The following is a 104,492-nucleotide window of genomic DNA, read 5'->3' on the forward strand; positions in this document are numbered from 1 at the left end:
GAGAGGACCAATCACGTGCTACTACGAGCTGTCTCCCCAGTGATGCACAAAACACATTATTATTTGGGTTCCATGGAGGGGAGTACCGCGACAAGGTTGATAGCTTTTTCACAAAGCGAGCAACCGGGCTTCAAACACAAGCAAATAGCGCCCGATGACTCGTTGCATTTCCGAATTGAAGCAAGTATACAAGTTTCCCCTGGTCTGCGATCATTATATGTCTTTATTAAATTAGTTGTAAGTTGCTTGTTTCTGCTTCGATTTTAACAATCGAACCATTGCTGGAAAGCAGAAGCTATTGTCTATCCAAATGAAGGTGAGCCAGACTCTAAAATTTAAAAATATTTCCTAGGTAAAGAGTTGAACTTGACCGAGTTTAACCATTTATACGAAAAATACCTTCAAAAATACCAGCATTTAATAAACGCTAATTTAAAGAACATATCTCTGCCTATTAACAAGCAAAAGTTGAGGTTGATAGCTTTTTTACAAAGCGAGCAACCGGGCTTTAAACACAAGCAAATAGCGCCCGATGACTCGTTGCAATTCTGAATCGAAGCAAGTATACAAGTCTCCCCGGGTCTGCGATCATTTTATGCCTTTATGAAATTAGTTGTAAGTTGCTTGTTTCTGCTTCGATTTTAACAATCGAACCATTGCTGGAAAGCACAAGCTATCGTCTATCCAAATAAAGGTGATCCAGACTCTAAAATTTAAAAGTATTTCTTAGGTAAAGAGTTGAACTTGACCGACTTCAACCATCTATCCCACAAATATTTTTTTAAATACTAGCATTTAATCAAACGTTAATCTAAAGAACATATCTCTGTCTATTTACAAGCAAAAGTTGAGGTTGATAGCTTTTTCACAAAGCGAGCAACCGGGCTTCAAACACAAACAAATAGCGCCCGATGACTCGTTGCATTTCCGAATTGAAGCAAGTATACAAGTTTCCCCCGGTCTGCGATCATTATATGTCTTTATTAAATTAGTTGTAAGTTGCTTGTTTCTGCTTCGATTTTAACAATCGAACCATTGCTGGAAAGCAGAAGCTATTGTCTATCCAAATGAAGGTGAGCCAGACTCTAAAATTTAAAAATATTTCCTAGGTAAAGAGTTGAACTTGACCGAGTTTAACCATTTATACGAAAAATACCTTCAAAAATACCAGCATTTAATCAACGCTAATTTAAAGAACATATCTCTGTCTATTAACAAGCAAAAGTTGAGGTTGATAGCTTTTTCACAAAGCGAGCAACCGGGCTTTAAACACAAGCAAATAGCGCCCGATGACTCGTTGCATTTCTGAATTGAAGCAAGTATACAAGTCTCCCCGGGTCTGCGATCATTAGCCTATATGTCTTTATTAAATTAGTTGTAAGTTGCTTGTTTCTGCTTCGATTTTAACAATTGAACCATTGCTGGAAAGCACAAGCTATCGTCTACCCAAATAAAGGTGATCCAGACTCTAAAATTTAAAAATATTTCTTAGGTAAAGAGTTGAACTTGACCGACTTCAACCATCTATCCCACAAATATTTTTTAAGATACCAGCATTTAATAAACGTTACTCTAAAGAACATATCTCTGTCTATTTACAAGCAAAAGTTGAGGTTGATAACTTTTTCACAAAGCGAGCAACCGGGCTTCAAACACAAACAAATAGCGCCCGATGACTCGTTGCATTTCCGAATTGAAGCAAGTATACAAGTTTCCCCCGGTCTTCGATCATTATATGTCTTTATTAAATTAGTTGTAAGTTGCTTGTTTCTGCTTCGATTTTAACAATCGAACCATTGCTGGAAAGCAGAAGCTATTGTCTATCCAAATGAAGGTGAGCCAGACTCTAAAAGTTAAAAATATTTCCTAGGTAAAGAGTTGAACTTGACCGAGTTTAACCATTTATCCCACAAATATTTTTAAAGATACCAGCATTTAATAAACGATAATGTAAAGAACATATCTCTGTCTATTTACAAGCAAAAGTTGAGGTTGATAGCTTTTTCACAAAGCGAGCAACCGGGCTTCAAACACAAGCAAATAGCGCCCGATGACTCGTTGCATTTACGAATCGAAGCAAGTATACAAGTCTCCCCTGGTCTGCGATCATTATATGTCATTATTAAATTAGTTGTAAGTTGCTTGTCTCTGCTTCGATTTTAACAATCAAACCATTGCTGGAAAGCAAAAGCTATCGTCTACTCTATCTAAATAAAACTATGCCAGACTCTAAATGTTAAAAATATTTCTTAGGTGAAGAGTTGAACTTGACCGACTTTAACCATTTATACGAAAAATAACTTTAAAGATACAAGCATTTAATCAACGCTAATTTAAAGAACATATCTCTGTCTATTTACAAGCAAAAGTTGAGGTTGATAGCTTTTTCACAAAGCGAGCAACCGGGCTTCAAACACAAGCAAATAGCGCTCGATGACTCGTTGCATTTACGAATCGAAGCAAGTATACAAGTCTCCCCTGGTCTGCGATCATTATATGTCATTATTAAATTAGTTGTAAGTTGCTTGTCTCTGCTTCGATTTTAACAATTGAACCATTGCTGGAAAGCAGAAGCTATCGTCTATCCAAATAAAGGTAAGCCAGACTCTAAAATTTAAAAATATTTCTTAGGTAAAGAGTTGAACTTGACCGAGTTTAACCATTTATCCCACAAATATTTTTAAAGATACCAGCATTTAATAAACGCTCATCTAAAGAACATATCTCTGTCTATTTACAAGCAATAGTTGAGGTTGATAGCTTTTTCACAAAGCGAGCAATCGGGCTTCAAACACAAGCAAATAGCGCCCGATGACTCGTTGCATTTCCGAATTGAAGCAAGTATACAAGTTTCCCCGGGTCTGCGATTTCGGGTCTGCATTGGATAGACGATAGCTTCTGCTTTCTAGCAATGGTTCGATCGTTAAAATCGAAGCAGAAACAAGCAACTTACAACTAATTTAATAAAGGCATAAAATGATCGCAGACCAGGGGAGACTTGTAGGCCTATAGGCTACTTGCTTCGATTCAGAAATGCAACGAGTCATCGGGCGCTATTTGCTTGTGTTTAAAGCCCGGTTGCTCGCTTTGTGAAAAAGCTATCAACCTCAACTTTTGCTTGTAAATAGACAGAGATATGTTCTTTAAATTAGCGTTTATTAAATGCTGGTATCTTTAAAGTTATTTTTCGTATGAATGGTTAAACTCGGTCAAGTTCAACTCTTTACCTAGGAAATATTTTTAACTTTTAGAGTCTGGCTTAGCTTTATTTGGGTAGACGATAGCTTGTGATTTCCAGCAATGATTCAATTGTAAAAATCGAAGCAGAAACGACAGAGATATGTTCTTGATTAAATGCTGTTATCTTTATTAATTGCTGTGTATTCTTCGGATAAATAGTTAAACTTGGTCAAGTTTAACTCTTTTCTAAGGAGATATGTGGTGTTTTTCGGGCCTGTGTTACATTGCTTTGCATAGGTGAGATCTTCTGCTTGGCAGGGCTGGTTCAATTGTAAAAATTGAAGCAGAAACAAGCAAATCACAACTAATTTACTAAAGGCGGACACTTGCATGCTTTTTATCGTCATGATTGACTGATTTCACCCCACTTTCTACTATTTTTTTTGTGGATACCTCCTCCGTGACGTCATCGCCTTTTTAACCAAAGGGGAAGCTTGTAAACCAGCTCCGGTTATTCAACAGGTCTGGACAGTTGGACACACCACCGTCATTCTGGCAGAATAATTCTGCGCGATCCGCCTAAAAAAATGATCCGTAAAAATTTGCGCGATAAACAATGCGATGAAAGTAGCAACACTCGGAAGCTGATAAAATCACTTCTCGTTACCACATCAAAGCAAATCTTAAATTTTTTCCATAGCCAAATGAACAGTGAACACAGAAATTTAAATAAAAAACTCGACTTGTCAAAGATAAAGCAACTGCAATTGCGAAAAGTTAGACAAAAAATCGTATCTATTAAGACTGCTATATGTGATATGGCAAGAAAAGTAAGCATCACAAAAACGACTATAAAAATACTTTCCCGAAATATTTTTCGGAATTTTATTTTTGAATCGTGTTCAGAATTAAATTTCCTTTCCAGGGGTGGCAAGCTGGTGGTGGGGCAGACGAAGGAAACGCGAGCAGAATGGTTTAAAAATGAGGGAAATGTCTTACGTATTTAAAAACAAATAGAGATTTCAACGTTAAAAGACGCCTTCAATTAGGCGTCTATAAAAATACTTTCCCGAAATATTTTTCGGAATTTTATTTTTGAATCGTGTTCAGAATTAAATTTCCTTTCCAGGGATGGCAAGCTCGTGGTGGGGCAGACGAAGGAAACGCGAGCAGATGGTTTAAAAATGGAAGAAATGTCTTGCGCATTTAAAAATAAATAGAAGTTTTAACGTTTATAGACGCCTTCAATTGAGCGTCTATAAAAATATTTTCCCGAAATATTTTTCGGAATTTTATTTTTGAATCGTGTTCAGAATTAAATTTCCTTTCCAGGGGTGGCAAGCTCGTGGTGGGGCAGACGAAGGAAACGCGAGCAGAATAGTTTAAAAATGGAAGAAATGTCTTGCGTATTTAAAAATAAATAGAGATTTTAACGTTTATAGACGCCTTCAATTGACCGTCTATAAAAATATTTTCCCGAAATATTTTTCAGAATTTTATTTTTGAATCGTGTTCAGAATTAAATTTCCTTTCCAGAGGTGGCAAGCTCGTGGTGGGGCAGACGAAGGAAACGCGAGCAGAATAGTTTAAAAATGGAAGAAATGTCTTACGTATTTAAAAATACATAGAGATTTTAACGTTGATAAACGCCTTCAATTAGGCGTCTATAAAAATATTTTCCCGATATATTTTTCGGAATTTTATTTTTGAATCGTATTCTGAATTAAATTTCCTTTCCAGGGGTGGCAAGCTGGTGGTGGGGCAGACGAAGGAAACGCGAGCAGAATGGTTTAAAAATGGAAAAAATGTCTTGCGTATTTAAAAACAAATAGAGATTTCAACGTTAAAAGACGCCTTCAATTAGGCGTCTATAAAAATACTTTCCCGAAATATTTTTCGGAATTTTATTTTTGAATCGTGTTCAGAATTAAATTTCCTTTCCAGGGGTGGCAAGCTCGTGGTGGGGCAGACGAAGGAAACGCGAGCAGAATAGTTTAAAAATGGAAGAAATGTCTTGCGTATTTAAAAATAAATACAGATTTTAACGTTTATAGACGCCTTCAATTGACCGTTTATAAAAATATTTTCCCGAAATATTTTTCGGAATTTTATTTTTGAATCGTGTTCAGAATTAAATTTCCTTTCCAGGGGTGGCAAGCTCGTGGTGGGGCAGACGAAGGAAACGCGAGCAGAATAGTTTAAAAATGGAAGAAATGTCTTGCGTATTTAAAAATAAATAGAGATTTTAACGTTGATAAACGCCTTCAATTAGGCGTCTATAAAAATATTTTCCCGATATATTTTTCGGAATTTTATTTTTAAATCGTGTTCAGAATTAAATTTCCTTTCCAGGGATGGCAAGCTCGTGGTGGGGCAGACGAAGGAAACGCGAGCAGAATGGTTTAAAAATGGAAGAAATGTCTTACGTATTTAAAAATAAATAGAGATTTTAACGTTGATAGACGCCTTCAATTAGGCGTCTATAAAAATATTTTCCCGTTATATTTTTCGGAATTTTATTTTTAAATCGTGTTCAGAATTAAATTTCCTTTCCAGGGATGGCAAGCTCGTGGTGGGGCAGACGAAGGAAACGCGAGCAGAATGGTTTAAAAATGGAAGAAATGTCTTGCGTATTTAAAAATAAATAGAGATTTTAACGTTGATAAACGCCTTCAATTAGGCGTCTATAAAAATATTTTCCCGAAATATTTTTCGGAATTTTATTTTTAAATCGTGTTCAGAATTAAATTTCCTTTCCAGGGATGGCAAGCTCGTGGTGGGGCAGACGAAGGAAACGCGAGCAGAATGGTTTAAAAATGGGGGAAATGTCTTGCGTATTTAAAAATAAATAGAGATTTTAACGTTTATAGACGCCTTCAATTGAGCGTCTATAAAAATATTTTCCCGAAATATTTTTCGGAATTTTATTTTTGAATCCTGTTCAGAATTAAATTTCCTTTCCAGGGGTGGCAAGCTCGTGGTGGGGCAGACGAAGGAAACGCGAGCAGAATAGTTTAAAAATGGAAGAAATGTCTTGCGTATTTAAAAGTAAATGGAGATTTTAACGTTGATAAACGCCTTCAATTAGGCGTCTATAAAAATATTTTCCCGAAATATTTTTCGGAATTTTATTTTTGAATCGTGTTCAGAATTAAATTTCCTTTCCAGGGGTGGCAAGCTCGTGGTGGAGCAGACGAAGGAAACGCGAGCAGAATAGTTTAAAAATGGAAAAAATGTCTTACGTATTTAAAAATAAATAGAGATTTTAACGTTCATAAACGCCTTCAATTAGGCGTCTATAAAAATATTTTCCCGATATATTTTTCGGAATTTTATTTTTGAATCGTGTTCTGAATTAAATTTCCTTTCCAGGGGTGGCAAGCTGGTGGTGGGGCAGACGAAGGAAACGCGAGCAGAATGGTTTAAAAATGGGGGAAATGTCTTACGTATTTAAAAACAAATAGAGATTTCAACGTTAAAAGACGCCTTCAATTAGGCGTCTATAAAAATACTTTCCCGAAATATTTTTCAGAATTTTATTTTTGAATCGTGTTTAGAATTAAATTTCCTTTCCAGGGGTGGCAAGCTCGTGGTGGGGCAGACGAAGGAAACGCGAGCAGAATAGTTTAAAAATGGAAGAAATGTCTTGCGTATTTAAAAGTAAATAGAGATTTTAACGTTGATAAACGCCTTCAATTAGGCGTCTATAAAAATATTTTCCCGAAATATTTTTCGGAATTTTATTTTTGAATCGTGTTCAGAATTAAATTTCCTTTCCAGGGGTGGCAAGCTCGTGGTGGGGCAGACGAAGGAAACGCGAGCAGAATAGTTTAAAAATGGAAAAAATGTCTTACGTATTTAAAAATAAATAGAGATTTTAACGTTGATAAACGCCTTCAATTAGGCGTCTATAAAAATATTTTCCCGATATATTTTTCGGAATTTTATTTTTGAATCGTGTTCTGAATTAAATTTCCTTTCCAGGGGTGGCAAGCTGGTGGTGGGGCAGACAAAGGAAACGCGAGCAGAATGGTTTAAAAATGGGGGAAATGTCTTACGTATTGAAAAACAAATAGAGATTTCAACGTTAAAAGACGCCTTCAATTAGGCGTCTATAAAAATATTTTCCCGATATATTTTTCGGAATTTTATTTTTGAATCGTGTTCAGAATTAAACTTCCTTTCCAGGGGTGGCAAGCTCGTGGTGGGGCAGACGAAGGAAACGCGAGCAGAATAGTTTAAAAATGGAAGAAATGTCTTGCGTATTTAAAAATAAATAGAAATTTTAACGTTGATAAACGCCTTCAATTAGGCGTCTATAAAAATATTTTCCCGATATATTTTTCGGAATTTTATTTTTGAATCGTATTCTGAATTAAATTTCCTTTCCAGGGGTGGCAAGCTGGTGGTGGGGCAGACGAAGGAAACGCGAGCAGAATGGTTTAAAAATGGGGGAAATGTCTTACGTATTTAAAAACAAATAGAGATTTCAACGTTAAAAGACGCCTTCAATTAGGCGTCTATAAAAATACTTTCCCGAAATATTTTTCGGAATTTTATTTTTGAATCGTGTTCAGAATTAAATTTCCTTTCCAGGGGTGGCAAGCTCGTGGTGGGGCAGACGAAGGAAACGCGAGCAGAATAGTTTAAAAATGGAAGAAATGTCTTACGTATTTAAAAGTAAATAGAGATTTTAACGTTTATAGACGCCTTCAATTGACCATCTATAAAAATATTTTCCCGAAATATTTTTCGGAATTTTATTTTTGAATCGTGTTCAGAATTAAATTTCCTTTCCAGGGGTGGCAAGCTCGTGGTGGGGCAGACGAAGGAAACGCGAGCAGAATAGTTTAAAAATGGAAAAAATGTCTTACGTATTTAAAAATAAATAGAGATTTTAACGTTCATAAACGCCTTCAATTAGGCGTCTATAAAAATATTTTCCCGTTATATTTTTCGGAATTTTATTTTTGAATCGTGTTCTGAATTAAATTTCCTTTCCAGGGGTGGCAAGCTGGTGGTGGGGCAGACAAAGGAAACGCGAGCAGAATGGTTTAAAAATGGGGGAAATGTCTTACGTATTGAAAAACAAATAGAGATTTCAACGTTAAAAGACGCCTTCAATTAGGCGTCTATAAAAATATTTTCCCGATATATTTTTCGGAATTTTATTTTTGAATCGTGTTCAGAATTAAACTTCCTTTCCAGGGGTGGCAAGCTCGTGGTGGGGCAGACGAAGGAAACGCGAGCAGAATAGTTTAAAAATGGAAGAAATGTCTTGCGTATTTAAAAATAAATAGAAATTTTAACGTTGATAAACGCCTTCAATTAGGCGTCTATAAAAATATTTTCCCGATATATTTTTCGGAATTTTATTTTTGAATCGTATTCTGAATTAAATTTCCTTTCCAGGGGTGGCAAGCTGGTGGTGGGGCAGACGAAGGAAACGCGAGCAGAATGGTTTAAAAATGGGGGAAATGTCTTACGTATTTAAAAACAAATAGAGATTTCAACGTTAAAAGACGCCTTCAATTAGGCGTCTATAAAAATACTTTCCCGAAATATTTTTCGGAATTTTATTTTTGAATCGTGTTCAGAATTAAATTTCCTTTCCAGGGGTGGCAAGCTCGTGGTGGGGCAGACGAAGGAAACGCGAGCAGAATAGTTTAAAAATGGAAGAAATGTCTTGCGTATTTAAAAGTAAATAGAGATTTTAACGTTTATAGACGCCTTCAATTGACCATCTATAAAAATATTTTCCCGAAATATTTTTCGCAATTTTATTTTTGAATCGTGTTCAGAATTAAATTTCCTTTCCAGGGGTGGCAAGCTCGTGGTGGGGCAGACGAAGGAAACGCGAGCAGAATAGTTTAAAAATGGAAAAAATGTCTTACGTATTTAAAAATAAATAGAGATTTTAACGTTCATAAACGCCTTCAATTAGGCGTCTATAAAAATATTTTCCCGTTATATTTTTCGGAATTTTATTTTTGAATCGTGTTCTGAATTAAATTTCCTTTCCAGGGGTGGCAAGCTGGTGGTGGGGCAGACGAAGGAAACGCGAGCAGAATGGTTTAAAAATGGAAGAAATGTCTTACGTATTTAAAAACAAATAGAGATTTCAACGTTAAAAGACGCCTTCAATTAGGCGTCTATAAAAATATTTTCCCGAAATATTTTTCGGAATTTTATTTTTGAATCGTGTTCAGAATTAAATTTCCTTTCCAGGGGTGGCAAGCTCGTGGTGGGGCAGACGAAGGAAACGCGAGCAGAATAGTTTAAAAATGGAAGAAATGTCTTGCGTATTTAAAAATAAATAGAGATTTCAACGTTAATAGACGCCTTCAATTGACCGTCTATAAAAATATTTTCCCGAAATATTTTTCGGAATTTTATTTTTGAATCGTGTTCAGAATTAAATTTCCTTTCCAGGGGTGGCAAGCTCGTGGTGGGGCAGACGAAGGAAACGCGAGCAGAATAGTTTAAAAATGGAAGAAATGTCTTGCGTATTTAAAAATACATAGAGATTTTAACGTTGATAAACGCCTTCAATTAGGCGTCTATAAAAATATTTTCCCGATATATTTTTCGGAATTTTATTTTTGAATCGTGTTCTGAATTAAATTTCCTTTCCAGGGGTGGCAAGCTGGTGGTGGGGCAGACGAAGGAAACGCGAGCAGAATGGTTTAAAAATGGAAGAAATGTCTTACGTATTTAAAAACAAATAGAGATTTCAACGTTAAAAGACGCCTTCAATTAGGCGTCTATAAAAATACTTTCCCGAAATATTTTTCGGAATTTTATTTTTGAATCGTGTTCAGAATTAAATTTCCTTTCCAGAGGTGGCAAGCTCGTGGTGGGGCAGACGAAGGAAACGCGAGCAGAATAGTTTAAAAATGGAAGAAATGTCTTGCGTATTTAAAAATAAATAGAGATTTTAACGTTTATAGACGCCTTCAATTGACCGTTTATAAAAATATTTTCCCGATATATTTTTCGGAATTTTATTTTTGAATCGTGTTCTGAATTAAATTTCCTTTCCAGGGCTGGCAAGCAAGCAACAATCGAAAACTTCACTTTGTCAATCTCGGTGACCGGGCCTGCGTCAGTGATTCAAAGTCTCTACAAGTATGCGAAACTGCCAGGATTAAGCTCTGCAAAAAGCTTTCCCAGTCCGAGGATACAGATTCAATCAATCCTTTCGATGTATTAAATTACTTCATCTTTATGTCTTGACTCCTTCACTTTGTGTAATAACGTATTATACTACTATTTTTTGCTTGACATACAGTGGCGTAGTAAGGGGGGGAGGGGCGGACCACCCAGTATTGGCTAATGAAAAAAATTAAAATCCAATGTTTTTGACTATTTTAAAAATTCTGCATTTTTGTGTACAATTTTTATTATGAGGTTGTGAATTGTAAGTGATTTAAAAGATATTTTTGGAATATAACATCTATGCTAATAATAATAATTAAAAAAATTTTGAAAAAAATGCGTGGCCGCATGGCGAAATCGGCCATGCTATCGAAGCACTACAAATGTTTATATCACAAAAAGTATAACTCCTAGCTCATTTTAACCTTCATTTTTGGAAAGCCCACCCCTGAAAATGGGGGGATAGATACCAATTTTATGAAGATTGGTCAACTAGGTCCCAAGATATGAGCATTTTTATGCTGCTCACTAAAAAAATCGCCACCAGTCAAACATTAGAATAGCGATAAAACAAAAACCGCTCAACCAATTTTGACAAAATTTGTGCCAAATAACTCAGAATTTCAAGCATTTTAAACTGTGAAAAAATGGGACAATTCTATATTTTATGGTTCCATGGCCTGGATGAATTATAATGAAATGACCCAGTAGGCTACTGTATTTCTTTTGATAAACGAATTATAGGCCTATGTCAAGCCTATTATGTTTTACTACGGAAAAAAGATTTTTTGGAAAGCTCAATATAATTCTAAACAATTAGCACCACTGTTCCTTTCACATTGATGTGAAAGGGTTAGGAGCTAATTTGTGCTTTAAGGATCCAGTCAGAGATGTTGTAAGATCTGACAATGACATTCAGCTGAAGATTTTAACACAGTTGGCTAATTCAGTTGAATGTATGGGTAGAGTTCAAAGAAAACAAGTACAGCAGTTGTCCAGCTTAACAAGCTCAGCTTTTCATCATACCTGCTTAGGTCTAGTTGATCTTGCTCAAAGCCTTTTATCAGCAGATCATGAGTTTGTTATGTTCAGTGAGTTTTCGACAGATCCTCTTGAGAAATTAGTTGGCAAGGTTGTGGGGAAACATATTTTATAAATGTTCAGCAGGTCTCCGAAAAACTGTCAATAAGCAAGACCAAGACTTAACTACTTATGTTGGCCTCGTATTTGGTAACACAGCAACCCCCTAATATGTGTGGACCCAGTTGAATGCATATCATAAATCGTTGCTCAATCACACCCAACAAGGCCAACATGTATAAACATTAAACAATATTGTCACAACCTACTATATTTGAGTGATTCCCTTGAGAATTGTATGTCAAATGTACAAGTTTGGTCTAAAAAGGCAGAAGCTGCATATCAAGTATGTGTGAATAAGCATTAAGCAATGTTATATATGTTGAGTGTTTGAGGTACGAAGTTTGTTGCATTAATTAATAGGTGCTTGTGTACTGAAAAATTTGGTTGTTCCTGTTTTATGTGGAATGCAATAAGCTGAGTTACAGTAGTTTCAAGGTTTTATGTTATTCTCTGTTTTTCTTGTGCTGCCAACAAGCAAGACACATTCATTTTAAGGTATATATTATATAAATGCATCAATTAAACAAAATATGATATCATTATGATGTCATAAACAACGTGCATTACCCCCAAATAGTTGCTATTGACCCATGCTTAGCAGAAAATGTCTTGACTCCAAAAGTATGTAGTCTTATTGAGGAAATGTGTATTTATACCATCCGCCTCCAGTTTTTGACTGTTGGCGCGTGGTGTCCAGGCCTGTTATAGAGATCGCCTTGTTACTGACCATGATTACAGGCAGCCTGGACCCTGGGAAGTTCCCAGCCTGGGTTTTTAACTTTTTTCTTATAAAACGTTGATATCTGGGTTTTTTCTGCATTTTGCGAACTGAATTAACTATTTTAAGTGCGGTAATTATTTTGCAACAAAATTTAGCCTATCTAAAATAAATTTTGTCTAATTTGAAAGCTATAGGCTAGTTCCCCTCCTGGTCACAAAATTTTTTCTCTCGATCTTTTCAAGGGAAAAAATTGAGAGAAAAAATACAAAAGCTTCGAAGTCGCTGATTGAAGTTGCTGTTGCCCGAGCTGTCGAAACAGTTGACCACGCTAAGTATACCAGTATATCTTGAAATAATTGTTGATTAACTGAACCTCACTTTAGGATTAGGGTCATATGCATGGGTTGGGGTTAGGGTTATTTTGATAAACTGAACCTTACTTTCGGGTTAGGGTTACCGAATTAAGATTGTAGCCTCCAAAGGCCTCCATTACAAATAATCACGAGTTACCACACTGGAATAATCCATCCACTTCCAATTAACATTTCTAGACAAAATTGCAAAGAAAAAGTCACACTTATTTTGTAGAGGCTCATAAAAATTCAATGATTAATACAAGAGAAAAATTTTAAAATGTTTGCGGAAACTCCGATCAGCGACTTCGGCTTTGTTCTAACTCTTTGTTTTTTGTCTCGATCCTTTCAGAGGACGAAATAGGTTGCATTCGTTTTCAAGCCTTGTTAAAAACAGATGTGCCATAAATTTTTGTTATCCTATGTATGTCATTCTTTTGGTTTATGCGCTAGTCATTCTGTTAAAGTAGGCTACTACCTTCATACCTAAAAACATTTATCAAATAAGCTGTAGTGTAGCTATATTTACACTATATAGTGTAATAATAGTCTCAGATGCTTGTGTTTCTGCGTGGAAATTCAAAATAAAACTTGTTTGTTTCGAGTGGTTTATACCGCGTGAATGTTTGGCACCTAGCAAACAAAATGAGTTTACGCTTGTGTATGCGCTGACGCCGCCAACTTTTTTTACAAGTTACGTTGACGCATACGGCGTTTGGTTTTTCGAACGTTTGCATTTACGCTGACGGTGTCAATATTTTTGTATGCGCGTACATCTTTGCCTGATTGTAACCATGGCATTAAGTGTACAAAAATAGCCACTTCCTATCAGACATGCCTCATCTTACTTTTCCCACTGTAGTAAAAGAGTACAAGACTCTTCTCTTCTGCAAGACATTGTAAATATAGCTCACCACAAAATTCCCAAATTAGCGCAGACGTGTCACCAGTTTGGAGATTTTAGATCCAGCTTTTGTGCATGATGTTACTAAATCACCGCCATCAATTTCCAGCTTAGCAATGCATTTTCCAATGCTTGTTCTTCAACATAAAATTGACAATTCAGATCAGGAGTGGGGAACCTTTTTAGTTTTGCGGGCCGCATAAAATGAGAAATAACACAGGCGGCCACTAAAAATTTCGAAATTTTATTTATAATACAGATAAAAAATGCAGCAAAGTAGAGAATGACTTATTTCACTTTCACAGCTAGTGGGATGGCTGAAAGTTTTTATTTTTGGTGAGTCGTGTGATGTCTGCTGACATGGAAGATGTTGCAACTCTTGACTGCATCTCCACGTTTTTATCAGTCGGTCTAGAGCGAAGCTGACTTTTTGTTAGATTCAATTTGGAAAAAAACTGCTCGCAACGGTAGGTGCTTCCAAACGGGTGCGAACCTAGTTTGTACTCTGAACAGTTTGTACCCTCAGTTCGTACCCTGAAAAGATCGAGAGAAAAAATTAAAAAAAGCCGAACTCGCTGATTGGAGTTTCCGCAAACAAACTCGAAGGTTAGGATTAGCGGAAACTGCGGAAAAATATTTGCGGAAACTGCGATCAGCGAGGGTTAGGGCATAGATTATTCTATGGTTAGGGTAAAGGTTAGCGGAAACTGCGGAAAAATGTTTGCGGAAACTGCGATCAGTTAGGGTTAGAGCATAGATTACTCTATGGTTAGAGTTAAGGTTAGGGTAAAGGTTAGCGGAAAAATGTTTGCGGAAACTGCGGTCAGCGAAGGTTAGGGTTAGAGCATAGATTAGTCTATGGCTAGGGTTAGCGGAAACTGCGGAAAAATGTTTGCGGAAACTGCAATGAGCGAGGGTTAGCGTTAGGGTAAGGGTTAGCGGAAACTGCGATCAGCGACTTCGGCTTTGTGCTATCTTTCTCTTGATCTTTTCAGGGGGAAAATTTTAAAATGTTTGCGGAAACTGCGATCAGCGACTTCCGCTTTTTTATTTTTTATTTTGATCTTTTCAGGGTACGAACTGTTCAGGGTACAAACTAGGTTGTATCCCTTCCAAACAGAGACACATATTTCAAAGCATGTTTCCGCATGACTGGAAAATCATCAGCATTTATGTAGCGTTGATAAAAGTTGAGCAGTGGAATGTTTTGGTACATTGCTTTCAACGTACTGTCACTCTGGAGTTCTACTACTTCATGTTGGAAGTTACTAGGAACATCAGTTGCAACCACATTGAAAGGAGAGGCAAAAAGAGAGCAAGAGCAGAAAGCAAAAAAAGAGCCTACTCTTTTTTGAGCTGTTGTTTCAATATATTTTGGATAAAGATATTTTGACGCGGGCTACATGGAACAGTCACACGGGCCGCATTCGGGCCGCAAGTTCCCCACCCCTGATTTAGATGATGAATGGCATTCATTCCGGCTGTATAAAGATCTATCTGTATCGTATGAAACCATTCCAGAATTTTAGTATTTACTGCGTAATGTCAAAGATGGGATCAACAACCCAAAATTTGGGCTACTATCTGAGTTCATGACCCATATAACCATTTTACCCCACTCTTCTGCATGTGTGGAAGGGTTTTTTCACTTTCGTATCAACACGAAAACAACAAATTCACTGAAAACATGAACTGTGAAAGATTTGTTGATGGCAAAACAGGCCATGAAAGGAGCGGGGCAAAACTGTCATACGGGGAACCTAAAAGAAAATTGGTGAATGAAGTAATGGAGTGTGTTTACCATCAACGTTATGAAAAGCAACTCCTAGAACAAAAAGACTCGCATAAAATAACTATTGTAGAATGAAATGTATTTGAATAGTCAATGGGTGGTACTAAATTTAAAGATAGCAGAAAGTGCAGTAGACATCTCAAAGCTTTTCTGTTAGCTACCGTATTATAAACATCTGAGTTTTTTTTAGATAAAATCTAGTTTTTTTTTTCAAATTTGTGGATGGGAGCACTACTGGGAACTGGGAAAGCACTGAAGATTTTTGGGAGCGTGTCCAAACAATTGTTGTCCTACTAACTTCTAAGTGAGTAAACATTTGTCATTGTGAATCATCTTTCTTGAATAAGTAGTGAGATGTAGATTTTCGTTATTCGTATAAGGCTGGTGTAAAATCTATTTTTTTTTGGCTCAAAATTACATTGCCAACTTACAATGTATGTTATAGGTTATAATTTTTTTTTCTTTTACTTGTTTTGGAGTTGCTATGGAATCATAACTTCAAAAACTATGGTTAACTTCTTCAAATATATATATATATAGCAATAAGCACTATTGCACCTTTTTTTAAATTTATCATATCAGTAGTCTATGTCATTGATCTTGTACAAAAGTTGTCGTAGCAAGCATGATATTAGGTTTATCCCAGGTAGATGCACATATGATAGCGCTGGAAAGTGGAAAATTTAACTGCTACCTAACTGGTATCAGGCGATTCAAGTGTTATTTTAGGTATATGGGTGAGATACATCAATTTTGTACCCTGTAGTCTCCAGAACGCATTTTTGCAGTTTTGGTATTTCTTAAGGTTTCAGTCTACTTTTTTAGGCTTTAAGTTACAGTTTAGATATGTGCCCCCCTATGTAATGCTATTTTCAATGGAAATTGTTAACTTCTTAGCAAAAATTTTGGATTTATCACAAAATTGCCTACTTTTTTGGATTTTTTACGTTTTTAGTTCTGTAATTCCCTTGTGATTTTTCACAAGCAAATACTGCAGTGCTAAACTGACTTTTATTTAATATTGTGCAGCTTTAGCTACATTTTAATGTTGAAATGACACTGGCTTTACAATTTTGGCCTTGTATTTTTCTCAATTTTACGAATCTGCAATTTTGGCTCCACTATGTTGTAGTCTCCAGAACGACCCATGGTACTACTCTACCAATGCCTACTCTGTGCTCCTGTTTGGGCGTAAAATGATGCAAATTTATATATAAACAAACCTACAAAACAAAAAAACAGATTTACTAAAAAAGTGTGATACTGTAGTAGTTTACTCTTCTATGGAAGCTATTTAGCCTGGCTCCAAAATTGTGTAGTCTCCAGAACGAACTTTAACAAAAAATTTATGCTTCCCTGTTTAAAATGGCAAGCATTCTTCCAGTATGTGATGGACTAGTATGCTCACTTGGCAGGATTTCATAGAGAGGACTCGCAATAAATAAAAGATTAGGAATTTATTTGTTATTGAATTTGACTGTAGTCTCCAGAACACTGTAGTCTCCAGAACTTTTTTTTTTTTTTTTCGTAAAACCAGTGAGCACTCCTTTGTACAGTTATTTTTACATGTAATGTTACAATAAAAGTTGCTCATAAGAAATGATACCTGTTGAAGCATTCTGTAACCTATTTTTGATCTTAGAGAACATAGATACAGTTAAAGTTGTTAAATTTTAATTTAGCTGTGATTGTGAGGTGCTTTTTACGCATATTTGATAAAATAAATAAAATGATAAAATGAAAATTTGAATAAGACAGTGATTCACAAAGGAAGCGATTGGCTTATGCAGAAAAAATGAAGGCATCGCTTCATGATCTTGCGTATCAAAGAAACATGAAAAGAGAAAAAATGATAGCATACAGAGAGAAGAAGATGCAGCAGTTGAAAAATACGACTATGAACACCTCTGATGTGAGTGCAAGTACTAGCAGTGGTCCAGCTCCACAACTGCACTCAACACCAAAGACTGACGAGCACCGAAGGCAGATAAAGAATGTGGCACGAAAAGTACGGCGCCATAAAGACAAGGAAACATCCCTTTTAAAAGTAAGAGTAACCAATTTAAAGGAGAAAAACCAATCTTTAAAGAAAAGATTTCGAAAGGTAGTTGAAGCATTCATGACTGACAGTGATGATGAAATAGAAAATACCTCGACCTTACCTACCTGTGCTAATTCACCAAATGTCAGTGCAAATTTAAGCAAAGTTTTGTGGGATACAATGAGCCCGAATGGAAAACGCAAAGTTAAACGAAAGTTGATTTTCTCTTAGTAGATTTTCCTATGATTCATCAAAGTGAGTTCACACGGCTTCCTAAAGGTTTTAAGAGACTATCATACTGCATAGATATCTGGAAAGTTTAGCTGTCTTTTCCCAAAAATTGTTTGGTATTAAAACTTATCAGTACCGTAGCCAAAATTTAATTTGTACTCTCCAGAACAAAAAAATCTTCTTTTCTCATGGTACTTACCAAATACATTATAACTATTGCTAGCATATGATTTATTACTACCTTGAGATCAAACAATACATGACTTTGGCTGAAGTGTCAGAATATTTAGGTACATTATCGCACAACAGCAGTAAACCTGCTAGAAACTGATAAAATGGGTATACTCACATTGATATTTAATTTTCAGTATAAAAACATGATATTTTTTGGGGGCAGTCTTTTGATTTAGTTGGTAGAGAAGTATGTTAAGACTTTTAAATCAAAATTTTATAGCAACAAGCAATCTGAATTTTTTCTCCGTTCTGGTGACTACAGGTACAAAATTGATGCATCTGACCCATATATGGTAAATGGTATACTTTATTAGGTGTATGGTGGTTGTGTTATAGTTGTTTATTAAGCTTATTAATCACAATTTACATTTAAAAAGCATAAAAAAGAAATTTAAAAAATGTAGAATAAGATGATGATGATGACTTTAATTGATGCTCATTGTGACAATATAAAATAGGGTCCACGTCTTTTAGGCGCAGACAGTTAGGCGCCGGTCAAATAGGCGCGCACACTGTGGCGTCTGGATATTTAGGTGCGGAGCACTGTGGCGCCCGTTCATTTAGGTGCTATTCCTAGTAAAGTCTGCAGATTGTATCAGCTTGGCAGGTAGGGCAATGCTTTTCACACAAAATGTTATATTGAACAGAAAAATATGTTGTTTTGTTAATGCGAGTGTGGAGATGAGGTGCGAGACAACGCTCTACTAGTCATGATATTAGCACATCTCCACAGGACATTTGCTATGCATCCTGAACACAAGTTGCAGCCAAATGGAACCTTACTTAATCTGTTATCTTTGGCAATAACTTCTACTCGGGATGGATTGGTCGTGTGGCGAGTACGTACGAGACAACGCTCTACTACATGAATACATTTCTATAGGGCCTATGAACCCTGGCTACAAGCTGCAAGCATAATGGTGCGACTTTGCTCGTTATTAAACCCAGTCGGGGTCTTGACGGAAAACTAATTTACTCTTCACTCAAGCCTACTATCCGCTTGAATATAGGCAGAGGTGGGCAGTAGCGCGCTACTTTTGTAGCGCGCTACTAGCGTCGCTACTTTTTTGGTAAAAGTAGCGGTAGCGGCGCTACGTTTTAATTGGAGTAGCGGCTGCAGTAGCGGCGCTATTTTTTTTCCAAAGTAGCGGTAGCGGGAGAGGCGCTACTTTTTTTCGGTCGCACTCCCGCTACCGCTACTTTTTAATTTAAATTGAAAAAATACTCGTTTGTTTGGCAACACTGGCGTGGTCAAGCAGCTACATTATACGGACGATATAATCGGTTTGGTTGCAAAGTTTCGATCTTTTGGGAATCTCGTTTTCTGGTGCAGAGCTACGGTCCTGCGATCAAGGTATGAAATCGATAATTGGCGCCATCCCATGAAACGTCGGTGCAGAAGGAAACAGCAAGTGTGGACGCCTTTTTTTCGGACAGGATCGAGTCCTTGAGCTTTTGGAATACCGAGTTAAAACATCTGTACATAAAATAAGCTTACAACAACCCCATTCCTTCCAGTGCTGCGGTGGAGAGACTTCTCTCTGTTGGAAAAGATGTGCTTAACCCAAAGCGGGCAGGACTTAGTGACTCTCATTTTGAAATGCTCGTGTTTTTGAAAGATGAGTAACAATAAATTTCCCTGAGAATGTGTTTTCTATAATGACGTTAAAATGAGAGTGTAAACCAGGGGTGACGAACCTTTTTGCGGTCGCGGGCCACTTTGTCAATTACACATGAGTTATCGGGCCACCCAACTTTTTAATCGTAACCTATAGGCTACTATGAAATCTTTTAGAAGCGACTCAAGATATTATTCATGAAAAGTAACAAACGGGAGATGAAAGTAATGCAACCCACACAGTTGAAATTATCTTACGCAGAATTGAAACATACAACAGTAAAAAATAAAAACAAATCAACTTGAACAAAAAAGATAAAGCAACAGTAGGCACTGATAATAAAGACAGTTTAATTTTCGAAGCGTTTGCTTTCATATGAGTATGATTTCTTCTTTTCTTGGCTCTATCCTTTTTGCTTAAATTGACTAAATGTTTCGACCACTATGCTCCGAAACAACAAATCAGTTAATGAAATTTCTTTTTCAAACAACAAACACAAGCCCATGCGAATCATACAGCTGAAGCTATCTAATGCAGCATTGAAGCATAAAATATTAAAAAATAACATTGAAACATTGAATTTTTTTGCTTAGTGGGATTTTTGGAAAGTTTTTGCTTGACTAAGCGTTCAATATTAGGTCGAACAGACGATGTGGCAACTCAACTGCATAGCCTACTAAGATTTTCATCTGTCAGCCTCAACCTGTAACGACTTTTTTAGGCAAAGTGTTTAGGGCAAGAAAATAGCAAAGGAAAGGTGTAGCTACCAGTGAAGGCATAAAGCAGCTTTGAGATGTCTTTTATCTTTTATGCATGAGCGATTGTCAAATTGTTTGCGGGCCGCACAAAATTCTTTGACGGGCCGCAGGCTCGTCACCTCTGGTGTAAACGAATGATGACATTCGTTTTCAAGGTCATTTTTGCGTCACTAGATACTTGAAGAGTGTCTCCGAGTGTCATTTTAGAGAAAAGTAGCGGCAGAAGTAGCGGTAGCGCGCGCTACTTTGGTCTGAATAGCGGTAGCGGGTAGCGCGCTACTTTTGTAAATTGGTAGCGGGTAGCGGTAGCGCGCGCTATTTTGGTCCAAGTAGCGGTAGCGGGTAGCGCGCTACTTTAAAAGTAGCGGGTGCCCACCTCTGAATATAGGCTACGGTATATTTTTTACTGATGTTATTTGACTCACCAATAGTGAACTCAATCATGTTCAGAAACTTGAATAATTTATTGATAAAGCTTTCGCCGATGCAAACCTGGACTAACAACAAATAAATGCCGAATACGCGCATTAAAATACAATATATTTTTCTGTTCAATATAACATGTTGTATGAAAAGCACTTCCGGATAAAGCAGCTTCACTCACGGAAGCCAAGATATTTTTTCTGTTTAATATAACATTTTGTGTGTAAAGCATTGCCCTACCTGTCAAGCTGATACAATCTGCAGACTTTACTAGGAATAGCACCTAAATGAACGGGCGCCACAGTGCTCCGCACCTAAATATCCTGACGCCACAGTGTGCGCGCCTATTTGACCGGCGCCTAACTGTCTGCGCCTAGAAGACTTGCTCCCATAAAATACAATCAAAAATGTGGTCAAATGACAAAAGTGCTTTTGAGCTGTGTCAAATCATGATCCTATGGAAACTCGCTCGTGTAATGTGTATTGTGTATTGTATATTGCACTATTGCAGATCAGCAATCTAAGCTGACACGTGTTATGATGAGGTTATAAAAGAAGCTTTTGTTTGCTATTGAAGAGTCGACATAAAACTATATTTATATTAGCAGTGGGCTATACTGGGGTGATTTTTCAAAAACAACAGAACTAGAGTTTAAAAGGTGCCTATGGACATACCTAACAATGTTAAAAAAAAATTTTTTGATTTTGTGCAAATTCCGGATGGAGTCCGGACTTTATGTGAAAAATACAAAATAGCCGCCATACAAATTGACGAATCTGCAATAAATCTGCTTCCTGTCAAGCTTTTGGGCTGATTTTGGTGTCAAAAGAAGCAGAAAGTTGAGCCTGTTAGTGTAAAAGAACAATAAACACTTAGTGTGTATGGGAATTACAAAACAAGGGGAAAAAAATGCCTTTTGAAGCTTTTTTCAGCTTGTTTTCTGTCAAATTTTTCAAAAATTTTCACATTTTACTTCATTTCAGACTTTTAGATTTGAGTTATTAGAAATTGCATGTTATTAGCTTGAATAATAACATGAATAATAAATTGAACTCCCATCAGTTCCAGAGCAAGCCTCATCCCCAGTCAGCAAAAAGCCTAGAACTAAGGTGGACTACGAACGGTACAAATATGTACTCCCATCACCAAAAGTAGTATCGACACACAAGCATGCCATGGCAATGTCACAAGAAGTGGATGCTGCCACCAGTCTTCTGGCTAAAGATGATATAACAAAGGCGACTCTCCACTATGACTCAACAACGAGCTCGAGGGTGAGTGGCCCCGTCTAATCTTAAACTTCCTCTCCGATGATACCTCCCACAATAAGATGATTCCTCTTCAACCCGTTCATTTTGCCTACGAAGATCGTCAGCAGATCATCAGCTTGTTTGTTGAGACATTTCGGCGTCTAGCAGTAGCAACTGGTGAAAGGGCTACTGCAGGTGAGCTCTGGGCAAAGATCGATGCTGTAATGAAGACGCCGCGTCAAAGAATTTGATGGTAGAAGGTGAGGTTTCGAAGAGGCTTCAAGCAACACATGTTCCTAACACATACTGTGCAAGTCACATGTGTGTGAGAAATTGGATGAGTCATGCCTGCATGTCCTAAAATCAGCAGAAGACCAGATCGGTTTATGCCAGATGTTAGAGAAACGAGAGCCGAGACTGAAGTCATACCTTCGAGTAGGCAAGTCAATTGTCGCCTCAGTTGTAGTCCCGGTTCTAGTGAAGCTTGTGGCTAGGGGTGGTGATGGCAAGACTACTTCCATGGCAGAAGAATTTAGCCTGGTGTTGGAGGAGAGTGGTACTCACAAATCCTTCTCGCTCTATAAAGACCGCAGATTCACAAGATTGGGTCACACTGCTGGTGCGTTGGTTGATTGTGTTCTCCATTTCAAGAAGATGCTATCCAGAACTAGCAAGAATAACCTCCTTGTCAGAGTCTGTTCCCTTTACCTGGAGAATGAGTTCATTGTGGCATCACTAAAAGCATTGTCTTACTTCTGTCACAAGGTGACAATGCCTTACCTTAACATGGTAGAGCGTTGCCAACAATCCGACCTCGTCAGGATTCTTCCTAAACTACATAATGATCTTGAGAGGGCTAATCTTGAAACCCTGTCTGAGTTCCACGTTCCCTGGAAGCATGTGAATGCTGAATCACACAGCCCCACAACAGACCTCGACCACTACTTAATTACTGCTATGGCCAAGCAGAGTGCGCTTGGCCTCAAGATGCAATGCGGAAGAGAGTATTGGGAAGACGAGGCAGAGAATAGTGAGAGGAGTACACGAATCCATGCACTAACTGAAGAAATGAGGGTAAACCTCCCCACAGAGAACTTGCTTGCAGAAAGATACTTAGCCTGATTCGGAAACCTTGAAGGACTGTCAGCAGCACATTCAAATAGATACTTCAAAGCAAAACGAATAAGAGATGATCTTATGTTTGCTAAAGATGCACCAATTAACAGTGAGCTTGCATCCCGCAAAGTGATGAAAAAGTTAGATGAAATGGAGATTGCATGGACAGAGACACAGAAAGAATTGATGAAAACTAAACTGAAGGAACGCATGAAAAAGAGCAGGAGGGAGAGAGATTTCCTCAACCACCTGGTGGATCAATGTAAGGTACATGGAGGGCCAATTATAAAAGTAGAAGAGCTCCGAGATCTTCCAACAGCATCACCATCCACGCTGAAAAAAATCCTCCGGATGGAGATCCAGTACCAACGGATGATTCATCCACGCGACAGCCAGGCAAATCCCAGCCTCTACAAAGTAAACAGCTTGAATGTAGATACCATGCTGCTGAACCTAGCTGTCATTCTTGGAACTGAGGATGAGGATGTTGGGACCATCTTCCCAACAGAAGATGAGGTATATGCCATCTTAACCTCTACTGCTGCAACTTCCTCTGGTGACACAGATCAACCAGTGAAAATGTGTATTGCAGCAGCAATTCCTGAACTCCATAAAGAATACCCCATAGGAACAAATGTGGCTGTGGTGTGGGACGGAGAAAACAATCAACGTCAGTGGTTTTTGGCAAGGGTCTGCCATTTAAACGAGGATGGCACTGAACAATGTGACCACTACCAGTACCAGCAGGTTGACAGTAAGAACAATATCATGTAGAAGAGACCAAAAAGAGATGACATTCAGGATGTAAATCCTGTTCAAATCATTCCTGTCACAGTAGAGACGGAATGGGTGTTCCAAAGGTGTGACGACCATTGTGTCGTTACTAAAGTGTATAAATGTTTCTCAAATATCTAGTGTATTTCATGACATTTTTATGTGAATTTCATATACCGGTAACAAGTTATGTGTATATAGTGTTGAAATTGTCATTATTATTCTTGGATGCAACCAGTAATCTCAAGTTGCACCAACAAACGTGGAAAAATTATGAAAAATATTGACCAAAATATAATAGTTTCAAAGTTTTAGAGAACATTCAAGCATGCTGGGCGTTTTGTTGCTCTTTTAAAGTAACAGGCTCAATTTGCTGCTTCTTTTGACACCAAAATCAGCTCAAAAGCTTGACTGGAAGCAGATTTATTGCAGATTTGTCAATTTGTATGGCGGCCATTTTGTATTTTTCACATAAAGTCCGGACTCCATCCGGAATTTAAACGAAATCAAAAAAATTTTTTTGCACGTTCCTAGGTATGTCCATAGGCACCTTTTAAACTCTAGTTCTGTTGTGTTACTTGAAAAAAGTCAAAATCACCCCAGTATAGCCCACTGCTATTTATATATATTATATATAGTAGGGTGGTCCAAAAAAAACTTTTTTTGTAAATGTTAATGTCTCACCCTAAAATATTGTTACCATTGATGAGAAAATGATATATGTGAATTTTCATAAAGATTGGTTGATATTTAGGGGTTGCTACCGGGGTTCAAAGTTTTGTCGTTTGCCCCCATTTTAACGTTTCGAGAGGATATGATATGATACGGTACAGTAAAAAATACGGTACAGTGCCATTGTATATTGCAATAAAAATACAGTTTAATAATTACTCTATGGTCTGTTTATAAACTCATGTGTCTGTATTACGAATTATACTAACTGGTGTACATGTACGAAATGTGCGACTTTGTATAAGGTAAAGGTGAGTCCCATACTTGAATACAAGCATCGAGGGATGAGGTTCTCATTATACTAAGCCTTCGGCACTAACGAGAGTAGGGTGGCCAGTTCCTTTCTCTCGGCCGCCTTTACTTCAGCAACTACGCCCACCCAATATATTATACCCTGGGTAGAGGTGGGCGTGGGCGGTGTTTGTCAACAACCAGTATAAGCCGGGAGTCAAACCAGGATTGCATAATTGGAAAGCGAGCGCGTCACCGCTGCGACTTTGTATACTTGTGTTTAAAATTCAGAGACTAAATTGGACATTCATTAACAGCTTTAGAATACAACAAATAAACTACATACAGGAATTATTGCGCGAGGGTCTTTCTACTGCAGTCTGGATATCGCTGACGGTGATCGGCGACGACACGCAAAAGATACTGTTTTTGTTCTTCGTCACATGTGTGTAATGTGTTGTATTCCGTGATCAACGCCACTCCACGCTCGGCAATGTCCCAACCGGGGTGCCAATTGCAATGCTCAAGGGTGCCGCGAGATATTTTAACTTTAACCCGTTAAGTGTGGAATTTATTTATTTATTTTAACTCTAATCCACAATAAGCCTTTGTTTTCTCGCCCAGGAATAACAGCGTGAAAGAGATTTTGAATCGTTGCTGTTTTTTCCATAAAAACGTTTGAAACGCATCATTATTGCCAGGTTTCATGATTTTATTTTGCGTTTCACGGCGCACAAAGTCAAATTGCAGTGATGGATTATCGGATTGTGTGACCCAGCACGATTATAAAATTGCACGATTGTTTGCGAACCACTATAAAATAGAAACTTTTGCATGGGGGATACCATACCTGCGCATACAAACACGATAGCCCACATAGCTAATCGAGAAAAGGCTAAGTTATAATTGATTTATTCTTTATACCAGTGCTCCGCAACCTTTATTTACTCACGGCACACTTAAAAACTCTTTAAAATTTTGCGGCACAATTCGGCCGACGTTCGTTCCTGGCTGGAAGTTCTTTGCAAAATAATTAGGCTACTCGTTTGTTATGGACTCGCCATTGACAAAACGTTGGCTACTACACTTAATAGCTGTGCTTTCAATATTACGAAATTTTTCATTAAACACTGCTAACTGACAATTCAAAATGACCTAGCCTGACTTCTAAAAACGCACTACCACGTTAACCAGCCTTTTTTAAAACTAGGGCAGCCTTCCCATTGCGAAAACTTCAATGTGAGGCAAAAAAATCATAAATGCACTGTGGGAAGTCTAGCTAGAGTTTGAGTTGTCTTGCAGTGGTAAAGCGAGAATTTTTAAAACATAAAAACTCCTTTCTTTTCAAAAAGTATGTTCTGATGATAGTTATCCCGCGGCACACCGGTTGCGGAGCACTGCTTTATACTTATATGAATATATTTTGTGAATTGCTTTGCGATTACAATTGGGTCTCCAAATTAGTGGATTTTCCGTACAAACAAACATTAAAACTAAAAAAACGAGAACGACTGCTTATAGTCGAGGAAGAAATGTGGGTGGCTTTGTCGAATGTGCCTCGAGATATTAAGGGACTTGTGCAAGAAGTCAAGCCCAAATTTCACACTAAATTTTGAATAAATACATTTATTTATGCGCGCTATACTGTACAACTCATTCTGTGCTATTTCATACAGTTACTTGAAATACAGAAATCTCATAAAATTGACCCAGTTTTGCCAGGATGCCGCAAACTATTTATAGACAATCCCCCAACCGCGAATTTTTGATAAAATTACCCCAATCACGAATTTCAAAATAAACAGGCTAATATTTGTTCAAACTCAAAAACTGAAATGGCACAGGCAAGAAGATTGCTATCCCTATTTCTGCACTAAAAATTAGGCCAAAACCGCTTTTCAGATTTTAGCAATCAGCAAATGTTTGGCCTAGTCCCAAAACCCTTTCCCTAAAAAAATTAAAACTTTCTGACCGTCTGCACTAACTTTGCTGTTAAATCTCTTCTAGTGAACCTACAATGACCATTGAAAGATTAATGAAATCAGAAAAGAATACTCTACCACCTTGCGGCAAATAAAGTTCGAAACAGCAACCACTACATAGCGATAGCAAGAAGCGCGGTTAGAGCAATTTTACCACTGCGCAATAGCGACCATGCTTTTTTCCAGGGATGCCAGGTTGGCATTTGTAATGCCAAATTTCATAAATTTGAAATTTGTTTATGTTGTTTGGCATGAAAAAAATCCTGTTAGGCATTTTTTCAAAATTGTTTTTCTGAAGAATACGGTACTCTCAAGAATGAAGATAGCTAGGTTGTGCAATAACAGCAAGTGTAGGCTGAGCTTTTTTGCAGTTTTACCCATTTTTTACCAATTCCATTATTTATTAATGAAGAAACCTTTGATTTTGCTCCGATTTGCCTATTTGGCATTTTTTTTAGGTCATTTGGCATTTTTTGTTTAGTTGTTTGGCATTTTTTCCATAAGTGGACCTGGCAACCCTGCTTTTGTCATATCCGTTTTCTTCTTCGTCGTATGAGCTGTTCTTCCTGACTATATAAATATATCCGTTTTGATCAGGTCATAGAAAAAGTGAGGAAGTTGCATGCATGCACGAATAAATGCTTTGGGAAGAATTGTTTTACAAAGAATTAACTTTACGAAGAATTGTTTTACGACAAGTTGCTTACGAACAATTGCTTTACGAAGAACTGTTTACGAAGAAAACGTCGGACACCGTTTTTGATTGATTGCTTGATTTTGATTGATTGTTTTTGATTGATTGATTTTGATTGATTGTTTTTCTTATGCTGTGTTGTTCATTTTAATTTCTTTAATAAATTTCTTTTTTCCACTGTTGCGTTGTGTAGTGGCGTCCGCCCGATAGCTCTGTTGGTTAGCGCGTGACTTCTGGAACGAAGAAGCTTCAAGATCAAGCGGTGCTGGTTCGACTCTCGGGATGTGCGCTTGAGCAACGCACGTCGCACGTTCACGACTTCTCTCCATTCAGCGGCAACTACTGGATGGAATAATTCCCAGCAACATGACTTCAACAATCGGAAACTTCTCTCTGCCAATCTCGGTGACCGGGCCTGTGTCAGTGATTCAAAGCCTCTGCAAGTATGCGAAACTGCCAGGATTAAGCTCTGCAAGAAGCTTTCCCAGTCCGAGGATAAACATTCAATTAATCAATTGATGAGTAATGTTTACTCTGCTATTGTGTTCTCAAGTCTTTAAAATCTTTGGATTGATATTTTTTCACTAAATAAATAAAAATTAGGAAAATTGCGGATCCGAGGAAATTTATGCATATTTTCCTACCGACCAACATCGTTTTCGGGATCCATTACGCCAAGGTTTGTTCTTTTTTTCAAATGAAACTATGTGAAAATAATCAGTAGGTATGCAGGAGCTAACCATGTCAAATGGAAGCAAATTTATTACGAAATAAACGTGCAATTGAAAGATTTGTTGTATCCACGAATTTCCCCAACTGCGCATTTGCGCATTAGGGATTTTTTCCCTTCCTCGAAAATGCTTCCCCCATGTGACGCTTTTGTTCCGTCTATCCGAAGTTGATGGAGTTTTCGCCTGAAATAAATTGTTTTGTAAGGTAGACGCAACTAGCTAGAAGTGGATTACCACCAAAATAATATATCTTCAGAATTAAAGAGTGGGTGATGAAAAACATTTCGTGCTTCAAAAAAAAAATTTGCGGTTGGGGGATTCACCATATCTCTTCGATAGGGTGCCGCAAGGTCAAAAAGGTTGGGAACCACTGCTCTAAACCCTTGACAGCCTGTTTTAACCTAAAAGGAGGACTTTCTGATGATTACCCTTTTAGGGTGAAACAGGCTGTCAAGGGTTTAGACAGTGGTTCTCAACCTTTTCTGAGTCATGGCCCCCCAGACTGTGGCTCTAAAAGACCATGGCCCCTTTGAGCAAAATAAAAATGTATTTGTTTAAAGAACAATGAAACGAAATCAATAAAAACAGTTAACGAATGATTAAATGATTTAATGCTTTCTTTTTCGTAATAGACTACGCTAGTAAATCAAGCGTATCCTTAATTGTTACGTTACAATCACAAAAGATGATGCAACATGCAGTGAGATAGAACATATGATGAAAAAACATGCTTTTAGCTAGCTTTACGATACTAACACCTACATGAGTGTTTTTTGTGTCACAATTCTGTTATAATTCATCAATACATGTTATAATTTATTAATGAAGCTTTTTATCGTGGCTCCCCTGAGAACGCTCTGTGGTCCCCTTGGGGGGCCGAAGGCCACGGTTGAGAACCCCTGGTTTAGAGGGTAATAACTATGTATGTACTATGTATATTAGTTTACATCATGTACATTTGTACATGTAGTTTATTTACTGTCTTCTAAAGCTGTTATTGATTGTCAAATTTAGTCTCTGAACTTTAAACACAAGTATACAAAGTCGCACATTTTGTATATATATATGTAGACCAGTTAGTATAATTCGTAATACAGACGTACATGAGTTTATAAACAGACTATATAGAGTAATTATTAAACTGTATTTTTCTTGCAATATGCCATGGCACTGTACCATATTTTTTACTGTACCGTATCATATCATATCTGTATCACATCCTCTTAAAACGTTAAAATGGGGGCAAACGACAAAACTTTGAACCCCGGTAGCAACCCCTAAATATCAACCAATCTTTATGAAAATTCACATATATCATTTTCTCATCAATGGTAACAATATTTTAGGGTGAGACATTAACATTTACAAAAAAAGTTTTTTTTGGACCACCCTAATATATAGCCTATAGCAGAGGTCGGCAACCTTTAGCATTAAAAGAGCCAATGTTTCCAAGTTTCTTCAAATTAAGACATATTCGGAGCCATAACATGTAACTGTCGAGTTGGCCACTAAAACCAAAGGTAATTATAGCCTACACTTCATGTAGAATTTCTTTCGATTTTTGCTTTGTACATGCGAATATTCTAGAATTTCAACAAACAAAGCCTGACTATTAAACACAACACTTTTTAGTAGGCTACCTACGGGCACAGTATTGGGTAAAAACATACATTTTCAAATAATCATTTATTTCACCCAGCTAATGCGATATTTGCTCTTGAATTTCACTGCACAGCACATCTACATTAGCTTGATAAGATGACACTTTGAGTTTCATCTGGGACTGCAACCTCTCATCTGTGAGGCGTGAGCGTTGTTCATTTTTTAAGTAATTCATGACCAAAAAACTTTGTTCGCATAAATATGTTGATCCAAATATCGACAGAACTCCAAATGCATATTTTTTCATGTTCATGTAAGAGTCAGGTATGGCATTCCACGTATCGAACACGAGCTTGTCTGGTTTTTGAAGCTTTTCAAGGTCACTCCATTTGTGGTTGTGACGAAGCGTGGCCTTCTGGCGAGCAAGATCTTCAAGGTGAGCTCTCAAGCTTCGGAACTTAGATACCCACACATCCTTGTCAGCTATGTCGGCAAGTTCAAGACTAGATTGACTTACAGCTGTGAATGCAGTCATATTCAGCAGTAATGGATCGATTTCCAGAGGGGTAATAGGGAAGGATAACGTGTCTTTTTCCTTCCTAAAATCACAGAATTGTTGTTGAAACACAGTTTCCATATCGATGATAGCTTGCTGAAAGTAAAAAAAATTTAACTGGTTGTGTGCTTCTTTGAACTCTTTTAGAAAGAGAAAGTGAAGTAGTGTAGCCTACCTCTTTGTAAATCTCTGGCAAACACTGTCATCTTGCGCTCAAAAGCCAAAACCTCCTCCAGCATCTGCAGGATTGTGCTACCTTTTCCTTGCAAGCTTTTGTTCAACGTGTTGAGGTGCAATGTCATGTCCACCATGAAATGCAACTTTTCTACCCAATCTGGCTGATCCAATTCAGGAAAATAGAGCCCTTTGATTTTTAAAAACGTTTTTACGTGTTCCAAACTCACAGCAAATCTTTTCAGTACCTCCCCTCGGGACAGCCATCGGACATTGTTGTGTAGCCGCAGATCTGGATAGCCTATGTGCTATCAAGTTCATCTAATAATGAACGAAACTGTCGGTGGTTTAATCCTTGTGCAATTATTTTGTTTAATACTCGAATGACGAGATTCATCATTTCATTGCACTCTCGGGGAAATGTTTGAGCGCACAATGCCTCCTGATGTAACATACAGTGAAACGTCAACAGCTTTCTATCCAGTGACTTCTGAAGTAAACTCACAAACCTTTTCTGCGTTCCTATCATATTTGGTGCTCCATCAGTAGCGACCGAAACCAAGTGAGTTGTGTTTATTTCTTTTGTTTTGAGACAGTCTAAAACTGCCCCACAGATGTCTTCACCTCGCGTCTGGCCTTTTAGTGGAATTATTTCAATCAATTCTTCCTTTAATCCAGTAGAATTTACGTATCTGCAACACAGCGATATTTGCTCAACATCACTGACATCTTTTGAACCATCACAAGCAATAGAGTATCCTGGGGCTGAATTGATATCCGAAATTTGTTGAGAACTGATGTTGGCTGCCATTCCTATAGTTCTGTCTTTGACAGTTTTTGCTGAGGGGCATGTCTTTGATTTTCTGAATGATTTTATTCTTGTCTTTAAAGTCTGAGAATAGATTTTCTGATATCTTGATGAATGTCTCTTTCAAATATTCTCCATCTGTAAATGGCTTTCCATGACAGGCTATCTCTCGAGCCGCTATAAAACTAGCAGAAGTCCTTGATCTGGATGAGTTCATCCACTTACTGAAACAAGTTTTGCTTTGATCGGATCTCCACCGAAGTTCTAAAACTGCTTTTTTTCGCTGATTTCCAGCAGGATCTTTTTCTGCAATGACATTGTGCTTATTCAGAAAATGTCTTTCAACGTTTGATTTTTTGTTGTTTGCTAATTTCTCATCACATAACAAACATACCGGCAAGCAAGTTTCGCTAGCAATGAAAGCAAATGAATCTGTTCATGAGGGGTTGAACATTCTTTTTTCATTCGCAACTTTTCTCTTCTTACACTTTTCCATTGCTAATTATTAATCGATACAAGACTATACTGTTTTGTTGTAATATCGTTTCTAAACTATAGACAGACAATTGATAACAACTTAATAACATTGAATTGCATAATTCAAAATTAATACAGAAATGAAATAGATACATAATTTCAAACGTTTTCGGCAAAATTAAGATATTTTCCTGAAGAGGGCAGAAAGTTTTGCCGAAAACGTTTGAAATTATGTATCTATTTCATTTCTGTATTAATTTTGAATTATGCAATTCAATGTTATTAAGTTGTTATCAATTGTCTGTCTATGGTTTTTAAAAAGTACCTCTCTACCAAAGCTATACGTTTCTAAACTCTTTACTAAATAAAAGATTTTCAGTTAGATGCTGCTCTAGACTACGGAAACTAGGCTTACTAGTAAAGATAACGCTGGTATACTGGCAATAATTAGGCAAATTTGCCAAAGTTACTGATTAATAACTAATGGCGATTTACATATTTAACAAAGAGTATCTGACACTTTTAACTGCTTACAAAATACTACAGGCTACTACAAACTGCACTGTGACACTGCCAGGTATAAGATAATACTAACATTAATTGTGCGGTAAATCGCGTAACAATATGCTCTTTATCGTTTCACAGACGGGGCGGGCAAATCAGAATCTGTCCGCATACAATACATGCATTGCATTGTAAGCCGTGAGGAGCCGCCATTATTCCTAACAGTCCTAAATGGTTTTTTCCTTAGCAAGATAAAAGCATTAAATCTTGGTGAAAAAAAAACATACTGAACGGATTTGTAAGTCATAATTTTCAACAAAACTAGTTTAAACTATAGCCTAGAGCAGTTATTAATTTACAACAAAATTTTTTTGTATTGCCCAAGCTCGCAGTGTTTAAAGTCACGGGAGCCAGAGCAGAGGGCTGAAAGAGCCGCATGTGGCTCCGGAGCCGCAGGTTGCCGACCTCTGGCCTATAGTATACAGGGTCATCAATAATTAACTTTATAACTTGAAACAACTGTATTTAACAAATTATGGTAGACAATTTTTGAGCAATAAACATATAATATTATTGTCAAATAAATGAATATATATATATTTTGGAAAAACATGTTTTACTCAATGTGTCCTCCATTTGCGTCGGTAACAAGTCGGAGACGCTTGTATGTTTGTTATGTTTGATAGTAACCGCTTTAGTAATACAATACATTGCACTTGTGCAGGCCTCGAAATTTGTACCTTTTTCCGGCGGTCAAGCATGTCCTACCGGACTGTCCCTTTCAGCGGACATTTAATATCTCAACCGGACATATTTTTTGCATGTAGATTTTGCACAAAATCACACTACAATATTGTGTAGTCGTGTTTGTAGAAGATTTTCTACAACAGAATAACACTGCAATGGTTGATGGCTTGATTAACCGACCCTGAAGTATACTGGAGCAGATTGCTTGCAAATAAATCAGTGCGTTAATGACAGTCGTGTAATGACGCAATAAACACAATTGAAAACAACAATCCAAATTTCCTTATTACAAAAGCGACTACGATCATGGTTTTCGCGTTATAGAATCGTTGTGCCAAGCGATTACTGCCGGCGTGGGGTCGTAAATCTCCAGCTCAGCACCGTCCACCGGCACCGACAAATGTGTCTAACACCCTCCCTTCTGTGCAGAAATTCTACTTCTATCAGTATCAGCGTGAATATAGGGTGGATCAAAAAAAACGAATTTTTAGGTTCAGCTTAGTGCATCTGCCAAAAGATGCAGTTTGGGCTATCTTTTACATTGGTACTTGAAAAAACATTTTTTGACCCCGTTTGACCCCTATCCAAGAGCTCTTTAGTGACCGCCGAGGCAAAATTCCTTAAATTGACTATAAATTTTTTTCTAGTGGGTGCAGGCTAGTGGTTTTGGTGTCTATCCCCACTAAATCAAGTCTTGGGAAGTCATTTCTGCAGTTTAAAATCATCTATGGGCTAGCAAAATGACATCAGAGCCTTTATTCATTAAAAATGCTTGAAAAAGTTGGAAATTTATTGTTTTTTTAAAAAAAGGGCAAAGAAAAACAAATTCATAATGCTTCTAAAGGTATTGCTGTTAATACACTGAAGCAAACATATAAAAGCAAACAATTACCGTATGAAGTTAATTGCAAAAATGCTGCCTTTAATTTGTGCATCCAATTATCCATAGCATTACAGTAATGGACACAAAATGCATGACAACGGATTCAGGCGAAATCAGTATGTTAGTGTTTTGTTGAGGAGCTTATATCAAATTCTGCAGACATATCTTTCTTAAAAGGAATGATGACAGACAGGACAACCACAATAGCCGAATTTGACTCTATTTTATTCGCACGAGTCAGAAGGAAAGAAAGTAGGATTCTTAGTGCAGAAAAACGACAAAAACACTCTAAAAAAAGAAACGCAAAAACTGCTTCTACTGTTAGCTGTTAAGATAAGGAACTTCTCTGGTCAGGTTGTTTACATCACATCGGTGAAATCGTTGTGTCATGTATCTTTGAAGATTTGAAGCTAGAGGCTTCAAAATAACCAGAAATGAGCATCTTCATGAGACTCCGCAATAACTGGGATTCTATTCCACAGTGGCCAACTGCTAAATACACTGGATATCAACAGCTTTCCAGTAACAACGCACGATCTCATTCAGAACCTCAAAGATGACGTTGTTCAACTTGCACAAAGCAAATACAAGTTCATTTGAGGCGACTATAAATAACTTATGAACTTGTGCATTGCTTATATCAGTCCTGGTCTACAAAATGTGAAATTCTACCGTTCTGGGGCCACACACAAGGCCAGATGGATGACCAAATTGATTCATTCCTATTAATTGGTGCTACTGGAAAATCAAATAGCTAAGTTACCTAAGGGAACTATCACAACAGTTTCACGAGTGGCTAAATTGAAAGATCTCATGAATTTTATTTCACTCGTCTACTGTATATATTGGTTTCGGTGTAGTGTTTCTGTAGATGCTCCTTGGAACTGTTTGACTATGTACAAGAACATTCTCAGATATGGAGCAGTGAATAAGTTGATATTAGATGCTGCAGAACGTAGCTTCAAACGTCAATTTTGGTATCTCTCTGCTGAGATGGTACCACTGGACTGGCACTGTTCAGCTCTGAAGTTCAGGAAGAGGAAAACATCAGATGGCTGATGAACTGATACATGTAAAACCTACAGATCCTGTTTTTACACCAGCAGATCGGTTTGGCACTGCCTAGCTACGGACCACGTTTTCCATCAGAAATCAATCTGGAATCAAAACTGACAGATTTTATCACAAAGGACTCTCGGTTCTTTTTCTCTGTTTTAGAGATAAATGATGATTTTCTTCCTTTATCAGTAGAGAAATGGTCTGAATCAGAGTCGTACCAGAAAGCTGTTTACAATGTGGCTGAACAGTGAACATGGAGTTAAACTGAGCACCGATTACCTACATTGTGCCAGAAACGAGGAACACTATCAAAACACTTTACAAATAGTGGAAGCTAACAGAAAACACACACCTAATTTGAGAAAGAGAAAACACTAATATCCTCTTGCACAGATTAGACTAGTCGATCACATTGCCTTCTGTGACAAAATGTGTTAGTAAAAGTTTACAGTAACTGTATACATACAGATTCAATACCAGGCTTTCATGTAGCAAACTTACTAGCTTATTGGTAACTTTCTATGTGTATTTGATCTATTTCCAGTGCGAAATTAGAATTTTAGACCACTTTCGCTCACTGGAGTTGTATTTTTAGCTATTCCAACGCGTAAAAAATGTGAATTCACAGACAACTCATATAGATAAGCATATTCTTTTAATTCCCTGTACGATAGATAGTCGAACAGGCAAAGTTTTAAGCATATTATTTTGTTGAAACATACAAATTCTGTTGAGAAACGTGAAAATACCGGTAATTCAATATTTATTTAATGGCGAACCTAAAAATTTGAATGGGATGGTGGACCACATAAACGTGCCCCAATTCTACTGATTTTTGGACCAACAAAGATTCTTGGCTAGTGGAACAATCTCACAAATCTACAAGTCAATAGTAAAAAAAAAGTAAAAAACAAGGGGGTTGTGTGCTTACTACCCAGGATGTGTTCAATGGGATGCTTATTCAGAAGCCAAATGCAAGTTTTGCCTCTATTAAACATCATATAAACTCAATTAAGTTAAGTGTGATCAGATATTTACAAACATTGAAATAAACAATATCTAAAGCTGTAATAAATGCAATAGTTAAGTTTACACTATCAAATAAATATATATGCGGCATGCAGCTGCACTATCGTATGCTTCTATAGTCTATTGGACCTCATATCACCTCACCACCTCATTGGACTAGAGGCCAGTTTGCACACAAATGGTCACACCCTAGTGTGTTTTACCTAGGTTACACTTTTTTTAGTATTTCATCCATAAAACTGCCCAAAATATCTAAAAATGCCATTTCTTTCTCAAAAAATGCCTTTTTTAGAGCAAAAATATCATTATGCAATTTTGGCTGCCCATGCATCATTTTAGACTGCAGAAGTGACTTCCTAAGACTTGATTTAGTGTGGTTAGACACCAAAATCATTAGCCTACACCCACTAGAAAAAGTATTATGGCTAATTTAAGGAATTTTGGTTCGGCGGCCACTAGAGCGCTCTTGGATAAGGGTCAAACGGAGTCAAAAAATGTTTTTTCAAGTACCAATGTAAAAGATAGCCCAAACTGCATCTTTTGGCAGATGCACTAAGCTGAACTCAAAAATTCATTTTTTTTTATCCACCCTAGTGAATAAGGTCGCCACATTTGCCTAAGCACGTGCGGAACCTAGCTGAGAATTGCTTCTCTGTGACGTTTCTTTTTAACAAACGATCAATGTAAATTGTAACGCAATAATCCTCATTGTTAAAATTGGAATACATATTAGACTGCCGAAAAGTTTAGACAACTTTATTTTAAGGCAGCATTACAAGGAGTTGAAATGATGTAAAAATGGCTACTTTTGCCATCAGCTCGTTGACCACGCCACTCTAATGTGATCTTTAAAGCAATTGCCTGTACTATTATTGTTTCAGCTCCGTATTTGTTCGCGTTAAACAAACAATTGTAACAATTCAAATTTAAAATATATTTTTGCTGCATTAGCTCTATTTTTGTCAAGAATTTTGCGGCGGTCATTTATGACTGACCAATGAGTCGGCTTCGGCAGACATTCGAGGTCATTCCGGAAGTCATGACCGCCGGATATTTCGAGGCCTGCTTGTGGGTCTGCTACTATTCGGTGAGTTTCCTATTCAGTGAGAGCCTTTTTCGGAGAGTTCCCTGTTCAACGATTTTTTGAAATTTTTTAAAAAAATTATCGGGTCTTCTTCTTCTTTCGTTTGAGACTAGATCAAATTTCAGGGCAGGTGGTGGAGAGCCAGGTGAGTGTAGCTTCGTCCAGCGTTGCTATACCATGCGTTCCATTTGGTGCCTTGTAGATGGGACATTCGAGAACGACATGGTCAGCAGTTTGTTCCTCCGTGCCGCATTCGCAGGCCGATGAGGGAGCCAGACCCCACTTGTGCATGTTGGAATGGAAGCGACCGACTTCGGTTCGGATTCTGTTGAGCTTGACCCAAGTCGGCCGAGGAAGGTCCATACCAGGGGGGCGCGCCACCGGGTGGGGCATAAAACCATGTAGTTTGGTGTCGGTGGCGCACCATGCTGCATTCCAAGTGTCTTCCATGAAGTGTGCTGCGCTGATGGCACGATCGCTGAATGGTTGTAGTAATTCAACAGCAGCTGGCACAAAGGGGTGTCTTGACTTTAGTTGCCGGGGAGATTCCTGAGGTGGGATGTTGAGTTTTGCATGGAGCAAGTGGTCAGGATCCCCCGCCCGGCGAGCCAGGTGTATAATGGCTCCCTTTCGGCGAAGCTCAGCAGGTTGGATGCCTGCAAGGATTGGTAAATACTCTGTTGGAGTTGGGCGCAGGCATCCAGTCACAATTCGCAATGCGTCGTTGATTGGGCTGTCGATGAGGCGGGTGTGGGCACTGCGGCACCAGGCAGGGGTGCAGTATTCAGCAGTGGAGTGAACCAAAGCCAGGGTTGCAGTGCGCAAGGTGTCAGCACCTGCGCCCCAAGTTGTGCCTGCCAAACGTCTCAGCAGGGCGACGCGAGATGTCAGCTTTTTGCGTAGTGACTGTAAATGGTGACGGTATGTGAGTGACCTGTCAAGTGTAACCCCAAGGTATGTTGGTTCTGGGCAGGGCGGCAGAATTTTGCCGCTAACGGTCACTTTCAGATCACGTTTTGCCTCCCTGTTGTTGAGATGGAAGGCTGCCGTCACAGTTTTACTTTCGCTGAGCTTCAGTTTCCATTGATGGAGGTATCCAGATATGGTCGTCATGTCTTGGCTCAACGTCGTTTGTAATGATTGCCAGTCTTTCGCAGCGTGCAAGATGGCCAAGTCATCAGCATATGCATATTTGTGAGATGTTGTTGATGGTAGGTCATGCGTATAGACGTTGAAAAGGAGGGGAGCCAAGACTGATCCCTGTGGGACACCGTTTTTGAGTCGCCGCAGTCTACTTGGTTTTCCGCTTCCGGTGGTAAGGGTAAAACTCCTGTTGTGGATGAGTTCCATGATCATTTTGACCATGTGCCTGTCAGGGAGTAGGCGGAGTAGCTTGTAGACTAGGCCACGGTGCCAAACAGTGTCATAGGCTGCTGTTAGGTCGATAAAAACAGCCCCCGCTTTCTTTTTTGCCGAGAAACTCTCCTCAATATCCTGAGTTAGTAGTGTGACTTGGTCTACAGTTGACCTCCCGTGTCGGAATCCAGCTTGTTCGTTGGGAAGCAGTGGGTCAATTATTGGTTCGACACGGGCGTAGATCAGTCTCTCAAGGATCTTGAAAGGGATGCAGAGCAAGGAGATGGGGCGATAGCTCTTTGCATCGTCTAGTGGTTTGTTTGGCTTAGGGATCGCGACAACCAGAGATCTTCTCCATACTTTAGGAATCTTGAGGCGGCGCAGGCAGGACGACAGGAAATCGCATAACCAGGACTTTAGAATATAACCAGCGTGGATGATAAGCTCTGGAGATATCCTATCTGGACCAGGGGCCTTACCAGGTTTTAGGTGCTTGAGGGCAGCATTAATAAGGTAACGTAGCCTAATAAGGTTCTGATTTATAAATAATAAGACAGCCGTTTCTTGGATTATAGATTAGCCTAGCAGTAAACACTCAAGTGGCACACGCAGTCGTTTATAAACCGCATGTGGCCCTTTGGCCAAAAACGTTGGACACCCCTGTATTAAAGTGATATCAAAATTAGTAGACATATCATATACAGTAGCTTAAATCCTAATCTGTTTGCTGACTTCAAATCCGGCAGGAATTAAGTCCAATTCCGTGTAGAATTGTACATCTCTGGTTCGCACAGATCTACCATGCGCCTGTGTGATCATTGTTTTGTACTATATAATCCAGGGGTCACCAAACTTTTTTTTTGAAGGCCGGATTGCTGCGAGATTAACAGCTGCAGGCCGGATGCAAATTGCGAAAATATATACAACTATTTAGAATCTCCATTGACTTGAATTGAGCACAATAAATAACAAAGTCAGCGGTGGAATAGCAAAGTTGTGATGAAAATCGAAAGGTTGTTGGAAAAGTTATCCCCTGCTGTGATACACTACAGGGCATCGTGCTCTTGAAAAAACATTACATCTTTCCAAATTTGGCCTAGGCTGTCCCCATTTGTGGTGGCCTAATGATAAAAAAAGAACACCAACATGTATCCTTTACAAAAAGTTTGGTAACTTTTTTCCTTAACAGTTGTAGTGCAGCTGTTATTTTCGCAATACGTGGCAGGCCGGTTCCGGCCCGCGGGCCGTAGTTTGGTGACCTCTGATATAATCCAAAGCATTACTTTTTTCATGCAAGCTGGTGCATTGTTAATATTACAATATGATTTCTTTCAGATCTTCTCAAAACATATAAATGCTGCCTGTCTGTCATGTCAGGATCATAGGCATCATGATTGGCAGTTTCTTGGTGGTAAGTGTGTAATGTGTATTAATTTTTTTTAATAATGGCACATTACAAAATGGGTTTGATTGTGCTCTTAAGAAAAGTTCAATATATATACAAATATTGTTTAGCAGGTGAACAATTCTTCACCCTGCTCAACAGAATGAATGAAATCATATGACATCCAAGATCCAACAATGGAATTAGTTACATTTCAAATATATAAATTTATAGGGAGATAATGACTAATTTAGTGAAGTCACAAAAGGATTTCTGAAGGATTCTAAATCATGATTGATTTTAGTTTTGAAATGCATTGGCGGATGGATGTGTTTCTGTATAACGGTGTTTTACTGTGAAGTAATCATCAGAAAAAGTGTAAATCTTGAAAGTGTTGTCAGGTGATAAATTCTGTCCTATTTAGGAAAATTTACTTTTTTTGGTTGTTGTGGAAGGTGTTTCCAAAAGAGGTGGAGACCTTTTTTCTGTGAAGACGCAGTGCAGTAATGAATGCTTGTGAAATGTAAATACAATATTAAATTTTTCATAAAAAGTTCTCAGTTGAAACAGGATTTTTTTTATCTGGCAACCAATCAAAGCTTTTATCATTGATCATGCCACTAAAAAAACGTAGTGCTTTTAGCGCATGTGGCCTAGGGTGCGGCTGATGCCCCGTAAAATTTAAAACTTGATTGTAGCAACCCTAACTTTTTTTTGGAAGTGAGGCTTGGTCTACAAAGCTTAAATATGAAGTTTCAGAAAAATTGAATGAGGTCTAGGGGGTCCAGATTGCAATCAAACTTTTATAGGATTATCGATTTTCCCAAATTTCAATTTTGACATTAAATTGAGTGATTTATGTTTAAAAAAAAATTTGAGTGATTTTTGTATGTTCATTGCTCATGTGATACCAGCTAATTTTTGTAAATTATTGCAAATTATAGTTTTTATGCTGTGAACAGCAGCTTAGGTTTCACTTAGAACCAGTGTGTCAATTTAGGGGTAATTTTGCATACTTCGTGCAATGGAATTTCTGAAATTTTTCAGAATTATGGCAAACGTTTTAAGTTTAGGCAAAATCTGTGAAGCATACTTTGCAAAAAATTTCAAAAATGGTGTCTTCGGATTGCAAATTCTTTGAATGAATACCCTGCTCAGAACCAGGGCTGCGATTTTTGCCTTTTTCGGTGACGAGGTCACTCGACACGCGCCATCACTATTCGACAAACGCCGTGCCTTATGAAAAAAAAAAAAAACGAAAAAAAAGAAAGAAAAATAAACAAGAAAAAAAAACTGAGAGAGGACTAAACGTCGTCAGGTCGAGGAACAATCGGGGGGGGGGGGGGGCATCACGTGATGCAATCATAAGAGTGCTGACTTACGTAAACTTTCTTGCGCCAGGTAGGCTACTTTCAAAGCAAGGTCTAAAAGCGTCGCTTCACACGAGAAAGTCCCAAGGCGTCAGCGCCGCCATTTTCAACACTGCGGGAGAATGCTTTAATCGAAGTTCCAACGCCTGGCATCAAACATTTCGCCACACACGTTTTGTGCTATTCGACACAACGGGTTTCTTTTATAGATAAAATAACCGAAGTAGGCTACTTTTAGTTGTCAACGTGTTTGCAAGTTTGTATTTATGTCTGACTTATGCACTTGTTGTTCCAAGATTGCAGAAATGTTTTGCAATGTGAATAAAGAATAGTAGACGGATAAACACGGCTGCAACTTGGCTTCCATCCACTAAAAGGGTTTCTGTGATTACGTAATGGGCGATTTTGCATTTGCATTTACAAAAGCACACAACCCAGCTGGCAAAACCCGTCGTTTTTACATTGATTCAACGTCTGCAGACGTTGAATCGAAAAAACGAGAAGCGAAAAATATACTAGAGTATAGTCACGACCGCACTGTTTGATTTGTAGTGATGTAATAATACCAAAAGTAGCGATACGCACGCTGTCACGTTAAATCACGTTAAATAACTCAGGGGGAAAAGTAAGTTAATTTTGGGTTGATTCAACGTTCGAGTCAGCACAAATCTATTTAATTTTTTTCCTGGCGGTTTACATTGCGTACCCGGACAGCAAAAATCATCATTTTTACATTGATTCAACATCTACAGACGTGAAGTCAATGCAAAAATAACGAATTTTGCTGCCTGCGTAACAATGCCCAAGAAGAAATTTACGTTTGTTTTACATTAATTCGACATCTAGCAATTTTAAAATATCATAAAATATTGTTAATTGTTCAACCAGGTACCGGTAACAAATTAATATCTCACTGCGAGATGATTGCCTCGATTTACGTTTACACTAACATCATTTCGGCACAATTGAGATACTGCGAGCAAACACGAGTCTGTTTGATAAAGAACTAGCTGTCAGAATCGGAATCATAAGACGCCGTGCCCGTATAGGAGGATGAAGCTGTCGCATCGTCACTGGAATACTTGAAGACGCAAAACTGCCCGTTCATGAACACGCAATGCCATATGATCAGAAGCATTATTTTTCTTTTCTGCCGAAGAACCGTTTATCCAATTTTGTACTACTTTTTTAACTTGACCCGTAGCTTTTCTAATTCCGATTTGTTTCCGTCGTAAAATTCTTTACAAATTTTGCAAAATACCACACTTAACTTTTCCTTTTGTTTGATAATCTATAGCAGGTAAATTCCACTTTTTAACTGTATCTTCTTTCACGATGATTTATATTCGCAACGACACCGGTAAACAATAAGCATTCGATGAAAGAATAACTTTTGCGTAACAATAAGCCGGTATTTATAAGGTTGCAAACTTTTTCAGTTCACAAGAGCATTGTCAGCGCATAAAATAGCTTGCGTGATGCTCTGGGCTACCGCCGTGTGACACGCGATGAAGAAGCGCATAAAATTTCATTTGATTCAAAATTAAAGCATACGGCAATTGTCGCAGCAATCAAAGGTGTGTTGATTTAGCGACGGCAATGTTTTTGCCGTCGTAGATGGAATCACTCAACCAGCGTGCGATTAAAAACTTAAAGTAGCCTAAGTGACTCTGATACCACACAACTTGTGCGGTAACTCGTGACCAAACGCTTATAATCTGACTCTTGTGACATCATAATACTATTCGACAAACAAGCGTAGAATTTTTGGTCGTTCGACAAGAAAGAAAAAATCGCAGCCCTGCTCAGAACAAACCATAACTGACACTAGAAAATCAGTGTTTTATACTTTTAATGCCGTTTACCACAGCGCTGTGTAGGCTTTAACCATATAAAATTTAATATTTATAAACACTCCTTTGTTGCTTTTGACTTAAACTTTAGATATTACGAAGTGACATTCTAACATTTGTGTTTAGTGCTCTATGGTAGATAATTATTATACATATCATTTCACCACAGGTTTTCACCTTAAAAGAATTACTTCACCCACATGGTGCCTACACGCAGCCTAAAGTAAGGGGCGACGTATATCTTCTTGACGTTGTATAGTGTATACAAGCACCAGTTGTAATGCCTTGTATTCCAGCTTGTTGTGTCAAAAACAAGAGATGTAACAAAATCTTTGCAATTCCAATCTTCAAGCAACTGCATAGTAACTTTGGACACAAGTGCTCCAGCTGTTTCTATTGAATGGGTTGGAATTATTGGAACACCCAACAATTTAATGCCACCGATGCCAGATATCAAAACTCGGAGCCTTTCATCTTGCTTCTACTTTCTGGTTAAAGTCTACAGAAGCTTTCCATCCCAATGTACAGCACCAACAGCAGGTGTTGACTGGTGACCATGCGGAGAGAATTTTTTATGAGATATGTTGCGCTGTTTCAACTCTGTATCTGTGTGACTGATATGGATGGAGATTTAGCTTCAAAGCATCTCCAGAACAGGCTTGAACCATAGAAAGGAGAGTAAGAGATAAGGCAGTTGGTGTAATGCTGTTTCTGATTGCTGCAGAGACTAATCCTGGAGATTTCATTATGTCATGAGGAATGAACATGGCTATTCCTGTTTTTGATCTTCTTTCATGAGAGCGTTTTTCCTCTATCTCACAAATCATTGAATATGTGCATGGCTCGTTGTCCACGTCATCCTCAGCTTCTAAATCAATAGCAATATTTATGCCATTAACTCAGGTCTCCTCCTTTGCTACTCGTCTATCTTGTGGTTGTGGCCTGGTACTGATCTTTTTAACTTTTGCTTCTAACACTTTATCTTTTCCAGCCATACCTGCTTCCCGGTTGCCTTGTATACCGATAAGGAATAGCATGTCTTCTTCATTGCTATTTTTTTCATTACATTGCGTGGCCAAAAAGGAAAGGTTTTGCTAAGCTTTTTCTGAAATTCCTGTGTATTTTTTAGTGGTTTACTTTTGTCTCTCTTAATCTTCATTTGAAATTCTTGCTTGTAAAAAGAAATTATTTTTTCTGACATTTTTGGCTTTGCTACTGTAGAAATATTAGCTCACAAGTAAAACGTAAAAACTTGCTCAACTGTACTGTAATTACCTGCCTTCCTGATAAAATTGTTTGAATTAATTTGAAAATCACTTGCTTGTTGGTTGCTAACTTGCTACGTTTGATACCTTGATCTGCTTTTGTGGTAACCGTAGCGAGTAGAACATACCGAGGGTCATGTTGTGCATAAGAAGACATAGCCTAGCAAACTTTTTTTCGATTAAATAGCCTACCAACTGAATACAAACTACACGTATTGATTCTGGACTGCATTCTGCAATTGATAAATACGATTCTATGCATGTATCACCAGTCACCACATAGCATACTAAATGTCTAAGGTAATTCACCATTCCTAAGTTGTCACAATTAAAATGGTTAGGAGCCTTGTCTTGATATAGAAGTGCTCTGTAACGACTCCTTACATTTAACCTTATTCTGAACCTGGGAACAATGCCTTAGAAATGATCTGCACTTATTAGACTGAAACTGGAGGTATTTGACTGAGCTAAACAGTGGTAAGTCATTTTGAAGGTATTATGACATCACATAGGCATGTTTTCACTTTCAGCGATTCTCAAGGTAAAGCTGACAACAGTGACCAGGAAGATTTCAGTCACTCACATTTAATAAAAGTTGTGTATTTTACTGGCTAATGCACAGACTATGTTGTTCTACTGCTTAATACTTGCATTCTCCAGCAATTACATATCAAGCATATTTTGCAATAGGTTGTCATATTACTTCTCAAAATAGTGTTTGGCTGTCTGCTTGCAAAACCTTACTTGTTAAAAAATAGTATGGAACATAATAATAGCCTACTGTGTGAAACATTGCAACTGTGGAGCCTAGGTAAGGTAAGGTGGGTCCCATACTTGATTCAAGTGTTGGGTATGAGAAGATAAGGTTCTCATTGTACTAAGCCTTCGGCACTAAGGAGAGTAGGGTGGCCAGTTCCTTTCTCTCGGCCGCCTTTACTTCAGCAACTACGCCTACCCATTTTATTACACCCTGGGTAGAGGTGAGCGGTGTTTTCAACAACCAGCTTAGCCGGGAGTCGAACCAGGTTTGCATAATTGGAAGCCAACGCCTTATCCGTTGCGCCATACCACCGTGTGGAGCCTAGATGACCTTAAATACAGAATTTTCCATGATAAATGAAGGACTGTGTAGCACTGTAAAACTACACGATTATGGCAATTAAGTACCAAATTTCTCAATTTTCAATTCAAATCTGGACCCCCTAAACATTTATAGATTGGTCTTAAACTTCATAAATATTGTTTTTGTACCAAGTGTCACCTATAAAAAAAAGTTAGGGTGTTTTGCTTCAGGTCGGGGCATCAGCCGCACCCTAATGTGGCCTAAAATCCCGTTTTTTTTTTAATTTCTGATTTATCGATGCTTATGTTGATCAAAAAAAACAAAAAATTTAGAACCCAAAATAGCTTTATTGCGACGTAAGATTCTTTGAGTTTAAAAATTACTTTGAAGACAAGCCAAGTAAAGTAAAGGTACCCATATGATGAATTACTACTAGTTTCTAGTGAATGTAAAACTTTATTTTGCGATGTGTTTCTCAAAGACACTTGTCAAAAACCTAATAGTTTGAAGAGCAACACAATCACATTTACTGTTATATTTATCAACAAAAAACATCTCCAATGACTATGTTAACACATTGCTCAACATTATTGGATATTTTTGATATACCAAGAAATTTTCACATGCCGGCATACTTTATGTTTGCAGTCGATATGTGCATCCCGCCCATTAAAAGACAAAGGTTTGCTGAAGCTTTGTGGCCTCCCAAGTGATTTCCCACCAGACAAGGCACTGTACTTCAAAGGTCACCTCCACTGTTGTGTTTGCCCCACTGGGCAAAAAGTGGCAGAGGACTGCCAGTATGTAGTGGTTGCATTGGTTTGTATAAATGATTTGCATATACGCATTTTGTGCATTGATAAAAAAAAATAGTAGTACCGGTACCTGAAACTATTCAAACTATAAGGTCAAGCACATTGCACCAAATTTGTGAGTAAAAAGTTAAGAGTGAAGTTTAATTAGCTAAAATGTGTAGTTAAGACGGTAGCATTGTGAACAAGTTTTGACAAAACATAAATAGTTAGGTTATTATAGGGTTAACTACAAAATAGTTTATGACATGTCGTCACTCGATATTTAATCTTCCAACATTTCATCATATAACATTTAACCATTTCACGCTGGACTTGTAATTACCATGCCATTTTGTCCCGACTTTTCTTCGCAAATGCATTTCTTCAACAGTATATTTCATCGCTTTGAAAATTTTTCGTTTTGTGATTTATTTTGATTATTTGTTTATCTGTCAAGGTGATTAAAATTTAGCGATAGAATAATAGAATATACTGATAATGGGAACTCAAGTAATGAAATGTTGGATCATAAAAATCCATCGCATGATGAAGCGCCTTGTTGAGTTGTGTTAATTACTTCCTTTTTTCTTGCAGGTTTGATGATCCTGCAAGCACTGTTTGTGTTGATAGAGTTGTGACTCCTGAAATTTACGTTACATCTTCCCCCGCTCCATCGACAACACTATACACGGAAAAAATGATTAACACTTCTTCATTGTCGTGCGAGATTCCAAATAATGAATCGTTGAAATGTCCTACCTGTCCTTCACATAGCACTTCTGTGAAAGGTATTGGTAATATTTACAATTTAGGTTTTAAACAATAAATACTATTAAATTAATAATATTAATACTACAAAAAGTGCTCAATGCCAAGCAAAAAAGCATCAAATATAGTTATTAATTTATAAAATCTCTACACTCTACAGCCTGTTTCACCCCAAAAAGGGATCATTAAAAGATCCTTATTCAAATAGAATGTTTAGTTTAGCAATGTTTGGTTATAAAATGTTTTGTTCAGTTTAGGTTTTATATTCTTGACCTTTTGTGAAACTCTTTTGATGTTCTTTTTCTTTCCATACTTGAGGGGACCCGTTTGTTATAGACTCTAGTCTAGTATTTGTAAACAACTTTTGTACCACAAAAACACAAGCTTTGCTTGGTTCAGATTTTTTGTCCTACGCTTAATTAAATCAAGCCTAGGTGCCAGAGCAACTTGTTTCTCAATTCGAGGTCAGGGAAAAGTTTGAAGTATGTAAATGCGTGATTTCAGAAAAACAACTATAATTCAAGAGCGATATTGTCAACAGCCCTGCTGTTTCGTATTTTTGAAAGGGGTCTGCTAGACTCGAAATGGCCCGTTTCGGTGAGTTTCCTATTCGGTGAGAGCCTTTTTCGGAGAGTTCCCTATTCGGTGATATGTTTTTTAAATTATCGGGTACCGTAGCCTAATTATCATTGCCGTTTCAGGGTTAGGGGTTACGGGGTTAGGGTCTTATTTCAACGTTTAGCGACGTTAAAACGATGTAAAAGCGGCAATGATAATTAGGCTACGGTACCCGATAATTTTAAAAAAAAATTCAAAAAATCACCGAATAGAGAACTCTCCAAAAAAGGCTTTCACCGAATCGGACTCACCGAATAGTAGCAGACCCGTTTCAGTGAGTCCGATTCGGTGAGTTCGATCCCTATTCAGTGATTTTTTTAATTTTTTTTTTAATTGTTGGGTACCGTACCCGTAGCCTAATTATCATTGCCGTTTTAGGGTTCGGGGTTAGAGGTTAAGGTTAGGGTTAGGGGTTAGATGTTAGAAACTCACCGAATCGGACTCACCGAATAGTAGCAGACCCCTTTAAACTGCTTCTTGTTTTAAGAACATGTTGGATAACGTTTTCATCACAGCAAGTGCCCAGTAAAAAAAAACTGTGATGAAAATAAATATTGGCAAACAAAAGTATCTGCAAAAGGCAAGATATGCTCAATGGACATAGTAGAGTTCACGTCAAGTCTTCTAACGGTGAGATGCGACAAGTCGGCTGCGGTCAGTTGTTCTGCTACAGGTCGGCCGCGACAGAATGTCCTGTTCCCAACAAACAGTAGTAACAAGTTAACAAAATTTGTTGGTATCATTGAATAGTAATGTTCTATACCTAGATCAAAATCATTTAATCACGTTTGAAAACCTCATCCCAAGTCCTTGTTTGGATGACATAATGCACTAATGCTTTGTAATGCTAGTGTCTAGTTTACAAAAATGTGTGGTGGCAATGCGTGTTTGGTTCTGCATTGCAGATTTCTTCTTGGCACTGGGTTACATTCTCTGGCTGATGACTTTCGCCTGGTACAACAGAGAGCGGTTGGAGAAGCAACTGCAAATACTGGACAGGCGTCGTCAACTCATCCCAGAGGTCATAAAGTACTTATCTCAGCACCCACTCGTCAAACGTTGCCATTTTTACATTGTTTTCCGACGTTGAAACGACGTCAGAAAGGCAAACCGTTTGCTTGCTACCCATTTAGATCGCTCTTTTTACATTGTTTCAGCGTCTGCAAGCGTTGAATAAGTGCAAAAAGAGCGGATTTCGCTAGGTGGGTAACTGGGTATGCAAAGTTTGTTTTACACTTGTGCATTATAGAAATCCTCGATAGGAAAGTCTGGTCAGTTATGCACGTTTTAGGGCTGTTTTGTGCAAATTTGGGTAGACATTTTTCATATGCATTTTCAAGTTCCTTAGACACATCAGACTCAAAATCCGTCTGGAGCCCGAAAATTTCGGGGGTGGAAGGTCCCCAAAATGCCGCTTCCGTTTGGGGGGTAGTGATGGCTAGAGCGCATGTAGAAAAATTGTTTTATTTTTTTTAAATGGCATATGAGTACTTGTTTGGGGGTAATTTGGCCTGAAAAACCGTTTGGAAGCATCCTTTTTAACCCAAAACAATCATTGAAGCAGATAATGGACAACAGTTGTCCAAAACACTAAAACCGTATGGATAAAATGACCGTTTTTGTGTAGGCTACGTGGCAAGCCAATATGCGAAAGCGGGAGGCAAGTTTACAGTGACCTGGGCAGTGAAAGGGGTGCGAATTTAGTTTTGAATTGCATTTGCACCAGACAGATTAACTTTTGAGTTTTAAGAGTAGGATTGTTAAGCAGTCAGTCAGTCTTCGGGAAACATTGAGATTGGTCAGTCACAAAGAGAAATCCAACTATAGGCCTACTAGCCTATTCCCTACAGGGAATACAAAAATTAGATTCCTCTTTTGTTTAGTCTATTTCCAGCAGGGAATAGAAAAGTTTGACTTCCCTTTATTCAGTCAATAGACACACCATTGTAACAAATCTTTCTGAGTTAGGGTACATCTTTTGTTTGTCTCATATAATATGACCTAATATTGGTACAAACCAAGCAGTGTTAGAATTATCCAATAGGCTATGAAAACTGATTAGTGTTAGAATAAACAAGCTATCACTTTTGTGGTTCTGACTTCACCATCCTGATTACACTAATTTGCCAGAAGCAGCCAGAATATGACAAAATTTGTTTGCCTTATCAAACTATTTGTGGGTTGATTGTAAAGAACACCAAAACTTTCACTCGTCCCTGTCACACCCCTGCAACTCAGTCACAGCTCTCTCATGGACGCACAAAGGACAAGGCTGGTTTTATCAACTGCCACCTTACGATCAAGCTGTACTCTATTATTAGGTCAAAAAACTTGATGCAAGTCTTGTTCCATCATGGGATACCGGTAACCTTATCTTACTATAGCACTCTTTGCTTCATTGAAGAACTCTCGGTTACAGTAAAATACCTTTACTGCAGATCAGGTGGAAGAGTATTGCCAATTGCCCTACGACATGGTGTATTTACTGTGGTAGTGGATGACAACATCGACCAAAGCAGCTCCAGTTCTGCTGCAATTCATCACTTGCATGGAACATCCGTTTCAATCTTGCAGTTTCAATTGCATAATGATCCAGATGAACAGCGGGTCAGAAGAAAGTATGCAGACATGGCGACAGATGAGGTACACCAACTGAAGTCAAATAGCGCATGTTCGCTTGATACATTCCTCAATGTATCACTTGCAAATCTGTCTAAACATGCACAACGCCCCCAATGCACTATGCATGACTTTGAAGAATCTTTTAAAGAAAACATTCAACTGATACTCCAACAATAAAACAGTGTTCAAGAAGATTACTGCTGAATGTGAAAGATGCTGTCAGCAATTACTGCAATGTAAAGAGAAGAAGAAGATTACAGTACCGGTACTCCTCCTTCATGGGTTGCATACCATACAACTAAAGCAAGAGATCAAACTGCAAACATCACAACAATCAATAGCATTCTTCCAATAATCGATCATTTGAATCATAGCTGGGATTTGCATCTGCACATTATGAGCATTGCCAAAGATTATACAGCATATCTGAATCCCGGCCAGGTCGCTGTTGGTTGTTCACTGTTCAGATCAACCGCTGTACGCAATGAAGAAACAGATACAGTGGTTATGTCCACAACAAGACGATTACTTTTGTTTCCTAGGTGGATTGCATATTGAACATACTGCTCTACTCTGTGTTGGACAGCTGCTGAAAGGCACTGGTCTTGATACGATTATCAACTCGACTGCTTTACATACTGTCGAATTGGCCAATGCCATATGTGATGTGAACCACATTAAAAAAGCAAGATACGCTTTGCAAATGACAGCAGTATGCTTGAAAAAACTTTCAAAGGATGCTTATGAACTATCAGAACATGAAGATGGACAACAATCATGCCAAGATTGGTTGTCTAAAAGTAATGAAAGTACAATGTTCAAGTATTGGTTCAACATTCTACAAATCATAAAAACAGTTCTACTGTACGTGAGATTCTTGCGAGAGGCTAACCTTCCACTTTTCATAAGCATAATCGAAGAATTAATACCTCCATTTTTTTGCATTGGATCACATCAATTATGATGCTAGGATGTCGTCAGTCTTCATACAAAACTTAAGATAAATCGAAGTGTTACACATTCTATTTGTTTGAACACTTTATGGCTGGTCTGTGGGACAGCAATTCTTCAAAGTAGCGTTTGACCAGCGCCACGAGCAAAACAACAAACAAGTAAAAGCATCCCAAGGAGGATATATCAATTTGGTCAACAAGGAAGATCTAGACTTTCTACGCAAGATCGAGATATCTCTTCCAGAGATGCTTCACTACCTGGAGAAAGTCGATGGTAAGAATAATACTATGACCAAGCAACACAAAGAATGTTCAGCGGCATTTATCGAGCAGTTTGTGCAGGACTGTAAAAAGATATACAAAAAGCTCCACATTAACCCATTCAGCAGGCAACAACAGTTTACAAAGCTGAACTCGTCGGCCATTTTTCCAGTAGAGGTTACTGTTGATTGTAAGAAAATCTTTTCCAGTAGAGGTTACTGTTGATTGTAAGAAAATCTTTGACTTGGGAAAGGCACAGTACAACAATTTCAAGAAGACCCGTTTTGTTGAAGGGACAGATGATGTAATAAAAACACTAATCAGAAAGAACGCTTTGACGTTGCCAAGCACTGCTGGGAAAATTCAAATGGAATGCCCTAAAATGATGTTTAATCCTGCAATGATGAACAAGCGTCGTGATGCCTGTTGGAACAGGAAAGAACTTGCAATGGATGTTTTTTGCTTCGAATTTACAGGTTTGAAAGAAGGCCTTTTATATTTTTTATGTCTACTTTTTCTGTAGTTTTGTTTTATTGTTAGCCAGCAAATTAGTTGAAAGTAATTTGTAATATGCGTTCAATTCTTAATGTCTGTATTTGTAGGGTTACCAGAGTGCCTGGCAACCAAAGATGGTTTACTATATCACAACCCAAAATCAAGGATCATTGATTGCTTGACAAGAAAGTCAGTCACTTATCCAGAAAAGGCAGATGAGCTTGTGGTTGATCTTTCTGTCATCATTCGAGCTAAAGAGGCTACCGTGAAAAAAAATTCTACATTTGAGGAATTTACAATAATGGTCTTAAATGAGACAGCCAGCATGGGAGAAAAGCAGCACAGAACTGACTTGGTTGCAGATCAATACCACGCCTTAAGCATAAAGAGCATTACAAGGAAACAACGTGGGTCGGACACTAGCTCAGAACTTAAGTTTGAAAAAAGGATCTCCTACTGCCAAACTTTTCTGGCTCATATCTTACAAACTCGGCAAACAAAACGAGATTGAACCAACTTATTGCTGACATCAGCAAAGAGCATCATTGGTCATGGCAAAAATACTTTTGCATCACTAGCGGTAGTAGTGTTTGGGCCAATATTGGCAATTATGATACAAGCTATGGTGATCACCTTGCCTTAGAAGAGGCTGATAACAGGATTGTTTGCCACATTAAGGATATGTTGCGAAGTGGTTTGTTAACACTATGTGTACGGACTGTGGATACAGATGTAATTATCATCCTCCTTGCTTTTATGAAGCAGTTTATTGATTGGAATGCCAACACCCAAATAACTGTGGACTTTGGCTCTGGAAAACACAGGAAGACCATCTCCATCAATGCTGCGTACAATCATTTAGGAGAGGCTGTCTGCTTGGGTATATTGTTTTTCATGCATTTGCTGGAGGAGATGCAACAAGCTCCTTTTACAAAATTTCTAAACGCAGCTGGTTCCATATGTGGAAGCAATATCCTAAAGTGGAACAACTCACAAGAGTTTTCCAAAGGTTCAGCTGGCTACCATCAGAAGCATGTCTGACTGAGAGCATGTCAGATATTGCTGATTTTGTTTCATTTGCATATGCAAAAAAGGAGGCCAACTTGAATCGATTTCGGTAAGAGCTGTTCGTCTCATCATCATCGAATGAATTAAGGGACCTTCCACTTACACTTGATGCCCTGACTCTACATGTTCATTGCAGCGCGTATCAGGCAGGATAGATAATTATGTGGAAACACTATAAATCAGTCTGTTTGAACATTGCGGTTGGGTTAAATTGCAGAATGAGCTGAGCATTCAGTGGACAACAGATGCAAGAGCACAACATTTGGAAAGACTGACGAAGACTTGCAAGTGCAAGATAGCTAAATGTGACACCTGTCAATGTGCAAAATTAGAGTTGCAATGCCTTAGTTTTTGTACCTGTAAGAGACAATGTGTAGTGTAGCATGACATTGAAGAAGATCATTTCATTGAGTAAAACAAACAACAACTATATTATATACGGTACGGTAACCAGCTAACCATTTGCAAAATATTGTGCTTTTTGACGTTGTTTTTGCAATTTTTCGCTATTTTAATGTAAATAACTGGCTTTGTGATGATTTTAAATGAAAATAGGTGCTTTTAAACAATTTTTTGGGCCAAATTACCCTAAATTGACTACCCACATGCAATAATTTAAAACATTTTGACATTTTCTTGTATGCGCTTCATTGTCCTGTAGCCCCAAAAGTGGGAGCAGCCGTTTGGGCACCTTCCACCCCCGAAATTTTCGGCCTCCAGACGGTTTTTACATCTACTGCACCTAAGCAACTCGAAAATATAGGTGAAAAATGTCTACCCAAGTTTGCACCGAAAACAAACCATAAACACTACAGCACCGGTAGGTAATAAAAGTAAAGCTTCTTCTCTTGTTCTCGTCATTGCTGTGTAAATGAAGCAATGAAAAGAAGTATGAAGATGCTGTCCCAGACAGCAAATCGGTCATTTTTTACATTGATTAAACGTTTGCAGTTAACAGTCTGCAGATGTTGAATCAATGTAAAAACGACTGATTTGCTGTCTGAAATCTCTCGACATATGCAGTTGAGCAGTGCACTCCATGATTCTTCCAGCACATTAAATACTTTCTGACAACAGCACTATAACTACAAACAAGTGGAAACTTCATTTTGTCAACATCGATAACCAGCGCTGCGCCAGTAGTCCAGAGTCTCTGCAATTTTGCGAAACCACTAGATAAGAGCTTTTCGGTCCGTGGGTAACTGTTCCGGCTCTGCTACTATTCGGCGAGTCCGATTCGGCGAGTCCGATTCGACTAGTCCGATTCGGCGAGTTCCCTATTCGGCGAGTGCCCTATTCGGCGAGGTTTTGGAATTTTTGAAAGGAAATTATCGGGTATCGTAGCCTAATTATAATTGCCGTTTTTACATCGTTTTAACGTCGCTAAACGTTGAAATCGTGCAGAAAGGAATAAAAAGAAAATGTTTGAACTATTAAATTAAAATTCGTCATGTCAGTTTGGTTGTTTTTATTTCTGACCATCATATGAAAAACAATACACGTCAACATAGCAAAGGTAGAAGCGACAAAACGCGAACGTTAAAACGTGCTTGAATTCGTCATGTCAGTTCAGTTGTGTTTCTTTCTGATCATGATATCAAAAACAATACGTCAACATAGCAAAGGTGTAGAAAAAGGTAGAAGCGACAAAACGCGAACGTTAAAACGTGCTTGTGACCGAAGTAAGTTATTGAGTTGAAAGAAATTTGGCACGGTCGCAACACTTTCAAATAAAACAAAGAAAATGTTACAAAAAAAAAAAAAAAATAGATCATGTTTATGTCTATAAGTTAGTACTTTTGAATAGTTAAAATGATTAGTTTGGAACAACAAATGTGTGGCCTACAGCTTGGATTGAAAGGAAATTATCGGGTACCGTAGAGCCTAGTTATCCCGACCAGCAAAAAATTGTTCCAAGAACACAGTTCAATTTTACATTGTAGTAACAGAATGAAAAGGCTAAACAAATGTGTGACCTATCGTGTTAACGTCGCTAAACGTTGAAATCGTGTACAAAAGGGAGCTTTTGCTGACTAGGATACTTTGAAACTGAGAAACATTCACAGAAGCCCTACGATTTGTTCCAAGAACCCATTTAGCATAACATTTCACTTGTACATTGATTCAACGTCTGAATACATTATCTTAAAAATGCAACGTATCGTAGGGCTTCTGTGAATGTTTCTCAGTTTCAACGTATCCGAGTCAGCAAAAGCACCCTTTTCTACACGATTTCAACGTTTAGCGACGTTAAAACGATAGGCCACACATTTGGTTAGCCTTTTCATTCTGTTGCTACAATGTAAAAATGAACTGTTAGGCTAACTGGGTTCTTGGAACAAATTTTTGCTGGTCGGTATAACTAGGCTACGGTAGCCTACCCGATAATTTCCTTTCAATCTAAGCTGTAGGAGTGTAGGTCACACATTTGTTGATCCAAACTAATCATTTTAACCATAGGCGCCTAAGCCGTGGGGGCCAGGCCCCCACGCATATTTCCGCGTGGGAGCAACTTTTTATGCGGCATTGATACATAAAACAATAGATGAACTAGCGATCGGCAGCAGGAAAACATTTTTAAATACAAACCGCAACAGCTTCGCAGTAAATAATCACTAGAACGAGTAGCGATGCTACAATCCCACCCCAGACAAAAAAATCTGTCATTTTTACGTTGATTTAAGGTCTGCAGACGTTGAATCAATGTAAAAATGACTGATTTTGCTGCCTGTGACATAGCAAACATCTACCATTTTGCGTCGATTCAATGTCATCAGATGTTGAATGCACCCAAAAACAACATAATTTGCTACGTTGACGCAGCGTGCGTTTAACTTAATGCGCTTGCAAACAGCCTCCTGTCGCTTTCGAAAGTCGAAACCTCTGCAGAGAATTGTCGCGGCAGTGAATCGGTTGCTGTGAAAATGAACTTGAAGTCTCGGCCCGAGGTTATCACTAACCAACGTAACAAGGGCTGGTACAAACCGCACTCCCCACAGTCGCACAAGCGGCATAATCAACACAACAACTCGCGCAAACTGCATGGCGCACACACGTCCGTTGCCATAGAAACCCGATCAAAGGCGGGGAATATGCGCACCTTTTGTTTCATCTGCTGAACACGAAAACAGGCGTTTTACAGCGAATTGAAACTTGAAAGCTGGTCAGCCATAAGTTGCGATATTGTAGTGGAAAGGGAGCAATGTCAAGTCGAAAACTTAATCAAACGTCTCTCTGTAACTATTCTTCAAGGGCTGTTTACGGATGTCAGCAACTTTTAAATTTATTAAAGGTGACGTGCTGTTGAATTGATGTAAACATGAATGATTTTGCTTTCAACAGGTATATTTTCAAGCATATGATCAAGTTAGTATTTTCATTCCATTTACAGTATACCTTTTAGTAAACCTTTTCGTCTCTTGTTTCATGCTAATAAATCTAGTTCGTTGCTAAACTTTATGTTGCGCTTAGCTTAAAGAGTCGCAGTCCATCAACCGCTAGCCAACGCAGACGCATAGCATGTGTTTTGGTCAAGCTTTGTTTATAATAATTAACGGTAGGTCGAACGTAGCGATAACTCCGAGTGTGGCAATAAAAGCAATCCTAGTGTGACGACATAATTACATCATCCATCTGCGTGACATTTTGCTGAATTTACGTTGCTGCTGATGAAACACGCTTTCGCCCCCACGGCCAAAAAAATAGTTAGGCGCCTATGATTTTATCTATTCAAAAGTACTAACTTATAGACATAAACATTATTCTTTTTGTAACATTTTCTTTGTTTTATTTTTCCTTCATATCTTAAATTTTTTTGAAGGTGATGCAACCTTGCCAAATTTCTTTCAACTCAATAACTTACTTTGGTCACAAGCACGTTTTAACGTTCGCGTTTTGTCGCTTCTACCTTTTTCTACACCTTTGCTATGTTGACGTGAATTGTCGCTTCTACCTTTGCTATGTTGACGTGTATTGTTTTTCATATGATGGTCAGAAATAAAAACAACTGAACTGACATGACGAATTTTAATTTAATTAATAGTTCAAACATTTTCTTTTTATTCCTTTCTGCACGATTTCAACGTTTAGCGACGTTAAAACGATGTAAAAACGGCAATTGCAATTAGGCTACGGTACCCGATAATTTCCTTTTAAAAATTTCAAAAACTCGCCGAATAGGGCACTCGCCGAAAAGGGCTCTCGCCGAATAGGGAACTCGCCGAATCGGACTAGTCGAATCGGACTCGCCGAATCGGACTCGCCGAAACGGACTCGCCGAAACGGGCCATTCCGAACTGTTCCATCAATTAGTGGAAAGTTTTTTTGAATTTTTTATTATAATTTGCCTATTTAGTGCAACGACTTACGATCAACGTTTATATGAACGGCTAAGGCGAAGCACTAATATCCGGTTTGACAGCAACATGGCCACAACTAAGTGTGTTTCTACAGGAGGAGCAAAATCAAGGAGACGACGAGCAAGATCAAGAATGAACCATGGAGAGACGGAATCAACGCGACAACGTTACTATCTTGTGCCCCCTTTTGCTACTTCTTGTACCTTGATATTTTATACCACCTATGCGGATTGCGTTTTTCATGCTTTGTTTTGTTACTCATTTTCTTTAATGGTCTGAAGAAGCAGCACTTGAGCCGTATGGTGGTTATTGTATTTTGTACGTTTTCAAATCTTCAACAAGTCTTCACAGCGAAAAAAATTAGCAAAAGTTTTTTGTTCGTGATTTTGAATCATTTTACTAGACCGAGTCGCCGCCACTGCAAGGTTGGTAAAAGGCAGAGCCCCTTGACTCTTGGAGTGGCGATGAAGGATCATACGAACAAGAAATGTCGGTAGACGTTGAAACTGCATGAAGTGAGATATTATAGTGGTTCTTCTGTTCAAATGCTTTTTATTCATCTATCTAGTCTTTTAAATTTGATTGATACACCAAAGGTTGACACATTCTTTTGCGACGGAGTTGCATACTGAGATGATCCAAGACCTAAAGTGGGCGACATTTCTTGGACTTTTGGCAATGTTTCTTAAGAAATTTACTTCACGAGTACAGCACTCTCGTCCATTGCTAATGCAATTATATGCAAAATTGCAAATCCTTGTTTGTTCTGATCAAGCAGCTGTTTTGACGTTTCGCATAATTATGCTTCCGCTTTAATTGTTTGTTTTGCTGTTTTTTGCTACTTTTATACTTGTACGCACTTTTTTTTTAAATCGCTTGGTGCCAATAAGTATTACTGATGCGTGACACTGTCAATAGGGCCTGGTACAAAGTACTATTTTAAAAACCTGCTATTATCAAAACCTGACAAATGGTCCAAAACCATAACAAATGACTCTGGCTTGCTTTCCAATTTTACTAAAACAAGAATCATTAAACAGACAGTAACTCAAGCATATGGCCCTCGAAACGGGGTTTTAAGCTTAGAAGTAAAAGCCTCCTGTTTGTTTATCCCTTCGAAGAGGATTGGTAGCTATGAATACCTGAGTGCACAAGAAGATACAGATAACAAATGTTAGTTTTGAGGTAACTCCTCAAGTTTAATATATTTGTGCTGACTTTGAGACATTTGTCACATTTTGAGATAACACAGTTTGTTTTTGAATTGAACTAAAAAGTTTTTTTTTGTAAAAGGCGCTTATTTTTGCTTTGATACTGCGTTTCTCAAGTGCACGAATAGTTTTTGTATATTTACCATCGTATTCTATATGTTATCTAAAAAGTGTTGTTTGGTTTGGTTCACGATGTTCAATCCATCGTCAGGTTGACATTGCCGCTGTTGGATTAAACGCTTTGACTGTAGTTTTGTTGTTTCAACACCATGATTGCACTGTGCTTGTGAAAGGTGAAGAGCAGAAGACATTTAATAAGCTTGCCGAACCTATCCGATATTCCTCAGAATCGCTTCGAACCTGACAGAAAGTGTTGAAGCACTGAAACAAAAATAGCAAAGGATTTAGGCCTAAGCAACTATCAAAAACACAACATACAGTTTAAACTTAATAATGACATGACAATACATTGATACAACATAATAATGTTGTGTCAATGTGACGTTTGTTTCGAAACAAGAAAACAGATGGCAATACTGAGTACATCGCAAGGATAAATTGGAACCCCACCCCATCGGAAAACGTTTACAAATCTGCACACTACGGTACACCAGAGAGCAAATTACCATCATTCCAAAGAAAGTTGATCCTCAGAGCCATTGTGATCAATGTAAAGTGTCAGCAAATCAATTTTTTTCATATTGATTTCAACCTCTGAAGACGTAAGATCATTACAAAAGGAACTGATTTGCTATCTGGGAATATCGCGCTTGGTTTTCCAATTTGGAAGTTAGATTTCAAGTTTTCTCGGTAGCTAAACCAACTGTTTGGAAGCAACTCTGACCAAGTCAGCATATAGCCTATCAGTTGCATTTGATTTTGGAAAGGTTTGCTGACCCGAAAAGTAATTTCCGGTCAAACATCAACAATTTTTATTTGTTTTCCCGTTTAGGAGAGATGTATACTCAGTGTCATCTACTTCAAAAATGGCCTGGTAAAATTTCAGCAGTCAGCATTGCTTTTTGTTTTGCGAAGCTCCTTCAAGATCTAACAAAAAAAAACATCTTTTATTTTTTCACGACCGTTAAAAGTAAGTTATAAAAAATAACAAACGCGGAGCTTCAGCTTGAATGTTTAGACCTGAAATCAATAAAGTTTTACCTGAACAATCAATGGTTAAATTTTTCTCTCGGTTGAGAAAGAAACCTATCCAGTTCTATTGAAGAATGCTCGTTTTTAGATTAATCAGTTTGGAGCACATACTTTTACAAAAAGGGATCCTCTGTCATGGAACTTGATAAATCTGTATTATGCATCTAGGTCACTGACGGACACTTTATCCGCCCCGTGGTTACGCGCCCGGCTCAAGATCACGCGGCGCTGGTTTGACTCTCGGGGTGTGCGCTTGAGCATCGCATTTCAGGACTGCTCTCCATTCAGCGGCACCAAGTGAGTGGAATAATTCCCTGGCAACAACACTTCAACAATCGAAAAACTTCACTCTGCCAATCTCGAAAACCGGCCTTGCGTCAAGAGCCTCTACCAGTATGCGAAACTACCAGGAATAACCTATCAAGGCTTTGTCAGTCCGAGGACAAAGATTCAAAAACCAACCACTCAGATGCGTGTTGCCACTAACCTACATCGTGGAAGCCCGATCGTTCAAGCTTGGTTGAAAACAAACGTTTGCAAAAAAGCAGTTTTTGTTATTGTGAATAATTTGCATCGTTGATTAAGTTTTTTTTTGTATGTCAATGATTACTTTAATTTTTAGTAGAAAATACCGGTTTGATATTAGAAAGAATAAGTTAAACATAATTTAGTATACCAAACGTTGGCACGGAAATAAGTAATAAGATAAAAATTGGCACGTCAGCATATCTGAGTTGGACACCCTTGTATTAAACCAATGGAAACACGCATTAAGGCCAGCTCTATATATTCATTCACTCTGCAGACCATATACAAAATACGTTCGAATGTTTATTGCAAGATCAACGAGCATTTTTATGAAAATGTTACTGCATAATTACGATAAACTAGAGTTTCAACTAATATAGCAGACAAGCATACCTACGAGTCAAACATTATACAAATCAAATAAGTCCACTACAAGATTGCTTTCCAATCCAACAAATTTATCGTGCGCAATATTTTGTACATTACAATTCCAAAGCCATTGCTTAATTGACTAGTCTATAGTGGGAGTGGCGCAACTAAGCCTTCCAGGGACGATGACACTTTTAACGCCCCTGATAAGAAATGTGCTATAATGCGATGTTTCATCAAAAATTTTCCACAATCAATTTGGCGAAGGAAATTGATTATGCCACTGGTCGGGACTTGTAGTGACATATTTATAATCCATGGGCTTGTTAACGAAGTGTCGCTTAGCTTTACTGTTATAATATAAACGGCTTATACAACTGATATTACGCTTGACTGCAGTAGCCCATACGAAAGTTGAAGAATAGATAAATAAACAACATCTAGGTCTATAGTTAAATAAAACGTTCAGTTTGAAGAAATTTTTCTTGTGGCATAGGTAAAGTGGCGTATTTTCAGCGTTCAGTAGGCTATCAAGAAAACAATTCACTGAACGTTCGTAAACTGTTACTGGGATTGATTTGCTTTGAAGGACCTTTAATGAAGTTGACTTTAAAATGTAAAACATATGTCTACATCGGAATAAAATATAGCACCTTTAATTAAAAAAAAGTGAACATTGGCAATGTAAAATATAGTTGCCTAATGAGAAATTAACAAAAAGAGCATTCATTGTTTCTTTTAGTCAGCAGGCTGGTGGTTCGAAAGATGACAGTAGGCCTAGTCACACGCTTTTTTATCAATATTGTAAACATGCAATTTTTGCGACACAACAGTTAAAGAGTTTTTAAGCTTAACCTGAGTTTCTAATAATCACTTGAACACCAATGTCACTAAGCTAATACGTATTGCCAGTGGCACACGTGTGCCCAACGTTGAGGGTAGTAAACAAGTAACAGTTAGAGTTCCTAATACAAAAATGTTTATAAAGTTTCCAGCGTCGCATGTTTTTTAAACAAGTCGATTTTTGTGTCTTAGGTTTGTATGTAGGCTATCACCGAAGAGCGACTTCGCTTTTAAGTGGAGTCAAATTTTCTGCTTTTACTGTAGCTTACGAGTAATGGTGAGTTAAAAACGCCTTGCACGATGATTGCAAACGTCCAAAGTAAGCATGAGAAGAAAACGAAAGAAAAATATTAAATAATGAAATAAAAGTTATGTTACGCTAATCTTTCGCCCGTTAGTCAGTCAACTTCCTCTACTAGTGCTGCACCACAGCAGCAATCAATCAGAACTGTGTCCTTGCACGATGCTTAACATTCTGACACGTTGTTATACAATTCCACGCTGCAAGTTTCTCTTATCTGAACATCCGAGCTTGACAAATAGTAGCGTTTGCTCTCTTCAATGCTAATCCTATGCCCAGAATATATAATTTCCTGATGTCGCAGCTTTATGGCTACGGTACCGTTTCATCTTTGCGATTGTTGCAGCATTGTAACAAAGGTTCATGTAAGAGTTCGCCTCGTTGCGAAGTAAACTGGAAACCACTATAGACCCCTTCACTTCTTGAAGACACCGTTGGATAAGGTGTGGAAAGAACAGGCATGTCATTCATCAGCATGTTTCCTGTGATAACTGGAATGAGCGAAGTCGGTTCATGGTTGATATCATTGCAGTGTTGTTTACCAAGGACTGCTGCGTCTTTTTCAGCGTAAATTTGAGTCCGAACAAACTGGGGATGTTGTTCTGCTTGCTCTTTTTTGTTGTATCCATTTGAGGGTGTGAGTACCAGAAGTGATTGAGAACATATGCGCCAAGTGTGAAGTGTTTTTCGTGACCATACCCAAAACCCTGACAAAACAATCCGAAAGTTTAGAAGTGGCAACACCAATTTACCAAGAAGGAAACTGAATAAATACATCGTGCATAGCCTATTACCAAAAGCATGAAAAGGTCCAGAGATTGGCACCAAAGAGTAATCAAAGAGCTGCATCAATTACAATTGTAAATTGTCAAAATTACAATTGAACTCGAATTACAAGTAGGCTAACACTTTCACTTAATTACAATTGAGACTTTTGCTGTAGTGTAATGTAATTGTAATTTCAAACAATTTTGATCTGAATTACATTTGGTAAGTTACAAGCATAATACAGTAGGCTATTCTTGTTGGAACGCTAATTAGGGTTTAAAATGAATTACATCGCAACCTGACTTTTATCAAATCTTTATTTTTTGATAAAATCAGACTGTAAAAAACAATTGATGCGCGTAAATATTAAAACAATTAATTTTTGTAATTAAAACGTGTAATTGATTACAATTGTAATTTGAAACAACTGTAGGGCGTAGGCTAATTGTAGCGTAACCAAATCAAAAATTTTGATGGTGTAAATTGAACTGAAATTATGTAAATAATCCAACTATGGTTTTCATTAGTTGTCTACGGCAAGAGTTCCGTGCTTGTGTAGTGCACGTGATGGTAAAGCAGGCCACGCAAGCATAGGCGTAGCCAGGGGGGGGGGGCGAAAGGGGCCATGGCCCCCCCAAATTTTCAAAGTTTGGGTTCTTTTGTTGAAAATATAATATAATTTGTATAAATTTATATCGTTTTCCAAGACATCTGGCTATTAACACCACCCAGGACTTGTTTTAGACACACAGAAAGACACAAATAAATTTTGCAAATTGTAAATCGCGCAAAGTTTACGCGATTTACGCTTCTTTTAACTAATCTGTGGAAGCAATTTCAGAATCGCTTACTATGTTGGGCTTTTGTGTAGCTGAGTTTTTTGTGTTCTCTAATTTTAGCCGCAGATTTTTCCCGTTCGTGTGTAACAACTACCTTTAATAAGTTAACAGCTGTTTATCTGCCTATAAATTTCATAAAAATATTACCCTGAAAGTGTTTCCAGAAAGCGCTATAATCCATTATTTTAGTGTAATTTTGCAAAAATTTTCCGGGGGAACATGCCCCCGGACCCCCCTAGAACAATCGTGCCTTCGGCACGCTCTAACCCCCGCCAGCTTTATTTCTTCCCTTGCTTAACCCACCAGGATGCGCCATTTCACATCAGGTGGCGATGTCTTAAATCAAACACTTTGTCGTTCTCTTCAATTTATCAAATATTTGGCCCCCCCCAAAATTTTTTTCTGGCTACGCCACTGCACGCAAGTAGGCTACACGTGCACGGTATAGAAGTATAAGACAAACAGTAGCTGTTTTACAAAGATGCGCGCAGCAGAGCAAATCCAATCCACAGCAAGATAATGTTTTCTAAAATCCTTTTTTCGTCGAAACTTTGCAATTATATTACATGTCTACATAGACTTACCTGTGAAAACCCCAATGATCAGTTGCATTACAATTTTCAGCAAGTAAATTGACAAGGTCGGACTGACATCTACATTCTTGTTCCATAAACTAAAAAGAAGTTGAACATTATGTAACAATTCAAACTAGCCTACACTGAGTAGCCTAATGTACAATATTCAAAATCTATTCACATAGACTATAATTATAAACTCTTGTCTCCAATGTGGTTGATATGTCCTTTATTTAACAACAGACAAGATAAAAGTAATGCAACCGAGCATTAGCCTGGATTCGACAAAACCATTAAACTAAGGACAGAAAAACAAAGAAGCTAATTCCCGTATCCGCTCTCAAGCATATCCCTTCGACAAATAACAGCCACGTGCACTTGATGAGAACTGAACTGATTTTTTTTTCAGCATCAGTTAAAAATTTTTACTACTCAACCTCTCAACTGGGTTACTACGAGTTTGGTAAAGAGAGCATCTTAGCATTTCATTTTGTTGCTTCTGAATTTCCGCTATGTTAAGAACAATGTTGTCTTCAAGAATATATGTGACTAGTGTCGTAAAAATATATCTCTGAAGCCAGCAAGCTTGCAATAGAAGCACCCGTTCGGTACCAAACACACAGCATGACTACTTTGTTTAAAAAGTTAAATTTGATTTAGTTGTCTAGGGCTCCAGACCAGCGATGAGTGGTATAATTTTCTCTGTGCTATTAAACACATCCTTTTAAAAAAAAATTACCGATCACACGTGGGAGGTAGATGATAGAAATACGCTCTACCGTTGTGGGTCATTTGTGCTTCCAGGTATAGGTCAATTTCTTGTGACCCTTCCAGATTTTTATCTCAGGGATTGCTTTTTTTGTTGATTTAAACCAAGCCTAAAACGCCAAGTTGACTGGTATGCCAGGCGTAATTGTAAAACAACTACTGTATTCTATGGAACTAGGATTTCAATTGAAAATAAAGCGAAAAACTTAAAACATCATGTTTTTCTTGCTTTCAGGTTACCTACCTTCTGTTAACATGCTCATAGAAGTAACACCCAATCACGATGGAAGCCGGTACGATATAAAGAACAGAAAAGATTCCAATTTTCACCATTAGTCTTTCAAGCTTATCCGTTTTGGTCCCTTCTCGTTTCATATAGGATCTAAGAAACAGTTTCGACTTTTTATTGCAATAATTGTATCGATTAGAAAAAGCTGAAGAGTGAAAGCAACAAAAATTAAAAAAGAAAATATAAAACTTTGTCACTTTGTAGGCTAATAACATGTCAAAAAGATTTCAAATTTGTTTTAATTTTTTTCTCACCATAACTCATTTGTTGTCAAAATGTACAAAAAATAATGGCACTTGAAGTTCGTTCAGCCGCATCACATCATGGCTATTCAAAAGTTTTGGCGCTAAGTGCATTAAGATTAGTAAGCGGGTGGTCTATCGTAAGAAGACACCACACAGCAATGCGAACACAATTCAAGGCCTGTCGCCTTTTTCGAGGTTGTGGCCAAAGTCACTAGACTTGTTTACAAAATAAAACAAAATATTCAACCATAATCGTAAACACATAGGTTTTTACACGCTACACCGCTTTTGAAGAATAAAGCCTTTTGTTTTGCAATTTTTTTCGTCTATCTGCACTCTTGTGTCAAAGGCTCAAAGCTTGCTGAATGGCAATACATTTACGCTTCAAATAACTTTTATTTTGAAATTTAGAAGAAACTGAATCCCGTCTCTTCATTTTGAAGTCACATTTAAGCAAAGTCAAAACTCAAAAGAATAGTTAACGCATCGCTAGCCATTTTCTTTAGAACACTTTGATTTTGATTTCACCTGACAGGAGATTAGCGCTTTTTAAAATTCAAAAATTTTATTGGTCTCTTTCAGGATTGTCAAACATTTCAGATCTTTAAAGGCATACTAAATGAAAATTTCAAACGGGAATTAAGCAAATGAGTAAACTGAATATTCAAGAATACATTTCAAAAAAAATTACCGAAAAAAATTTGTTTTTAATGGCGCTGGTAAGGCCCAAAGTCCAATTTTTCATTTATTTTCATTTTTTTCAAAATGACCAAAAAGTGCAAACACTGCTCCAGAATACGTCACTGAAGACAGCAATAACAAAAGCCACGTTACCACACCTGATGTTTTGAGCAAACTGTCTGATGTTTTGATGTTGAAATGTGTTGTTGTGATGTACATACATACATAGCCTACAGTCAAATCGCCCGCAGTAACAATTATTGCGAGATTAGCTGATTGCTATAGTCTTTAGTGACGTAACTGTACAGTCGCACGCTTCGCTGCTCAGGCCAATTTCGTTTTGAAAGCTCTGACAAAAGCACGCGCGCAATGGTGGTCAGACCGCAATGGGGCAAAATTTTATTGAAAATCGTTTTATGGTAGCATGTTAAACACAAAGAACGTGGAAAATCGCAAAGTCAGGTTTTTCCTTTAGTATCCCTTTAATGCTCAGTGACCCTAACCAGCAGCCAACCTGTTCACAAATACATAACCTTGCATGAGTTCAAGTTAAACTAAAATAAATTACATGCGCTTTGCCTTAGATTGGAAAACGTTACCACAACATGCCGCAACATTAAATCGTTTCACATACTTAGCTTTGTCAGATTTTATATTTATCATTAGCATTTGCAACGTAATTGTGTCTGGGCGATAAATTCCAAATCGTTGACCCTTTTGTGATCCATGTGTGTGATTTTTTAAGTTTTAAAATCGACATAAAGATTCATTAAGAATAAAGTTACACGTTTGACAAAAATGCAAAGTATGTCTAGTAGAGATCTAGTTCGTTTTGTTCCTTGCTCAGAATGTTTTCGAGCAAGTAAACCTCAAATGTGAGTTTTGTGTTTACTTCGGAATATTGTAGTAGGCTACGTATTTTCTTAGTTGTAGAGGGCCACATAAATTTTCTTTATCTAAATTCACTGATGGAAACACTCGAACATCGTCAAATAAACGGTAGCCACTTTAACAAGGAAAAATTCCGCCACTGCAAATGAATTTGAAAAAGCGGAAAAAAATTACATGTTTTTATATCAATCTTGGAGAGGTAGCCTACATGACAAAGTGGACACTGGATCCACTTCGTCTTCAATTGCCTTGCCTGAACCAGACATCGACGTCCTTGGATGAATATTAGACCAAACATTCCTATGATATGTTGTTTGATTGATTGTTTCTGCTTGGTGGTTAAATTGTTTCAAATGATCCACTACTGCATGTGATAATTTCGACTCCATTACGAACAAAATTAGAATTTTTACAAACGTTTTACTTTAATGATATCATAAAACAGAAAATGCTTTTTAGTCGTATCCAGGTTTACGCCCAGTGGTTGAAGATTTAGATTAAGTGAACGGGAAGACAAGGAAGCCGTGCTTATGCCGATGGAACTTAATGGATTCCGTTCGACATTTGTTAGAAAACACTATCAGCGAACCGTGCGAAGTAAACCTTGCTTGTTACAATAAAATGTATTGTTCATATTTTGGGTGGCTGCCCTAATGCAGGAGATTGAATTATTTCAATAGAATGTTTTACCGCTTTTGAAACGCTTCAGTTTACTACAATTGACAGTGTAAGTTGCAAAAAAAATACTGTGAGCTACTCTACTGAAAGAGCATTCGTTTGAAATAGCAGTCGTACTTGATTTTGCAGTGGCAGAGGTTAACTAATTTTTTTAAATACTGCATTGAAATAACTTTGTCTCGTTTGCGAAGCACTAAAATCAGATTTAGCAGCGTAAAAATAAAAATCTAAAACTTTTGTAACAAGTTTCTACTTCTGCCGGTAGTTGATCAAGCTCAATGGAAGTCAGAGGTGGTCAGCGCCGAGAAAACATGGCTGGAATTGAGTAAATACTTTACAAAATCTCGAATCTTCGTCATTTTGGCAGCAATTAAAGCTTTCTTTTTTTTTCATAGACAGATATCAATAAACATTAAATCTATTACTATTATGACCCCACAATATTACGTACGCTACTTTTTTAACAACTTTTATTATTTTTTTGCATTTTTTTTGGATACATAAACACGTAGTTAATCATGTGCGCAGTGTGTGTTTTCTGTCCACAAAATGAATTTTTTTTGCACATGATTCAACGTTTGCAAACGTGCCATAATGTAAAAAAGACAATTTTGCTGGCTGGTTGTTTGGCCACCTCTAGAGTTTTTACGTTGAAGCAGTTAAAACAGTTAGTTTTAACTTTCGATTGCGTTAGACTCGTTAGAGGATATGACTAACCGCTCCTCGTTCTTTTTTGAACAATAAAAATACTAAGATCCTAAAAAAAGTAAGCTCAATTCACAGAAAACTTTTGTTTTTTCCGCTTCGTTCTGCCAGACTAGGTGAACCTAAACGAATGGACAGTATACAAAGCATTTGGTCCTTTTACAATTCCGTCCGTATGAACGCGGACAATGAAGATCATTGGCATCCGTAAAACCAGTTAGCACACCCAACTAAAGCATGAGGCGTACTGATGTTAACATTTGAAGTTATCTCTAGGTGCGTCAGCGTCAGCTTTCTATGGACACGGTAGTTCGATTTAGGAAGTCAAAAGGTTATGCTATTTAGTAAAGCTAACGATTTGCCATCTGATTTGCGTTAGGTAATATTGAAAACATATGTTTCTTTCGCAACATGTTGACGCAAAGCCTTCGCGGATCAAGAATACTTTGCGAGCTATTTTTGTTCATGATATTTATAGTATCAATGGCTATTAGGCAAAGGCAGGCTACTAGAAAAAAAATGCAGACGTAGATTTCCACAGTAGGCTATATCCCAAAACACAATCTACTGTAAACACAATTTATCTCATTCTGTTGAAGTGCGACACTAATATGTGGTACCATTTGAGCGGCGATTCAACTGCGAAAAGATCAAGAGAAAAGGTTCCATAGCCTTGTTTGCATTTTTAGTGGGTGAAAAGCAAAAAAGTACGTTGCACTTGCACAACTGCTTACACACACCTGCGCAAAGATTGCAAATACAATCCGACAAGACATATGCTGCTATAACGACCTACTGTAATTAAACTAGTGCTTACTTGATCCGGAACAGGCTAACAAAGCCAGCTAGAAGAAACAAAGTCCCAATGATCAAATAAGTTACGAGAGGTACCAGAACAAACCCAGTCAGTGCGTTATTATTTTGATTGCCAACGTAGCATAGTCCAGTTAGTTCATCTCCGTCCACCTGTCATAATAATGCAAATATTTTCTGCGTTAAAATATCTCTAGTCTGAAAAGCTCATGGCTACGGTGAAATGAAATATTTCGGAAGTTGTAAAAAATAACTATAAAGCAATTCTTTGAATTTTCTACTCCCTTCCAAGTATGACGTAATTTCGTCCAGTGAAACTTTGCTCTCCACAAGGAGAAAGCAGTCACGCTGTGAAGACGTTAGTTTATTTATTAAATTTTTACTGACGAACTTACGTATTTCATAACCAGTGTGACAATGATTTTTATTGACGGTACCGACCACGCCATCAAGTGGAAATAGGAGCTATGCATTTCAATCGCTTCATGAGACCACTTCATACCTGAAAATGAAATTTCACTTGTAAGCAACTTTTGTCTGATTTTTGCTGACTGTAATTAGATCAATATTTCAACACAACCACTTTTTTATTGGTAGGCCTAATTATTGATAGTTTTAAAGATATTTTGTGAGTAAAAGTGTTTACAGTTCAACGACAAGACGTTTTGTAATGATGACATTTCCAGGTGTCAAAATTGGTGCGTTTTACATTGATTCAACTTTTACACGTCTTGAATCAAAGTAAAAGGACTGAATTTGTGGGTTGGCTTGTCCTCGTTTCTTCCTACTAGCGCAAACAAAGTTTTCCGGATATTTTCGGACAACTTTCAAATGAGCAAAATATTAAAAAGCGTTCTGAAACTTTCTAAATAAACAAACGATGTTTATGAAGATGCAAAAGGTTGAAGCTTGTGCTATTTCTGAGGACGGGGCTTTACCAAACAAACAAAACCATCGGCGGTCAAGCCTCTGGCGCCTGGGTTTCTATGGATCTGTTTTCAGATTTAACCAAAGTGCAGAAACAGAGTATCCACGCAGTGGTTACTCGTTTTGTTTCTTCAAAACGTATTTTGTCTCAAAAACTTTAAAATTTTGTAATGGTTATCTTGTTAATTGGTCGGACAATTATACATAGACTTGATTTGTTCGTTCTACAATCTTTTGCATTCGAATAACAACTTGAAATGAAAAAAACAACATAGCACAATAACTACGAAATATAATAGCAACTAAAATGAAAATATGAAATTAAAAGCCGAACATACTGTATCTAATCAGGGAAGTATTGCATAGCAATTTAAACCACAGTTGAATTTTTTTCTTTTTTCTTGAAAAGTTGAAGTTGAAGCGTAGAAGATATGGGCACGATAACACGTATCCACATATGTAAGTGCAACTGTGCCAGTAATTTTATCGGTAATTTGTGGTAACAATTTTTTATGCTTTTTAATATGAGATTCAGAACTTTTTATTGTGAAAACATGCTTCTACAATGAAAATGTTTATCATGCATCATGAAAAATATAGTGGGTTCATACATTCTTAGATACTTTATAAAATAGACGGAAGTTTTGTATCTTTTCTCCCCTGATAGCTACGTTAGAAACATAATAACAATAAAAATAATTTTTTCATGAATCATACAACTTGTTAACGCGACATAGAGAAAGAACCATGAGTAAGATTAAATAAAAGCTTTTTATTCAAAATATTTTTCCGTTGCAAAATAACAGTTGAGCAATTTCGAGTACATGTCCTTTTTACAAGAAAAGTGATAGATAGAAGATGTGAAGATATGAAGGTGAAACGATAGTTTCAAGCGGATAGTGGATCAGAAAAGACATTGATGACTTTTAATCTGTGCTTCAGTGTCTCAATGTTATGAAAATTAAGTATAGAAGGATTCTTGATTGAGAATGCAACCGAACGATTGAACATGACAAGGAAATTAAATCAGCATAGAAACTTCTGCATCAAGTGTAGAAGCTTTTGAATGACGTAAATCTTTCATAAATTTGTGATTCGCAGAGTATTTGCTATTTTTAATACAGAAACCTACTGCACTATCTTTTCACAAGCGTCATTGTAGATTTAATAAAGGACTACAACATACTGATATCTCTTTCCGGAGGCGAAACTCGTTGCTACGTGAAAGCGTTAAAGTTGGGTTGAACTGAATGTCTATGACGTCATTTGTAATAAGATTGAAAATGGCTGCAATTTTATGCCCATGTACATTCAACAAGATGTCTATAGCATGAAAACTAAAAGCCTGTTTTGTTCTTTGTGGCATATCATAAACATACGCGTGCTTGAGCATGACACAGCAACTACAACAACAAAGTACCTGTATTTTAAATGAAAATCTACGTTTGCATACGTTAGCTCAGTGGTTAAGAGTCTGCCTCAAGATCACGCGACGCTGGTTCGGCTCTCGGGGTGTGCACTTAAGTAACGCATTTCAATACTGCTCTTCATTCAGCGGCACCTAGTAGATGGTATAATTTCCCGGCAACAACATTTCAATGATCGGAAACTTCACTCTGTCAATCTCGGTAACCGGCCCTGTGTCAAAACACTCTACAAGTATGCAAAAACTACCAGAGTACCAGGAATAACCTATGATAGCTTTGTTAGTCCCAGGACAAGATTCAAAACCAACCAATAAAAGTAAAATCTGATCTAAACAAATCCAATTTAATTTGAACAGTTCCAGTATTTTAAAATCTTTGTTGCCAGAAAATACTTTAATTGTTTATTTTGAGATAAATTTCAACAACTCCTTTGAGTAGTCCAACTTAACAAGACAAATCATCTTAATCGCTAACTGATTGCGTTATGATCAGTTTTATTAATTGATAAACACGAGAACTGAATCAAAAGTCTGGCAATAGAAACATAACGTAAAGTGTATTCTAAGGTATATTAAAAGATTATCCCACAAACACTGATTGTTAGTTTTTTTGCAAAGATTGATGAGCCACTTATTAAACGGCGGCCTGTGTGAGTGCATAGAAGCCTATAACCGTAGGAACTTTTACACCATCTGAAAAGTTACATTTGCATAAGGAAGCAAATTCTGATGGACATCTAAGATATTTGCCATTTCAAGATGCTTGTGCACCAACCACGGAAATTAGTCATGGCTTAGCCTCTTAAACCAGCGATAAAAAGGACTTTGTTGAGGGCTGCTTGCAGTGGGATAATGAGATAAGATAGACTTCAAAACAAAAACCACGCATCAGATCAAATTTAAAAAGCAACCTTTACCTGACCTCTAAAATTTGAAATAAAAGCCAAAAAACCAAATGAAACAATTGAAACCTTCTCAAGCGTGACCATTTTACCAAACAAATAAAAGTGAACCCGTCATTGCTTTGGTTAATAAACAATTTTTCTCGACAAGTCCAATCCACAGGCTACCAGCAACACTCGTTATGTATAGCTCTAACTCAATGCAGCAACTTCTCATAAATCAAGCAACATAAGAAAATTTCCGTGCACAGTTTGAGGATATAAAAAGTAGCTTATAAGCAAAAAATATTAAATGGGAAAACAACCTCTCCGTGGCTATACCCAGTGTACCTACTGCACTGAAGAGGCTGGAAGGACGAAACGGTGTGCACTGTCTGCAGTTATGATTATATCTTGATGTCCGTGACATAGTACTTTATAATATGGAAAGAAAATTCAGTCAAATTTATGCTCTTGTAAGCATGCCCATTTCCTCGGTACTCAGAACGTCAGTGAACAAGTGAAGCATCAAAGTACGGAACTTTGTATGTTTTTACTAGAAAGCTACTGTACTTTCTATTCTATAAGTGTGGTAAGGATTGCTCAAGATAAAAAATTGGAAATTTTTCTGTGTTTAAAAAATTATTTGAAATACTTCCTTTTGATGATTTAAAAAAAAAAAAATGGTGATAAAAAAAAAAACTCATAACTTTGTTTTCTGTTAACACCAAACTACTTGGAGTTGCATTAAGTGTCTTTGCAATGAATTCAAGAAATGCCTGGTTTATGGTGTTGTCGACAGTCTTCACTGGCTTCCATGTTGGACAGCAATGTGGTCTGTCAATGAGAGTAAAATTTCGGCAATTGTAATCATAATGACTTAGCATCGCCCATTCGAAACAAACGTGAAACCCTGTTTTGTTAGAGCAAATGGTTGAGCCGGAGAAGGAACTAATAGCACGACATTTGTAAAGATGTGTTTGTCCTATAGTGGTGTGATAAATGCTTTTACAAAGCGTTCGATTTAAAAGCGATCAACTTGACAATGCAATGAAAGAAGAGTATTTTTCTTGCAACTTTGACAAATCTTTTCACAATGCTAGACCAAAGCTGTAGTAGAAGCCTGGATAATCGTATTTATTTATTCACACACAAAAACAGAAAAGGATTTTCAGAGATGATATATATATAACTTACAAACTCTAAAATAACATACTTGTCTGTTTCTCGATATTTTTACAAGGTTAAAGTCTAACAGCATTAGGATTTTACCTATATATATACTATACTTGAGACTAATTATTATTATTTATAGTAGAGTAGGCCAAAGTCTGCTTTGAATGGAATATATGGTTGTTATTTCGTATAAACACGTTATGTCAACACAAGTCCAAAAATTTATTTCACCAATCCTTGAGGCCATTGTTGCATTGGTAAGTTGTGAGATACCCTCCGAGCTGGGTTACGGGGCATTCCAATACACGACGGGCCGTGATCTGATCTGGGGCGTCGGATTTTGGACAGTTTGGTTGAGTTGCTTGTAATTGGTTAAGGTTGTCTTTCGTTTTAGTCTGTTTTGCTCTTAGGTAGTTTGCAATGGACCATAATTTTCCATTAGTTGCATCAATCAAACGTGTGGATGGAATTTGGTTGGGTCGTCGATCAATTCTCAAGCCGGAAAAGTTTTGTCGTTGAAGAAGTTTTACCACTGCGTTAGAATATTTATTCGGGATAAATCGATTTTGTAGGAGCGCCTTAATTTTATTCGTGGAGTTTTTGGTGCTTGGTTTATTTGTTGTACAGTACCGCTGATAGATTTCCGGCTGGGTTTATAATTCGCTGGTGAAAATATGAAGATGCTGTCTTTGTAATGTGGAACAATATTCCACATTACTGGGATATCGCACATTGCAACGAAGAAGTATTCCATTTTACGTAAAAACCAAGTTACAAAGCCTTCTCAAATCATATCAGATATGTGCAGAGACCTTTTGTTTTTGATAAATACTTTTATGTAAAAATCTAACTAGTTTATTGTATGTGAACTGATCATCGTTATGGTTTGGCCGGAAACAAAATTAACAACGTTAGTTGAGATTTTTGCTCCAACGCAGTCAGATCAACGTAAAGTTAGATTGTTTGTAATGAACCAGAAACGAGAAGTGAATCCAATTGAATTGAAAACATGGAGAGATAGTAACATAAACTACAAAGAATATGCTAAGTTTGCGTTTCCAAACGTTACATCAATAAAAAGAGCATCTAGTTGTCAGCTGCTTTTTTTCTTTTTTACAACTGAAGCCAAAGTTTGGTGTCCGGAAATTAATTTTGGCAGAAAGCAGCATGATATCCGCCATATCCCCATCTGATGAAGGATTAGCAATGAACCGAAAGAAGGAATGGAAATATTTTGATTTGGAATTTTACGCACATGTTAGGAACAGTACATCAATTCATAAATTCAGCTGTGACAAGGAATGTAGCAAGGCAGGTGGTAGCCTACATTCAAAACTTTTCAACAATGCCAAATAAATAGAAAAACAGAGAAATAACGTTATTGTTTCAGAAGATGACTCAGTTTTTGGCTACATCAAACATAAAAAGCTTGGCAATTGAAAGTTCACAGATTGCACCCGATATTTTTAAAGAATATTGGAATACTTCTTGGAGCAATATTTTGTTCCAGGATAAGTCAATGTGTAAACTTATATCGTAAAACTGAAAGCAGATATGTGGGCCTGTGACCTCAAACTTGTGCTTGTTAACAATTACAACTTAACTGACTATAAAAAAACAACTTTAGTAATGTCAAGAGCAGGGTTGTAGTTGACAAAAGCAAGGGAAGAACCACCCCACACAACAAGCAAAAGGTGAAAACTATATCCTCCATCTGCTAGTGCAAACCAATAATGCCTAAGTCACTGTATTACAGACGCATCACATTGCTTTATAGTTGAACAACACTCCGCCGTCATCTCATTCTCATGCAAATACTGAAGTGAAAGAGGGGTTATTCTCTTCAGTTACATGAATGGATAATAATTCATACGCAAATGCGCATGCTCGAAAAAAAACATTAAAAATACAAAAATTCCACAAAAGCTAATTTATTTTACGAGAACTGCTTCATTCACACACCAAACAGAGCGGATTTTCAAGAAAGTGTGTTTAGACTCAATGCTTAGTAGTTTATTAAAACAGTTAAAATAAGCAGCATTTCACCAGCACCTAAATAAATTTTAACGGTATCACCGCTTGTAGCAACTTCACTTCATGTTTTGTCAGATTAAATAACAGAAAGATTGGATCGACAATAATTTAAGTTAGCTTAATCGCTACACTTACAGCATAGCCTACGCCCTACACTACACTCCTACACATTATTCGTACAATTAAGCAAAAAACAAAAAATTTTAATCTTGAGTAACTTAAGCTTTATTTCTAATCTTGGTGACACAAGTATTTTTACTTTTAAATTGCTATGTGACGAAAATCCACAAAATACAAGAGCGATCAACGTAGGCTACAAGGATCAAGGAATACGACTGGACCATGAAAACACTTTTGCTGGTGCCTCAACAACCTGGTCGTCTTAAAATGACAAGCTTGGCTGTGAGATGACATTTTTGAAAAACGACGTTTTCGTCTTGGTGATCTGGCTCTCAAAAATGTGGCTGAACACGTCAGTGCCAAAAATAATTTTTCAATCATAGGAGAAAGTTTTATTACTTTAAAATTTATAAGTATAGATGGTGAATACTGAAAAGTTTTGGTGTTCATCAGGACAATTATCGTTTCTAGCACTAGCTGCAACGTTCATGTGATGAAAGTGAAACTAAAACTAACGACAAATAGGTGCTTTTATTTTCGCTTTCATCAGACGATCGTTGCAATAAGTGCAAGAAACAATTATTGATGTTTTTAGCCAGTTCAGTTTTCATTTTTAGTGCTCGATACCGTTTGCAGATAGCTGTGATTTACAACTCAACTTGTATACTGGTTCACGTATGCAGTACTATCCAGTGTTTGACTGATCGGTTACAGGTACATAGTTACAGGTAGGCTACAACTTCCAACTCTTTCGTAAGTATCGTGGGTATCTGGAATATGAGGGAAAACACACAAGAAGGCCATGCCCAATGCCCATACATCAAATCAATCGTTTTGAGATGTTGAATCAATGCAAAAAACGGTTTGATTTACTGACTTTTGAACTCATTTACAGTTTCAACTTTCAAAACAAAAGAAAATGTAACCAATGCTTGCGGAAATTGATCGATCCATCTTCTCTTGTGTTCCACATTCGGTCGCTAGCTGTACACAATCTAGGCTTATGATTCATTGAGCACGCTAGGCTACATGATTAAATGCGTTTTGACAAGCACAGCAAACATCTCTTAGCTAAATAAACAGAGAAAATATGTTGCGCAGAGGTAGGCTACGTTTACACAGGAGACACGGCGTCCTTTGCTATGAGCTACAGGTACGTCATTTACATAACTGTTAAGATTTTTTGGTTTTACGATTTAGGCTGTCATGCTATTTTTTACTTTAGTCAGTTTAATTCCACTTACATTTTTATGCCAGTCTAATCTACGTTCCTTCAACTACGTTGGAGCTATTTCAGGATCCATATCGCGTCAGATATGGAACTGATTATTATTTTATTTTCATCTTGTCAAAGTTCAAACTCAACTGTTAGCAGAGTTGGATCAATTACATAGTTTTCAGTTCAATTACATTATAATTTTTAAAAATTTTAACTACATTACAATCACAATTACATACATAGTTCTGAAATTTTCAAATTACAATTATAGTTACGTTCAAGTGAAATTAATTAGACTACACGTTTCAATTACAAATCAAATGTTTTAATATCGCTGATTTTTTTACAGTTTGATTTTATAAAAGACAAGTAGACCAGAATTGCAATTGATAAAGATTAGGTTGCAATGTAGAAGTACCTTTTGAACTCCATATGGCGGATCAACAAAAGTACTGGTATCATGCTTGCAGTTTTACCAAATGCAACTGCAATTTGGACCGAAGTGTTTTGAAATTACAATTACACAACAACAAAAAGTCTCAATAACAATTACATGAAAATGTGTGATTAATTACATTCATAATTTATTTCTAACTCTGGCTGATAACATTCAACTTCAGGGTTGTCAGAATTTTCTCACATTTTATGCCCAAAAGACAGACATTCTTTGAATTTGATATACTTTAGCTAAATTTGTGTTGACATTTTCATCAAAAAATTGTACAAACTATTTCGTTTCATCATTTGACATACAAACAAACATCATTTTCACGATCAAAAATACATTACAAGGAATGGAAACTTGTGCTTAAAATAGAATGGGAAACATAGCAAAAAATTTGATTTTTTTGATTGAAATATGATGATATAAACGAAGATGTTCTGTGTTTTATATAGCGTTGCATTGAACAAGATTTACCCATTTAGCCTATTGGTAAAGGAGATGCTGAAAATTAAATATATATATATGTCTTTTCAAGAAAACTGCTGATGTTAAAGCTAAATTTGAAAAGTGGTCAAATCTAAGCATTTTTTATGACCAATTTGTTTTTAAAATGGCTGAATTGGCTAAAATCAATCTGACAACCCTGGTCAACTTCAAACACACTTCAGACCAAGCTGCTCAAACTTTTTTTAATATTTTTAGGTACAGAAAAAAAACGTATGTCACAATACTGACAGTAGAAACGGAAAAATTGTAGACTAATTATAATTTTTTGTACTGCTAAAAAATTCTTTCTTAACCAAAAAGAAACAGATCTTTTGTGTATGTCAGCCAGTGGCGTAGCCAAGGGGGGGTTTTGGGGGTTACAACCCCCTCTCTTTGGCACGCGTGTGACGTCACGATATTGAGAATGATGCTTTCAGTCTAAAAAAAATTGCCTAATTTTAAACAAAACTGCATTAAAAGAGCGAGTTTTGCCAATACCAAACATTCAAACATCTCAGCCAGGAATTAGCAACAAGAAAACATAGAGACTTAGCTTTATTTCCGAAAAATTCCGAAGAAAACATGATCTTATCCTTTTGCTATGCCACCGAACAGCACCATTTTACAGGAATATTCATACCCACATTTTTGTTGAAAGTGCTCTCAGAATGCACCAAATTCAAAGTAATTTTTCAAAATTTTCTGGGGGAGGCCCCCCAGACCCCCCGCCGCTGGGTCGTCAAAACCCCCCCATTGAAAATTCCTGGCTACGCTACTGATGTCAGCTATCAGTTTCTTTTATTTCGGTCTTACAAGACCTTGATTGTTTGCTTGGATGAAAGACCACTTGGAAATCGCTTATTAGGACGTAAACCTCTACATCACAAGAATTTTGATTGGCTTAGCCTTTGCCTTTGCAAAAACATAAGAAATAGAAGCCTCTTGGCGAAAGGGTATTGCTCACACAGGTAGCGGGTCACCACGGATCGTTGAATTAATCAAGGCGGTTTGATGAAGATAAAATGCGCAGTAAAAACTTGCTGTTTCTGGAGCTTATTTCAAAGTACCAAAAAACAAAAATCATGCAGATACGAATAAAGAAAAATAATTGTTAATATAGGCCTATGCAAAATACCAAGCAAAAATGGAAAATGAGCGTTTAAAGAAAACAATTGCGTAATTTAAGCTTTTTACTCAATGATTGATGAGGTAAAACACGTCATACAATGGACAACTGATAAATCGTTCAGACGCAACAAAACAAAGGTAAATTCACAAAACTCTCACTTGGACTATACGGGTACAATCGTTCCAATAACAATATTTATCAAAACAAACGCTTCAAAAGATCGATTTTAATAGCTTATTTTTTTAATAATAAGTTACTTTGTGTTTCTTCGTAAAATCAGTTTCCTTAATAGAATCAGTTTCCTCATAGAATTAGTTTCCTCATCATTAGAAATATTGTCAATATTTTCTTTCACAGATCAGTGGGCCAAATAAATCCCCATATCAACCACTGTTTAATTCCAGGAATGGGTCACTAACATACATCACAGGACAGATTTTGAAAGGGCACCACGTTCTTTCTTGACTAAGGAATTTACAACATACACCCGTGAGTAAGCATAAACGCCTTCATGAGTGTAGTCATAGCGCATAGGTTGAATCCGTTCAAAATTATACAAACTTAAATGTAAACGCAAACCTCAGTCAACGACATCATTCAACCAAATCTCTTAAAATTATTTATCAATCATTATCCGCTTTATGGCACACCAGGCCTTTGAAAACTTCAGATGCATGAATTAATTTTAAGCACTCTTAAAAATCAAGTGAAAACAAATTCCTTTCATCATGCCAGATTTTGCAATGAAATGAAAATGAAAAGATCAACAAATCTACCGATAATTGTTTTATTTATTTCACTAAACATCAACTCAGTCAACAAAATTGTTCGTCTTTACGTTGATGTAACGTGTGCAGACGTTCAATCAATGTGAAAGAACCAACTTTACAAGCTAAAAGAGTATAAACAACAACACGAACGATCACCTCAACTCAACTAAAATCGCTTCATCACAATTTATATTTCATAGGATAGTAAATACCTGTAAGCCAACTGGCCAATACTTGCATTAACCACTTTTGTTTATAATCATGAAATTTTGAAAAATATTTTTCCAACAGTTATTCATTGAGTTTGCGAAAGCGTTTTTTTGCATCAACTTTAATTTTCAACTACAACATTCAAAAAGAACCTTTTGCTGAGGACGCCTCATGTCTATGGTTATCTCATGACGGATACAGTCTTGAAATTAATAACAGTGATGACAAAATTGAAAAGTTCTTTATTGTACTTCATTAGCGCATGTCAATCTTAAGTTTGTGCGTATGACATGAGTCTGCAAGTTTGAAGGAAAAAAAATCAACATTTGAAGAATTTAAACGGGAGTGCAAATCCCAACAGATCAAAATATAGCAAATTACAAAACGAATTTTTAAAACTAAGATCGAAATGTGACAAGCAGCAGTGACTCAGAAAATCAAACTGTTATTACAAAACTTGTGATAACACAAATGAAAGATGGATGGTGTGAATAGCATAAAACTTATTACATCTTTGCCATTCATGCTGGCTGGGCTAAACAACTCCAAGCAGCTGTCAATCACTTCATCTCTTGGAAATGTGAAAGGTCCTGGATGCCTTAGGAAAACGGGTGACAAAAAAGCAGAAGATGCAAAGAACCATTCACACGCTTCCGGCTGTGAAACAATTAGCTCCCGGTGATCTCGAATTAAAAGAAGATGCGGGGTCGCTGGTTTTTTGTCATAAGCGGATAAATCAAAGCAAATTAAATGTCCTATCATTAACAGTGGTCACGGTCTACGGGTTTCCAAGACTCATATTGAATGAAATTTAAGTGCTATTGAATGGTAGAAAGATCAGTTTTTAGATTTTTTGTCTGTCGGCCATTATTTCAACTAGGTTAGTTATAATCTTGGGCCAAGATGCCCTGCTGAGTCGGAATAGTTTGTCAACGCCTGCTGGATTACCCGTAGTGAATAACTTTCTCAAAATGAATCATCACAGCATAATCTTTTGCCGTAGTAATGAGTAACCACTGGAGTGGCAGTTAACAAACGTATGAGATAAGTTTCTTTCAAGCGAACACGAAACTTTTTAGTTGTGCAATAAAAGATAATAAAAAAGTGTATAGATTATGACAACTAGGCTACAAACCACACACGGAATCTATGCCAAACAGACAAAAGAAACATTTTTCTTTTTGCAGAACAACACCTGGCTACAAAACCACACTCCTCGATACTGATGTTCCACTTTCATTTCAGCACTGAGTGTTAATAAACAAATTAAGGAAAAAATTATCGTAAATTGACAACGCTGCATGTGCTAACATCTATTCATTAATGTTTAGCAACAGCCTTAGATATATGAATAACAAAAGAATGGTTGACAGGCGTTTATCTCATAGTGATAACACCAACAGTTGAAACCATACGTGTCAACGCTTACAGTAAATTCAAAAGGCACCAGCCAAATGTTATCATTTTTCACGTAGCTACGAAAATCAATATTGACTTAATCACCATCAAGATAAATTGATTCGCCAGTGAAATTTTGCAGTAACTTTGTTATGAATGCTGTCTATTATTTTATTCTGTTGGAGAGAAGTCATGCTTTACCCAGCTGCGATGAATGAGTATCGAAATAAACGTCTAAAACTGTGCTTCTTCCAACTCGCTTGTTCCGCAGAAACTAAAAGCAAGCCCATCGTGAAGGCTGTTTATGAAAGTCATGCATCAACGTAAATCACAATTTCGCAGCTTGAAAAAAACGATTTCAACTTGTCAGATGTGTTATCCTGTTTTATAACCAAATTGTATGTCTTTTTATTAATTTTGTTCCTGGATTTTTGTTATTTTATCGTTTGTTTTCCTTTCCAATATTGAAAACTATGTTGACTTGAATCATGATAGTCGACGTACAAACAGCTAGAAGAAGGGATGGTGGAATTAGGCAAAATTCCAGCTTCCGTTTTGTCCAAAATATTAGTCACTTCCGTTAGAAACTTACCTGCAGCTAAAAACCAGGTGAGAGTCAGCACCACCCACCAAAGGCAGCCCGCCATTCCAAAGAAATAGGAAAGAAGGAATACAATAGCACACCCTGTGTTGCCCAATCCTTTCTGTAAAATTATACATCGAAAAATAAATACTTTACGTTTTTATTAAGTCTTTGTTTACTTCATTACATCTGTCATGCATCTGTTTAATTTATGCTATGTGAGCTACAAACACTAATACAGTAAAAGTTCCTCAAGAACGTGTTTTTTTCGAATTTTTATGTTTTTTGTGTGTGTCACAGTGCACTTCATATTTCTAGGCACTCGAGTGCAACAAGAGATGATAACTATAGACACGTGTGTTGCTCATGACTTCGGAATACAGGCTTTACATTACTGTAGCCTACCTGAATTAGAAACATTTCGCCTTGGCTGTTTCTTTCGCACGAAATATTTTCTCTTCCAATGATTAGTCGAAGAATAAACGAAATGCTGTAAATGTTACAGCAGATCGCTAAGAAGATAATGGGCCTCTCAGGATATCTAAAAAAATATTTTGAGTACAGTGTTTAAGAATTATACTCATAGCTTCTTTGTTGCGTGCTCGATATTCTACATATGATTTTTTGAGTGATTTTTTTCTATGAAGTACCAAATTTTTCCTCTGTTTTCCTTAAAATCCTACCAATGTACGTCGATGTTATGCCCAATTGCTCAAAGCTCATCACAAGGTTCTTTAGGAGAAGTTACGTGTGACTCAAGAATGCAAAAGGCTCGCAGCATACCATCTGAGTGGAACCATCCTGCTCGTGTGCGCAAGAGCGTGCTATGACAAACGGGTATTAAAGGAATACTTTTCGGGATTAGTTACGCCTTGAAACGTAATATTAGGAGGAAGGTTAGAAGAGAGGACTCTATTAAAAGTGAGTTTCCTTTTATCACTTGACCACCATACAAACAGTTGCAGCCAGTGGCTAGTTCCAATCCAGTGGTTAATAAAATTGGTTCAATTTTAAATTATACGAGCATTGCTATCTTACGAAAAAATGCTCTCATGTCTGTTTAGAAAAAAAGCACATTTTAAAATTCAGCTTGTGATACTTTTGAACAAATTTTCAGAACTCATTTTCTCAAATCCACCTCAGTCACTCCTAAGCACATGCTTGTAAAAGTGGACCTAAGTGATCATGTTACAATCAACAAGCCTTAAGCGGGTACCAAGTTTACTTCTTTTCCATGTTTTCAGATCAAATATAAATCATTGTTCTCCAAGCAAACAAAGCATTAAACTGCCGTTTTTAGTCTTTTTTTCGTCGCCAGTAATTGTGTAACAAACATGAATTTAAAGTGGATATAGCTTGGCAAAGTAAAATCAAAATCATGTTAAGTGATACCAATAAATAATTAACTTTGGTTGGGCTTTGCAATAAAACCTTTAATGTCTTGAAAGTCAAAATAGTCGTTAGTTTTATGATAAATTAGAACCAGTTATGCGAGTAACATCTCATCCTTAACCGAAAAACAATCATACCACAAGCGTTGTTTGAACAGCCATTACGGTTGATCAACATACGTCGTTAGTCCAGGATAAAATTTAGGACCTCAAAGCTTTGCAATACAGCACAAACATGATAAAATTTCCAAGAGCCATTTTAAAAAACCACTCACTGACTTCAACACCATTCGTTATAGCACATGACAAGGGAACTGTGTTCCGAAAGCTAGTGTAATTTGATATTGCCAAAAAGAACCCGCAGCATCAGGCTATAACAGATCGTTTGAATCTACACTGTGAAGTAAGCAACGATCATGCTGCTAAAAGCGAAACTCATTCAACTAGCTTATATGATAAAATTTGCCAATACAGGTTAAAAAGAAACTTGTCAAAATTTTTGTAAAGTTAATTTACAAAGAAAGAAAAGCTTAATTTTGTTTTTATGAATCTGATTAAAAAATTCAAAAATAATTTTCCATCTGGTAAAACTTGCCAATTTTACATTGTTTCAACGACGTCGAAAAATGACAAAATAATAACTCAATGTCTCTTACGACTGGTTGATTGATGTGAAAGGAAAACGTTATAGGCCACAATTTTTCACCAGATGAATACCAGTTCTCGTATATGCGACAATTACATCCTTTTTGGTGATAAAACCGCTTGCATAAGGGCTATCGGCCTCTTGTATTAGCGGATACAGTAATTGAGACTCAAGCGATATTGTAGGCAAACACAACTCCGATCCCGTTATTGACTTTTCGAATGAGCTGCATGCACTGTTCACCAAGTTTCTTTAATTAAAAGCATTTTTGCATTTTTTTTTCAATTTTTGAAGAAACTTTATAGGCTAGGTTACATACAATAGGCTACTTTCTTTCAAAAATCCTTCCAATCGAACCTACTTACTACGCACGAGCAAGCACAAAATTGATACGATATTGAAAAAAACAAAAACGGTATATAACCTTTTCAATTCAACGTACCTAAATCTAGATGAGTCTATAAGAAAAGTCAAAACTGTAAACGTGGTGCTGAGGAAGCAAAGGCCAGACCATACTGCCATCCATAAATCCGTTAAAAGTTTATCTTTCGGAGAAAATACTCCTTGGTGATATCCGCATTTCCATCCGCATCCTTTCTTCTGTCCCGGTCGAGATAATTCAATCTGATGAGATCTGGAAAGGGTAAAGAATTAAATCATAGGCATGAAGTAAACCTCAAACAGCGCAGCACATCATACACGTATCATTGTGCAGTTTTCCGATCTACAGGACGTGGACACCTCACATACCCTAACACTGAGACAGTGGTTCAGCAGCAGTTGCTAAACCTGACATATATTTTTTTCTGAAATACACTTAGACCTGAATAGTGAAGATCTTTGTCATTTATTGAATAAAAATAGTTTGGATCATATCAGGACAATCTACCAAAACAGTTTCATTTACTATGAACCAAAGATCAATGCAGTTTTTCCAATATTTGTTTTATCACACGGCGGTTATCTGAAGTTTCAAGTTCATTGTTGACTAAAAATTTGAGAAGGGCATAAAATTTATATGCGTTTGTCTCTGGGTTTTTTTTTTTCGATCATTTATCGGTCATTGACCGATTTTCATTGACCAAAGTGTCCGAAAAAAATATAGTCAATTCGATCAAAATGTCCGAAAAAACAACGTTTCTCAGCGAAACTTAATGTTGTAGCTAGTTAGGAAGTGCAAATTTTGGTTTGTATCAGCCACTTGAAAGGAAATATTTTCATCAAAAAATTGGCCAAAATAAATAAAAAATGACCGAATTTTTTCAGGTCATTTCGGACAAATGACCGAAAAGTCTCAGCGAAAAAAAAATCAGGTTTGTCTTTGGGACAAAATGTATTTTTGCGTGTAAGGCATGCAAGATATCAATCGTTTTCAACAAATATGATCGATTTACATTTCATGCATTAACTTTTACCTGCAGTGGCTTTTGTAAATAGTAGATGTGTGTCTGAAAGCTGGTAGGGAAGATGTTGGCGGTTCCTCTTCCTCTCCACGCATGCACATATTGTCTTTGGTGTTTTCACGCGGAAATTGAGAACAATTTAAATCTGATGGCCAAGAAAAGTTAAAAGTTGTGAGATAACGAATACATTTTCTTTGCACTGATCTGCACATATTTTGGCATGGCACTATAGGTTTGTCTTCCGGTTTTCGATCGTTGCACATGGGAAAGAAAACAGCACACAGAAAGAACAACAGTTGTTTGGAGCAGTTGCACTGAATGAGAGGCATGAAAGTTTTCAATTTGATTTCTGCATGAATTTGTCTGCTTTGTCCAAGTCCGTTGGGCATTTTAGTTAAATTATAGCCGAGTCCTTGACACATCTTCATCTGAATTGGTTCACAACGATGGTCGTCTTCATAGAGGTGTCTTACTGATTTTAGTCTGAGAAACTCCTTGTTTTCTAAGTGCTTTCCAGGCTGTATTGAGTGAGACTGGCTCGCCTTACTTCCGACCAAAAGCAAGGCAAGTGTCAAGACAGTCAAGGATAGAAAGGATTTCCATAAAATGACAAACATGATGGTATTGCAAGCAATTGTAAACTTTGATTAGTGACACAAAGAAAAAACAACCAAAACTTCAGATAGAAATGTTTGCTCAATCTTTACTAAGCCTACTCATTGCTACTATTAAAAATGCCTTCTGAAATAATTCTGTAAAAATTACGTAATGTAAATTGTAAACTGAACATCATAATTGTTCACCAAAGTACACGCAAAATCTTTTCATGGCAAAATGCCAAATGTTGCCATTAAACTAAGGCAAGCATTGTCGTTGTCGTCGTTAGCAAATTCTCTCCACAAGCAAACACAGCCGTACAAGTTTGTTGCCATTTAAAAATTGGTAGAATGGTAGTGCAGCCAAGAAAAGAAATGTTTGCTTCAAAAATGTCTGAAACGGATCAGAATCAAATTTACAACTTACAAGCCTTAACTTAGGCTTAAGCGCTTTGTTTTTTAGTGACTTGAATAGTTGGGAGTTCGATATTGATCTAGCACTTAACTTTTATTTTGAAAATACAGGCTTACTCCAGGGCATAGGTAGGGCAAAAACTATTCAACGAGCGACTTCAACCCCACAGCATTGCAAGTAGCGTACTTGTGGAGTCAAAATACACGGTTCCTCATATTTTTTAAAAGCACCTTCGTCGTCCGCCCCGTTAACTCAGTGGTTACGCGCCCTGCTCAAGATCACGCGGCGCTGGTTCGGCTCTCGAATTCGCGTACGTCATGGGTGTACCTTGTGGTTGCATTCTATACTTACTGATATGCAATATTACTGCAGTATTGTGATTTATTAGTTTTAATCGTCTTTGCAAAGGAAACCTGCTTTTTGGTTACTTGTTCTGTGGCTTATTTTGTAAAATCTCATGATTCGTGAATATTTTGGACTTCCTGCTCATTAGAATATATACGAAGCAGAAACACCTTTTTAAATATGATATAGGCTATTTCATTTGCTTGCAATGACCCAAAGTACCAACAAAATCACTTTACAGCACATCATTTTTAAGATTTTAGTTTTAGAACAATATTGAGTAGATTATTCGAAAAATTATGAATATCTGAAAATATAAGCAATAGCTACAAATCAATAAAAATAAGTGAAGTTTCCATCCTTTCTTTATGTGAATAAAGCAGACAGCAGGCTACATTTGAAGCAGTTTCTTGTAGGCCTGGTCAAGTATAAGATTTGTAGGCTATAGTAACATATCAATCACATATACGAGGAGTTTGAGCAGTTTTCTTGTAAATTGTAGCCCAAGAATTTTCATAACTTGGCACAATCGGTTATTAAAATTCAAAATTAAAATGTGTTATTTTCAAGCACGGTAGTAACCATAAGCACAACCTGTAAGAGACATGACAGTTGTCAGGTCGTATGAATTCTGTCTATATTATATGTAGGCATATTATTTACAGTAAAATCTGCTTCTAAAATCGGCATTTCTTACTCGCGAACTGATTTGACTGTCTCCCGTGAAAATCATAGGCTCTGTCGTGAACGGCTCTACCTTCGTTGAATTTCACGTGGAACAATGAAGCATTGTTTCATGCGTGAATCCTTCCTGCATTGTCAATTTACAGTTCACTACAGTTTCTATTTTGCGCAACGCAAAAAGCTTTGCAACAGCACAATTTTGCAACCTCAGAACGCTTGGTTGTCTTTTTTTTCACTAAAAGGTATTTGTTAAAAGAAATCGGTTATTTTTTTGTAATTTTTTTCCGCTTCGTTTATAGCGAAAGATCAAAGGGATATCTGGTGCAAGCATTACAGTTAGGATGAAAGCCGCCGATCTCCGTTCCCCGCTGTTAAGTCGAGTTACATCCACTAATAGCTATTTTAGGGGGTTTGCATCACAAAACAACCTGATTACAAAGATACGAGGTGTTTGCGTACTTGAAAGAAACCACTTCTTTCGCTCCACTTTATCTCTATTTAGATCAAACAAAATTTTCACCTCATCCAAACAATGAAACTCCTTGCATGCAAGCAACTCTCAATAGCAAATGTAACTCCCAAATAGTGGTGCAAATCGAATTTGTCTTTCATCATACTTTTCTCACACAAAATAGAGCTTCAAAACTTTTTCGAACAAAAGCTGTAACTAGGCTATCTTTCGTAATCGTTTACTTTCACGTAGGCAAGCATACACGTTTGGAATGAGGTCACAATTTCGACTGTCACTTACAAATGCTCAAGTGCAATAAACTTTTCCCACTTTCAGAGCACAGTGACGCAGATTTATCGAAACGACAATATTGCAAAGATTTAAGGCAAATTAATATCGTTTCAAATAATCAATCTAAAGATAAAATTATTTGTCTGATCCTGCCATCTTGTCGAAACCTCAACTCAAATTTGCACCAAACACAAAGCTACAGCTTCAAATAACCTAAGCAACGTCTTTCAACCGAGCCTCCAAACATTGTTCAGTGACTGACCAAATATTTCCCGAAGTTATCTGTCTGGACTTTGTGTAGAATTTTGGTTTGTAGCCTACTAATGGAACATAGCGAAAGATGAAGTGAAGCGCAAAAAATCTTCTACCGGGGTTATCGAAGCATGCAACGGTAAAAGGTAAGCGGTGAGTTTATGATGCCCTCTGATTGGCGTCCGATAACGTTGAATAGATAATGTAATTGTGGAATGTTGGGTTCATGAAATTGAAGACAAGACACGCAAGCTCGGAAAACAAATTGGTGGGTACCCTTCGTGTGTGTCAGGTTTGGATGAACATTAAACAGTGATTTGATGTACCTGACTAACTAAAGAACTCAAATGCTTTTAAAATTTATTTAGTTTTATGACTTGAAAATACAGAGCTAGCAAAATCATGTCTTTTATTCATTAATTCAACGTCTGCAGATGCATTGAAGTTAGCAAAATTGGTGGGATTTTATTGGTTGGACATCTTAGTTCTTACTTTGCTTATGGTAGGGACCAGTGGCGGCTGGTGCTGTTTGTGAGCAGTGGGGCTGCAATAAATAATCCATGGGGGAAGGCCGTCGCTGAGTTCGCCGAAGGCGAACGACTTCGCGGGGGGGTGTCCCCCCAGAAAAATTTGAAAAATTACATTAAATTTGGTGCGTTCTGAGCATGTTTTTACCCCAAATTTTGAAAAAATGTATTCAAACTTTGTTGAAAAGTTGATGTATTCCTAAGCTACAATTAAAAAAAAACTAACAGTATTGCTTTGGAGGCAAACTTTACTAGTATTGAGCTTAGTCTTGACTAGCCTAGCCGTTGCATACAAGATTCAAGTGATTTTGAGATGCCCTAGTCTGGACTAGCACTTCCTATAACCTGTTGAATACCCTGACTCTACAGCTAACACTTGTCACTTCTACATTCATGGCTCATCGCTACTCTGCGAAATAAAAACTAATTTTAAAAGTTTGTTGAAAAGGAGCGATCTTCCTGGCGTCAGCACTACCTGCTGACTACTCACTATAGAACAGCGAGCATTGTGTTTCGCTTGTAAAGTTATTCGGTTAGGTGGGGCTGTTTTCCATGCAGCCCCAACAGATTCAAAAATTGCTGTAAAATACCAAAAGAGGTGGAGCTTCAAGGGTAATTTTTAGCCAATCAGAGCGCTTGAAATCCAGAATCTCGGGCTGCAGAGCAATTTGGCCATAATTGGTGTTGCCAAACGAAACTTTTAATATTTTAATTTTCGATCCGCAATTCTTAAGTGAAAAAGTAACCGGGTCGAACAAACACAGAGGAAAACATATTTTCCATCTTCTCTTTCTTTCAGTTGGGGCTGCAGCCCCATGGCACGAGCCGCCACTGGATTAGGGAATTTCTATGAATTACAGTAATATTTATGTAAATCTTTGATTTTTGTTAGTTCAAAACGACCATAATCTCAAGAAAATAGTTCTTCAAAACAGATATTAGCAAAGGCTAATAGAAAATTTGACTACAACAATGTAGCCTACTACCAGATTGCTTCTCCAACCTTTTTAAATATGTTAAAGAAGTTCACAGCCTGTCTACAAGAAACCATGAAAATGATTCTCTAAACATTTCATACTTCTCAAAAACGCTTACTCAGCATTCAATAGAATTCACAGGTGGGAAAACATGGAACAAATTTCCTTCTTCGTTTAGATTTTAGAAAGACCGATAGCCTACAAAGTCACTTTTTGTTCACAAAATAAAACAACATTTAAGCAAAACGGACACGCAATAGAAAGACAGCGTAGAAAGGCTTTCTTGCATTCTAGTGGAAACCCGAAATAATTTACAAAAGATTAGGCCTACCCAACAATAACGTCGATAGCTTGTGCTCTATTTTTATGTTTGTAGATATTAACAGCAAACGCAACATTCCGTAATCAACACGACACGTCGCAAAAGGGGATGAGAGCTTCAACACCATCAGGACATCATCATTCTACCAGCTCATCCATTTCATCTATTTCATCACCCACCAGAACAAGAAACAATAACATCTGGATCTCAAACCTCAATCGTCTTAGGCTACAGTGTGATGTGCAGTCTGACCATAGAAAGAGCTCAACACCTGCTCTCTTGGGCCACATCGAAACTGGCTTTTACCTGAGGAAGGGTTTCTTTTATGTCCGGATTTCTTTCTCTATCCTATTATTATTATTATGACTGTTCAGTATTCATCGACATCAATATTGGAACCGGAAAATTCAATCCACAATACTTTTCATTAGGCTGTCATTTATTACTACGCCTACATGTGTGCTTCTCTCTGTTTTTGTTTTATTTTTGCTATTTGTCTTTTGGGTTTTGTGGCCGTGCTAACTACTGATATATAGCTTACTACAGGATTTTCCATTCAGGCACGTTTTAAACCTCTTAAGGTTTTGCCACCTTTTCCCGTTCATTAACGTGCTGGTAGGTCTACTGTATATCGATTATTGTAGTTAACATCTTTTTCGTCCCTGACGCGTTAATGACGAAAAATAAAATGATTGATGATTGATTGAGATAAAACAATTCAAAACCAAACCCTGAATTCGACTTCGTGTGAGCAGCCATTTTAGGCCTAGCATCCCATCCACACCTCTCTTTCAAACCGGGTGAAGTGTCCCAAATATGTACTGACACTCGTCCGTTTCTTCTTTGAACGATCAGTTATCAAACTGTTTTTGTTACCGAAAAACATATTCACCTGCAGCCGCTGCAGGGTCTCCAAGATAAATCTTTAAAGACCGTCTTTTTCCCCAACTCGTTGCACCAAATGTAACGGAGTGAAAGGTCTGCGCGTTTTGAATGATGAAACCAAAGAACGGCTACTCTCTGGTAGCCTTCCAGTGTAGTCTGTAAACATAATGAATCTGGAGTGATAAAAGGATAGACCTTCGGTCCGTCCCGTTAGCTCAGTTGGTTAGCGCGTGACTTCTGGAACGAAGAAGCTTCAAGATCAAGCGGCGCTGGCTCGACTCTCGGAGTGTGCACTTGAGCAACGCACGTAAAGGACTGCTCTCCATTCAGCGGCATCTAATGGATGGAATAATTTCCCGACAAGAAGACTTCAACAATCTGAAACTTTAATCTGTCAATCTCGGTGACCGGCCTGCATCAGTGATTCAAAGCCTTTACAAGTATGCAAAACTGCCAGGATTAAGCTCTGCAAGAAGCTTTCCCAGTCCGAGGATAAAGATTCAATCAATCAATCGGTCTCAGAGGCTCACACGAAGACTACGAGGACAGAATTTGCCAGATGAGCTATTGCCCTACTGATTAGAGTGCACGTTCGTGAAAAACCTTATGAGGAAAACAAACTTTTTTGGAATTTGCTCTTTCCCAAACACTTTTCAATTTTTCGGTCAATTTTTGCTCCGAAAATGCGAACATCGGACGACCGGTCTGTTGTTGGACATAAACAACACGGACCTAATGATGTTCAAGGTATGATGAATTCGATCTTAATTTGTTTTAAATGATAAATTCTTTTACAGGAGAGTTCCTACATATTTACTTCATATTGAAAATAATTAAATAAAGCAGAAGAAAAAGTACAAAGATGATCAAAGAATCGAAACTTCACTTAGTGATTCCAAAAACCTTTTGAAAAGCAGGTTTTCATTGGTTGAACAGCGGGCAGCATCAAAACCTCAAACTACAGCAAATAAAATCACAATCCCATTAGGCTGCTGCTTTCAAACAACAAACCTTTTGGTCATTCAGATTCATAAAATGTCACTTTTTTAAGTCCTAAGTAATTGAAGGCTTGCAAGTCTGCAACCAATGGTGTGTTTAACAGACTGTAAGTGACTATTCAGCATTTCAAAAAACAACTTTCTGTTCTGATATCTAACCAAATACTACTGTTTCGCTACGTGCTGCTATACCTTTTTGTTTATCAATGAACAAATTTTTCTTCATATCACTTTTCTCAAACAGTGGAAACAATTGGTCACTACTGTAACCAAACACCCTGTCACATGTGATTTGCCTGCTGAAAGTAGTGTAGCCCTGGTGCAAGCACAATAGTTAATACTTGGTCAAATACTCTCCACCGCAAACACAGAGCTTCAGATAATGTTTGCTTTTGGTAAACAACAAATGAAAGAAAAACTAATTTCCGTTCTCTCGATGTTTGACAAATTATTCAGTAATTTCTCGACGCTGATAAGTTACAAACTTATCTTGAGTAATGTTGGCTGAGTAGTGCACGAAATTCAAGTCTCTATTGTTGATGTATTTGATTCTAATGTGTACGGTAGTTATACAACCATTCCGTAGCCTATCCTAAGAGGATAGCCTACATAAATAAAAAGATAGGCTATGAAAAATGATAGAAAAAACGACACAAACACAAGAGTGCAAACTTAAGCATGGAAAGTGTGTGGATAGGATACATTGCTGAACTTTAGTGCATTGAAATATATATTATTTTGAATGAAGGTTTGACTTGTTTTCCATGTTATTAGATTTTTTTTGCTATTTTTTAATAATATTCTTAGCACTACCGAGGTAGACGTAGGAGCAGAAACCTTGGAGTTTTTTGGTTGATTGAGTCTTTATCCTCGGACTGGGAAAGCTTCTTGCAGAGCTTATTCCTGGCAGTTTCGCATACTTGTAGAAAGTAGAGGCTTTGAATTACTGACGCAGGCCGGTCACTGAGATTCACAGAGTGAAGTTTCCGATTGTTGAAGTCTTGTTGGCGGGGAACTATTCCATCCATTAGATTTGGTTAGCGTGTGGCTTCGTGAACGAAGAAGCATCAAGATGATGGCGAGCGAATCGAACAAGCGGCGCTGCTTCGATTCTCGGGGTGTGCGTTTGAGCAACAAATTCTAAGGAGAGCTCTCTATTCAGCGGCACCTAATGGATGGAAAAATTCCCCAGCAACAACACTTCAACAATCGAAAACCTCACTCTGTCAATCTCGGTGACCGCCTGCGTCAAAAACCTCAAAGTTACAAGTATGCGAAACTACCAGAAATAACCAATCAAGGCTTTGTCAGTTCGAGAATAAAGATTCAAAACCTACCAACGCTAGAGAGACTTCTTCATGTCAGCCCTCACTTCCCAGTCGGAGCCGGCCAGACGCTTCAATAGCGTAGCTCGCGATGACATTTTCCTAGGTAGTGACACCAAATGGTGGTGGTAAGTATGCGATTTGGCTGATGTCACCCGGAGGTACTTTGATTGAAAAGCATTGATTTCCTACAACCTTCAAAATGTGAGCTAAAAGCCGGTTGCAAAGAAATGGTAATTTCTTAAGTCATTTTATAACTAACAATAATCGATGATTTAGCATTCACGCGCTCCTTAGGGAGCAGGAACAGGTCTCCTACCGCTGAGTAAGAAGAACCAGACATAGAAAACGACACCTTTTTAACAATTGTTTTATATTCAACATCTAGATTTCAAAAATAATTCTGAAACCATTTTGCTGCTAGGTAGTTTTAAATTTACAGGTCTCTATGAAGAACATTTCAATTTAGAACAACAAAAATATATACTTTTAATTAAGACAAAAATGGCTTAAACAATGTCCAAGCAGGTTGCTTTGTTAATATCGCATCTCATTTGAAGAATGAAGGTTGCATGATGGTTTCACTTCTGTTCTTCACCTTGTACACAATGGCAACCGTTACTATTATCATAAAATGAAAGAAAGACCAAAAGGCAATGCGAAACCAGGACAAAAACCACCCAAGAAAGCAAAACGTCGAAAAAGTCGACCATACAATCGTAAACAAAAGTGAAGCAACCAAAACGACACATACTTTCAACAAAGTTAAAAATGTGAAGAACACTCCATCCTTGTTAAAGACTGTTTGATTTTTAAGAATTTCTCGAGTACGCAAAGCAAATTTGCAACCGTGAAAGAAGAGTAAAGCTTCATTTGCGCAAGTTAAAATCAAAAATGCTTCAGTCGCATACGGGTGACTATCTTCAAGCCAAAGGGATTCATATACAACATTTGTCATGAAATACAGAAAACCAAGAAAAACTGACAACTGCACTTTGACGGCTTGTAAGGTAACTTCCCCAAGACCACTGCACAAGAGCAAGACAGTGGTCCGTATCATTGCTTCACTCAAGCAGCCAAAAACTAAACTTCCAATATCCAGCCCCAGGTTTCGTTTACCGCTTTGGTTAAGGCGGGAATAATTTACAGAATTAATGACATTGGAAATGAGCTCCACACAAATCAGCGAAGCTAGTAAGATATGAACATGAGATAGTTTATGTCGACCCTTGAACAGATATGGTAACATAAACAACAATAATATCGTTATGTACAGCACTTGCATAGTGAAGTGAATGTACAATATAGGTACTTCTACTTTAGACAGGTAACCTAAAGGTCCTTCAAAGTCAAGAGTGACACCAAGCTGAGTATTGAGATTATGGTGTTGCATTGAAAGTGATATCACGTAAAACCCATCAACAGGGGCAATAGCAAGAAGCTGGCCACCAGTCACATTAGCAGTTGCGATTTCTGATTGACTGATCGAGAAAGACTTGATTTCGTTTTCTTTTGTCGGTTTACCGAAGGTATCGAAACTTTTCCAGACATTTCGCAGATGCAAATGATTTGTTTCGTCACAAAATATCTTTTCACCTTCCAAAGAATTATTCCCGTTTGTCACTGCAAACCTTGAAGTTTTGACATGGCTGAAGTGTGCTATTTTTTCTTCCAAAGGATTCAAAGTCCACCTTCCAAATCTGCAATTTCGTAAAAATGTTTCTACATTTGGAAATGTGTTTAGTTTAGGCTACTCTTGACATTAAAACTTATTTTAAATTTTCGGTCCTAGTGGAAGAGGCTATAGTTTAGACTAGAGCTAGACAGTATAATGTCTTGCCCAGACGCCATCCAATCGACAATCTTTGATTTGTAAATTATATCATCTATCGGACATCAGTTTATATCAGAGAAACGCTCATTTAAACTACTTTCAAATGCTTGTTAAAAAGTGACCTTTTATAGCAAGTGGAGCCTTCTATTTTCCAAGTTAAAATTGCATAAGGTATCATCGTTTCACAAGATTGTGGAAAGTCCATGTGGATCTTGAAAGTGGTACCAGCATACAGTAAGTTCACTGCGTACAGGGTTTCTTTAGGTTTTATTGTCTGATGAAAAGTACCACTTTGTGGAAAGTGTACCGCAGAGGTCATAACTGGAAGAAGCATGCACAAAAGAAAGACCAACATACTATTTGCTAAACGTAAAAAGCTGCAAAAAAAAAGTTAAAAGAATATTAGGCTATCATATAAAAAGGTTTATCAGACTCGTCACGCTAAAAATATGTGCGCGAATGAATAAAATACCTTTTTAAAAATTGTAGCTGAGTGTGGGAACCTGCAAAATAGCCACTTTTGATATCACTTGTACATAGGCTATTTGGGGTAGCCTCAGTGCTGTATTCGTAAAAAAAAGCACAGGGTACGGTATACTGTCAGATTTGCCAAAATGATAAATAATACACAGCTTGCCAAATACTAATCTTTATTCTAGTCTACCACAAGATTTATCAACATCAAAATTGGACGAGAGGTACTAAATTGTTTATTATTAGCCTAAGGTAAGGATAGCAGAATCAATAAGGATAACATAGACACTCTCTTTGGAAAACCAGTGGGTATACTATTAGTTGCTTGAAAAAGTAGAGAGTATACTACGTATACCGCCATATTTCCTCGAATACAGCGCTGGGGAGCCTACTGTTTTTAATACAATGTTGGTACAGTATAATTCGAGATTTAGATAGCCTACTAGGATTGAAAGCCTAGGCTCAGTATAAAAGCATTCGATCTGAAATAATACGGCACCCCGTTCTCAAAATGACACCTAGAAAGAAAAGAGCCTAACATTTGATTAATAAATCACATTTTCTGAAAGTTAGACTAATCTTAGCCTATTTCTAGAAGTCTTCCTCGTTAATAGCCTGCGGATTAAAAGACAACCTTTCATTCTATGTCGAGACTATTAAGTAAAAATGAATATGCTAATTCTACTAACAATTTTATTCTTCGGACTACGACTGAGACTTCGACCAGAGTTTAGAAGTGCGAAACACTATCTTTCATCAATATCATGATGTTACCACTTACTAACATAACTACTTTTTTCATTTGCTTTACATTAGCTTTTGCCCATTGTGATGTCATAGATATGTTTTAAACTTTGCGACTTTTTCAATTTATTTTTATTTAATTAATTCAGTTCAGACCAATGTTGCTACACTCAGGGCCCACAAGAGGGGGGGGGGGACAACCGGTGCATTGCACCGGGGCCCGGTGAGTTCAAAGGACAAAATGTCTAATTGTCTAAATGTCTAAAGGACAAAATGTCTAAATTCACGCGATAAAAAGATTGATTTCAACGATTTTGCATAAAATATTGTTTTTATATTAGTTCCGTATGTCGAATAGGGCCCCCCTAGGCTATGCCATTTTTTTAAATTACAGAATTTTCAATTTTTTGAGTTTAGGGGGGCCCAACAAAATGTTTAAATTTGCGTGCTCAGGTCGACTTTGCATAAAATATTGTTTTTTATGTGAATATGGTTTTGTATTTTGAATGGGCCCCCTCATGGGTAGCCTATGTCGTTTTTTAGAACAACAATATTTGCATTTTTTGGCGTTTTTTGGGGCCAATAAAATGTTTAAATTTGTGTGTTAAGTTCAATTTTGCATAGAAATTTTTTAATATTTTGAAGTTGGTATTTCTTATATTGAAGTTGGTATTTCTTAATGTCATGAACAATAGCAATGCATTCATCCTAAGTTTGCTACCCTATGGTCACAGCGGTAAACCATAATTTCTTCGTGGGAAAATTGTAACTTAAAGTTCCCGGATCCTTTCGTCTGCATATAATGACCGAAGAAACACACACTTGAACTTCTTTTCAAACAGTGTATTTCTGTAAAAATTAGCCCACGGCTACCAAAAACGAGGGGGTGCAACGCGTACACCACTTAAACTGTCACTACACAACAGATTACTTGGATAAAAGACGGAACTTTTGTCCAGCTAGCAAGCACTAAGCCAACAGTTAAATGTGCGGCCAACTTTCAAACAATCATTTTACGAATGACCAGAATAGATATCAATATCTCAAATTCACGTAGAAAGTAACTGTGACGCAATAAATGAAAGACAATTATGAAGTCATTCCAACAGGTGTTTAAGCTAATGTAATATTTCCTGTTTAAACAGGCCCAAACAGGTCCAAACAGGTCTTATGAACGATGGTGCAATTTTGGCACATGCTTTAGGAATTTCCATGACGTAATATTCAGTAGACTTGAACGGTTTTTATATGACGTTTGATTTGGTGAAAATTGTCGGGAACATAGCGGCCCCTAGTTATGACAGTCTGACATGGCATAACTAAAAAGAAATGACGACAATTGTGAGCCAATGAATAAAAACACATGATACACAAATTGTTTGAATCACTCACGTTTAAGTTAATACGCAAATACAAAGGGCATGCAAAGAATGAACAGCAATAAGAATAAACACGACGATACATGAAATTGGTACCATAGGTACACGCTAAATGACGCTATATACAATGGTTGCGCTAATAACCGACTGTTCCGGGCTCAGACAAGGGTCGGCCACCGCAGACAAAACCAGGCTCAAACCCTAACACTTAGGTGTTCTTTACGGGGGCGAGGCACGAAATATCCCTCAACACGTAGTCTACTTTCACTTTCCCCGTACTCTCATCATAGTTGCAGACGGCAACTTTGGCTCTACGAACCACAGGCTTCCCTTTCCTAATTTGTGGAACTACCTCATGCACCCTCCCAAGTTGATACTTCCCACGTTTACCAATGTCTTGGAGAGAACCTACCACTACAAGTTGACCAGGCTCCAAATTCTCGGCCATTTTTAGCCATTTTTTCCGGCCCTGAAGACCTGGCAAGTAAAAATCGATCCATTTATTCCAAAACTGCTGAGAAAGTGACAAATTGAACCGATAATCCCTTCTTAATTGGTCACGATCATGTGGTTGCCCAACAGCACAGTATGGGTCTAAGTATGGGGTCAAAAGTGAGGCAGGGGTGATGACAGTAAAATCCCTAGGGTCGTCACTCAAAGGTACCAAAGGGCGTTCGTTCACGATCCGAACGGCACTACCTGTGTACGTAAGCAGTTCAATAAAACTGGGCTTACGTATTGAAGAGTCCAAAATGTGAAAAAATGCAATTTTAAATTGTTTAACCATTGCCTCCCAGGCGCCACCTTGCGCCGGAGCATACGGAGGTATAAATTCCCGGCAGCCGTGGCCGAGTGGTTAGCGCGTTGGGCTCGCAGTCGAGAGCCTGCATGTTCGACTCCAGCCACCCGCACTTGCTGTTGTTTCTCTGGGCAAGAAACTTAACGATAATTGCCTCTACCTAGTGATCGATTTCGAGTAATGGGTAGTACCAAATTTAAGTCATAAGTAAAGTAGACAACCGGAAAACAGACATTGCCGTCGGCTGCAGCGTGGGTCAGGTGTATGTCGGAAGGCGTACACCGATGCATAGCGCTCAAGTCCGCTTTCCCGCAATGCAGGATAAAGATAAACAAACAAATCCCAGTTTATCTCTCTCTGTCTCAGGGCGTTGTGAAATTCAGCTGATTCTATCAACTCGGGTAACTTCTTAGATGCTGCCTGAAAGGTACTTCCATTATCGGAATAGATAGCATTAACCTGCCCACGTAAATCTGTAAACCTTGTAAAGGCAAGTAAAAAATCACTCAGCGACAATGACGTAACCAGCTCAACATGAATAGCGCGAGATGCCATACATGTGAATAAGAGTCCCCAAGCTTTTTTGTGACTCCTACCTTCAACAAAGGTCAATGGTCCAAGATAGTCCAAGCCGCAATCAAAAAAGGGTTTCCTATGGGCAGTTGTGCGAGACAAAGGTAAATCAGACATGAGCTGCCTTATAGGCCGAGCTTTCTCAATCGCACATACACCACAATCATTAAGATACCTCTTCACGGAAGCATTACCATTAGCGATCCAAAACTTCTGTCGCGTAGACAACAAAGTGTGCTGTACTTCACAGTGCGCATTTCGATTATGATGCGACAGTACAACAAGCCTAGTGAAGGGGTGCTTCGAAGGCAAAACAATCGGATGCTTTGCTTCTAGAGAAATCTCGGGAGAATTACTTAAGCGCCCTTCAATGCGGATTACACCAGCATCATCTACACAAGGTCTGTACTTTTTAAGTGAACGCAATCCTTTCAAGCGTTCCTTCTCACGTTGCGAAGCGCCAACACTACCCCGCTTTATCACTTCCTCAAGTGCATCCGGCGATCGTTTGGTCATTAAATGTAACACATCGCCATACACGCTTTTCTGAACAAACTTCACAGTTAAGTCTAAGGCTCTATCAAGATAAGAGGCGTCCAGTTTTGGCTTCATAAAGCTACGCTTTTTCGTTTTACAGCACAAAAATTCAACAAAAGCAACCAAATAAGCAATTCTCTTTTTCATAACATACAAAGAAGGTGCGGCCTCGATCAATCTGTGAAGGCCACCCTGTCCAACGTCAAGCGACCCCTCTTCGTCACGAAGATATAGGCTATGGACAGGTACTGGAGTGGGGTTTTCTACAGATGGAATTTCTTCACACTGATAGAGAAGACTAGAACCATTTAACCACAACTCTCGAAACTCTTTCTTTGTAATAAGATTTGGCCTTGTGCCAACATCAGCTGGGTTCATATCGGTAGGGCAAAAACGCCAATCCTGGGCTCCAGACAACAATAAAATATGCTCAACTCGACGCGTAATAAACTTATTCAAACGTAAATCAGGGTTCTTAACCCACTGCAACACAGTCCGAGAATCACACCAAAAATACTTACTGCAGTCGGGCATCTTCAATGCCTCGTAGGCCTGCTTCACGAGTCTTGCTGTATTTAAAGCGGCAACAAGCTCTTTCCTAGCTATCGGCCAAGAAAACTGATTTTTTACAACAATGGTAGATTTACCCAGAACGAAAGACACACTCGGAACTCCGTTAACCAGTCTACGTAAGTAAACAACAGAAGAGAAAGCTTGATTCGAAGCATCACTAAACCCATGCAATTGATATGAAACAATATCATCAGGACTGCACACACCAGAGTTTGCAAAATACCATCTCGGTAACGAAAAATCCTTAAGCAGGTCCAAAGAGCGAAGCCACGACTCCCACTCTTTAACAAAGCTATCAGGGACCTCGGTGTCCCAATCAAACTTGTCTATCGCCAATTGCTGAAGTATAAGGCGTGCTTTTAGAAAAAATGGCGCTCCAAAGCCTAGCGGATCAAAATTTTGTCCAAGCTGACTGAGCATACTTCGGCGCGTGTGTTTAGCTAAGGGCTTTAAGGAACATGCGATACGCATCTCGTCAGACTCGGTTTGCCACACACAACCCAATGTCTTCGCTGATGGCAAAGTCATATTTTCAGTCTGAAAGTCAATGTCACGAATCAAAGGTGAAAGCATCTCATTATCCAAATTTGACAAGACAATCATAGACTCCTTGTTAGCACTCCACTTAACAAGTTTAAACCCACGGCTATCAAACAAAGCAATTGATTCATGAGTGATTTGCTGAGCTTCCTCTAAGCTATCAGCCGAAAATATAAAATCATCCATGTACATATTATTTGCAATATTGCAGAGAGTCAATTCACCAGCACTGCTGGGATTCTGCTCGATCATTTTCTTTATAGCCAAGCAAGCGATATACGGGCTACTCTTTATTCCCCAAGGGTGTACACAAAAACGAAATGGTACCATCCTACCATTTTCAAGGTCATCATCTTCAAACCACAATATACGAAACAAATCCCTTTGCGACTCCGGTAACTTTATTTGAAAGAAGCATTTAGTCACATCAGCCATGAGACCAAATCTACCAAGCCGAAATCTAGCCAAGACATCTGCCAGAGGGTTTAACAAGGCAGACAAGTCAGGACAAGAAGACATTACATCATTTACACAAGTTCCTCGGAATTCAGATTGTTTTAAAGCCTTCTTCTTTAAATCAGCAGCTCTATCTGACGCAAACACAAAATTGTTAGGTAAATCAATATCTTCCTTCAACGGTACAGGTATCTCAAATCGACCACCTTTCAACTCAATATTCGGTTCGACAAGTTCTCTAGCCAAATTATCATTGCGAGACAATTCACAGGTTTCATTTTGCAAAGTCAAATCCTGAATGACTTTATTCAGGTCTGCTATTTCCATATCGCGAGACTCAATTTTACGCTGAAAGCCAGAGATGACATCCGACTCTGAAGACGTCTGCACTCTGCACACTTTAGCAACGCTTTCAACTAAGGGTGACTTACCACCACAAGCCAACCAACCGAGAGGAGTGAGCAAAGCATGCGGTTCACTACGATTGTCACCAACACGCTCTTCTTTTGCACACATCAAATAAGCGTTGTCGTTGCCAATCAGTACATCTACAGTACTACAATCATTCAAATGAAACATATTCACGTCATGAAAATGACGGAAACCACTTAAATCTTGTTTATGGGGTAAAGTTTTAACATCGTCAGCCCAAGCTGGGTTAACCACCGAGGTTATATCACAAAACAGTTCATCAGTCTCTAACGACTGGATGTTGAGTTTAACAAGGTCAGCACAAGTAGGTTTCTGACCAGCCAGAGTATCCATTTTAAACGACGCTTTATCATACGGTTTAAGACCAAGTTCGCACACCAAGTCACTCGAAACAAAGGTCAACTGCGAACCAGGATCATGCTGACAATACACCAACTTCGATTTGCCAGTCATTGGATTCAAAACACGAGCAGCAGTAACGCGGTTAAAGGCTGCTTTAACATTTCCAATCTTAACATTACGCACAGGAACTCTGGCACCAGCCTCATCTTTACCGACCAAATCCAGAGAATCACGTGACGTCACATAAAAATCATGCAGAAGAAAATAGTGTTTCCTATCGTTGGTAGGTCCACACTTACGACAGTTATTTGCATGATTACAGTCTCTAACCATATGCTGGCGCAAACAATTCAAGCATTTGCCAGCTTTCACAATGACATCTCTCCGATCTTTAGGTGTCAAGCGCAAAAATTCTTTACAATTAGACAAAAAATGATATTCAACTTGACCACGTGACGAACAACAAAAACACGCCGGTATGTCACTATGTCTGGCCACACCGCCGCGCGGTGCGCCAACAGCAGTCGAGTACTGCGAACTCCCTGAAATCACATTATCATGGGGCTTTACCGACGTCTGCCTAACCGGACATGAAGGCAATTTTCCTTTGCCAAACTTTTTAAAATGCTGCGACTCACCAGAATCGCCCATTAGCATAATGCTAAAATCAGTCGACTTGCGCGTTTCCTCCCGTACTACAAAATCAAACAAACTCTGAAAGGTAGGTTCCTCAGTGCTACCATACTGATCACCTAAAAAGTCAAGATAACGCTGCTTAGCGTCAAACGGGAGTCGCTTAGCCAAATCCAAAACAAAACGTCCTTCTAATTTATCACGCTGACCATAAGCTTTCGCGTAAAGCAAACACTGCGACAATTCATCTTTAAACTCTTTCAAATCACTGGAAGAGATAGAAGTCAATTTGCTACCATAGCGATACTTTCTAATTTCTGGTTCTGCGAAAAGACCTCCACGAACCCCAAAACGTTGGGACAAGCGAGCTAACGACATTTCTATCCTGTCTTCCTCTGACAAGCCAGGAGTGTCAGAAACCAAATTAGCAATCGTTTGTGCAGCTGTTCTAACACAAGCTGCTTGCAACAAAGTCAAACGAGTTCCTTTAAAGGGCGAAGCTGCCATCAAGGCCATAACACGATTTTTAAAGAAGACAAATGGCATATTATTACCATCGTAACCAATCAAGGCCGCCTTATCGAAGAACGTCCTACTATTTTGGTATTCAAAAAAGCAATCCTGCTGTTGAGAACTCGATTTAGCGGGAGAAGACAAGCTATATCCCTTAATGGGCTGAGTGGGCTCAGTCACATGCACAGCCCGATCACGATCCTCACATACGTTAAAATCAGGAGACACGATACGCCTCTCACAACCACCCAAATTACATGTAGCTGGGCGATCAAAAACTAGCGGCGCTGAAAACTGTGAAGGGGGCAAAGCATTACTGCTAATGGCGGCCCCGTGACCTGTACGCTCTGGGGGAGGAGTTCGGTTGTAATTTGCAGACCTTGGCTCTACAGCCTTCGGAAGATCCTTAGCCGCGGCCCCGAGACCTCCTGAAACAGCTGGAAAACATGTGGATTGTACAGGTCCACTTACGGATTGAACAGGCGTGTGGAAAAGGTTAGGTAAATTAAACTGTGATTGATGTTCACTTCTGGAATGCCTAGAAGAGCCCTTCCTAGAGCTACGCCGGGAGCCCAACTCAGAACGATATTCAGCTAAAACTACCTCTTTACGTTGTTCGGCCCTCAACTGAGCGTCTTTGAGTGCGAACTCAGCAGCTCTAGCTTCGGCTCTCGCGGCGGCCTCAGCAGCTCTCGCTTCGGCCTCAGCAGCTCTCGCGTCGGCCTCAGCTCTCGCGGCAGCCTCAGCTCGTATGGCCTCAGCTCGTATGGCCTCAGCTCGTATGGCCTCAGCTCTTGCGGCAGCCTCTGCTCGTGCGGCAGCCTCAGCTCGTATGGCTTCAGCTCTTGCGATGGCCTCAGCAGCTCTTGCTTCGGCCTCAGCTTGGATCTGGAGCTCCTCTCGTCTTAACTGTAGGTTAATTTGTGCAACTATCCGTGACGAGCTCTCAGACATCCTAGTGCTTACATTTGAGGCGCTATCCTCAGGATGTATGTCAGCATCCAACCTATCTGACAACTCACTTTCTTTTTGTTCGAAGTTATTTTTTAACGAGTTAAATTCGGGATCTACCCTATCACGAAGTTCTGCCAAGATTGCAGAGTTAACAATTTTACTCAAAAGAGCATGGAAATGCCGTAATTCCTCTTCTAAAGTAGATAACTTAGATCTAAAAATTAACAGTTCCTGCTTATCACTCAAAGAACCTAGGGCTACAGAAAGTTTCCCAATTTGAGTCAAAATATCCCGTCTAAGATGCCGGGCCTCTCGAACTGACTTAGCCTCATCGTTAATGGGTCCCTCTCCAGAATGGCCTGCCCGACCGCAAAGAACATCATCAGGCTTAAACTCAGTCGAGTCGACGGCGGTCGAGTCCCTGTCGCCACCGAGTGTAGACATATTAAATGTTAGGGCTAAATTTAACAATTAAAAAATTAAGTTACACAAACACACAAATTACAGTAGTTATAAAAAACT

At 37.9% G+C, this 104,492-nt stretch overlaps 3 protein-coding genes across 5 annotated transcripts; 1 reads left to right on the forward strand and 2 right to left on the reverse strand.

Moving 5' to 3' along the window:
* The first annotated feature begins 15,446 nt into the window (after positions 1–15,446).
* LOC145787705 (uncharacterized) lies at positions 15,447–58,680 on the forward strand. Of its 2 annotated transcripts, none has more exons than XM_082599505.1 (6): positions 15,447–15,555; positions 39,683–39,758; positions 45,931–46,082; positions 46,671–46,864; positions 48,368–48,491; positions 57,314–58,680. In XM_082599505.1, the coding sequence occupies exons 2-6, from the start codon at positions 39,702–39,704 to the stop codon at positions 57,714–57,716; spliced, it is 930 nt and encodes a 309-aa protein (XP_082455631.1). In that variant the 5' UTR covers positions 15,447–15,555; positions 39,683–39,701; the 3' UTR covers positions 57,717–58,680. The 2 variants fall into 2 exon arrangements, with proteins under 2 accessions (XP_082455631.1, XP_082455632.1); XM_082599506.1 differs by having other exon boundaries at positions 48,368–48,483; positions 57,314–57,480.
* Positions 58,681–60,399: 1,719 nt separating this feature from the next.
* On the reverse strand, positions 60,400–85,859 carry LOC145787300 (frizzled-4-like). The gene is made up of 9 exons (XM_082599020.1): positions 85,132–85,859; positions 84,159–84,350; positions 82,085–82,220; positions 81,689–81,800; positions 69,271–69,377; positions 68,880–69,028; positions 64,818–64,955; positions 63,815–63,903; positions 60,400–62,330 (listed from the first exon to the last, which is right to left on the reverse strand). Exons 1-9 carry the CDS (start codon positions 85,734–85,736, stop codon positions 61,936–61,938), a joined length of 1,923 nt encoding a protein of 640 aa, XP_082455146.1. The 5' UTR covers positions 85,737–85,859; the 3' UTR covers positions 60,400–61,935.
* A 7,690-nt stretch (positions 85,860–93,549) lies between these two features.
* LOC145787638 (transmembrane protein 87A-like) lies at positions 93,550–96,269 on the reverse strand. Of its 2 annotated transcripts, none has more exons than XM_082599420.1 (3): positions 96,185–96,269; positions 95,144–95,398; positions 93,550–94,887 (listed from the first exon to the last, which is right to left on the reverse strand). In XM_082599420.1, exons 2-3 carry the CDS (start codon positions 95,374–95,376, stop codon positions 93,738–93,740), a joined length of 1,383 nt encoding a protein of 460 aa, XP_082455546.1. In that variant the 5' UTR covers positions 95,377–95,398; positions 96,185–96,269; the 3' UTR covers positions 93,550–93,737. The 2 variants fall into 2 exon arrangements, with proteins under 2 accessions (XP_082455546.1, XP_082455547.1); XM_082599421.1 differs by having other exon boundaries at positions 95,144–95,264; positions 96,185–96,261.
* Positions 96,270–104,492: the final 8,223 nt, after the last annotated feature.

Source organism: Aplidium turbinatum, chromosome 18, assembly GCF_918807975.1.
Source record: "Aplidium turbinatum chromosome 18, kaAplTurb1.1, whole genome shotgun sequence".
Taxonomy (NCBI): Eukaryota; Metazoa; Chordata; class Ascidiacea; order Aplousobranchia; family Polyclinidae; genus Aplidium; species Aplidium turbinatum.

Bases quoted from the DNA above. Each gene is read 5' to 3' on its own strand.
- LOC145787638 (XM_082599420.1), bottom strand. From the start codon at position 95,376: ATGTTGGTCTTTCTTTTGTGCATGCTTCTTCCAGTTATGACCTCTGCG. The intron at 94,888-95,143 runs GTCACTTTTTAA...ACGAAATTGCAG, and splicing joins GGCTCCACTTGCTATAAAAG to ATTTGGAAGGTGGACTTTGA.
- LOC145787705 (XM_082599505.1), top strand. From the start codon at position 39,702: ATGCTGCCTGTCTGTCATGTCAGGATCATAGGCATCATGATTGGCAGT. The intron at 46,865-48,367 runs GTATTGGTAATA...TCTGCATTGCAG, and splicing joins ACATAGCACTTCTGTGAAAG to ATTTCTTCTTGGCACTGGGT. The intron at 48,492-57,313 runs GTACTTATCTCA...GTGTTTCTACAG, and splicing joins CTCATCCCAGAGGTCATAAA to GAGGAGCAAAATCAAGGAGA.
- LOC145787300 (XM_082599020.1), bottom strand. From the start codon at position 85,736: ATGTTTGTCATTTTATGGAAATCCTTTCTATCCTTGACTGTCTTGACA. The intron at 82,221-84,158 runs GTACGTTGAATT...ATATTTTTTTAG, and splicing joins ATAGACTCATCTAGATTTAG to ATATCCTGAGAGGCCCATTA. The intron at 81,801-82,084 runs GTAGGCTACAGT...ATAATTTTACAG, and splicing joins GCGAAATGTTTCTAATTCAG to AAAGGATTGGGCAACACAGG.